This window comes from Enhydra lutris, unplaced genomic scaffold (assembly GCF_002288905.1).
Source record: "Enhydra lutris kenyoni isolate GAN:26980312 unplaced genomic scaffold, ASM228890v2 scaffoldscaffold28, whole genome shotgun sequence".
In the NCBI taxonomy this organism is placed as follows: Eukaryota; Metazoa; Chordata; class Mammalia; order Carnivora; family Mustelidae; genus Enhydra; species Enhydra lutris.
The window spans coordinates 6,619,137-6,761,024 of NW_019154112.1; the positions used below are offsets into that span (position 1 = coordinate 6,619,137).

Sequence of the window (141,888 nt, forward strand, 5' to 3'; positions counted from 1 at the left end):
TTCTGTTGTTCTTCTAAAGAGTGTTGCTTTCTGTGTTTGTTTCAGCAGGCAGTGGAGTGGGATAAACTCCCAAACTGCAAACACTGTCTCCTCACTGGCAGACATGAGCAGACATCTCAGTGTAGATCTTTTACTCTTAGGTGTGCTGCTTGCTGTCTGTCCTGCACAAGCGAGCTTCAGAGATGCATGCAGTCTACACACAGTTTGGGGCTCTCGTTTTGTGGCTCCTTCCCCTTTCCAGGATTTCGCTCCTCACTTTCCAGCCATGTGTTTACCAGAACTCTATCCTTTGGTCTTTCTTTCTCTTCCTTCCTTCCTTCCTCCCTCCCTTCCTTCTTTCTTTCTTTCAAGATTTTATTTATTTATTTGAGAAGGAGAGTGAGAAAGTAAGAGATCACAAGCAGTGAGAGGGGCAGAGAAAAAAGTAGACTCCCAGCTAAGTAGGGAGCCCGACGTTAGACTCAATCCCGGACCCTGGGATCATGACCTGAGCGGAAGGCAGACACTTAACCGACTGAGCCACCCAGGCACCCCTGTCTTCTGGTTTTTCATGCCAGCACAATTGTAGGCTTCTATCCCAATTTTAACCACCCCACATACACCTGACTAAGGCCTTCCCTCAGGTAAAAAGTGACAACAATTTAAAAATGAATCCAGTGCTATTTCCTTCTTTCCATTATCTGAGTGCTTTGGTCACTCTTCAATGTCTTCATAGTTGTTTTTTATGATATTGTCATGAAGATCGTGTGTGGTCTAATAGGTGCTGCTCAGCCTTTACTGGATGCAGATTTTTTTTTTTTTAATTTAAGTATAACTGACATGTCAGTTTCAGAGGCACAACATAATGATTTGATATTTGTATTTATTGGAAAATGATCATCACAATAAGTCTACTTAACATCTGTCACCACATGTAGTTACAAATTTCTTTTTCTTGTAATGAGAATATTTAAGATTTACTCTCTTAGCAGCTTTCAAATAGACAGCACGGCATGAACTATACCTAGCATGCTGTATAGTGCACTCCTAGGACTTATTTATGTTATAACTGGAAGTTCATACCTTTTGAGCCCCCTCACCTATTTTGCTCACCTCCCACCCATTGCCTCTGGTTCCCAGCAGCCTGTTCTCTGTATCTGTGGCCTTGGTTGGGTTTCTTTGTTTTTGTCTGTTTAGATTTCACATAGGAGTGAGGTCATATGGGATTTTCTTTCTCTGTCTGACTTATTTTGCTTAGTATACTGCCCTCAAGGTCCATCCAAGCCGTTGCAAGATTTCATTCATTTTTATGGCTGAATAAAATTCCATTATGTGTATACACATATGCACACCACAATTACTTGATCCATTTATCCACTGGTGGACCCTAAGCTTGTTTCCATATCTTGGCTCTTGTGAATAATGCTGCAGTGAACATGGGGGTGCAGATCTCTTTTTGAGTTAATGTTTTAATTTTCTTTGACTAAATGCCCAGAAGTGTTTGACCATATGGCATTTCTGTTTTTAATTTTTTGAGGAATCTTCATACTGTTTTCCATGGCGGCTGCACTAATTTACGTTCTCAACAACAGTGCACAAGTGTTTCCTTTTTCTTACATTCTTGCCAACATCTGTTGTTTCTTGATTTCTGATAATAGCCATTCTAACAGGTGTGAGATGATATTTCATGGATGTTTTGAGTTGTATTTCTCCAATTTTCAGTGATGTTGGGCACCTTCTCATGTACCTGTTGGCATCTGTATGTCTTCTTTGGAAATACATCTATTCAGACCTTCTTCCCATTTTTTAATCAGATTTTTTTTTTTGCTATTGAGTTGTATGAGTTTTTTAATATATATTCTGGATACTCACTTTCTCAGACATACGATTTGCAAATATTTTTCCTATCCCATCGGTTGTCTTTTCATTTTGTTGATAGTTTCCTTTGCTGTACGGAAGCTTTTTAGTTTGCTGTGGTCCCCATTATTTATTTTTTCCTTTCGTTGCATCTGCTTTTGGTGTAAAATCCAAAAACTCATCACCAAGACCAATGTCAAGGAACTTACTGCCAATGTTTTCTTTTAATTTTATTGTTTCAGGGGCTTTTGTTCAAGTCCTTAATCCATTCTGAGTTCATTTTTGTGTGTGGTGTAAGATAATGATCCATTTTCATTCCTTTGCACATGACAGTCCATTTTTTCCAGCACCATTTGTTGGAGGTGTTACAGGATTTTTTTTTCTCCCTCAGTGCCTGCAGTTCTTGGTCATACTGCTTCGAAGAATGAGGAGGTAGACCAGACAGAGGTGCAGGCAGCCAAGCAAGGTGTATTGAGTGATAGCAAAGTGATAGTACAAAGCTCCTGAAGAGGGTTGTCACTGGAGATTCTAAGTCTAGATGTTTTTATGGGCTTGTTAGCAAGCTGTTTTCATCTGATGACCCCTCCCTGTGCCTGTTATCCAATCAGGTTTATGTCACCAATCTATCACCAGGGAAGGGGTAGAGGGCTCCTTTCAGGGTGCTGTAAAATCCTTCCAAGGGTTGTCTTCTCTTAGGGTGCCCCCCTCACCACTGTCCCTGCCTGTCTGCCTTCCAATTATCCTTCATCAGAGGCACTGTCCTTCACTCATTGTATGTTCTTGGCTCCTTTGTCATAAATTAACTATGTATGTGTGGGTTTATTTCTGGTTTCTATGTTCTGTTCCATTGATCTAAGTGTCTATTTTTATGCCAAGTCCATACTGTTTGATTACTCGTAGTATAGTTTGAATCAGGGAGCATGATGTCTCCAGTTTTGTTCTTCTTTCACAAGATTACTTTGGTTATTTGGGGCTTTTTATGGTTCCATATAAATTTTAGGATTGTTTGTTTCATTTCTATGAAATATGCCATTGGAATTTTGATGAGGATTGCATTGACTCCGTAGATTGCTTTGGCTAGATGGACATTTTAACAATATTAATTCTTCCAATCTATGAGTACAGAATTTCTTTTCATTTATTTGTGTCTTCTTCAATTTCTTTCATTAATGTCTTACAGTTTTCAGTCTTTCACCTTTCAAGGAGATTTTTCACCTCTTTGGTTGAATTTATTCTTAGATATTTCATTCTTTTTGATGAAATTGTATGTTTTCTTAATTTCTCTTGTTAAATAGGTTATCATTAATGAAGTGCAATGGATTTTTATATATTGATTTTTGTATCCTGAAATTTTACTGAATTCATTGATTAGATCTAATAGTTTCTTGATGGATTCTTTAGGATTTTCATTTTTTTTTCTCTTTTTAAAGATTGTATTGATTTGAGAGAGAGAGCACCAGCAGGGCGTCAGGGAGGGGGCAGAGGGAGAGGGAGAACAGGATCCCTACTGAGTAGCAGCCAAGGAGAAGAGGACAAGGATGTGAGCTCCATCCCAGGACCCTGGGATCATGACCTGAGCTGAAGGCAGATGCTTAACAGACTAAGCCACCTAGGCATCCCTCCTCCTCCCCCTCCCCCTTCCTCCTCCTCCTCCTCTTCTTCAAGAGTTTTATTTTTAAATAATGTCTACACCCAATGTGGGGCTTGAATGCAACAACTCTTGAGATCAAGAGTAGCATGCTCTACTGACTGAGACAGCCAGGGGCCCCTTAAGGATTTTCCATTGTAATATCATGTCATCCTGTATGAAGAGTTTTTGTTAGTCTCTCTTTAAAAACCAAAGAGGCCTTTCTCAGAATTCCTCAGCAGGTTTCTTCTGTCTCACTGGCCAGAATTACATTCATCTGCTCTTTCTTTATTCCCCTTGGGGGCGCCTGGGTGGCTCAGTCTGTTAAGTGTCCGGATTCTTGGTGTCAGCTCAAGTCATGATCACAGGGTTGTGAGATCAAGCCCCACATGGGATTCCATTCTTAGCACGGAGTCTGCATAAGATTCTCTCTCCTTCTGTCCCCCCGCCCCCACTCTCTGTCACTCACTCACTGTCTCTCTCTCAAATAAATAAATAAATCTTTAAAAAAATTTTTAAAAATCCCCCTTGTTCTGGGACTTGCTTGCCCTGAAGGGACACCGTTGCCCTGAAGAGGGTAAACAGAATTAGAGTTTGATTAGCTAGGAAGTTGAGAACCTCTGTTAAGCCAGAAACCAAAGGAACTTGCCTCCTAGGATTTTTCAGAGCCTTTAATATGAAGGTTTGCATTGTGGATCTCCAAGTTCTTTTTTTGTTTGTTTGTTTTTTAAGGTTTCTGTTGGTTTGTTTAAGATTCATTTATTTGTCAGAGAGAGAGTGAGAGCGCGTGTGCACAAGCAGGGGGACTGGCAGACAGAGGGAGAGGGAGAAGCAGGTCCCCCACTGAGCGAGGAACCCCATGTGGGACTTGATTCCAGGACTCTGGGATCATGACTCAAGCTGAAGGCAGACGCTTAATTGACTGAGCCACCCAGGCATCCTGATCTCCAAATTCTTATCCCAATCTCACCTGCAGTATTTCTTAACTTTTATTTACTTATTTTTAGAGATTTTATTTATTTATTTGTCAGAGAGAGCGAGAGAGACCACAAGCAGGGTGAGCAGCAGGCAGAATAGGCAGAGGGAGAAGCAGGCTCCCCACTGAGCAAGGAGACTGATGTGGGGCTCGACCCCAGGACCCTGGGATCATAACCTGAGCCGAAGGCAGATGCTTAACCGAGTGAGCCACCCAGGTGTCCCTCACCTGCAGTATTTCTTAAACTTGATTATTTGATTAAGAAATCCTCTATCCACCGAGCATGCATCAGAACTGAGTTCTGCAGGGTACTGCAGTACTGGTCTCAACTGGAAACAACTTTCCTGCACCATCTTTTGGCTACAACCCTCAAGTGTGCTTCACCCAGCACTGAGATGTTTGTTTGTTTATTCATTTGAGAGAGAGAGCATGAGCATGGGGATGAGCAGAGGAGGAGGGAGAGAGAATCTCAAGCAGATTCTGCACTGTGGAGCTGGAGGCTGACATGTTGCTTGATCTCATGACCTGGAGATCATGACCTGAGCCAAAACCAAGAGTCAGACGCTTAACCAACTGAACCACTCTGGTACCCCCAGGCATAGGTTTTATCAGTGTTTTCAACTCGACAGCTGTTTTTGAACTATGGCAATGGTTTGGACCAAAACTTGAAGTCTGAACCAATTGCTGAAATAAACACCAATAGTGGCCAAGTACGTGTTGTCTCAATTTTTTTTTTTTTTAAGATTTTTAATTTATTTATTTGACAGAGAGAGATCACAAGTAGATGGAGAGTCAGGCAGAGAGAGAGAGAGAGGGAAGCAGGCACCCTGCTGAGCAGAGAGCCCGATGTGGGACTCGATCCCAGGACCCTGAGATCACGACCTGAGCCGAAGGCAGCGGCCTAATCCATTGAGCCACCCAGGTGCCCTGTTGTCTCAATTTTTGATGAACTGTTCCTGGAAGGCGGGTTTCTCCAGGAAAATCAGAGGAAAATGAGTTTTTCCTTGTAACAGCTAAATGTAGGGCCCAGGGCTTTGCTCTGATAATTATTTAAACTAAACTAAACTAGCGGTGCCTGGGTGTCTCAGGGGGTTAAGCCTCTGCCTTTGGCTCAGGTCATGATCTCAGAGTCCTGGGATGGAGCCCCACATGGGGCCCTCTGCTCAGCGGGGAGCCTGCTTCCCCCTCTCCCTCTGCTTGCCTCTCTGCCTACTTGTGATCTCTCTCTCTGTTAAATAAATAAATAAAATCTTAAAAAAAAATAAAATAAACTGAGGAAGTGGTGACTTTACTGGGTTTACTGCTTTGCAGGTTATCTAGACCCTAGGGCTGGGGAATGCCGCCTCCCTCTAAAAACCACTGATTGTCCTAAAAACAGTTTAAAATATGTTTTTAAAAAACGATTGAAAAGATGATGTAAAAAGACTGGTAAGGGCCATTTGAAAGTAGAAAGATCTCCGCCATCCCACCACACAATGGGTTTCACTGTTACAGTCCCTTTCCACTTGCCACATTTTAATGTACTGTTTTTCCTTGATTCTAAAACAACATCAATTTTAAGATGCAGCATCAGTTCACTAAAAGCTTTTTAGGGAGAAAAAGAAACCACCACAAGAACCTATTAAGAATGCCCATTGATTATAAGATACACTCTAAGATCAGAAACTTTAAACTGTAAGGGGCAAAACTCATGCCTTAGAATTGAGGAATATAGCAGGAAAAAAATCTTGATCTATTTTACTTTGCTATGTATCAGCAAGTGTTTTATTTTACTTTTCTCTCTCTTTCTCTCTCTCTCTTTTGTTTTTTTTGAAGTAAGCTTTATGCTCAACAGGGGTCCCGAACTCATGACCCCGAGATCAAGAGTGAGATGCTCTGCGGAGCCAGCCAAACGCCCCCTAAACTTTCCTTTTTCTTTTTCTTCTCCTAACAAGTGTTTTAAATTATTTGATTTTTGAATTGGAAACATTCTCACATGGCTCAGCGTTCAGAAGGTACAAACGAATTGTCAGTGGCTTGTCCTCCACTGCTCACCTCTGCCCCTCCCTCGCAGGCCCCCAGTGTTACAAGCCTCCTGCGTGTCATTCAGAGGTAGGTTAGCGAGTGAAACCTTATATTCCCTGCCCCCTTTATAACACAGATGGTAGCTTATTATACTCTCTTCTCTGAGCACTGCTTTTTCACTTAATAATATATCATCAAGATGGATCAACATCGTGTCCAGCCCATTTTGATTTCTTTTGTTTTTCTAAAGCTGCATCACAAGCGTATCTCTATCTTTCTATATAATTGCGGTAATTATCCTCTTCGATGACTGTTTGATTTTGTGGGGTGGCTGGGCCACATTTAATAAGAACTCCCTGTTGTTGAACATCCAGATTGTTTGCAGTGTTGCTGTGACAGGGCGCACGCTATGACCGTGGACTCATTCAACAAGTATTTATTTAACAACCAACAATTGTGGCTCCTCCTATGTACCGAAGGGCTTTCCCCCAAGGGGCAGACAGGCAAGCCGCTGGAGCCATTCTGGAAATAAATAAGAGCCCAGAAGTGTTTCCATTCCCCGAAGGAGCCTCTGAGTACCGTCTGGGCTCCCACACGCGGAGCGGAGAGAAGGGTTGTGATGCACCCACCCAGGGCGCTGGCCTGTGTAAAGGAATAAGTGTGGGGTCACCGCTTATTCACTGGGCTTGTGAGCGTCCTTAATGCGCATGCGCCGCAGACCCAAATCCCGCCTCCAGGTGCTGACCCCACACAGCCCGGGTCTCTGCTGCGCTGAAATTTACAAAAATTTCTAAATGCAGACAGAATTAACAGTGGTTACCGCTTCATAAGCATCTACCGTATGCCAGGATAACCCCCTGTGGGGTAAATATTATTTTCCCATTTTACAGATAAGAAAACTAAGAGATGTTGAGTAATTTGCCAGCGGTGCAATGGCGAGGCTGGGATTGCAGCCCTTGGATTAAACCCTGGCAGCACTTTCTGTCTTTGTTCTATGACCCCTGGCCCAATTCCTTTCCCTTCTTAAATCTCAATGAGGGTAAGCTCAAGTGCCTTTAGTTCTCACTTACAGGATGAGCGATCTCCTACTTGGAGCATGGCTTTTCTTCCTCTCCAGAGAATTGTCTGCCAGCAGCTTTGAGATGGGGGCTCTCCTCCTCCCCTGGGGAAGAGGGTGCAGAGCCTCATCTCATCCTGCCGCCGTACAGCACAAGGAGACTCAGAGCCCGGGGCGGGCCCAGACCTAGGCACTCAGACAACTGGTCTTGGGACCGCAGGGCTCCGGCGGCGGCTCTTGGCTCAGACCTGCCCCCACCTTCCTTTGTCTTTCCTCCGCCCCCTCCCCCCACACACCCTGGTTCCATAGACAGGTCCCCATCCCCCACCTCTCTCAGTTCCCCTCTCCCTTGTTCCGCAGACAGCTCCCCTGTCCCCCAGACAATGGCGAGTCTGAATCTCATCACCCTGGTCGGCGTGCTGCTGAGAGCGCTGCCCTTCTAACCCAGCGACAGAACACATGTAATTAAACCGTCCCGCTGATGCCGCGGCTCCTGCCCCAATTCTAATAATTCAGTGTCTTCTCAGCTATTGCAAGGAAAGGCCCTCTTCACCTCAGAATCTTTAAAATGCCAAAACAAATAGCAGCTTATGGGAAAACGGGGCTGTCATACATTCTTCTTTGTTTACAGTCAAAGGAGTAACAGTGAAAACAGCACAGAAGATGGTGAACACTGGGTTTCCTTCCCACCTGCAAACCCTGGTCCCCCACCTCAGAAGTAACCACCCATCAGTAATTTCTGGAATTTTACAAACACACATATACGGAATCTAACACCCCCCGCCCCCCGCCCCACCGCCCTTCAACATAAATGAGAGCACACTGTTTGGATCCTTGGGTTTTTTATTTTCATTTTTCCTACTTACCAATTTCCTACTTACCATATTTCCTACTTACCTACTTTCCATATGAGTACATCCAGATCTCCCTTATTCTTTACTATGGCTAAGGAGAATTACATTTATGACCATGCCATAATTCATTTACCTAGCTTTCCACCGATAGGCCTTTAGGTTACGTCTAGATTTTTGCTATTACAATTGTTGTATCGAGCAAACCTATGCATAGATTTCTGGGGACTCCTGTATAAGTATGTCTGTAGGATAAATTTCTGCAAGTATTTATTTTAAAACAGGCGGTGCCAAACTGCCCACCAGACTGTAGTTCTCCAACGGAGACAGAACTAATAGCTTAGGCTTGATGGTTAAACCATTTAAAATAACCCAGACTCTATTTTGTATGGGAGAGCATTTTCATGACTTGAAGCCACAAAAACACAAATCATAAGGGAAAAAGAATGGTACATTTTAAACTTCTGTACCATAGAGACATCATAAAAAAAGTTAAAAGACAAACCACAAACAGGGAGGGGATATTTGCTATGCATTTAATATTAGCTCGTTTTAGTACCAACATCTACACATTCCTGACAAAAGACAAACACTGCTCCCACCCTAGAGAGAAAAGGTTAAGAACAGCAATTGAGAGAAGAGGAAACTGGATTGGCCAGCGGATGGAAGAAATGATGCCCAGCCTCACGAATAACCAGGAAAATATCCATTGAACAACGAGATAGCATTTCATGTCACTCAGATTGGTAACATTTTTCATTCTGGTAATACCAAGAGAAGCAAAGCCATGAGACCTTACAAACTCTCAGTGGGAGCACAACTTGGCACTACCACTGTAGACAGCAGTAGTCAAATTGAAGGAATGCCGTTTGTATTAACTATATTTTCTTATTTTGTATATTCTGGAAGCTCTGGCCTGTGTGGCTTCCCTGACTGGAGAGGGACTGCCCTCCTATCCCACCCCTCACCCTAGGGCTAGCCAATTCTTGGAGAGAACAAAGAGCTGGGAGCACACACCATCTAGAGCCCAGACTCTGACCCGCCTCCTCTGTCAGGCTCCCATACTCTGGGAAGTGACATTCCTCTGCCCTCATCACCCAGAGCAAGCTACCAGACAGTTAGAGACCACGCCTAGAGTTCATAGCCCTGGCATGGCATATCTCCTGGTCTCTGGAAATGTAAGTGCAGATGTCCCTCCTTAACCAGTGGCTCACTTTCCATGATTTCAGTTACCAGTGGTCAAACATGGACCAGAAGCAGATGATCCTCCTTCTGACATCATGCCTGAAAGTCAGTAGTAACCCCATGCTATGTCCCATGCCTGTGACATTCACCTCACGTCATCTCATCACAGGGGCATCTTGTCATCTCACATCAGCATGAGAAGGGTAAGCATGGTACAGTAAGATATTTTGAGAGAGAGACCCCATTCACACAACTTTTATTATAAGATTTTGTTATAATTGTGTTATTATTCATTATGGTTGCTAATCTCTTACTTACTGTGCCTAATTTATAAATTAGACTTTATCATAGGTATATATATATAGGAAAATACGTTGTATATATAGTGTTTAGTACTACCCATGGTTTTGGGGATCCCCTGGGGGTCTTGAAGAATGTTCCCAGCAGAAGGTGGGACCACTGTAATAGAAACCTTCTTTCAATGACGTTAGCCTCTCCCATCATCACTCAGTCCCTTTGGAACATTCAGGTTTCGTGGGTACAATTAATACACCCACACCATGACCTGAAAAATTCCCATGCCCTACAAAGGAAGTGTTCACTGCAACATTGTTGGTTATAGTGAAATGTTAGAAACAACCAGAAGGTCCATCAGTAGAATGATAAATATGTTGTCCCACAATTCCATAATAGGTTACCCAAAAGCAGCAAAACGGAAAAGACGAGAGCCTTGTGTATCGTAACACTGGATGATAATGGCAAATCGCAGAATAAATCAGTGTGTTTGCTTATGTGAAATTTAGAAATGTGTTTAAAACAATACTATACATTTTTTATAAATCCTATTCATGTAATAAAAGTGTAAAAACATGGAGGAGACAAATTCTGTCCAATCTGGGAACCTGGTTTCCCATGGGAAGGAGAGAGGGAGGTAAGATTAAGAAAGGGTTCAAAGGGGGACACCTGGGTGGCTCAGTTGGTTGAGCAGCTGCCTTCAGCTCAGGTCATGATCCCAGTGTCCTGAGATCGAGTCCCGCACCGGGCTCCTTGCTCAGTGGGGAGCCTGCTTCTCCCTCTGCCTCTGCCTGCCACTCTGTCTGCCTGTGCTCACTCTCTCTGACAAATAAATAAATAAAATCTTTAAAAAAAAAAAAAAAGAAACGAAAGGGTTCAAAGGAGGTTCACCTCCACCCTGTGGTGTTTCACTCTTTTAAGCCCAAACAAATATTTGACTGAGATGTGGTAAAATGTTAAGGTTGTTCAATATGTCTGGTAGGTACTTGGATGTTTGCTGTTCTATTTTGGGTACTTTACTTTACGTGGGAGCTATTTCATAATGAGAAGATATGATTTAGGCTGCATGAATTATCTCAAGGTCATATAAAGGACAACATGAAGGATACCTGCAAGCTCTGTCCCCACTTCCATTGGGTCAGATTTTCTCCTCTCTCCCTAAGCTTCATTTTTAAAAAATTGCTGACTTTTTAGAAAAAGGTGTAAACACTTGCACCACACGGAGAATACACCAATAGTCGATCAAAGATTCTTTTGCTATTCTCAGGGTGGTAGCCAGCGTCCAAAATCAACCCTTGACAATTCCTACCTTCTGGTATTCACATCCCTCCTACACTTTACCAGGGTTGACCCATGTGGCCAGTGGAATATGGCAGAAGGGATGGTGTCACCTTCGAGATGAGGTTATAAAAAGATTATAATTTCCATATTGGGTTCACGCTATTTCTTGTTCTTCTCTCTCTCTTTCTCTCTTTATCTCTCTTCCACTCTCTCACTTCCTTGCATCTCACTCCAGGGAAATCACACCACCTTCTTGTGAACAGCCCCTTGGAGAGGTCCATGTAGTGAGGCATCAGAGCTTTCTAACTCAGAGAATAACTGATGCCCACCAACAGCCATGAGAATGTTGAACCACTCAGACAAGCCATTTCTGGCTTCCTAATGCTCAGAAACTATGTAAGATCATAAATGTTACTGTAAGGTATTAAGTTGTGAGGTAATCTGTGGCACGGCAATAGATAACTCATACACTCCATTGTGTCTGCCATGTTTCCCCCAATGGGTACTAGATGACTGTTACAGCTCCAAACATCGAGTTCTCACAGGGCAGCATCTCAGGCAGGAAAAATGGCGGACGGAGCAAAAGGGGCTTTCCCTATGTACCTTTCTCCTTTTACCAAAGAGGAAAGTCTTCCTTAGAAGCCACCAGCAGATTTCCGCTTGCTTCTCACTGACCGCAATTGGATCTTATGATTGTCTCTAGATCAAGGTTGTGGGGGGGGTGCCTGGAAAATCAAGGATCAGGTCTTTCAGCTGCTTTATAGGGGTGTGGGCAAAGAACCAGTGGACAGGGAATGGCTACCATGGAGCCACCAGCCCTTCCCACAGTTTCACTTTGTCTTGTTATTTCCACCCGGCACTCTTCACTTTTTCCTTCATACTCTGTATTCACCGTGAACTGGAAAGTTAAGTCTGAATTAGATTCAGGTTAAACATTATTGGCAAGGTTATTCATGGGTGATGCCGTGACCTTCATTCTCACTCACCTCAAGAAACAACCCGTTTCTTCACTAAATAAACATGTTACAAGATTTGAGCTGAGGGTGGTGCGCCATCATTGGACACTAACCCAGAATCCAGATGCTGCCTTTCTCTTCGAGAGCTGTGCCCTGGTAGGCTTCACATATTTCATACTTATGGGAACTCTGGGTTCTTCCGTAAATTCGTTCCAGGTTGCCTTGTTGGGATCATGCGTGGTGAGCAGTCTCTGTTTCTTGCCTGGGACTGCCTCAGGGACTGATGAGTCACATGGGCCGTGCCAACTGAGTTCAAAACCCCTGATGGGATTATGAGCCGACTTGAAAAATCAAATGCAGAAATGCTGGCATGTGATCTTTCCTTGATGTCCTCCACTTGAAGTTCTTAGGGCTTTCGGTGTAAAGTCAGAAACAAGGGAAGATGAGAAAAACCTTTTCAGGTGTTCAACTCTGAGGCCCAAGACAGTAGAGACCTGCGGCCCACGGGCCCTCATCAATGTGGGCTCCACAGGGACTGTGGTCTAACCCAGCAGCCAAGCCTGGGAAGTGGAGAGTGGGGCACCAGAGGCCACATCAGGAACTGTCCTTGAAAGGGTAGTGGGCCCCAGCCTTCTTGAGCTCAGGCAGCCTGTGTAGAGCAAGGTGATCTCACTTCCTATTTTACTGGGGATAGCGAGGTGAACCTCAAAAAAGAATACTTGTCCAAGGTTGTCTTTCTTCAACATAGCCCCGTGCCAACCCCCTCAGACTTCTCACCCTTCTCTGCAGCCTCAAGGACAGGGGTCTCTGCTCACCTCTCTGGAGCCTTCCCTCCCCCTGCCTCCAGCACCAGCATCTTCTTGTCTCCTCAGACACTTTTCCAAGTTAACTCATCCTCTACCCAGTTTCCCCAGCTCTGCCCCCATTTCCTTAAGTCAGCCAAAGGCTGCCTACCCCTCCCGACCCCCAGGCTGAACACGCGGCAACAGCAGTGACTCACCCTCTTCCAGCCAGTCCCCTGGTCACGAGAGGCTCTGCAGCCGTTGTTTCATTAGCTTGTCTCCCTCCTGCTGCTGCGCTAGCCTGGGCATCCACATCTCTAGGAGGCTATGGTGCTATTCTCCTTCCTCACCCTCCAATCCAGGTCTCTTTGCCACGTCTGAGCTCCCTGACAGCTCCTCCTTCGTGTCACAAGTAGATCACGCCTTCCTCTTCCGACCCCACCTTTCCATCCCACCTCATCTCCCACGTCCATCTGTTCCAGAAGCCTTGACTCTTCTTACCCTTTAATAATAACAGACATACCACATGCCTGGCAATTTATAGCCGTATCTTTCTAGCTTCTAGCTTCTTTACATCCCCCAAACCATGCTACTCGCCCTCGTATCTTCGCTTCCCTGGCAGGAGTCTCAATGCTGCACAAGTCAGTCCTTAATTACAGACTGCCTTGTGCGTTTCTCTGGTTATTTTACATTGGCTGGTCTTATTCCCAAGAAGCGGTGAGCTCTATACCTCTCTCTGCACACATGCGCATGTGTGCGTGCCCACGGACACACGCATTTTCCCTGTTACACACTCATTTGGTCAAAAGATCTCTTCCCAGGGGCACCTGGGTGGCTCAGTGGGTAAAAGCCTTTCCCTTCGGCTCAGGTCATGATCTCAGGGTCCTGGGATCGAGCCCCGCATTGGGCTCTCTGCTTAGCCGGGAGCCTGCTTCCTCCTCTCTCTCTGCCTGCCTCTCTGACTACGTGTGACCTCTCTCTCTCTCTCTCTGTCAAATAAATAAATAATATCTTTAAAAAAAAAAAAGTCTCTTCCCAGATGGAGGAAGCGATTCTGTATCTGGGACTATCCACCCAAGAGAGAAAAGTCCCTTCTTACCAAATCCTGATCATTGCCCGCATTGTGGATATCAGGCTGGACCAGGGAGGCGAAGTGTGCACGGGAGTTCCTTGCGTTGGGGGGAGCATTGACATCACATTGTAACAGAGTGGGGAGCTGGACCGAGCATCGAGTAGGGGACTTGGTGTCCCATTCTAATTCTGTTTCTGCCACTGCATGGTCTTGTTGGGGAGGAGAGAGATGTGATCTTGCCAGCTTTGCGATATCTGAGGCAGAGAAATTTGTGGACTGAGGAGGGGCCCTGTCTCCAGGGCCACTGTGTACAGCTCCAGAGGGGGCATGACCTGTAGCCAAACTTGGTCCCCAGGCACCAGTCCCTTGGCCCCCAGGGCTCCAAAATACCTCTGCCCCCGAGGTCCCCATATCTGGCCTCCCAAGCTGTGCATTCTTAGGGTTAAATATTGTCATCTCAAATTTATCATTAGAAGAGTGCGCTGTGCGAAGCTCCAGACAGTTAGAGTGATCTAGAGTTCAGTCCGATTTTTTCTTGTATACTTAGGAGATGACATGACAGTCTGGGACTAGGTGAGAGGGTGTTACAGGAGAGTGGGTCAACGTAGGGCTGGGGAGAAAGGGTGGGGAGAGATGGAGAGGTGGCAATGGGTGCGGCCCTGAAGCCTGACTTCTTTTCCTTTGCCATTTTGCCCATGGCCATGTCCTAACATGTGAACAAACACGTAAGTTCTTTCGCAAGAACAAATAAAAACAATTGTGTAACACACCACGCATGCCCCACAGGGCCTGGAAGAGGAGCCCAGGGAGGGGTGATGCTGGCAGGGCCATGGGTGGTGTGAGGGTGTCCCCCTCAAAAACCATGACCGACCTGTTGGCTCTGGCCCCTGTGGGGGTGGGGACGCCTTCCCCTTGGAGGGAGGCCAGCATAAAATTCCTTGGCTGTTGCAGCGTGTCAGAGAGAGAGGAAGCCTCTGATAACCATCAGCGGAGGTTTTGCAACTCAGTGTGTGGAGCTTCCTGGGCTGAGCAGTGCCTGCCTCCCTGGGACAGTCCCTGTGGCAGCTGCCAATGCTGCCTGTTGTCCACAGCACAGGCCAGGGGCTGAGATGACTCTAGCCACGCGATGAAGCCAGGGGGGTGCCCGCACGCCCAGGACACTGCTCGCACATTCGAGGTGCCTTCTGCACCTCGACCGGGGCCTGAAGCCTTTCACCAGCCTTTGGGACTGCCTCCTGGAGGAGCGCGACAGGCCCAGGCAGTGGCTGCCGGTGCCATCCGTGGGTGTCCCAGCCAACCCAGGAGAGACAGCCCCTTTCTAGGTTCTGAGCTGGCAGGGAAGCTTGGTCGGAGCTCCAGCAAGAGAGCAGCAGCCCGAGAGGCGAGCACTGAGGGGCCGAGGAGATGGAAGAACAGGTGTTCAAAGGGGACCCAGACACCCCTCATTCCATCTCCTTCTCTGGTAGTGGATTTCTCTCCTTCTACCAGGCCGGGGCTGTGGATGCCTTCCGAGACTTGGCCCCCCGGATGCTGGAAACCACCCATCGCTTTGCTGGGACATCGGCAGGTGCAGTGATCGCTGCTCTGGTCATCTGCGGAATTGAAATGGGTAAGGCCTTTGTTCTGGGTGCCCTGGGGGAGTCTCTGGCGAGAGTCCCTGAAGTGGAGCCTGAGGATCATTTGGGGGCGCTTCGGGGACAGAGCCAGGCCTTCTGGGTGGTGGAAAAGGAAGAGGAGGGTTGAATGGGCCGGCAGACAGGCAGCTGGGACATTTGAGGTTGGGGTCAGCCAGATCCTGGTCTCTGACACACTGGGTGAGTGTGGACCCACCCCTCCCACTCCCCCTCCCTCAACACTCTTCTGAGATGCCCTGTGTGCCAAGGCCTGGGAGAGGGAAAGACAGCAGCCCCCTCCTGCATCCTGGCCTTGGAAGTCACGTCATGACACAGTCAGACATTGGGGTAAAGTGTCATTCCTGTTTGGCCTCTTTTAAAGTGCACATCTCCTTGGGTGGGGCAATGCTTCACATCTTTACCACTTTGGCAGGGTAGGGTTGTGAGCTCACCTTCTAGGTGGTTGGCGGGCTAGAGGCCTCGTGGTTATGGGGATGAACCAGATGGGGAGAAACCGGGAAGGAATCCCAAGGATCTCACTTCACCTTCTTTCCTGCTGGTCCAGGTCCCCGGAAAGAAGGATGGGGTCCCACCTCTGACCCAGAGGGCAGAAGCAGCCCCCTGGGCAGGGGAACTGGACAGATGCCAGGCAGTCCCACATGACAGGTCTGGGCCAGGGTCCTCATGGGCTGCCTCGAGTGTATTTATTCATTCACTGTGCTACTATACAGAGCCTGTGCCCCCGTGAAGCAGACATTCTAGAGAGATGAGGCAGAAAGTAAACATTCAGGCAGGTAACTTGATGATGTCACCTCAGGATGCCATGAGATCTACGGATAAAATGATAGCAGGAAAGGGACAGAGAATAAAGTGGGGGCTATTTTAGGAAGAGTGATCAGGGAAGACTTATTGGAGGAGGTGGCATTCGAACAGAGACCTGAGTGATGTGAAGATGAGAGAAAGAACTTTCCAGGCAGGGGAGTAGCTGGGGAGCCAGGGAGTGGGGGCAAGGAGAAGGGAGTGGGGGCCAAGGCTGGAGAGGCAGGCAAGGGTCAGACGGCGCACGCTCAATGCTTGGAGCCCGAACAGAGGAGCACAGACAGGCTGTAAGGGGGTGACGTGGGGAGGTGGTGAAGAGTGTGTGCTCCAGGTGGATTGGATCCCAGCTCTGCCGTTCCACCATGTGGACCTGGGGCAAATTGCTGGATGCTCTATGCCTCCATTTCTGCACCTGTGAAGCGGAGATTTTACCTGTACCTAATTCCCAGTGTTGTTAAAGGGTTAACTGAGCTTGAGTGATTGGTTTATCACAGTGCCTAGCACATGGCAACTGCTTGGTGTGTGCCAACTACCTGGTTGGGGATTTTAAGGAACCTCAACTGCTGGGCAGAGGGAGTTGGAGGGGGAAGGGCGGCTGCCAGGAGACTAGCGGGAGACTATGGCATGTGGGTCTAGGGAGGGATGAGCTTGGCAGGCAGCCGGGTCTTGAGGGGCAGTGAGAAGCTGGTGGGTTCAGGATGTACACTGGAGGTTAGACCCAGTGAGACTTGCTGAAGGGCCAGCGGCAATGCAGGAGGAAGGGGTGCCGGCGGGCTGCCTTTCTGCCTGGGGACCTCTGTGCTGGGTGAGAAGTCTGTCTTCATTTTAAAGAATAATAGTGATGCCCATTCACCGAGTACCTCACGGGCAAGATAATTTTTTCCTTCAAATACCTCACAAGTTATAAATTCTTTCTCATTGTAAAAAATACAAATCATGCAAAAGTATATAATGTTTTTTTCTTTTTAAAGCCTCTGCTCACCCTCCTTGTCCCCAGTTCCACTCTCCCTCCTGTGGCCAGTTCTAAGGGCTCTGCTTAGATCCTTCGAGATCTTTTTTTTTCTTTTTCATTTAAAAACATTTTTTTTTAATTCCAGTATAGTTAACATAGAGTGTTGTATCATTTCAGGTGTACAATTTAGCGATTCACCAATTCTATTCATTACTTGGTGCTTATCGTCATAAGTGTGCTCTTAATCCCCTTAACCTATTTCACGATGTCCCCACCCACCTCCCCTCTGGCAACCATCTGTTTGTTCTCTGTGGTTAAGAGTCAGTTTGGGGTTTGTCTCTTTTTTTCTTTATTCATTTGTTTTGTTTCTTAAAGTCCACATAGGAGTGAAATCACAGTATTTGTCTTTTCCTGCCTGACTTATTTCACTTAACATTATACCCTCAAGGTCCATCCACATCATTGCAAATGGCAAGATTTCATTCTTTTTTCTGGCTGAGTAATTATCCATTCATCTATCAGTGGACACTTGGGCTGTTATTATAAATAATGTTGCAATAAACATAGAGATGCATGTATTCTTTTAAATTAGTGTTTTTGTATTCTTTGGGTAAATACCCAATGGTGGAATTGCTGGATCAGATGGTAATTCTATTTTTAACTTTTTGAGGGACCTCCATATTGTTTTCCACGGTGGCTGCACCAGTTTGTATCCCCACCGACAGCGTACAAGTATTCCCTTTTCCCCACATACTCACCAACACGTGTTTCTTGTGTTGTTTCTTATGTTTCTGTTGTTTCTTATGTTGTTTCTGTTGTTTCTGTTGTTTCTTATGTGTTGTTTCTTATGTTTCTTGTGTTTCAACAACATGTTTCTTGCATTTTTTATTTTAAGCCCCCTGACAGGTGGGAGGTGCTGTCTCCTTGTGGTTTTGATTTGCATTTCTCCCCAATGATGAGTGATGTGGAGCATCTTTTCATGTGTCTGTTGGGCCCCTACATGTTTTCTAAATGCTCAGAGCCCTCTTTGAATATAACAGTTAATGCTGCAGTCGCACAGTAGACCCTAGAAAAGTCTTCAGAAACGGGCTGCGTGAGAGCCCGCAGGCTCTCTTGTCTGGGAATCCCAGAACTCCTGCCATTGGAAATAGCCTCCCTCTAGGATACTCTCCCTTTCCGGGTATCCGTGTCACTCACCTGCTCTGTTGCTCCCTCCATCTTCACGTCTTACTGCGGCTTCTTAAAATACCCCGTCTGAGAGAGTCAGTGGAGTTTCATCCTCTGACATTCACAGACTTGTCAAAATGCATTCGTTTCAATCAGTTCAACCCATACTGCCCAAAATGGACTCTCACGGGCTCTGGGAGGCATGGACAGCAGTTGGGAGGCACTGGAACCCATGGGGACACCTCACTGTAGGTGTGACCAAAGCCTGGACCACGCACATGCCCGTAATCAGGAGGGAAGTTCAAGGAGGAGTGAGATGAACGTGGGACTTGCCCTTGTCATTCAGCAACCAGTTTATGAGATTTACCCACGTCATTCGGTTTAACTGCCGCGTAATTTACTGTTAACTAGCACTTCTTTGTATAAGGCACTGTTCTAAGTCTGCGGCATATTAACTTACCTGGTCCTCCCCAGCAATCCCCTGAGGTGAAAACTATTATTGTCTCCATTTACAGAGGAGGAAACTGAGTCACAGAAGGCTTAACCAACTTTAAAGCGATACACACAAGCACAAGGTAAATCTGGGATTAGAACATGGTCTGGCCTCACCTTTTATTTACTTATTTATTTATTTTTATTAAAAAATTTTTAAAGATTTATTTATTTCATTTTTTTAAAAGATTTTATTTATTTGACAGAGAGAGATCACAAGGAGGCAGAGAAGCAGGCAGAGCGAGAGGAGGAAGCAGGCTCCCTGTCGAGCAGAGAGCCCGAAGTGGGACTCGATCCCAGGACCCCGAGATCATGACCTCAGCCCAAGGCAGAGGCTTAACCCACTGAGCCATAAATAAATCAGGCACCCAAGATTTATTTATTTTAGAGAGAGAGTATGCACAAGCGGGGTGGGGGGCAAAGAGAGGGGATGGGAAGGAGACTCTGCTGAGCACAGAGCCCCATGCAGGGCTCACTGTCACAATCCTGAAATGGTGACCTGAGCCAGAACCAAGACCTGGACACTAATTTGACGGAGCTGCGCAGGCATCCCTGGCCTCACCTTTTAAACCACTCTGTTTCTTGACAAAGAAGGGTCAGGGAGTACAAATACTGGTTGTACGGATCCTGGGGTCAAGGAAGTCTCTTGAAGCAGATGGGAATTTGCATCCGGATCTGGAGAGGCTGAGTGAGTAAGCCACAGGAATATCTGGGGACAGCATTCTGTAAAAAGGAACAGGTGACTAATGTAACTCCCTGTCATCAGTCAGAAACAGAGCAAGAAGGAGGACTCCATTTCCTGACTTTCTTCGAGGATCTTTACCTCTTTCAGTGTATGTTCCATTAAGACTATAACGCGGCTCATCTAGCCATTCTGTGGATGGGATGGCCACGACATGAACATCCGTGTTCATGTCTCTCAAGCCCACATAGAATGTTTCCCTAGGATATTCATTCACATTAACATTACCAGACCTGGGGCGCCTGGGTGGCTCAGTCAGTTAAGCATCTACCTTTGGCTCAGGTCATGATCACAGGGTCCTGGGATAGAGCCCTGTGTCCAGCTCCTTGCTCAGTGGGGAGCCTGGTTCTCCCTCTCCCTCTACTGCCCACCCCCTGTTTTTGAACTCTCTGTCAAATAAATAAAATCTCTTTAAAAAAAATTACCAAACCTGACTATTCTCCAAAGTGGTTGTACCCATTTAAACACTAGCAGCATGTACAAGTACTAATTTTCCCACAATGTCACCAGCTCCTGGAACTGTCAGACTTCAAAGTTCTAAGTCAATCTAATGAATGTGAAACTTCATCTCATTTTATTTTGATTATTTAATCTTTGTATCCTGATTGGTAGTCATGTTAAGCATGGATTTATTGTATGTATTATCTGTGTATTTATTGGCTACCGTGTGCCCTCTTCTGCGACTTGCCTGTCTGCTCTTGAACTTTTCCTGTTTTCTTTTTCCACCATTGCCTTGTTCTCTTTAATCTGCAGCTGTTCTACCCGCGAATCAGGCGTCAGTCACAAGCATTGCAGCTCTTCTGTTCCATTCCGTGGCTTGTCTTTTTATTTAGGGTCTCTTTTGTCATTCAGAAATCTTAAGCACAGTCAAATGTATCAGTCTCTTCCTCCTACAATTTCTTTACTTTGTTGTCTTTGTTTTCATATCTTTACTTTGTTACAATGATCTCTTCTGTATTTTCTTTCAAGTTTCTAGGGTTTTTTTTTTTTTGCTCTTAATTAATCTTCATTAATCCAGCTGGATTTTATTTTGTGGCTAGTTTGAGGCAGAAATCAAAAGTTTTCATTGTTCTGCCACATGATAACTGATGCCCTCACACCATTTATAGGCAATCCTTTTCACAGTGGTTTGAGATGCTCTCTTCTGGCTCACTCAAGTGCCTGGATTCTCAAGGGTCTGTCCCGGGAGTCTCTCTTCTCTCTTAGTGGCAAATTTGTATATTTCTGCACCACAGCTCACTGTTTCGATCACTGTAGCTTTGTTATACATGGCAATCCCTCTCCTCTGCTCTTTTTCTGATTTCTTCTTCAAGTGTTGCCTCTGTTATTCATGACCCCTCTTTCTCCTTGAGAAAAAAACTCTGTTGGGATTTTAATTGAAATTATATCTTCCCATTTATAAATCTAGTCTCTATTTCTTCTGGCCTTTTGTGTCATTCAAGAAAGATTCTGTGTCTTTTATTGGATTTATTAGCTTTTGTTGCTCTGAAGAATGGGTTCTTTTTTCCAACGGCATTTTCTAATCTAATTGATTACTGTTGATATAAAGTTTTTGCATATCGATCTTGTTTTGAGCAAACTTGTGAACACTCTAAATAGTTCCAAAAGTTTGTTGGTAGATCATTTCATATTTTGTATGTAAACAATCACCATATCTCCATAGAACCAGAGGTTTATCTCTTTTTTTAAAAAAAATTCTTTGGGTTGCCTGGGTGGCTCAGTCAGTTAAGCCTCCGACTCATGATTTCCGCTCAGATCCTGATCTCAGGGTCGTGAGATCAAGCCCCATGCTGGGCTCTGTGCTGAGTATGGAGACTGCTTAAGATTCTCTCTCCTCCCTCTGCCCCTCCCCTCCCACTCGTGTGCACATGCTCTCTTTCTCTTAAAAAATAAAAATTCTTCAACGTGGGGCCTCTCTCTTCCTGGTCACACTTCCTCCTCTTCTTCCAATCTGGGCTTTCTGCCCTGAGATTGTATGTTTTTTTTCCTGTGAAAACAGAGGCAGCAGTGGGTCCACCTTCTGGAGACACGTGCCAAGCCCTGTGATAGGTCCAATTTGGGGTACTTGAAAATGTTTGTAAAAACACTTAGCACCGTGCCTGGTTTTCATTAGTGATGCAGTAAAGGTTTCTGTTCCTTCATGCATTTACCCAAGAATAGATGGTCTTTGTGACAACTGGTGGGGGCACTCAGAATTTCCAATCTGGCCAGAAGTGGGTCTGGGAACTTGCCTCCAGCTGCAGTTACATAATTTTGAAAAATAAAATAGTTTCTTATTAAATAATGGGGATCTGGTGGATTCAAAACCCATCTCTGCTTTAGCTATTACTTGGCACCTTTCCCCCATAAAGACTATATGGTAAGAACTTCCTTCTTTCCTTCCTTCAACAAGTATTTTCTTTTTCTTTTTTTAAATTTTATTTATTTATTTGACAGAGAGAGAGTAAGAAAGCACAAACAGGGGGAGTGGCAGAGGGAGAAGCAGGCTCTCTACTGAGCAGGGAGCCCAACACAGTGCTCGGTCCCTAGACCCTCGGATCATGACCAGAGCTGAAGGCAGACACCCAACCAACAGAGCCACCCAGGCACCCTTCAACAAGTGTTTTCTGAGCACATGCTAGGCTCTGCAGAGGACACAGAATTATAACACAAAATGAAACTCCACCTTCGCCCTCAAGGAACTTAAAGCCTACTCAAACTTAAAGGCAGATAAGAAGTAGGTATAATACAAGAGTTCCCACTGAATGCTGGCTAATTCAAAGGCAGGGGAATGCAGAGGAAGGGAGCAACACCTCCAATGGTTGGAAGCCTCACAGAAGTGGCATCTGAGCTGGTGTTTGAGAGGTGAGGAGAAGTTCACGGGGAGGGATAGTTTGGGCAGGTGCCTAGGCTTCTAGCGAGGACAGGGCATTACAACACAACAATAACACATGGGGAAATGTGATGCCCCCAGGGGGTGGGGACCCTGTACCAGTGTCAGAGAAGTGGCTTTTGACTCTGTGAGAGTTACCCAAGATGCAAAAAGGCCGCTCCTGAAGACCCAGTATAAACATAATTCTAAAAAATTCTTTTCATGATAGGATACCATGCTCTACTGCCGTAATTTTACTGTTCTCTTCCAGTTATTAAAACAACCTTCATTAGATCAGTGGTCCTCTCAGCTGCACATGAGAATCACCTAGGGGGCTTTTAAAATGTCCAGTGCCCAGGCTTCTCACCAAGCAAATTAAATAAATCATGATCTCCCAGGGTGGAACCCAGGCACTAGTGCTCATTCCAATTACAGAAGTTTCCACTATTTCAGCCGTGGGTAGGGGGAGACCCAGTGCGCTTTGAAACACTAAGATGTAAGGGCACCTGGGTGGCTCAGTTGTTAGGCAACTTCTTTCAGCTTAGGTCATGATCCCAGAGTCCTGGGATCAAGTCCTGCATTGGGCTCCACGCTCCGTGAGGTGCCTGCTTCTTCCTCTGATCTTCTCCCTCTCACGCTCTCTCTCTCAAATAAATAAATAAAATCTTTAAAAAATATATTAAAAAGAAAAACTAAGATGTATGGCCTCCCTAAGACTCGATGAGTGTCTGATGAATTTCTGACCAGGCAGTGGAAATGGGTCGGGCATTTCCTATGCAAACCTGCCAAAGGCCCATCATGGTCTTAGACTAATTCTCTGATTATTAATGGGGAATGTCTTTTTCCAGGATAAAGAGAAACCATTTCACTAGAGTGCCCTTAGGTTGTATTAGATTCTATGAATTCCTCTAACTGGCCATAAACGAGGAAGAATGATTTTTGGTTAAGAGGTTGGTCCATCCCTGCCCCTTAACCAATCCACATGTTGAAATCACTTTTCGGACAAATTGGTAGACACCCCTGGCCCAGAGCTGCCCCTGACTGTCTTTATTTTTCTCTTCTTTTTTTTTTTTTTTAAATTTTATTTTTTATTTATTTTACCTATATTTTTTTAAATTTTTTATTTTTCTCCCCTATTTTTCTCCCCACTTTGGTCTTTAACTTCCAAAAACAGCTCTGTTGAGATTTAATTCACGTACCATCCAATTCACCCACTGAAATCACATAATTCAATGTTTTTTGGTATATTCACAAAATGGTGCATCCATGGCCACAATCATTATAGAAGATTTTGATTACCCCCCCAAAGAAAGCCCATACACCTTTAGCTGTCACCTCTGAATTCCTGCAAACCACCCCCCCACAAGGGTCTGGAAGTCACTAATCTACTTTCTGTCGCTGTGGATTTGTCCAGTCTGGTCATTTCTTACCAATGGGATCCCACAACATGTGGTCTTTTGTGTTCAGCTTCTTTTTATATTTTTTTAAAATATTTTTCTTAGATTTTATTTATTTGAGGGGCTTAATCCCAGGACCCCGGGATCATGACCTGAGCTGAAGGCAGACACTTAACAAACTGAGCCACCCAGGCGCCCGTAGGCATCTTTAAGTAACAGAGTATTTTCAAGTGCACCCCTATTATAGCCTGTGCTACTGTTTCATTCTTTTTGTTATCGAATAATATTCTATTGCGTGGCTATCACCCATTTTATTTATCTGTTTGTCACATGATATACATTCAGGTTGTCTTTGCTTTGGGCTCTTATGAATAACGCTGCTTTAAAACACTCATGTATGTTTTTAATACTTATTAATAACTTTTCTTTAATGAAAAGATTGCAAACCTGTCAGAGAGGGCAGTATCATGGATTCCCAAGGACCCATCCTATAACTCCAGTAATTATCAGCATTTACTAGCTGGATTTCAGCCACAGACTCCCTGCCCTGCTTGGCTTTGTTTTGTTTGTTTGTTTGTTTGTTTGTTTTTTGTTTTGTTTTGTTTTGTAATAATTTTAAGCTCACATGGAAATTGCAGGGAGCCTCACCGGGCTCTGTTTTCCGCGCCAGTGTTCCAGAGCAAGTGTCTCTGTGCAGATAAGGGCTGGGAGCCCAAGGAAGTCCAAGGGAACAGGGCTCGTTGAACTGCTCACAGCCCAGATAGTGAGGGGCAGGGACCTGCTCCCAAAGCTGTTCCCCAGTTCTTCTCAGTGGGTGAGGGGAGTAACCAGCGGACAGAGCTGACATTTAGCTGAGCTCATCAAATGATTTTGTTTCGGCCTCTAAAAGTAATTATTTTCCAATACTTCTCACACTGCCTTCCCAACAATGATAACCCTGGCCTCCCCACCGCCCCAAACACCCAAACCACTAAATAAAATAGTAAAAGGGTGAGGTGCAGGATCAGGGCTGGCTTCGGGAGCTTTTCTTTTCGCTTCCACAGCAGGTAGACTCAGGATGCCTCTGTTCTCTGCCTCTTTGTTCCAGCTGTTCCCTGAGGAATGCGTCCCTGCTTCTCTCCCCATGGAACATCTCCCCAGCCTCCAAAGCCTACCTCAGACGTCACCTCCCCTGAGAGTAAATCCTGATTCCCTTCAGGCACTGAATCCCTCGTGCTCCCACAGTCGGCTCTCGGATAGCGCTTGTCTCAGATGCCAGAATCCCTACGGGAAAGAGCACCTGTCTAGGAATCAGAGATTTCTGAGAACCAAAGTGTCCCACGGCCAGATTATGAGCCTAGCTGGCCACACGCATTGTTTTCACATGGTCTTTCACAGTAGGATTTGGTAAGGAGGGAAGTGGGGTTCAAGCCAAAGCTGGTGTGACCCCAACATCCAAACTCTGTCCACCCCTCCTTTCCCTCTGGTCCCAGGAATCCACTCAGCAGTGAGTGACCTTAGACAAGCCACCTTGAGCTCAGCACAGTTACTGTACAATGGGGGTGAACAGTGCCTGCCTCCCCCTCTCCACAGCCTCTCCCTAGGCAATCACAGTGGTCCCTATGAAGGAGCTTTGCAAACTAAGGGACTGATAGTCTAGTTGCTTTGGTTGGGTAGCAGAGGCTTCCATAAGATGGAAGAGCATTGCTCACTCACGTGGTCTTTGCACTCTAGTCCCCCAAGGTCACAACTGACCACAGGGAAGACTGGAAAACAGAGACTTTATTCTGGGAAGCCATGTTTCCACTAAAAATTGCAGGTTCCAGTTACTAAGGGAGAAGAAGAGAATGGATGGTGGGAACAACTAGCAGTCTCTGCCACAGCCACCATAGTTGGAGATACGGTGGTGATGTAAAAACTCAGTCCCTCTCTGGGACCAAGACCATGACTCCATAATTGCCAGGTCAATCCAGTGTGTTGGCTGGGAGGGTCTCATTTCTGAGCCATCAGTAGGCTCCCCCACCCCTCCACGGCACCTGGGGGCGTGAGTGCCTCAGTCTTGCTACTGGGGCCTGGGTGGGGCACCACGACACCCCTTACATCCCCCACCAAAAATGACCTTCTGGTTTTTTCTCGAGAAATGTTACCTCCTCCCCAAACGCCTTCCCATTGTACTCTACTGGATCTCTTTCCATGATCTCTAGTTTACCCACAGAATCCGTCCGCCTGTCCTAGTGCTTCATGATATATGGTCTTAATTGTTTCAGAAGCTGGGTCTTATTTCATCAGCTAGATTGGGTGAGCCATCTGAGATCTTATGGGTCCCCTGGCTCCACAAACTGCTTGTCCAACAAGAAATGCTTGATAAATTTCTGATGATTGCTGGCCATTGGCAGGTATGATGTTGAATGTATTTCTGCAATTTCTATTTTGGGGTTTATCTGACTCTTAGACAACTTTCTGCACTTATGGGTATGGATATGGATAGAATTTCACAGAAGGAAGGTCAGTGAGTCCAAATTTTTCATTCTATAGATAATTGTATTTAGACTTTGGGAAAGGAAGTAAGCGCTGAAGGCAGACCCTGCTTAAGCCAGTGGTTTCCAAACAGTGTTCTGAGAAACCCCAAAGTTCTATGGGAAGGAGGGAGGTTGAGGGGCAGGGGAGCTAGGGAACAGGAAAAGGACACACGCTGAAGCCCCTGGGACCTTCCCCAGCTTCAAAAAGTATAGTCCTGCTATTGTCCATTCTTTTTAAAATTTCATTTAGAGTAAATTTTCCAACAATTTTTTTAAAGTTTGAAAGCCGCTGTTTGAATCTAATCTACGTAATGTGCAGACAAAGAAATTGAGGGCCATATTTTGAACGAATTACGGTGATAAAATAGACCATTCATTCATTCATTCATTCATACTAGGTCCTAGGGATCCAGCAGTGAACAAAACAGCTGTCTGCCCTCATGAAGCTGACCTTGTCTTGGTGAAATCAAGCCCTAAATCACCAAACACATAGAAAAACATCAGCATGCATACTCCAAGGGGAAAATAAAGCAGGAGAAGGGTGTGGTGAACGATTAAGGGATGAAGTTTCAGGTGTGAAGTTCAGGGGAGGCCTCTCCAGGCAGAAGGGAGGGAGGAAGAGTCACGTGAGCTCAGAGTGTTCCAACTGAGAGACCAGTGGCTCAAACGTGCTTGAATTCTCTGAAAGGAATGCAAGCTGTCCCTCTGCGCAGGGAATAGGCTTTAAAAAGACCTTGCAAAGTACACAACAGGACCAGAGGAGCAGCATGGGCCCTGCCCCACATACATGTGTACAACAGGACACAGCATGCCCCTTCCCATGGAGATAGAGTCAGCTACAGGCGTGTTGGTCTGCCTCCTGCTAATCATAGTGGGTCCTTGGCCAGCCAGTGACCTGCCTTGGCTGTTGTTGAATGTTGAATGGAGATGGTTTTCCATCTCTAACTTAGGGTGGGGTGGGGAGCACATGCTTTGGACATCGCAGTGAGGGACAAAAGAAGTCATGGATGTTCCTGGCACAGTGCTTAGCAAATATTAGTCACAAAATAAGTCTTCAGTGAATGAAGGCTGAGTGAATGGATGAACAAGTAAAAAACAAAAACAAAAACAAAAACAAAAACAAAAACACCAAAAAACAAAACAAAACTATCTTGAAATAGAAAAGCATAGATAAAGCAGCATTTTTTCAAACTTCACTGAAGAATGTCTTTCGTTGTTAAACTTACTAAAACAAAGATGACTAGACTGCAACCTGGTCCAGTTAATATTTTTAATATTTTAACTGTGAGCTCATGGGCACGAGGACTTAGTTTTTGTGGGAATTCCGTGTGGTCTGGGCAGTGACCGGACCTACCTGAGCTGGTTGGCCTTGGCCTTAACCCGCCTCCCCCCAACCCCAGGCACCCCAGGGTTATCACCAACTCAGGATCAATTGCCTAAAGCAGGCAAGGGGCTTTGAATTCTTATGGGAGACTTTCCCCCGCCTCCCACCCCACCCAGAGCCCTGGGCAGAAATAAGCTCCTGGCACCTTTCACTGGCCCAGCAGTTATTGCAGCATCCCGGCTTTCAGCAGGGGTCTCAGTGCCCCTCACACAGCCCAGGACCACAGCCTCTATCCCTTCCGGTTTCTGGTCTGATAACCACATCATCAGCTTTCTCCCTCCTGGCGCTGGCTTTCAATTCCTTCATTTGTTCCCCTTCTTTCTTGTGAGTTCAACCATATCTCACGACTTCTATATCAGGCTCTCTGTTGTTGTCGTTGCTATTCCTGAAGCTGGAAAGTTTCCTGGACTGCTGGAGCGGAAAGTCTCTCCAAACTTCTTTAAAGACAGGAATGAGAACCTCCATTTTTTCCCTCTTCGTGCGTGCGGTGTATATGTGTCCCCGCGTGCCTACGTGCTCGCACGCATGCGCATACGTGTGCGCTCATCCCAGACGGAACCTGGAGTTCGGTCCTGGCTGCTGGGTGCGCTTTCAGAATTAAAATGCCTTCATCGGATATCATTCCCAGTTACTTATCTGCCTGAGATGGCAATAGTTCCTGTAAAAAGTCACTCTGCTCTGATTCATGTCTTGATGTCATGCTATTAACAGCCATTTATCAAGCACCTAGAATGTGCCAGGTACTGTGCTCAACGCCTTGCACGAATCATTTACTCTAATTCTCTCACAACCCCACGAGGCAGACACTATATTTATACCCATTTTAGAAAGGAGGAAACAGGTATTTAGAGAGATTAGATAACTTGCCAGGGTTTATACAGCAGAGCCAAGACTGAGCTCTCTTAATTTCCACCTCCTCCATCCTCTTAAATCAACGAGTTTAGATGTTGCTTTGCAAGCAACTCGACTGCTTTCCTGCCAAACTCTGTGGCCAAGCAATTATTTGCACATTGCTTAAGAAACTGAGATCCAATGACATAATAAATGCAAAAGGGACTTTTTTATAAAATGCCATAGAAATCACATCACTACACAGCAATGGTTGGTTGTAATGACCATGTTGAGATTGGCATCTTTTAAGTCGCTCAAAGTAAACATGTGCTTTACATGTTTAACCTCTCCAGCCAAGTGGATAAAGGTTCATTTTCCCCAAACAATCCTCTCAAACTCTTAAGTTGAAGAGAATTGAATGGCAAATCTGGTCAGACTCTGAATGTGTTGGTTGCACGTACAAACAAATTGTTAGAACAATTTAGAAAACAACTCATGTGGGGCCCTTCCTGCAATCCGTTTCCCCCAACATCAGCAGGCATTAACTGAGCCCCTCCTGAGTGGCAGGCTCTGTGTGTCTGACAGCTGTGGTCATCTGTGTTTATTGTTTTGTTTTGTTGTTTTTACTTCAGTTATAATAAATGTGTAATTCTGGAGTATTGTTGGATTTACAGAAAGATTGCTGAGATCATACAGATAGTTTGGCATGTCCTTCAGCCAGCTCCCTCCTAATGTGAGCATCTTTATAACTATGGTACACTTGTCAACACTAAGAAATCAACACTTGCACATTACTATTCATGATGTATTTCACCAGTTTTTCTACTAACATCCTTTTTCTGTCCCAGGATCTAGTCCAGGATCCCTCCCTGCATTTGGTGGCTCATTTCTAAAGCCGCTCACTCAATACTAAGATAGTATTGTCTTTCTTGCTTCACTTTGGGAGTAAATTCAGCAAAGATTGGTGAGCTCCATTTCTGATTCTATAGGGCAAACAGGCAAACAAACGATAAACCTCCAAACCTCCTTTGAGCCAGGAGTTGACCCATTGCTCCAACTCTGTCCTCATAAAACCACCGCTTAAGGAAAATTCTCCTCCTTAGCTCCAGCTCAGAGCCTTGACAGGAGTCTGGACTGGGCTTGACAGAGAAGACTGTTCTGTGGTTTGCTTTCTCACAATTCCAGGTCTGGCTGAGTCACTGAAGGTTTTGCCTTTCTGACCACCAGTTGGAAAGATTCCTAACAACCCAGTAGAAAAGACACTCTTTGATGTCCCTCTCCAGTCCAGTCATTAAATTTTGTTAAATATTCATTATTAATTTATTCAGCATACCTTCATTTACTATAGTGTGCTGGGTACTGAATTAAGTGCAGGGGCCGTAATTGGGAACCAAACATATAGTCCCTGTTTGTGAGATATTAAATAGTTTATTTATTCATTCCTGAATACCTACTAATCGTTCAACACTGGGCTAGGCTATCATGGGGGAGAAGGGTCTTCTTATGCAGGCCCTGTCCTCAAGGGATGCAGCTAGCCAGAGAAACAAGACAGGCTACTCAAGGCAGCCTGAGATAAATGGTGGAAAGTAATGGGAAAAAGAGGGGGAACAGTGGGAGTGAACAAGGAGGGCTTCAAGGAGGAGGCCCAGATCTTAAGCTGGCTTAAGGGTGAGGTCTGCATGGTTTGAAAGAAGGAAAGAAGGAAGGAAGGAAAGAAGGAAGGGAGAGAGGGAGAGAGGGAGGGAAGGAAAGGAGAGGGAAGGGAAGGGGAGGAAGGAAGGAAGGAAGAAAGGAAAGAAAGAAAAAGAGAGATGTGTGTAGAAGGGTAATAAGCAGGATTGTGTACTTGTGTTTACCCAAGAGAGATGAGACAGACTGTCCTGAGGAGGGGCTCTGGGTGTAGGGATAGAAGAGCAAGTGTTTGAAGACATGATTTGGGTTCTGTTGCTCTAAAGAGAGTCTTCCTGTCTCCCAGGGACATCTGAGCCCTTAGGAGGTCTGCCTAAACTAAGCCCTGAAAAGGCAGATCCCAAGAGCCTTCATGGAACCACCCCTTTGCCTCACAGTGGGAAACAGGCTCTGAGAGACAGAGGGCATGTCCCCAGTGGAGGCAGCCAGCTGTGGTGGAAAGAACACCAGCTTTGGGGCCCTCAGGATGTGGAGGCCTAGCTCTGCTGTTTTCCAGCTGTGTGACCTTGGGTGAGTTACTGGTGAGCCTCTGTTTCCTCATCTACGAAGAGATAACCCTCAAGGGAGCATCTTGAAGATGAAATGAGACAGTGAGGCCCCTGAGCCTGGCACAGAGCCAGCACCAGGGAGAAACCAGGAGGTGGTAGCAAACGTGGTAAGTCCAGTAAGCAGCAGAGAGGACTAGAACACTGTGGTTTCTAGAGCTTCAGGACTCCTGTGATGTAGGTGGAGAGAGATATTGGTAACAGACCCGACCATTCGAAGTCTCAGACAGCTGGGGCAGTGAGTGTCCCCAGTCAGCAGAAACAAACTTTCATTATCATGCTGTTGGAAGATGGAAGCATGGGTGTTCCTCTGTGGTGGCACCCTAACTTGAGCATATCTCAAATGAGGAGATATTCAGAGATGGCCTTCAGTCTGTAGAGCAGAGACTCGCTTGGAGGTCTCTTGACCACCCTCCCCGCTACCCCCACACAAAATAAAACAAAACAGAAACAGCTTTTAAGACTAGAGAGTGACTAGTTCACAGCTATCGCATTATTATTCTGGGGTCCCCTCAGTAGTGAAGGGAGAGTCTGGCGGGTAGGGCAGGCCAGAGCCTAGAAACGGGACAATGTTGGTTTCTACCTTGGAGCAGAATCCTGAAGAGACTTCTGGGCTAACCAAAGGAAAAGAGAGAACAGAGCAGGGGCAATGGCCCTCAGAACATTCTGAGGTTCCAGAGAACCTTCTAGATACATTCCCTCTCTGCCTGATTTATCTCAAGGTGATCAACAGATCCTTCAGTGGAAAGTTGGGGAGATGGTGTCCTGATTCTGGGGGAGAGGAAACACAGGGGCTGGGTGAGGCCCCAGGTGCTAGAAAGAGTCCCACTGGTATCTTGATAGGAACCAAGGTGAGGAACCAGTGGGAGGCACTGTTGTTTCCATGGCAACCTGATATAAACCGATTTGAACTTTTAAAGCCAGTTCTATAGTAAACTCTTATGGTTAGAAAAAGGTCTGTGTGAAAGATTGTTATCACCCATAGAAGAGTATTGGCTTGGTTTTTTTTTTTTTTTTTTTTTTTTTTTTTTGTTTTTTCTGTAGATTTGTTTTTTTTTTGCCTTTGTCTAATGCCTATAATGTGCATTCAGAACAGAATAGAAAAATACAAGTTTTCTCATACATTTTTCTTCTAGTTCCTGTTAACATAGACTGTGTGACCTGGGGTCTATCCACCTTGATTCATTTCTCTGTCCGTCCAACCACCCAGCCAGCCAGCTGTGTTTATGGAGTTTTGTCTTCATCCTGGGCTTGATTTCTTCTCTGCAAAAGGAGAGAATTAGTCTGGTTTCATATTTTGACCTAGGCTTCTAGAATCTTAGGAGTTTCAAGGTGGTGCTTTCAGCAACCACCTTCCTAGGGTGGGATGGGGGCAACCCAACAGGGTCTGAGACCCCACTTGGCTTCAACCTAGAACAGCTCTGCTTTTAGCTGTCTTATGTATTGGATTTCCACTTGTGATTTCTTTGGAACAAAGGTTCCATGCCCGAAAAATCGCTGGCCCAGAAGGTCTTCCCGTGGCAACACTGCTGCTTCAAGCCAAACTGTTTTCCAATCAATGCCCCTGCAGTGTGGGGTATGGAAATAAAATGGTGAATAAGCGAAGGTCACTACCCCTCGGGGGCTCACTGTCACTGTAAGGATAAACTGAGAATGTAAGCGTGAAAACCCGCTTTGGGTAAAAGACTGTTGTTAAGATAATAATAATTTTTATTATTATAGTGAAGTTGGGCAGTCAAGATATACCCACAGGGAAATGCAGCCTATAATTCAGCCCGCAATTAGGGACCAGGTAGGAGGAGCAGACTCCCAGGTGCTCCACGCAGGGACTCTGAGAATTGCAGGGCTTTCCTGGGAACGCAGCTCTGCTCGCCGCCGTCTCCCCTGGGGCTGCTGCGACGCCTGCTTAGCGGCCCCCACCCCGCGCCGCGCTTATCGCTCCCGCTGCCGGGGAGCGGGGCTGGCGGCGAGAGGAGGGGGGCGCTAGGCGGTGATTGGCTGAACCGGAGGTTGTTGCTAGGCTACCAGTCCGCGGGAGACTGGGGCCACGTAGTCCCATCCTCCAGGGCACATCTCTCCCCCACCGCAGACCCCATCCAGGCACCCTGTGAAGGAGATTCCCCAGCAGTTTAAATTGTCAGCTGCCAAATGGCCATCTTTCTAGGATTTTTTTTTTTTTTTTTTTTCCATTTAGCAGGAGGTCATGTGGAGGAGGGGAAGAGAAGCTGTTTTATTCGCAGATCGCCTTGAAGAAGCTGCTTCTCTTTCTGGACCTCAGTGATTCCTGAGGTCCATTCATTTATTCATTATTCATGCAGGCATTTGCGTTGATTAAGTGCCTTCCATGTTCCAGGCACCATATTAGGAACTACGGACAAAAGGATAAATAAGACAGAGACCATCCTTGCTCTCATGATGCCATGTTGGGGGGGTGGGGGTGGTGGGGGAGATTAGACTTTTAAGCAAATTAATAAGATAATAAGACAAACCTATATCTAGTCCCCTTTCTTCCTTTTCTGTGATATTTCTAAGCCCTGCGCCTTTTCCGTACTAAATCTGTAGGGCCCCCCAGGTTGACAAGGGAGGGAGTGCGGACGTTAACAGTGCCTTTACTGCATGACAGCCAGCCTATCACCCCACTGCAGTCTGAAACAGAGGGACACGCTCATCTCCACAGTCCATTTGCTGTGCTCTTTTGCATCCCAAAGTAAGCCTGAGCACAACTCAATAAAAATATGGGGCAAAGGGGCTGCCTGGGTGGCTCAGTGGGTTAAGCCTCTGCCTTCAGCTCAGGTCATGATCTCAGGGTCCTGGGATCGAGTCCCACATCAGGCTCTCTGCTAGGCAGGGAGCCTGCTTCCTCCTCTCTCTCTCTCTCTCTCCTTGTGATCTCTCTCTGTCAAATAAATAAAATCTTTAAAAAAAAATATATGGGGCAAGAATCACTGTTCCCTGTTCAGGTGAGAAAGCCAAAAGCCTGAAACATCAAGAAGACTTCTCCATGGTCATGAGGAAAATTACTGACATAACCTGACGGATAGCGAGCACATACTACGTGCAGGTGCTTTTAAAAAAAAAACAATCTGCCTCCTAACCACCCACTGAAGGTATTATTATTCCCATTTTATAGGTGGTAAAATTGAGACCAGAAGAAGTTAATTTGACTTGCTGATGATGGCTTGGATGGTATGTGGCGAAGCTGGGATTTCAATCATGTCCCTTGGCTCCACAGCCTGAGCTTGTTCCGTGAAATGGGTCTGGTCCTAGAAAAGAGTCAAAACTCTCTGAGTGGCTGAGACCTGGAGTGGCTTCCAAATGCCCTTTAAATCTCCTAGTCCTGGATCTTATTTATTTTTCTATTGAAATTCTTGGCACAATAGGCTCATAAACTTGATGAATTGGCCACAAGTACCAACACAGTTGGCCTGGTTATCTATTCATCTATCTGGGATGATCTTGCCTTCAAGCTTTTACTGGGTAATGACATTGAGTAGCTCTTCCCTGTGAACACCTCCATCACTTGCTTTTCCTCCCTGTCAGGTTTTATTGAACAAACACTGGGCACCCACCCAGGGTCATGGGAGGCTTGGTAGGCAAAGGTGAGTATGGTCTGTCCTTGCCCTTGAGGAGCTCCCAGCTTATAACAAAGGTTTCTGAAGGGCCTTCCCTAGGCAAAGCACAGTGATAGGACTTAGAGAGGGGAGGACCATAAGGATCTTCCCCCAGAGAATCTTCTTCTTGGCTTAGGAGACAGAGCGCACTTAGATAATAAAAGGTGTGAAAGGAGGTGGGAGGAAGCAGAAGTGTATGTAGCAAGCGTAGGTTGGGGGTGGGAGAGCCAACCTAGAGTCCCCCGTGGTGCTGCTTTTAAATCCCATCTTGCTGTGGTCAGTGTGGGATACTGTGTCTCAGAGCCCGGCAGCCTGCAGCTTGGAAGGAGGCCTTTAAATGGGAGAAGGTGCTGGAAAGTACAGAGATGCATAAAGAAGCAAGCTAAATTTATCCCTTCTCCCAGAACCCAGCAATTGCTATGCTTAACACTTGACTTTCTACCGACAGAGTCTTGTTTAACCAGAAGATTAGTTGCTTCTCCCTTGGCTGGGAAAAGAGAGAGAAAGAAGGAAGAGACACATTTAAGCATCTGCCTCTGGCTCAGGTCATGATCTCAGGGTCCTGGGCTTGAGTCCCGCATCAGGCTCTCTGCTTGGCAGAGAGTCTGCTTCTTCCTCTCCCTCTGTGGTTTCTTTCTCAGACACATAAATAAATAATCTTGAAAAAAAAAAAAAAAGAAAGAAAGAAAGAAGGAAGGAAGAGACAAAGAGAGACAGAGAAAGGGATGGTTGGAGACTCTGAAGACAGAGGCACAGGGAGAGACCTGAAAAGGAGCACGGAGAGCTAGGGTTAAAGGCAGCCTTTGCTCCACAACCCCAGGGAGCAGCAGGAGAGAATGTGAAGCTGGGCACCTGAGTGGGAGAAGTCAGACAATCTCTTGTCCCCTCCCTCTCTGACTACATGATCGTGGCTAGACGGCTGCTAATTTCTAGACAGCACCACTTTTTCCAATGGGAATATCCTGGAGATGTCTGTACTATTCCTATTGTCTTGGCCACTGCTTTGTCCCTGTCACCCATCACCACTCCTGATGAGCTAAGAGCGGACTGTAAATGGATGCTATATAAAAGCCACAATTAAAACAAGCAGTACAAGACAAAATATGCATGCCTTTGACCTAGCATTCCCACCTCTAAGAATTTATCTTGAGGACAATTATTAAGGACATAGGGGAGAAAAAAAAAATTAGCACAAGATTATTCCCCGCAGCATTGTTTAGAAAAGCAAAGAAACAGACTACATAGCCAACCCCTCCTGGGCACCTGCTCAGCAAATAATGGGATAACCTTACAATAGCTTTCCATGCTGCTTGTAAGTTGGGTTATAAATAGGCACTTATTGATGTGGAAAGACATGATTTATTAGGTTAAAAAAACAAGTTACAAAATAATATATATAGTATGACTTCATGTAAGTATTCTTAAAGGTAAGTAACATATAGTCTAGAAAGACATAAATGGGATGTTGATCTCTGGTTGAAGGGATTCCAAGACACTTTAATTTTTTTCTTTTTGCATATCTGCATTTTTAAAAAAGATTTTATGTATTTATTTGAGACAAAGAGAGAACACAAGCTGGGGGAGAGGGCCAGAGGGAGAGGAAAAGGGAGATGCAGACTCCCCACTGAGCAGGAAGCCTGATGTGGGGCTTGATCCCAGAACACTGAGATCATGACCTGAGCCAGAGACAGATGCTTAACCAACTGAGCCACCCAGGTGCCCCCATATCTGCATTTTTAAAAGTTATTTTCCCCCCAAGGAACATGTATTTCTTGTGCAATGGGAACAAATCTCCTTCCATCTGTCCCATTGAGCATCTCCCGTGGGGAGTACAGGTGCAGAGGGATGAGCTGAACCAGGTGCTCCTGGCTCAGAGGCATTGTGGGAAAGGCCACCAACCCATGCAAGGCCACTCAAGCTGCTCATTAAGAATTCCCAAAATGGCGTGTCCCCACCCTGGTTTGACTCCCCATCCTCACTGGTCTTGTGGGGCGAGAACTCAGTGACCCAGCCCCTTGGTATCCAAATGCGCAGTTGCTTCGTAACTACATAACGATGATGAGTTGGCCATCGGTCTCCCTTGAGGGAAAACACTGTGGGTACAAGTTGGGACACAGTAAAGCTGACCTTGCTAAAATCACACCTTCTCACCTCCCGGGAGCATCCTCCCCTATAACAGGGTGAAAGCCAAAATGCTGTCTTGCTCAGGTCCTTCCTTACTACACATAGGCGTTGTGATTCTGATTGTTGGTGTGGGAGGCGGAAAAAAAAAAGACGGTCACCATGGCAACCCAGGCTTTCTCAGACTCTGGGATCAGTCCAAAGTGCAGGGAAAGAAGGTGGGATTTAGAATCAGAACAAACATCGTCAGGCTGTCTGACCTCGGGCAAGGCACTTAGCTTTTCTCTGCTTCGGTCTCTTCATCTGTAAAATGATGGTGAAGCTCTTCATCCTACCCATCTCCAGGGTTAAGGAGGAATCATCTGTGAACTGTAAAACACAGAAGAGGAGCACCGCCCTGGCTTTGGCTTGTCTCCGAATTGCTGTGTGTGACTTTGGGCAAATCATTTAACCTCCTGTGCCTCAGCGGCTCTATTTGTAAATGGGAAAATAATGCCCACAGTGATGACTCCCCAGATATATTGTCAGGCACCTGTAAGAACCTTGGAATCTCCATGATGTAAAGAATCTTCACGCTTATGCAGGAATCCCTTCAATAAGTTCTTTCACTGAGGTACTTGTCCCACCTCTGCTTGATTGCCTCCAGTGGCAGAGAGCTCATGACTGCATCACTTCCCAAATAACCACATCTACATGACATTACTTGTAAGAGAGTTCTTCAGCATAGGATGTTCTACAGTTAAATATTCATTTAAAAAAGTTAGCAATCCTTTTCAGAGCTTCTAATTTTGCCGGAGGGCTTGCACAGAGTAGTAATTAGCAGCAACAGGCAAGGAACAGGTACGGGCCCAGCTCTAGAAGCCTGTGGCCTACTGTAGTGGAAGGAGATGGGTTCTGGGGTCACACATTCTAGGTTAAAATCCCACTTTGTTCATTCACCAGGTGGTTGACCTTGGGCAAGTTATATTATCTCTCTGAACCTCAGTCTCCTGATCAGTGAAATGAGGCTAGAAATGCCTACCTCATAGTATTGCTATGAGATCTGGCAGGAGAGCAATTCTCATCAAACTTACAGCCCTAACTTCCTCAGGGGAATTCTGGGTGCTGGTTGGGGGACAGGTTACACCTTCCTCTGTGATCCCCTGAACAACACATCCACCCTCTAAGCCCTACCTGGCACATGTAGGCCCTCATGTGACCCTGCTGTGCTCCCCTTAGAAAGAGGGAGAAGCTTCTTCTCCCTGTCCTGGAGACACATGCAGCTTGGCCTGGCTTAGCTTGTGCTCCATACCTCTTGGCCTTCTCTCCCTCAGGACTGTGCCAGGGGCTCTAAAGATTAGATGGAGGCCATGGTTTCAAGACACAGGTCACCCATCCCTGTAGGTGACCTGCCTCAGGGCCAGTCCCCTTTCCCTGCCCACAGATTTGGTGGGCCCCAAGCAAAGGGTCACAGGGTATCCCTTGGTGAGGGCTTTCAGTTGTACCAGTGTTTTAATAGGAATCTCATACGAGGCAAAAAACCCTCTGAGGCCCCCAAAGAATGTAGTCTGGTGGTAGATTTCCAGGCAAGCTGGGGAAAGACAGTGTAGGGTAGGCAAGTGGTCCTTTGTCTTCAGTCAGGATGGCTGGCTCTGTTTTTTTTTTTTTTTTTAAGATTTTATTTATTTATCAGACAGAGATCACAAGTAGGCAGAGAGGAAGGCAGAGAGAGAGAGAGAGGAGGAAGCAGGCTCCCCGCGGAGCAGAAAGCCCAATCTGGGGCTTGATCCCAGGACTCTGGGATCATGACCTGAGCTGAAGGCAGAGGCTTTAACCCACTGAGCCACCCAGGCACCCTGGCTGGCTCTAGTTCTGCCATTGATAAGCAGTGATTTAATTCTCCTGTGCTTTGCTTTCCATGTGTGCAGAATGACAGGTGGATCCCTGAGACCAGCCCTGCTTCAGAATTCTTGGGGTTTCCTCTGTCAGGTGTAGGACAAGGTGGGGGGCTGCTGACCTGCCCTCTCTTCTGTGCTTCCTCCATAGATGAGTATCTCAGAGTCCTCAACGTCGGTGTCGCAGAAGTGAAGAAATCCTTCCTGGGGCCCTTGTCGCCATCCTGCAAGATGGTGCAGATGATGCGACAGTTTCTGTACAGGGTCCTGCCCGAGGACTCCTACAAGGCCGCCACAGGGAAGCTCCACGTGTCCCTAACCCGGTTCACAGATGGAGAGAGTGTCGTGGTTTCAGAGTATACATCCAAGGAAGAGCTCATTGAGGCAAGGGGCGAGGCCCAGGGTGCAGGAGTGAGGCCCCCGGGTTGGGGGCAGGGCCCGGGTATTGTAGTGGAGGAGTGTGGGGGCGGACCAGGGAGTAGATCCCAGTTTGTGGAACCAGCCCTTCATTCTGTCCCTTCTCTCCCAATGGCTCTTGATAAAAAGACTGAATTATCACCAAATGCGTTATCACATAGAGTGCTCTGTGCACCATTCTGTGCTCATTAATATAAATCTTAGTTGTGAGTTATTATTGTTGGCAAGTGCTGTGGATATGCCCAGTTTTCTTTCAGGACAAAAGTGTTAAGTGGCATGACTTTCCCTCCCATATCCCCACTCCCCTCTTCTCTCCCGAATACAAGACCATTGCCATGCAGCCTCACAGCCCCACGCTAGCATGACCATGATCCTGGGGCTGGGGGAATGAATGGGCAGTAGGCACGGACACCTCCTCAACTTACCTCATGTCCCTCTGCATTTTTTAGCACTCAGCTCTTTGAGACTTTTCTCTCCCTTCTACCTCCTATCAGCTTCTGCTCTTACTTCTGCCAACCAGAGCAAACCACACACAAAACAGACCTCTGGACCTTTGTACTTGCCGTGACTTCTGCCTGGAAAGCCCTTCCCCCCTTCCCAGCTCACTTCATCTGCTTGACAAGACTAGTCACTCTGCCTGGGAACTTCCCTTCAACACCTGCCTGTCCCACACTCTCCTGGGTTGGGTGCTCCTCCTTAGAGGCCTCAATGCCCACGTTCACCTCTATCCTAGCCCCTGTCATCCTGTGTACCATCACCTTCTTCCTTACTCTCCCCTGTCGAGCATTCCCAAGTGGGTGCATCTCACTCTCCTTTGGTCCCAGAGCCTGGCCCTGGCCACACACACATTAATGGCTGTTGAATTCCACTGGATTCATGGAGATATGGTGCCAGAAGGGACCCTGGAGGTCACTGAGGCTGCCTTATCTCTTTACAGCTAGGACATGGGTCCAGACTACCAAGTAGGTTAACAAGGACCCAGCTCTTTGGGGCCAGGCCAGGAATTGAACTTGGGGCTCGGCTCCCCAGGGCAGTGCCTCCGCCTTGGATTTAAGAAGGACCAGGTTGGTGGTGCCCCAGAGGGTGGTGAGCCCTCCCCTCCCAGCCACAAGAGCCTCACTCTCCTCGGGTTCTCTCCCTACAGGCCCTCTACTGTGGCTGCTTTGTCCCCGTGTACTGTGGTCTCATCCCCCCAACTTACCGTGGCGTGGTGAGTTCTTCAGTATGGGAGAGGGTGAGCAGGGACCCGGGAGTGCCCTGTGGCCCACATCTGGGAGAGTAGAGGGGTGGTCTCAGAATTCAGTGGGAAGACCAAGAGGTGGTAATATTCTTGTGTTTTTCTACTTAGAATTCCCAGTAGAGATGGATTTCTGGGGCTTTCAGATGAACTTTCCTTCCATACACTGGGCTTCTCTCTGGGCCCACCAAGCCAATACTGAGCCTGGCTAGTCAAGACTCCATAGCCTTGCTGGATTTTCCCGTACTTGACAGAGAGCATAGAATACAGACCCTGTGACATTGGTACCCGGAACCGTGAATGATGGCGACCTTTAAAGTCATCTAGGCTAATGCACTTGAATCACCGGTTGAGGAGGGGGAAGGTCTTGTAAAACAACGCAAGTTCTGATCCCCTAGGCCTAGAGGGGAGCCAGAGACTCTGCCTATCTCCAACCAGCTTTGGCTAGGGCTGCTGGTCCTCAGACCGCGCTCTGAGTAGGTGTATCTAACATATGCCCCTTCCTCATTTTATATAGAAAGAAAATGAGAAAATTAGTCCAGAAATCAGGATTCTGGACTCCTGAATCCTGGATCCTCTAGGAGATGGAGCACATACTGCTCATGTCAGCCGTGTGCTTCTCAGGCACCCCAGAGAGTTAGAATCTCAGAATCTGTGGTCCTTTGTTCACAGCTGAGGCAACAGAAGCCCCAAGAGGGAAGGGCTATGTGGTGGCTGGTGGCCAGACCATGGTTGGGGGTGTTCTGGAAAGTGCTGAGGATACCCGACCTCAACAGAGGGGGGCAGTTTGGACTCACAGAGGTCTGGAAGAGGGGATAGTGCCCAACCTGCTCAGATCCACCATGGGTTCACCTTCTGGAAAGACCATGGAAACAGGCTCCATTCCCCCCGCCCTGCTTTTAGCAGTTGAGTGGCTGAGGAGGGGCAGCTGGGATAGGGGAGCATGTGTTCCTGCTTTATCCAGAGTATGAATGCCCTCCCTCCCCGGGCTCAGCACCTTTGAGATGGCTGAGGGGAGACAGTGTAGGGACAGAGCCCTGGGCTGGGAGTTCAGGGGCCACTGTGGACACACCATGCACCCACCTGGACCTTGGTCTCCAGGCTTGTCCCAAGGGACCCATTTCCTTGGTGGACTCCCTGAATAGGGAAGAGGACCTCTCTGAGCCCATTAGCATTTACGACTCTGTCCGACCCACCCATAGCGTTACATCGACGGGGGCTTCACGGGCATGCAGCCCTGCTCCTTCTGGACCGATGCCATTACCATCTCCACCTTCAGCGGGCAGCAAGACATCTGCCCCCGGGACTGCCCTGCCATCTTCCATGACTTCCGCATGTTCAACTGCTCCTTCCAGTTCTCCCTGGAGAACATCGCCAGGATGACCCATGCCCTGTTCCCGCCGGACCTACTGGTGAGATGAGGGGCCTGGAAGGAAGGGGAACTGGGGGAAGCTGACAGGGCCTGTAGGGAGAGGGATCTATGCAGTTCCATCTGTGCCTCCTTAGACTTCCTCCTAAACCTGCATCCTGGATTTGTGGCTAACTAGCTGTGTGACCTTGAATGAGGCCCTTAAGTACTCCCAGCCTCAGTTTTCTCCCCTGTAAAAGGAGATGATGTCAGAACTGCTGATAGGACATTACCGGAACTTTCCCACTCTGATGTGCAACGTAGGCTTCAGCAACTATGGCCCACGGGCCAAATCCAGCCAGTGGCTTGTGTTTTGGGGTTTGTTTTCAATTTTATTTATTTTACTTTTTAAAAAATATTTTATTTTATTTCTTTTGATAGAAAGACAGCCCGAGTGAGGGGGAGGGGCACAGAGAGAGGGAGAAGCAGACTCCCCACTGAGCACTGAGCCGAAAGCCTGACTCGGGAGGGGCTCAATCCCAGCACCCCGAGATCATAACCTTTCCAAAACTGCTCTAAAAAAATTAAGTCTAGGGGCGCCTGGGTGGCTCAGTGGGTTAAAGCCTCTGCTTTCGGCTCAGGTCATGGTCTCAGGGTCCTGAGATCGAGCCCCACATCGGGCTCTCTGCTCAGCAGGGAGCCTGCTTCCTCCTCTCTCTCTGCCTGCCTCTCTGCCTACTTGTGATCTGTCAAATAAATAAATAAATAAATCTTTAAAAAAAAAAAAATTAAGTCTCGATGTCTTTACAAAATGCATGTCTTTCTTTGGCACGAAGTGTGATCCTGGGAGTAGGCACCAAGTTTTACTCATTTCTTTGACTACACTCACTATGTCTACAAAAGACTTTGCTTATAGAAGGTTCTCAGCAATTATTGTTTGAATGATAACTCCTCTAAGCCAGTTTTGTGACTTACAGTCTAATCATTATTTACAAAACTCATAATCAAAACACTATTATGCTTAGTCAGGCAATGGATACACAAGATATTTTATTAATGTGATTGACTCTTTGTTTTCCAACTGCGTTAGGAATTCCAGCATCTGCCTTACACTAATTTATTGGTAAAGAGTATGACTATTTACTCTCATAAAAGCAATCCACCAACAGGCAGTTCAAGAAAGACAGAATAAATACATTGTATTCATCAGAGCCTCTCGAACTTGACTTTCTGCTCACCATCAGTGCTCGACTTTCATTCTCAAGGTGGTTTGTTTTTATATAGCCTGTGAGCTCAGAATGGGCTCTCCATTTTTAGATGGTTGTAGAAGTAGGAGAAAGAGAGGGAAAAGAAGAGGAAGAAGGAAAAGGAGGACGAGAAGGAAGAGGGAAGAAGAAGAAGATGAAGGAGGAGGAGAAGGAGGAGGAAGACAAGAACAAGAAGAACAAGAAGAACGAGAAGAAGAGACAGAGACTATCTGTGGTGTTCAAAACCCCAAATATTACTCTCTGGCCCTTTATGGAAAAGCTTTGTGAGCAATATCTCATGTAACCCTCTAGCATCCTTTGCAATAGATATGACCATTGTTCCCATTTTACAGGTGAAGAAACTGAGGCCGTGAGAGGTTATAGCCATAGAGCCGCACAGCTAAAAAATAACAGCACTGGGATTTAAACTCGGCTCTTCATATGGCCCTCGTGCACCTTTTCTGGTTCTACTACAAACATCTCACCCTCTCCTGCCCAGGGGAAGCTGATGATCAGCTGTAAATTATTTAACACATTAATGACCCGCCACATTAATGGACACAAGATCATAACTGCTCCCCACTTCTTAGCAGATAGTGAGGGATGGGACACTGGATGGGTTCATTTTATAAATCCATTGAATAAAACTCAAAGGCAATGAAAGGAGCTGCTCTGGGGGAGGGGACCTCAGCTCTCAACATTGCTGCAGCCTTTGTCATTGTCCTGCTCTCCCCCCTTGCAGATCCTGCACAACTATTACTACCGAGGGTATGAAGACACCGTTTCTTATTTGAGGCGATTGAGTAAGTACGAGGTGGGGCCATTCTCTGGACAAGGTTGGGGGATGGGAGGAGCAGGAGAGAAGGATGGAAGGAATGTGGATTCTGGAGGCAATTAGGCCTGGGCCATGATTCTCATCCCCCTTGACTGTGTGAACTCAGGGACATCACCTGCCCTCCCTGTCTTGGTTCCTAATCTGTAAAAAAGGTAAATCTTGGTTCCTGACACCTGCTAACTGTGTCATCTTGAACCAGGGATTCATCTCCTGGGACCTCGGTTTTCTCATCTGTATAATAGGGCTGATCATGGAACCCACCTCAGAATTTTATTCCTGGACACAGTCAATCCAGCCCACTGACCCTCTGATCTAGGAGACAGGGCCCTCCTCTCGCCTTTCTGCTGGACAGACTCCTCCTGACCCTGACTCTACTTGAATAGCTCCCCACCTCCTACACATTTACATGGGTGACAGCTGTGAAAATTAAGCTCCAAGTGCCCAAAAGGAGGACCACATGAGGAGTGTCAGTGGGGGGTAGGGATGGGGTCTCACCTACGGAGTCTCAGGAAGAGGAGGGGCTGTCAAGGGCCTGAGGTCCTTTCCATCCCCAGCGGGAAGCCCCTTCACTCTTTCCTCAGTTGTGGTGTATACTGGGGACATGGGGTTGGAGGATCCCCTGATTTGAAACCAGGACTTGGGACATATTCCTTGCCTCAGGAGACCCCTCTGCACCTGGCTGCCTGGTTACCAAATGTCCCTGTCTCTCCCCTAGAACTTCTTTCTCTTCCTCTCAGGGCAAGCCCAGGGCGGGGGGGAGGGTAGTGGATGGGTAAGTTACAAAGTGCCCTGCTTTAGCATCTCTGGTCTCTCCCAGCGCCGTCTCATGCTTCCCCACCCTTCCCCCCTTAGTTGATGTGGACGCCATTGTATAAATGACAGTCTTAAACCCAAGGGTGAGACTCTAATAGGAGCATTTCGGCATCTGCTGAAGAATCAGGGCAGTGTATGGAGGATGGTGGGTTTTTTCAGGCCCTAGAATCACTCCAAGCAGGAACTGACCCAACTCATAAGGAAGAAGCTGGCTCCCAGCTATTTTCGATTCCCCTTCCAAATTGCCAGTGTTTGCATGGCTCTCTCAGCGCAGGTTCCTTCAGCCCCTCCCCTAAATCCTCTTGGGTTTGGTAGGACTGGATTTTCCTCTCAGCACCAGATGCAAGCAGAAGGTATGACGCATCCAGAGAAATTGCGGCTGGTGCCCAGAGCCACACTCTTAATTCCCACCTGCCATCTGGGAACAGAAAAACGGGAGTCCGCTCCAGCCTCCTACCCTACTGCTTTCTGGATGGGGGTCAGCTCCGGCAGAAGGCCACACCTGCAAGATGTCACCCTGAATTCTTCAGCTCACATCCTGGCATCCCCCTTTTCTGCCCTTCTCAGGACTCACATCTGCCTAATTATTCCTGCTGCCAGGCGAGCTTCCCCCTCCACCCTTGGCCTCTCCAGGCAGCGGCCTCCTGCCAAAGGGAAGGGCACTGCTTGCTGGTAGGCTTGAAAATCCACATTCCCCACACAGACATGTGGATGTGGGCGTTGAGTGAGGTTGGAGCTCAAAGGATGTCATGTCTAAAATTATCCATCTGGCATCCAGGCGTGCCTGGCTAGACCTTCCTTCCTCCCTCTCTTCCCTCCCTTCCCTTCCTCCCTTCCTCCCTCTCCTTCCTTCCTTGCTTCCTTCCTTCCTTCCTTCCTGGCATTCTTCCTTCTCTTGCACCCTTCCTCGTTCACATAATTTGTTAAGTTCCCGCTCTCTCACTTTCACACACACACACACACCTGTGAAATCAACACCACAATCAAGAGAGTGAACCATTATCCATCATGCCCAAAGTCTTCTTCATGCTCCTTTGTGACCCTTCCCACTTTCCCTCAGTGCCCCCAATCTACTTTCTGTCATTCTAGAAATTTCCAGTATGGACTTACAGTATGGGCTTGATTTTGTCTGCATTCTTTCACTCAGTATAATCATGCTGAGATTCATCATGTTATTGCGTGTATAAATAGTTCATTCCTTTTTACATTCCACTCCATCTATGAAAACCCCACAGTTCATTTCTCCACTCACCCATTAATGGACATCTAGTTGGTATCCAGTTTGAGCTATTATGTATAAAGCTGCTGTGAATACTCATGGAGTCTTTGTATGAACTTATGCTTTCCTTTCTCTTCAGTAAATACTGAGGAGTGGAATGTTTAGATGGTATGGTGGATGTACATTTAACCTATACTTATGTAATATACAATTATATATATGTATAATTAGGGTAAAACACATAACATAAAATTTACCATCTTAACCAGTTTTTAAAGACTTTTTATTTTTAAGTGATCTCTACACCTCATGTGGAGCTCAAACTCACAACCCTGAGATCAAGAGTTTCACGCTCTTTCAACTGAGCCAGCCAAGTGTTCCACCATCTTAACCATTTTTAAGTGTACAGTTCAGTTGTGTTAAGTATATTTACACTGTACAACCAATCTCCAGGACTTTTTCCTCTTGCAAAACTGAGACTCTATACCCATCACTAAGTGATTCCATGTTTCTCCTTCTCCTAGGCCCTGGCTACCACCACTCTATTTTCTACTTCTAGGAGATGGACTACTTCAGATACCTCATATCAATGGAATCACACAGTACTTGACTTTTGTGACTGGTGTATTTTGCTATAATAATGTCCTCCAGGTTTATCCATTTTGTAGCATGTGACATACACCTGTGTGCATACTGCATTTTCTTTACCAAAGAACAATTTGAATTGTTTCTTCTTCTTAGCACAGGTTTCCAAATGTCTTATTTTCAATTCTTTGGGATATATACTAAGGGCATATACCCAGAAGGTATGTTTAACTTTTTAAGAAACTGCTAAATTATTTTTTGAAGTGGTTGTACCATTTTACGTTCTCGTCAGCGATGCATAAGAGTTCCAGTTTCTTCATATTATCACCAACACTTGAAATGGTCAGTCTTCCTAATTACAGCCATGTGAATAGTTGTGTGATGGCATCTGATTGTGATTTTAATTTGTATTTACTAAATGACTAATAATGTTGAGCAGCTTTTCATATGCTTATTTGCCATCTATATATCATCTTTGTTGAAGGGTTCAATTCTTTTGATCATTTCCCACCCAGACCTATAATAAGCTTTATTTTTAAGAATAATTTTAGATTTACAGAAAAAAATGTGAAAATAGCATGAAGAGCTTCTATGTACTCCACATTCCGTATTATTATGTCTTATATTTGTTAGAAATTATAGTATGGTACATATAAAATTTGGTACATAGTCTAGTGTAGTGTTGAGAATTAATGTACTAATGTTGGTTATTATTAACTGAAGTCTGTATATTCAGATTTCCTTTGGCCATTGAGAGCTCTTTCAGTGGGCTCTTTTTTCTTTTTTTTTTTTTTTAAAGGTTTTATTTATTTATTTGACAGAGAGAGATCAGGGGCAGGCAGAGAGAGAAGGGGAAGCAGGGTCCCCATTGAGCAGAGACCCCGACACAGGGCTCGATCCCAGGGCCCTGAGATCATGACCTGAGCCAAAGGCAGAGGTTTAACCCACTGAGCCACCTATGCACCCCTCAGTGGGCTCTTTTGCCCAGCTTAAAAATTGAGTCGTTTTCTTATTTAAGAGCTTTTATGTATTCTTGATAAATGCCCTTTATCTGAAATATGATTTGCAAATATTTTCTCTCGGTCTGTGATTTCTTTTTTCAGTTCTTTAACAGTCTCCTAAAAAGGAGTTTTTAATTTTGATGGGGCCCATATTATTAATTTGCTTTCTTTATGGATAATGCTTTTGGTGTCTTATCTAAGATATCTTTGCTTTACTCAAGATCACAAAAAGGTTTTTCCTATGTTTCCTTCTAGAAGTTTTATAGCTTTTTGTTTTTTCATTGTGTCTATATTTCATTTTGAGTTAATTTTTGAATATGGTTCAAGATATAAAATAAAGTTTTTTTTTTTCTTTTCATTTAGATGACTACCTGTTCCAGCATTGTTTGTTTAAAAGACTATGCTATCTCTGTTGAGTAAAGTCAGTTGTCTCTGTATGTCACAGGTCTATTTCTAGACCTTTTGTTTTGTTCAATTGATCTATTTCTCTGTTTCTACATCAATATCATACTGTCTTGATCCCTGAAGCTTTATCGTAAATCTTGATACCAGGTAGTCTTAGTTTTCCATCTTCGTTCCTTTTTTTTCTTTAAAAGTTGTTTAGGCTATTCCAGGTCCTTTATAATTCCATATGAATTTTAGAATTAGCTTGTGAGTTTCTACATAAAATGTGATTGTGCTGTATTTATCCTGGCAACATAGTCTCTCCTCCTCTGCAATCACCACCTTAAAACTTCCCCTCTCCCTGATCACCAGGAGAAGGACTTCCTCCAAACAACTTCACAGAGAAACACAAAGCCAACAGAAGGAAGTTCTCTCAACTTTGCACTACCAAATATTCAAACTCAGCCTGCTCTGTCTCCCTCCTTCTTAGAACATTAAAGGAAGCAACCCTTTTCTTGCCTAGAGCCCACTCCCTACCTGTGCTCAGACCCCTTCCCACCTCAGCACTCTTGAATTATCCATTATTTCATCTCTCTTTTATATATCCAATCCCCACTTCTCAAATGGATCCTTACCCCAGTCTACCCCAGTCTTCCCCAGTCTTGCCCATTTTAGAATCTTGGCCTGGGTTCCCCTCTCCCCCTCCTCACTCAGTCCTGGCTCCCTCCTCTTCTCACTCTGCTTTTTCTCCCTAGGCAAACTCCTCCATGACCACCTTCACAGCTTCAATGACCATCCATAGATGGATTCCCAAATGTACACCTCTAACCCTCAACTCTTCTCTGAGATCCAATCCATATATCTGAGTGCCCACACTTTTCATCTCTCCTTGGATATCTCTAAGTACCCCTAAAATCCACATATCCTCAAACAAACTTTAACTTGTGCCCTCCTCACTGCTCCCCTAACCCATCCCCTCCCTGTTCACCCTGTCAACACCAGCATCTACCTGGTTGTACAAGCCAGCTCCCTCCTCTCTTCCCCCCAGTCAATCCATTGCCAGTTCTCATTTATTTTACCTCCTAAATAGAATCTTTTAGTTATTTCTCTCTCCTTCCAGGTGCAAGCCCTAAGCACCTCTCCACCACTGCCTTACACATTTCCCTGGGTCCTCTAGGCCCTTCTCAGCGAGTCTCCACACAGCAGTCACAGTGATCTTGTCAAAGCCAGAGACAGTGCAGCAGCCCCATTGCCTGTAGGTCTTTCATGGTCTCTGTGAAAATCAAGGGCCCTCAATGGTTTCTACAAGTATGGTTGGGCTCCAGTGGCCTCCTCAGCCCCATCTCCCACCACATGCCCCCACCCCTGCTCCAACCACACTGACCTTTCAGGCCTTCCTCATGCTCCCTCAAACCTGTGGCATCTGTGTGTGCTGTTCCTACTGTCTGAAATGCTCCTCCCCATCCCACACCAACACCCCCTGGACCCTCACTCACCCTTCAGATCTCAGTGCAAATGTTGCTCCCTCAGGGAAACCCTCCTGAAGAAGTCCTCCCTGCTTCCCTCTCTTCTAACATCATGTTCCTTTTTCACCTAGAACTTGTCCTGGTTAAAACGAGATTATTTGGATAATCAATGCCTGCCCCCAAGCCAGACTATAAGCTCCAAGAGGCCAAGAACCATCACACCTGTTTTTGTCTCCCTCACTCCTCAGTACCTGGTATAATGCCTGGCACATATAGTTGCTCAATTAACATCTGTTGAATAAGTGAATCAATACACAATCAAATACTCAATATAAATTTGAGTAAGTAAAGAAAGGCCATTAAAAAGCACTAATCCTGCTTATGAAAATAACTTGGGAAATCACTTTTTGAAAATGCCATGCTGATGCCAGGGGCTAGTAATGCCACCGGTGACCCAATGCCATTGTTTTCCTAGATGCTGCTTACCTCAATTCTCCCTCCAAGAGAGTGATGTTCCCCCGTGTGGAAGTATACTGCAATATAGAACTTGCCCTTGGCAGTGAGTGCCCTGAACTCAGTCAGTCAAGCCTCCAAACAGAGCAAGAAGAATCCATACAACCTCACACACAGTGGGCTCCTGAAGGGGAAGGAAAGAGCTGCCACAGTCCACTTGTGTCCTTACCTGTGCAGACACCCGAATCCACACATGAGTGGCCTGTAGAATCACCTGTTTCACCACTTGTCTCTTCATTCGAGCAGTCACCTGCATCTCCACTGGCCTCATCACCATCACATTCTCCAGCTGACTTGCCCCCTGTATCACTCCCAGCTGTGCCCTTACCACTCAGCTCCACACCTGCGCTGTCTCATATATCACCACCACAGCAGAGGGTACAAATGACTGGATCACCGCCAAGATCCCCACCCTCCCAGTCATCTCTGTCACCCAGGCCATCCCTGGGGTCTTCATCTGTGGGGACATCTCACACACTGCCCCTGTGTTCTCCTTCAGTGTCACCTGCACAGCCACCTGTGGAGGAACTAGTCCCAGAACAGCCCCAAGGTATGGACCCTTCTGGCTTCTTCCACCTTCCTTATGTCTGAAGCCCCTCAGCAAGTGTGCCACAACATGGGAGTTGATAACCATTGCGTTATTATTTTTTTAATTATGTTCAGTTAGCCAGCATATAGTACATCATTAGTTTGTATGTGTGTGTTAAGTTAGTCACCATAAAATACATCATTAGTTTTGATGCAGTGTTCCAAGATTCATTGTTGTACATCATTAGTTTTTGATGTAGTGTTCAACAACTCATTAGTTGCCTATAACCATTGCGTTGGGGGGTGCATTGGTAAAGTCAGCAGTTAGTTTTAGCCGTTCTACCTGTTTTGAGGATAGGCCACCACAAGGGGGCAGTGTTCTTGACCTTTGTTCTTATCTTTTCGTCCACTGATTGCCAAAGGTTGGTCTCTGACCTACAGCAAACTCTACACCTGGGGATTTGTTAGGAATGAAAATTCTCAGGCGCTACCACAGACCTACTAACTCAGGGGGGTGGGATCCAGCTATCTGTCTTTTTATAAGCCCTCCGGGGGGTTCTTTTGAGAACTGTGATTGAGAACTACTGTACCAGAAGGTTTTTGTTATTGTAATAACTGCTCTTCCAGGGCAGAGCTACTCCAAGAGTGCTCCGTGAGCCAATGCTGGTCCCCAAACTATTTGTTACTAATTCACAATGAACTGAGTACAGAGGTTGAAAGTAAGCATTTAGAAATGTTTACAGCCATGACATCCAAGAGCTTGGTCATTTTCCTACTAAGTCCTTGTATTGTATGTCACAAAAGTACTAGTCCATTTGGATTCCAAAAAAAGATTTTAAAAAGATGGTTCTTTAAAACTGGTATTGTCTACAGATAGTTTGAGAAGCACTGCTCTAGAGGCTTCAAAGCTAAACAGCTCTCAGCTCCTCACTATCAGGAAATCTCCCCTGCAGCCGAGGGGATGACAGAGATACTAACCTTAAAAACACAGCACAAATGATTAAGTACTACATTACTAGCAAACACAGAGTGTTGGAAGTACTCATAGAGATTAAGATCACTTCTCTCTCGGGGGTTAAGAAAGCCTTTTTGGAGGTGACAGATGAGTTGAAATGGGCAAGATTTTGCCACCTTACTCTTGTCTCCTCTATTTTTACTTTTGACTATAGCTCCTCTTGCCTCTTCAAATCTGAAAGATGCCATGCCTTTGGTTAATGTGAAGGAAGCCACCAGCAAGCCTCACATAATGTAAGTTTCTCCTTAACTAGGGGCACATTCTTTCCTTTGGCTGGGGGAGGAGGGCCCAGCTAAGGGAAATTTTCTTTCTTTTTAGCTGCCATAGCAACACTGGGATCCTTTTCTAGTTTGTGTGATTACAGTCCACCCCTTTACACTTCTCTTGTCTTCAGTGGGGGCAATGAATGGGAAATGAGCTATTTGTGCTCACAGTGTCATTCTCATCAGCTCCTTCCTGTACTCACTGGGGAATGTCCCTTCTCTGAGTGCAGTGGGAGAACGTACACCCCCACCTCCCATGTCTTACTCTCTGGTGGTGTCTCAGTTCAAGGGAGCTAGCAGGCATGCTGCATCCTAGCCTGAAGTAGGCTATTTCCTGGGCCGAATGAATTGTGGGACTCTGTCAAAGGCCTCCTTTAATACAAGTTATTTTCTACCAGCGCAATAAGCAGGCTAATATTCCTATGTTATAGATTGTCCCCAGAAAGTCTTTTTTAATAATACTCATCAATTGTCTGGGTTGTGTGACATGTTCTCCATTACTTACCTTCACAGTCATTCTGAGAGGGCCTGAAGATTGGTTGTTGTTGTTTTTTAAAGATTTATTTAGTTTTATTTTTTTAGATAGCAAATGAGCACGGGGTTGGGGAAGCGTGGGGGGTTTTGTAGGGGCAGAGAGAGAGAGGGAGAGTGAGTCCTAAGCAGACTCTGCAATGAGTGCAGAGCCCCATGTGGGGCCCAGTCTCATGACCCTGAGATCATGACCTGAGCCGAAACCAAGAGTTGGAGGCTCAACCGACTGTGCTGCCCAGGTACCCCAGGACTGGTATTTTTTTAAGTTCCTTGGGGGTCACATTACCCAGGCTCCCTTTGCTGGCTTCTTGCCAGTTGGGTTAGCCAATGGAAGACACCAGCAGGAGATCAGAAGGTGGGTCAAATAGTACCTCTCCCCTCCTCAACCTCATCCCTCCTGCCTTGGGGCAGTTCTGGTGGTGGCTGGGGTTCTCCATGGCCACAGCGGCACCTATTGGCAGAGCAGGTCCTTTTGATGTTCCAACTCTATATCGTATCAAGTATATCAAAACATACCTGGTTCTCACATTAAGTACAATTTTAATTATAAAACTTTTTGAAAGCGTTTTCATGAATTTAAAAATTTTGTGCTTGGGCATATACTATGCATTTTGTTCACAGGGTTTAAACTTTATTGCATTGACTTATAACTTAAAAAAGTTCAGTTACGTTTCAGTTGACTCATTAGCATGATGTTACTTAGATAAATGGTCATTGATTATAAAAACAAATGTTTGTTGTGGGAAGTCTGGGGCTCAGCCAGGGTTAAAAGACATAGCATTGCGGGGCGCCTGGGTGGCTCAGTGGGTTAAAGCCTCTGCCTTTGGCTCAGGTCATGATCTCAGGGTCCTGGGATCGAGCCCAGCATCAGGCTCTCTGCTTGGCAGGGAGCCTGCTTCCTCCTCTCTTTCTCTGCCTTCCTCTCTGCCTACTTGTAATCTCTGCCTGTCAGATAAATAAATAAAATCTTTAAAAAAAAAAAAAAAGACATAGCATTGGTGTGTCTATCTTGTGAGCTGGAGCAGGGCCCTGATAGTGGAGGACACAGGACAGGTCATTAACAAACTATTTACTTCATCTGTTGCCCAGGGGGAACCCTGCTGAAGACTTCAATTGGATGAGCAAGATGTTTAAGAAGAACAAACAAAAGACAAATTGCACCAGAATAAGCTTCCCAAGACATCCACGATCCAAAAAAACAGGCGGCAAAGTGCAGTGAGCATGGTTAATGTTTCTCAAGTTCCATGGGGAGTAAAAGCTCTGGGAAGAGTCTGCAGGAAGATTACAAGGGGTAAAGGAAGAGTCAGTAGGAGTGGGTGTTAGGAGCTGGACTTTGGAATCAGACCCACCCAGCATATATTCCCTTCTCTGCCATAATCTTACTCAGTGATCATGCTTAGGACATGTGATCTTTCTAAGCCTCTATTTCCTGATCTGTAAAACAGGGATAATATTGTGAAGGTTTAATGAGGCCAACATGTAAATTGTTTTGCAGAATGCACGATGTGTAATTAACACTCAATAATTTGGTAGATATTAGTGTTATATGCAGAGGTTAACTAGGACTTCTTAGCTTCTGAATAGACCTCTATTTAAAAACCAAACTAGACAGATGTGTGACCTTGTGACCCTCAAGAGATCCAAACTGTTACCAAGGTACAACTAAAAGTCCTTACCAATGTAAGCTGCTTGTAGCTTTTTGTTTATTTTACATTGTTATTGAGTCCATCAGTTTTAACTTTTATTGAGCACCTAATGAGTACCACCCACTCTTCTGGGCTCTAGAGAAAGCAAATTGAACTCAATCCTCAACTTTTTTTTTAAGATGTTATTTATTTATTTGAGACAGAGTGAGAGAGATCACAGAGGGAGGGGGAGAAGCAGATTCCTTGCTGAGCAGAGAGCCTGATGCAGGGCTTGATCCTAGGACCCTGAGATTATGACCTGAGCCGAAGGCAGATGCTTAACCTACTGAGCCACCCCAGGCACCCCTCAATCCCCAACTTTTAAGAGTTTACTCCAAAATTGAACTTTAGACCAAAGACAAGAACCAAGTCTTAATTTTTTACTGAACTACTTTTTTAAAGAGACATGCATACATACATACACACTTACAGATGAAAAATGCCAGCTTCAAACACAAACCAAGCCAGGAGTCATCAACAACGATTTTACTGGATTATCAAAATATTCTCTGACTGGAACAGACCCACACAGCTATCTACTTTGCTTCAAGCCTCCATTGGTCAGAAAAATGCTCAAATCATTCTAAGTGACATCCTTCCGTGTTGTTCCTATCCTAGGTGGGCAGAGAGATATATCAGACAGATGAGGGTCAGAGTCTCACCCCAGCAGCCACAGGCCCACTTTGAGGTCTGGGCAAGTAGGTACTTGGTGGGTTGGGGGAAGCAGTATGGTGGGAAGGAGATTCTCAGAGCTGCCGTAGGAAGTGGGGCAGATGCATGTGTCAATTTTTGGATTAAATGATGGGGAGGGAAGGTGCCCATCCTGTAATCCACCGGGCAGTTGGCAGTCCCCTTGGGGTCATGGAATTAGTGAATCCTGGGATTAGTCTCGCTCTGTTCCTTGGTCTCCAGCCCCAAGACTTCTTTGACTTTTGAGTGTCCATATCTCTGTCTCTAGGAGCTCAAGGTCAAGTTTGGTCAGGAGAACACAGGCAGATCTGCTGTGGGGGTGAGGAAACTTCCTTGGGGCTGGGAGTGCCATCTGGAAGCCAGGCCCAGGCTCGAGTCCCTTCATTCCGGGACCAGGCCTCCACCTGTGCATCGGAGTGGTGGAACTGCAATTCAGCCAAAGCTACCTTGGTCGATAAACTTCTAGGAATCAAGGTACTTTATACAGAAGCAGGCTGTGATAAAAACAAACAAAACAACATTCACAGCTGTGGGAAACCCTGTTGTCAGTAGGTCACACATGCCATCTGTGGTGTTCCTTTATAGAACAGATTATGAAACTGCCTGGAAGCAGTTTACCAGTTAATGTTCTTAAGCAATTCCATGCAAATTCACTGCTCTGAGCTTCAAACACCAGGGTAGGGGGTAGAAAAGAGAAGCTCAGAAAGGTTAGGCATAGAGAAAGAGAGATCCAGAAAGAGAGAAAATCTGCTCATTTCCTAACAGAGTACAATCACAAGAGACACTGTCACATCCATGGGCTAGTCCTGTGCAACTCCTGGCCCCCAGTGGATATTCCTCCCAATAAAGAGGAAAGAAGTGAGAATAAAAGCTACAGGGTAGGGGTGCCTGGGTGGCTCAGTGGGTTAAGCCTCCACCTTTGGCTCAGGTCATGATCCCAGGGTCCTGGGATCGAGCCCCACATCGGGCTCTCTGCTCAGCAGGGAGCCTGCTTCCTCCTCTCTCTCTGCCTGCCTCTCTGCCTACTTGTGATCTCTCTATCAAATAAATAAATAAAATCTTAAAAAAAAACTATAGGGTAGAAGTTCCATACATTAATATCTCTCTCTCCTTCTCTTTCTCTCTCCTTGTGTGTTTCTTAAAGATTTTATGTTTTTATTTATTTATGCATCCATTCATTCATTTGCGGGAAAGAGAGAGAGAAAACCATTGAAGTGGAGGAGCAGAGGGAGAAGGAGAGATTCTCAGGGAGACCCCATGCTGAGCATGGAGCCTGATGCTGAGCTCGATGCAGGGTTCTCTCTCACTACCCTGAGATCACAACCTGAGCCAAAATCAAGAGTTGGACATTTAACTGACGGAACCACCCAGGAGCCCCTCCCTCTGTGTTTTTTAAATCAGATGTTCAAAATCATACTCTGATCCTGGTTGTATTAGTCAGTAATTTCTGTTTGGTAATGCTACATAACAAACATCCCCCGCATCTCAATGGATTCCAGAACACATGTTTCTTTTACTCTGTCAGAGTTCTGTGGGTTGTCTGGGATAGCTCTGCTTAGGCTACAGATTGGGGTTGAGTCTGCTCCCTGTCCCTTTCATTCCAGGACCAACAGATATGCCAAATACGCTCTGCCCCTGGACCGTGGCTAGATATGTGTGTCAACCTGGCTTTCCCCTGCTAGCCTTGGCTCTCCTCCCATAAGAGTTCTGTGGTCATCTGATTCAGGTTGTGTAACTGGCCTGTAAATGGCAAGACAGATTGAGAAATTCACCGACTGCCTACAGGCTCCAAATGGGAAAGGGGGAGGTCCCTCTTGCTAATTACTACTCAGATCCTCTCAACAGCTGCCAAGTCTGTCAGACTCCTCTGATTTCTACTGTTTCTGTAGCTAGAGAGCTCCTCCTTTGAGTTACTGTGGAATTTCCCCCTATTCGAATGGGAATGTAATGATAATAGCTAAAACTTACTGAGGAGTTATTATGATCCAGGCATAGAGGCACAGAGAGGGTGAACAACATGCCCAAAGTCACAGAGTACGGAGATGGCAGAGCCAGGATCTGGATCCAAGTTGTCTGTCACCAACGTCTTGGTGTCGAGCACTAAGGAATACGGCCTCCCAGGGTAAAAGGAGCCCTGGAGTGAATCAGACGTCATAGGCTCTAGTCTACTTTGTCTGGGCAGGGAGAGGCCTGGGGGTGCACTTACAGGTGCATGGGCAGACATGGCAGGGATAGGGCAGGCTGGCTTGGGGACCATGCTAACAAAGCTGGACTTTTTGGTGCTGGGGAGTCATTACAGGGTTTAAACAGAATGACACAGTCAGAGTTGAAAACCGTCCAAGAATTGACAGGTCCTCAGGCCAGCATTTCTCTGAGGTGCAGTCTGCAGGAGTCTTCCTGCAATTTCCTTGAGAGGGCCAATGATTGGCCAGGGTCACACAGCAGGTGGAAGAGGCCTTGAAACATGAGGCTTCCCACTGTCCCCTTTTTGTCTCATTTTTCCTCACATGTGCTTTCTTGGCATCTTACATCCAGGTCTGCTCCCTGCCCACTCGACTTCTCTCTTCTCTCCACTTCGGAGACAGTTTGGGTCACCTACAGGCCTCACCCCAGCTGGATCCAGGAATACAGCGACCCTGAGGTGTGGAACTGCCCAGGATGACCCTGGAAGCCAGACACTACCTGCTCTGTGCCCAGATGTTGCAGTGACCTCTGAGCTCCACCCACCCAGTTTCCTTTCTGACCCCACCCATCTCTTCCTGGTTATAGTGGAGGCCAACACGAGCCCATATATTGCTTTGTGCACTAAGAAAACAGTACCCTTTCCTGGAGAACTTGATTGCCAGCTCCTGGAAGACTGTGATAACATACTGATTTTGTTAAAACAGTTGACTGCCACCTGCTAGACATCTGTATGAATGGTTTACAAAGACACCAAACTGTACAAATAACCTGTGGCATAAATATTTCTGTGAGATGCCTCCCCTCTGTATTGGCAGGGTCTCCTTGTGCAGTCTGCAGTTTACACAACCACACTCAGCACTCAAGAGGTCACTCTACTTCCTTCCTCTTCCTGAAAAACCAAATATTAATCAGACTTTTGTAAAATGAATAACATTTCAAACACTTTTTTTTCAACTCCTGCTCTGCAGATGAAATTCTCCATTTGCAAAAACAAACAAGCAAACAAACAAAAAAACCCTTGTATAATAAAGTGGGATTTGCTAACTGATTTTTTGATATAAATCGAGATTTCCAACTTCCACACATCCAATTGGCTAGAATGGGGCCTGGCTCCTTGCTTGGGGCTGCCCGACATATAGGAAGCTGTGAGGGATGTTCTCAGTGGAAATAAGGGGAGGAAAGTCCTCGATGAGGGACTTAGAAATGATGACTCTCTGTCCTTTTTCTAGGAAGCTGTGAACCAAGAGAGAACTTGAGCTGGAGTGGGAGAGAATGTGATGACCCCAAGGTAGAGCCTTCTCCCCAAGGCTCTTAGATGCATCCCCCTTACCCTAGGCCTTTTGGGGACCAGGTGTTGCCCACTACCCAGCCTGTTGGTGTGGAGGTCCTGCTTCCCTTGGGCAAGCACCTCTTTGCCTAGACATCCTCTCAGCTTCTCAGTGGACCTCCAGCCCTTCCACTACTCTGCTCTGGACAGACAGATGGACACCAGCATGGATGGGCTCTGAAGAGCTCACAGTACTTCCTCCTCCCGGCTGGCTGAGCTCTGGGCCTTCCTTCCTCTTCTTTGAGAGGGACTGCATCCATCCTGGCATCCCAGGATCTAGTCTCCAGGTCGAACACTTGGTGGGGGGGCAGTACACTTTCCTCTCTCATGTGGTGTCAAGAGACCAAGTTCTTTTGTTTTGTTTTGTTTTGTTTTGAATTCTCCTAGTGGACCAAAGGCTTGATCTGCAACCACTGAACTCTTGGCTGCTCACCGGAATCCCTTGCAGAGCCCATCAGGCATGAGGTCCTTCAAAGCTCCCCAAGGCTCGCGGTTGCTGCCATGTTGAGCAGGCTGCCCTGTGCTCCTGTGAGTCCCGCTGTGGTTGTGGAGGAAAGTAGGAGGCCAGATATCCCTTCCCTCTCCATCTCCCAGTAGGAGGGCGGCACGAGGGCCGAATCGTTCTGCTGGTCATGCCTCAATGAAAACATTCCGTGAGAAAGACACCCTCTGCCTCAATTTTTCCAGTCCACCCAGGAAAAAAACAAAAAACAAAAAACAAAAGAGCCCCACTGCTTGCTGGAGTGTGGATAACCTCCAGCCCTGGTCAGGCCCAGCAAGGAAGCCTGGGCTGCCCACAGACCTCAGATGTATTTGCTTAGCAAATTCTGGAATGCAAGACCCAGAGGACTGGGGTATAAGAGAGCCCTGAGCTGGGTTGAGGCCTCTGGGAGATGCATGCAAATGTTAGCCAGGCAGTGTGGGAGGCTGTGCCAAGGGGGCCTGGTGGAACCTACATTTAAGGGGACCATGTCAGGGAGCAGGAGTCCACATAGGCACCCTTCAGAAGGTTCTGCCAGGAAGAACCTAACTGATGTGGAAAACAAAGACAAGAGAAAAAATTAAATTTCCTTATTGCCGACAGCCCACTGACGAGTACTTGAAACGGGCAGAATGACCTCCCTCTGGGAGCTTAGCTGCCTCAATATTGACACTTCCTTAAGGGCAAAGGACAATCCTACCCCAACCCCCCAGGATCCTGTCAGTCTGCTTTACCATTTAAAAATTCCTGTGGAAACTTCCTTTATCTCTACCTCCAAGATACAAGTTGGCAATCATCCTCCAAAATATGGCCCACTGATCTACATGTGAAGGGGCTCATGACAGAGTTTCTCCTAAACAGTAATAAATGACCTTTTCCTAACCATAGCCAGCCCCCTCTAGTCCCCTCAGTATCCTGGAAACCTTGTTTCCAAAATACTCTGGAGGCCTGCGCTGTCCCTAAAACCCTCCCAACTCGAAAGTATATCCTCAGTCACCCTTCAAAATCCCAGGGCAGCCTTTTCTGCTCACAGGTCCTGTCCCTGTGCTTCAATAAAACCACCGTTTTTGCACTGAAGACACCTCAAGAATTCTTTCTCAGCCGTCAGCTGCAAACCCCATTTCCTACGTTGCTAACTAACTGTACCTTTGAGAGGCTGAAAAGAATCAAATCTCGGGTGTTCCTACACCCTCTGCCTTCTCTGACACTCTGATTCTGTGGCCCAGACCAGTCAGGGGCATGAGCCTGGGGGCCACATGGGTGGGGAGAGACCGGTCCCACCCAGAGGGGTCCTCCTGGCTGCGGTCTCCTGGCTTTCCTCCCAGGAGTGGTCTTGTGGTTTGTCGGTGGCTGCAGGCCCTAAGGCCTTGAGCCCTGTGAACGGGATTGGGGAGGCATCTGGAATGCTTATTCCCTGGTGCTCAAGGGGGAATGGAACATAATAGTCATCGTCATTCTAACTTAAAGCCTGTGTTTAGAGCCCAGATGTTGTTATGTTAGTTATAGGTATTGATAAATCCCCCTGTATATTTTCCTTCCTTTTGCTTATTTCCCTTTTCCCCGTGACAAGGTAATTAAGAGAACTCTTCTTGCAGTAGTTCCAGGGTTGCTAGATAAAATACAGGACACTGCGTTAAATGTGAATTTCAGATAAACAATGACTCATTATTTAGTATAAGGATGGCCCTAGTATTGCTATTATTTGTTGTGTCTCTGAAATTCACATTTAACTAGGCCACCCATATTTTTATTCGCTAAATTTGGCAACTCTAATTAGCTCCTCTCTCCTTATAATGCCTTTTTTTTTTAAAAAGCCAATACTAGTGGATTGTTTTTGTTTTTGTTTTTGTTTTAATGTGCCAGTCACTGTTACTCTGAACTTGGAGGTCTCCCTGGTACGGAGACCAAGGGCAGAACATTCTCTGGTCTTCCAAACAAGCATATCCGAACGACCTCTACCTCATAGGCCTCTGTGTAACTCAGCTCACATCCCAAACTAACCAGGTCTTGGCAGACCCCATTATCTCTGGCTTACTCACTTAGCCTCCTGACTTCTCAGGGTCAGAAATCAAGTTAATTATGCCCTGATGGCACTTACCCACCTTTTCAAAGCCTTTCAAAGCAGCAGGGACTCCCACGTACCTCAGTGCTCTTGAGAACCTCTGTGATGTGAGTCGAGGGACCCCTGCCCACCTTTGTACAATGATGTCCCCACCACCCAAATCCTGTAATGAGTGAGGTCCATGAACTCCCCGAGGGTGGGGATGGTGCCTTTTACACGTATGTATTGCACAGAGCTAGATCAGACCAGGCACATAGTAAATGTTCAATAAGTATTGGTTGAGTGAATGAACTAATGGATTAGATAGTTCGGGAAGGCACTAAATGGGTTCTGGGAGCTGGAACCTGGCCTGGTTCTGTCTATAGGTGGCCATGTGACCTTGAGCGGGGCGCTTGCTCTTTCTGGTCCGTGAAGTGAGGTGCTGCCCTCTTCTGCCCTCCTCAGAGCATTACAGCGAGCCTTCAAGGTTTGGGAGCGGAGAGGTGGTTGGGAAAGAAGCCGATCTATGTACCACCTTCCCCCGGAAGCCTCTGGAAGAACTCACGTGTTACCTGAGAGTCAGGGGGAGGAGGTCTTTAAAGCCTTTTAGCAGAGACCACATTCTCTGGACCAAAATCTAGACACAGTATTCTGTCCATTTTTACCCCAGTTCTGAGTGACAGTTTGGGCACCAAAATTAGGGACTTCATAAAACAGACGATGTAGAATCAAGACTGACCCAGATGTTCCTGGACATACAATTAACTGTCATCTTAACAGTCACAGAGTGGTAGAACATCAGGTCCAGAGGCAAGTATCGTGTCCCTGAGAGCCTCATTCTGTGGGAAGTCAGCTGGAAACCCAGGTCTCCGATGCTCAGGGCACTCCATTACTGGCTCAACAAGTTGGCACCCCAAGGAGCGGAAACTCGGGGAGCAACCAGAAAGGGCCTCCAGGTGGGGAAAGGGAGGCTGACCCTCACTGCCTCGCAGGCCCCAGACTGGCCCAGATGTGGCCGGTGGCCTCCATCTTGACAGAGTTGTGAATAATTCAGATGAGACTTTGGCAAAAGTCAATTTCTTTATTTGCTTAAATAACAGTACAAAAATGAGACTGAATGCCAGCATCAGGAACTCATACCAAATACTCATACAACTTAAAGAACATCATCCCAAATAAGAAACTATGTACAGAAGGTTCCTGACTCTCATTTCAAAACTGATTCTGATCCTTCGCATTTTTAGGCAGTGTTCCTGAACACTAAAATAAATCCATAAATAGATCACCTCTCCCCCATGTCTTAGAATCAGCAATAAAACCAAATGACTTACAGAATATGCTTTGTTGAACTTCCTAAAACTTTGCATCAGGTTTGAGGCCAGTCCCATCTAAGTGTCCAAAGCCTCTCTCTCTGCCCTTGGTTTCACCCCCGTCTCCAGTCCTACCCCACAGTGATCACCACATTCAACATAGCAATACAGTGTCCAATCAGGGTAATAAGAGAGAGTCTAGATTTTAATACTCTCTCCCCTATGGCCATGTGTTCCAGGCAATGTCCAATGACTATGTTTATGACCCTGTTGGGCAGGCATGTAGATAATGCACATCTGGCAAATTGCCCATCTGAGCCAAGCTGTTCAAACTGTCCAGCTCTGTAGAAGGCAGAGTCTCTAATAGCCCACACGTCGCCTTTGTACAAAAACAAAAAGAAGCCCCTTTCTCAAGACACTTTACTGCCATCAGGTAGAAAACTGTTATCATAAATCCATAAATCTACAATGTCTAGGAAGTGAATAGCACGGCTTGGGGTATGGTGTTCTTGGGCAGTGCACACCCATGCAACCATCCATGGCAATCCAGCTTAAAGCCTTTCCCCATGTCCTGAAAACTACCCAGATTTTAGCTATAGTCAGAATGACAACATACATGGACAAGGCACCATGTAATTTTCAGAAATCTTCGCATTTGTTTTCTCACTGACTCTGGGCAAAACCCCATGAGACGGGAGAGGTACAAGGCATCAGCATCTCTTCTCTGGACATGGGATTATAGGACATAGGATTGGAAGGATTCTGAGAGACAAGAGATCCCCAGTCCATAGGTCTTCTCTCTGAGGTCTGCAGACCTCCTGAGAGGTGTTTGTAAATCCATACGGACATTAAGCACTGTTGGTCAACTGAATAAATTACTTGTTGCACATGAATGCACATCTGGTTAAATGAATGTGGGTATTCTGGTGAGAGATTAGACAAAAATTTATTTTAAAAAACTATGACTTGGGATGCCTGGGTGGCTCAGTTGGTTAAGCATCTGCCTTTGGCTCAGCTCATAATCCCAGAGTTCTGGGATCAAACCCTACATCAGGCATCCTGATCAGTTGGAAGCCTGCTTCTTCCTCTGCCTACAGCTCCCCTTCCTTGTGCCCGCTTTCTCTGACAAATAAATAAATAAAAACTAAAAAAAAAAAAAAAAAACAATAACTAATAAGACTCATTGGAAATTGACATCTAGAAAATGCTGGCCAGCCTTCCACATGATAGTAGACATAGTTTTAGACCCTACAGATCAGGAAAATATAGTAAAAAATAAGGGTGCGTAAGTTGGTACTCTTATATGAAGGCCTTGACCCCTGGTCCAATGTTCAGGACTAGGGCCTATCAAGGTAGCTCCCCATTTCCTCCCTACCTCCCAATCTAGAGAGAGAACTACAGGTTGCACAATTCCAGTGGAGGACCCAGGCCTCCCAAGGAATGCCTGGCAGAGTCGCCTGGATCTCAGGAGCTCTGGAACGCATTCGTCTGGTCATTCGTTCCTTCAGCGAGGACTTAAGGACTGCCTCCAGCTCACTGGCGCGTAGTTAGCCACTGAATGAAAGCACTGACACCCCCCACCCTTGTTTAGAGACACTTGAGCACAATGGAGTCAGAAGGGATCCCATGGGCTGCATCCGTAGTCTTGGCCAGAATCCAAGGTCTGGAGAGGAAGACAAACAAGTCTGGGGGCTTGCAGCAAGTTTGGAGTAGGTCAGCAGGTGGTGCTCTGGTCTCCTAACTTCCAGCACAGTGCTCTCCTTTCCCTAGCATGGCTTCCGCATCCAGCTAAGTGGGAGAGGGCTTCATGTATCTCAGTCTCAGGAAGCCCAAGATGGCACGTGGACACAGACGGCCATCCCTTCTTGTCCTCATTCATATCTGTGAAGGGGGTCATGAGGAGGTCCTGCCTCAAGCTGCCAATTATTTGAATAGGTCAAGGGAACTTGAGTTTAAAGCACAGCTTTTAATCTGGACTTTGGGTTTCATGACTTGCGATGTTCTGAAAGGAGAAAAGAACATAGGTTTTAGCTATAGCCCCAATAACTTGTGGGTCCAACTCTGATAGCAATAGATTTCTAATTATTAGCATAGCAACACAGTGCACTAGTTGTCCCCTGTGGGTCTGGACTCACTCAGTACCTCCTATCTGCAGTGCTCTCCTGGTCCTTTCTCCCTATCCACAACCTCTCCATCCTTCAACATCAAAATCCATCCCTGCCACCCCCTGGAAGGCTTCCAGGACCAATGGCTTCATTGGCCTCAGTTACCACTAATTTGGCATTTTACAGGTACTTAATTTCATCATCAGGAAACATTCTGTCTTTTCCTATAGCAGAACCTTCCTTAGGCCCTCACAGCACCTTGCACAGCAGGGCCCAGTGGAGGTTCTCAGTACCTATTGGTCGAATGAATAAGTGAGTGAATGAATGAGTGAGTGAATGAATGGTCAGTAAAACCAGAAGATGGAGCTGGGGCTACTGCGGATGTCAGAGCTGTTGTTTCTATAATATCTTTCACAAAGAACTCAGATCACTCTATAAGCGATAATCTAACCCTCTAGGATGGGTTAGGTTATCGCTTATAGAGTGATCTAAGTAATATCCCCATATCTGGGCAAAGATGAGGCTGAGGAAAGAGAAGTTGAAGGTCATAAGGAGTTTCCACCAGGAAAATAAGTGAACATAGAGCAGACCATTTGAATGACAGGATACTAGTATTATGAAATCAGATCAGCGTCCTTGAGAGATGCATCACATGACTTTGAAAGGTAATTCCAGGAGAAGCAGAGTGTTTGCGTGATGGTGACATCATTGTAATAAAAGTCTAGGGATCATTTGGATATAGAAGTTCTTTTTTATTTTTTAAGATTTTTATTTACTTATTTGCAAGAGAGAGAGCACACATGAGAGAGAGCAATTGAGAGTACAAGCAGGGGGAGCGGCAGGCAGAGGAAGAAGTAAGTTCCTCACTGACCAGGGAGCCTGATGCAGGACTCGATCCCAGGACCCTGGGACCATGACCTGAGCTGAAGGCAGCCACTTAACTGACTGAGCCACCCAGGCATCCCTGGATATAGAAGTTCTGTTTGTCCAATGCCAATAAACAGAATGCTTCCTCCCTTTATTTTTTTTTTTTTTTAAGATTTTAAAAGTTTATTTATTTGAGAGAGAGAGAGGAGAGAGAGAGAACATGAGCAGGGGGCGGCAGAAGGATGGGCAGATTCCTCACGGAGCAGGGAGCCTGATGCAGGGCTCCATCCCAGGACTCTGAGATCATGATGTGAGCAGAAGGCAGACGCTTAACTGACTAAGCCACCCAGGCGCCCCAAGACTGCTTCCTTCTTTCAATGTCACTTCATTCATTAGCCTCTGCACTAAAGATCTGGGTCAAATTGTCTGTAGGCAGGTTATCTTAAGTGATTTTGGAAAAGATGGGAACACTGCTTATCAGAATCTACCAGACAACATGAAAACTCAGACTTAAAAAAAAAATCAGTGAGAAGTATTATTTCTAAAGGGACCATCTCAGAGCCTTAGGAGCACAGGGGCTTATTAGGAAAAGCATGAAATTGATCAGAAGAGTGAGATCCAAGCTATTCTTAATCAATCAACCAAGACAAGGTCAGTGAAGGTCCGCCCCTCCTTGGAAGCCTTCCAGAACCAACAGCCCATGGACCTTCCCCATCTACCTCACCCATCACTTGATACAGAACCTTCCTTTGCTTTGAGGTTTAAATTTTGTGACGGTCTTGACTTTGGGAAGCCAAACAGCACAACCCATGAAACAACGAGACGGCAAGCGAGAGTAGCACCGGTCCAGGGGTCCATACCAAAATCAAAAAAGGATGAAAATGCACAGACGATTAGGGATCAGAGCCAAATAAAGCAGGTACTGAAGATCCATTAAGGCCAGCGAGGGTTTTGGAAAAAAATGGTCCCTGTGGGTGTTGAAGCATTTCACCAGGCCTCCATAAGGAGGTGGCATTTGAGTGAGTCCCACCCCCAAGGTCGAGAACGCAGCAGGGGAAGGGAGAGGCCAGCAAGGGATCCTGGTCCTGTTAGGATCTGGAACCTGTTGCCGCTGGTTCTCACCTGCTGGGCCACCCGGCATGGGAAGTGGACGTAGCTGTGTTGGCCGTGACCGTAGCACAGGCCCATGAGCCTCAGGACCGCGTGGCTATCGTTGCCGGCAAATCTGTTAGACGAGCCGAAGGCAAAGTGATAAGTTCTCTCGGTGAGGTGACTGTCCGGCTCTGCAGGGTGGGCCTTCTGTCTCTGCAGGGTGGCTGCCAGCTTCCTGAGGGAGGAGTCTGACAGCTTGTGTAAAAACCTCTTAAAGCTGGGGTGTCGCTGGATCTGGAAGCAGAGACGAGGGAGGCCATCAGGGATGGTGGCAGAGAGCCCCCTCCCGCCAGCTGCCCTCTGCCCAGCTCCATGCACCCAGGCTGGGCGCCTCCCGTCCCACGGGAGCCTCTCAGACTCTGCTCTGTGAGGTTCAACTCCAAGCAGCAGAACAATGCGGGGAAAAAAGAAAGAAAGAAAAAAAAAAGCAGGTCTCTGTATAACGGAGGCTTAAATAGCAAAATAGCATTTACTAGGTGTGGGATTTCCCTGAGCCTCAGTTTAGTCAGGGCATGGCAGTAATGATGTCTGGCGCCTGCACGGTATTGTTGGGGGAGGGGATTCAGTGAGGTCGTTTATGTAGAATGTTCCATGTGGAGTAGATGTTGGGTGAATTTCAGTTCCCACTCTCAGTTGTCCCCTCTAAATACCTAAGTGTCCTGGGTTGCGTTCCAAGGGCTCAAGGGCGGGTAGTTTATGTGGTAAGTGATGCAGGGAAACACTGACGGGGTGATGGAGATCTGGGACAAGTCTGGGAAGGCAGTCCACACACTCCAGCTACCGAGCGTGGTCCTCACTGGCCACTCCAGGAGCGGGGGTAGAACATACTCCTCGGAGTTATCCCCGTAAGGGGGGTGGTGATCATTCTGGCCTGCCATGTGGGTGGCAAAATTGTTCCAGAAGCCAGTCCTCAGGCAAAAGGACAAGGGTGCTGGCAGTGGGGGGTTGGGCCAGTGTGCACCATGGTGGTAAAGTGAGACACTCCTAGAGCCTGCTCTGCTCATGACCCATCCATGACTTGTGCTCATATCTGATACCGCGTACGTGTACCGCGTACGTGATCTGTGTCTGTCTCTCCAAGCAGACTGTGAGGCTTTCAAAGAAGGAACTTTCTATTACAGGCTCTCCAGCAGGAGGGGAAAAGCTAAAAGCTTGAGAGAATTGCAGACCACATTGATGCTGAAATGAGGCAGAGTGAAAAGGAAGCTTGCAGAGGACACGATCAGTGGGACTGGCGGGCTGGACTTAGGGAAGGAGGCTTCCGGGGAGGTCGGACACGAGTGAAACCTCTAGGGGGATTTGGATTTGGGGAAGTCCTGGCTGGCAGGGTGAGCCCCATGGGTGTTATATTATTTTCAGCTAACATTTATCTCATCTGCTATGTGACTGGCATTTTCTATATATATACTAAGCCCCCCATTTTGCAAAAGAGAAAACAGAGGCTCAGAGAGGTTAAGGGACAAGCCCAAGGTCACTTGGATGCAGAGATATGGGGATTGAACTCAGGCCTCAGCTGTGGGATGATGAGGCCCCCCACGGCCAGCCTTGGGGGTACTGAACAGCCCTTACCTGCTCCCCCAACTGGTCATCCACTTCTTGGAGAAGGTCCACCAGCCTCTGAATGATCAGCTCCTCTAAGGAAAATAAAGAAAGATCCGCGGACTGTTAATGAGTTCGGCAACAACTCATCCTCCCATTACAGATGATATTGTTGTCTCTAAAGCACAGCACATGGACTAGTTCTGAAGGGCGAAGAAAAATCTTCCCCGAAACTAGGGCTGGGCATGAAAGCTTTACTTGAGTTTGCTTTATAGAAACTGAAAGAATGTTGGCCAGTCAAGGCTCACCTCAGCTCCATTCGACAGATGGGGAAACTGAGACCTCCCAGTGTCCCCTGTCCAGGCTACCGAGTAGCGTGGTCAGGCATGGGAGTTGGGACCAGGAGCAGCTAATCAGAAAGCAGGGAGGGGGAAAGGCCACGGCCACAGATGCAACAAGAATGCGTCCATGAGGGGCGTGTGGGTGGCTCAGTCGTTAAGCTTCTGCCTTTGGCTCGGGTCATGATCCCAGGGTCCTGGGATTGAGCCCTGCATTGGGCTCCCTGCTCAGTGGGCGAGCCTGCTTCTCCCTCTCCCACTCCCCCTGCTTGTGTTCCCTCTCTTGCTATGTCTCTCTCGGTCAAATAAGTAAATAAAATCTCTAAAAAAAAAAAAAAAAAAAAAATGCATCCACCAGCCTGGGCTGCAAGACCTAATTGCACATACTCCAGATATTTGTGGTCCTTTGGTATAAACTAGTGGCAGCTTGAAATCAGCCATGGTGGGAACACTTATACCATAGAAATCTGCAAATCCTGCATATCTGGGTTCCCCACCAGGCCTACCTCCAGCCCCTTTGCCAGAACACCACTGGTTATGAGCCAGCTGGGAATTTTATATGAAAGATTCAAACAAACCAGGGGGGTGGCATGGGGTGAAGTGACACCCTGTGGAACAGACAGGTGTTCTGTAGCTGATGAGAACTCTCCACCTGCAACTCTGCCCCATGAGCCCCAGGGCTGCCTCTTCCCAGTGCTGCTGGAGTCTCCTGGGGTGTTTGTCAGCACCTTCCCAGAGCCCGCTCAGATTCACCCTATGAGACCCACACAAGTAGAAGCCCCGGGGCAGCTGCCACAGGAGAGGGGAAGGTGGTACTAACTAGATTCGAACACTTCGTCCGGCTGTGGTTCCTCCTCCGGCTTGTGGCCTCTGATCTGGGAGAACGCTTCTGAGGATCCAACAGGGGTCCCTTCTGCAGGCGAGGACTCCTGGAGCTCGACATCGTCCAGATCTGAGGGCAGAAAGGAGATGGTGTGAGTGTGTTTTGCAAAAATCTCAAATCCACAAGCATATCACAGGGGTCCAGTTCCCAACAAGAAGCTGTCCAAAGGCACTGGCACCAGAGGGGTCCTGGTTTCTCAGGCTCCTCAGCGAGCCCCCAGCCCTGCAGGGCCCAGCTCAAAGTGCCTTCTTCACCCCCTCCAGAAATCTCCTTCTTCCTTTCTGCTGGCAGCCCCCTCTGCCCCCACATAGTTTGGGAGAAAACAACAGGCCTGCCAACGGATCCCACCCGATCAGCCCACTTCCCCTTCACTCTGTGAGGCCTGGCTGAGTCACTTCACCTATGTGAGCCTCATTTTCTCCACCTGCCAAATGGGAATAACAAGACTGACTTCACGGGTTGCTACGTGGTTAAATGAGATGACACGTGTGAGAGGGGCATGTAGGAGGCCCTCCTTTGAGGTCAAGGGAATCGCGGTGTACCTTGGCCTGTGGAGTTGTGAAAAAGCAGAGGCCCAGGACACATCCTACTTCACCCAACCTGGGTCTCTGAACTTTTCTATTTTTGTGTGTTTATGTGTTTATGTATGGGGGAAGGGAGGGCTTGAGTTGTGGGTGGTGGGTCCAGTGGGCGCCCGGCACCCACCCCCTCCACAGCCCTCCCACCCCTCTCAGAGCCGAGAGCCAAGGTCAAGCCTGGGGCTGAGGCCACGCAGGGGGAGGCCTGGAGCCAGAGGGAGCCTCTGTGACCATGGCAACGCTGGGCCTGCTCACCGAGGCTGCTGGAGGTGGAGGGCTGATGGCCCCCCACACACAGGGGCAGAAAGTTGGGTCTCCTGTGAGATCGGGACTCTGGGTTGGCGATGCCTGCAGCCCCCGCTCTCTTCGGTTCCTTGGAGCCGTGTTTCTTATGAGAAAAAGCTTTCTTGAAGCTGGACTTTTTCTCAGGGGATTTCCTTCTGCAGGGTGGGGACAGGCTTTCCATGGCCACCTCTGGTTCCTGGACTTGAAGCTGCTGTGGGGGAGATGAGAGAAACTGAGTCAGGGCCCCCAGATTGTGAGGAGATTGTGAGTGAGCTGGGGAAACAGACCAGCACCCCCGAAACAAATGGAGACCCCGCTGTGGACCAGAGGGCAAGGCCTGTCCAGAACAAGGGTGGCCTGCAGCCACGGGGCTGGCTCGTGGAGGCTTCAGGAAGGAGGGAACAGAGCCTGGCTCTGGAAAGATGGAACACTGGGGGAGGGGCAGGGAAGTTCTTAGGCCAAGCAGGAGTGGGTGTGTCTACAGTAAGGGTCAGGATCTGTGTGGGGAATGTCTGCCTCACCTTCTCTCCCCACTGCTCCTCCGCATCTTGGAGTAGGGCCGTGATCTTCTGGATGAATTCTTCTAAAAAGGAACAAAACGCTTGCTTACATTTGAGTGTGGGGAATAGCTTTTCTATGGTCAGCCCTCACTTCTTAAGGCCCAAGTGGCTCCCTGGGTGAATCTGACAGGTCTCCAGGTTGCTAACCAGCTTGCCCTTGTTGGTTGTCCCAGGCCTGGCCATGGGGACGAGGCAGAATTCCTCAGAAGTGGCCTGAGCTGGTTCCCTGGGAATCTATTCACTTCTTTGTTGGCCAGGCTGCACTTTCAATGCACCCGTTAAGTGTGAGGAAGATAACGTAGGCCCCTGCCTCCAGGAGAAGGTGTCTCAAGGCCATCTGGAAAGACTTGGTCCCCCAGGTCTCCTGGCCCAGCACCTTTCTCCTCTTCCCTTCTCAATTCCCCTTCAAGGCACAGTTTCTGTGGGAAGTAGACAAGGTAGGACGGGGGATGTGGAGGAAGTGGATACTTCAAAGGTTCTCCAGACACACAGAACTGACAGTTCTGCCAATGGTAAGGGAGTAAGAGCGACAGCACCACCGGTCTGTTGAACCTCGCCCCTAGGGCCCCTCCCCACCCTCCTCTCCTCCAGACTTCTCCTGAGGCTCTGCTCTCAAGCTGGGCTCAGGAACCACCACTATAATAACAATAAAGGGCAGCTAACATTTATTAGCTCTGAATAGCTTATTCACTGCCCTGAGGCTCTGGACCCCGCCTGCTGTGCTCTGTGGAAGTCAAGGCCAGGTCACTGCCTGTTTCTGGGCCAGTTTCTCTTCTGGGTGGGGAGGGGTCAGGCCACATGATTTCCAAAGGGTCTCTGAGAAAAAGAGGGGGTACTAACTGAATTCCAAGGCTCTGTTGGTCTGCAAGGCCTCTTCAGATCCCTGGCTTCCTGCCTGGGTGGCAAGTTCGAAGGGACTTGGAGCCCCGCTGTCTGCGGACAGGGCCTCTTGGATGTGGGGTTCCTCCGAACCTAAGAAGCGAGAAGAAATGGTGGGTGTGTTTCATCCGTGTGAGGGTGTTAACTGACACAGAGAAGTTAGCAGATGTTCCAAAGTCCACTCCATGGCAAGAGTGTACAAAGGCCGTGCTGGGGCAGAGATGAGTAGGAGGTCAGGGTCAAGGCTCTGAGGTACTGGTCCAGACCTTGCTCCGTTATCCCCTTGCACTTCTTACAACTGGCTTTCCCGGGCTTTGCCCTCCTCTACTCTCTCCTCCAGTAACCTCATTCCTCCTCCAGCATCTCGGTGGTGTGGAGAGTAAAGGCCTGATTCCTTGGCATGAATTAACACAGCAGGGCCAGAATTCCACCACTGGGGCTCTCTGTTTGGTCCAAAACATTGCCCCTCCTTTTTTAAAATGTAAATTTTCCTGGCCAGGACAAGTGGCAAGGCTAGGCCATTCCTCCCTGCCACCCAGATGGCAAAGTCTAGCCCTGGTCCCATCACTGGTGGGCCATGTGAACTTGAACGCGTTGTTTGACCTCTCCAAGCCTCAGTTCCCTCATCTGTAAAATGGGGATAACAATATGGCTATGAAAACTGATTGAGTATAGATACACAGTATGGAAGGGTCATATTTTACAGATGAGGAGACTGAGGCAGGCACAGATGAGGAATGATATAGAAAGTCCTGTCTCAGAGTCCAGGTGTCCTGTGTCCCAGGCTGCAGTTCCTTCCTGCAAGTGCGACCCCTGCCGGGGTCGAGAGGCTGGAGCTGTGAAGCGATGGGGATGGCTGAGGAATTCCTCAACACAGTCTCCTCTGGGGGCTTAGCTGGATTGCTTGCCTAGACAGTGAGGTTTCATGTGTGGAGGTCACCTGCTATCATCCCTTTCTCCTCCCCACTGTCCTCCCCACACTGCTTGGGCCACAGCAAAAGTCAGAACTGGGACAGCAGCCCTTAAAAGGTCCAATTTGAACCCGGGAGAAGGTTCCAGAGCTGGAGGCAGCTGCTCTGTTGCTAGTAACTCAGAGCCTACTTACCAGGGCTGCTGGAGGTGGAGGGCTGGTGGCCCCCCACACACAGGGGCAGAAAGTTGGGCCTCCTGAGCGGCCGGGACTCCGGGCTGGAAACATCTGCAGGCCCCGCTCTCTTAGGCTCCTCAGAGCCATGTTTCTTGTGAGAAAAGGCTCTCTTGAGACTCGACTTCTTCTCTTGGGATTTCTTCCTGACAGCTGGTGCTGGGTTCTGTGGAACTACCTCTGGCTGAGGAGCTTGAAGCCGCTGTGGGAGAGATGAGAGAAACTGAGTCAGGGACTGACCTTGAGGAGAGGGAAAAACTCTCCGAGAAGCAACTGAAGAACAACCAAGTGCTTCAAGGTGGCCCCAGGTGAGGGAGTGACAGAACCCAGAGTAGGGGAGCACTGAGGCCTAGAAGGGCAGATGGGGCTTGAGCATGGAAGGGGAAGGCGGGGGTAGACAGTGAGGAAGAGGAAGCGGCAAGCCTCTGGGGGTCTACACAGACCATTTGCTCCTTACCTCCTTCTCCCACTGGTCTCCCACTTCTTGGAGAAATTCCACTATCATCCTGATGATAGTCTCCTCTGGAAGAAAATGAAATGTGCCCAGTTAGAATTAGCAAAATGCACCCCATTTCTCCGGGTGCAGAGAAAGCCTTCTAATGGCAGTCTTGGACTTCTGAGATCAACTTAGTCCTTCTGTATTGAGGGCACTCTTAAAACAGTTCCTCAGGCCATGGACGTGAGAAAATCACCATGTCCCAGGAGCTAGTGTTTCTGAGAGAGAATTGGGAGATCCACAGGGAAAGGGGAGCTGGCCAAAGCATGAGTTCTTATGTAGGCCATCTCAGGTCAGTCCTTCAAGAGTTCAATCTGTATCCCACTGCTACCTTTGACCTTTACAGATCTGTGAATATCTGCTTTGGGTTTGGCAAGCTGTGTGACCTTGAGTAAATGTCTTAGCCTCTCTGAGCCTTCATCTCTTTCCCTGTGAAGTGTGAATCATCATCTCGGTTCTGCTTCCCTCAGATGGCTATCAGGCCATCAAGGAACAGTGCTTGGAAATACTGTGGGAGCCTCATGCTGATCTTCCCACCTGCCAAATTCCAGTGGGGGAAATGGTGGTGACCCAGCCTAACTAAGGCGGAGGACAGAGGGACCCCAGCAGGCATGACACAGATGGCCTGCCCCGTGGATGCCTCCACAAAGTCTTTACAGAGAAACCACAAACAACATAAATGGTTTTCTTTGATACCCCTGTCACCGATCCAGAGATGATATGCCCGGGAGTAGCCTCTGCTAGCTGCCAGCTGACTGCTTTATGCGAAAGAAGGTGCAAACAAGACTCCCCAGTCCCGGGCTGTCTACAGATTTTGTCACCCTCCCATTTCCCTTCCTCGCTTCTGTCTCATTTATAAATCTTATTGGGCTTTTGTTCCTTGACTCAGTCTACCAGCTGATTTCCTCTAGTGTGAAAAACAATTAGCATGTAAAACACACAGCCTGCAGACCAGCCAACTAAATGTCTTTTAGTTATTCTTTGACAGATGCATAGATGTTTTATTATCTTTTAAAATATGCCCATTCTTTAGAAGGACTTAGATTAATAGAGCATCGCTATCGATTTTAGTAGGGGCAACAACAGTATTGTGGTTGTGCGTGAGACTGTACTCATTTCTCGGAGATGGGTGCTTAAGTATTTATTGATGAAGGACCATTTTACTGAAAATGGCTCAGCAACAAAATTACACACACACACACACATACACACACACACGTATGAAGCAAATATTGGCCTCCGTCAACAACTGGGAGTATATGAGTGTGCACAGAACTTTTCCACTCTTCCATATATGTAAATGTATATATAAATTCTATATTCCAAAAAAATAAATAAATCTATATTCCCTATTCCATCTTCCTTCTATAAATTTAAAAAGACTAAAAAAAAAAAAAAAAAGGCCCGTGCTCATTAACACATAAGGCAGGAACATTTGCCAGTGGCTGTTCTAATTCCTGAGACTCCCTTCTGTGAAACTCTAAAATAAGTAAATGTGACCGGAAGCACCAGAAGGAGCAAGATCAGCACAGGCATTTTTGAAAGGGACCATCCAAGGTCTAAGCAGTCATCCAGAACAATCCATTTCATTTGGTACGGGCCACCCCAGCTGCAGGGAAAGAGGACACTAAGTAGATTCTGACTCACTGTCAAGGTTTTTGAGCTCCTCTTCCCTCCAGTGACCTGTGGCTTGAGAAGAGATCTCTGACACTCCAGGACCCCTGTCCTCAGTGGACAAGGACTGGTGGAGATCAGAACCTTCCCCACCTGGAAGAAAGCGGAAAGTCAGTGTATGTGTGGGAGTGTGAAGGGGGGGTCCATGACATTCTTCTGACTTTGTTCATAAACACATTGAAATGGCACAGAGCTCACAGCAGAACAGGAACTATAGCTCTAGGCTTTTTTTTTTTCTTTTTAAAGATTTTATTTATTTATTTGACAGACAGAGATCACAAGTAGGCAGAGAGGCAGGCAGAGAGAGAGAGGAGAAAGCAGGCTCCCTGCTGAGCAGAGAGCCTGATGCGGGGCTTGATCCCAGAACCCTGGGATCATGACCTGAGCTGAAGTCAGAGGCTTTAACCCACTGAGCCACCCAGGCGCCCCTGTAGCTCTAGGCTTAACCAAAAAACCAGAAACCTGCCAAGGTTTCCATTTGAAAACAGGCTGCTTCAATCAGGCATTCTTATTCTCATTAAAAACATGGTGAGTTTGGGGGCGCCTGGGTGGCTCAGTTGGTTGAGTGTTCCGCTCAGGTCATGATCTCAGGGTTCAGGGATCAAAAGCCCCTGTCAGGCTCCATGCTCAGCGGGAAGTCTGTTTGAGATTCTCTCTCTCCCTCTTCCTCTGCCCCTCCCCCAGCTCGTGTGTACCCTCTCTAAATAAATAAATAAATAAAATCTTAAAAAAAAAACCCCCAAACAACAACCACCACCACCCATGGTGAATTTTGAGTGCTGCAGGGCAAAGCTCTGTTTCCCTCCAGGTGCCTGCAGGCCCTTCCACTCCAGGACCTAAGTAAGAGTCAGGAAAGAAAGGCACCTTGGGGACCAGCTTCCTTATTTTCCAAATGAAGAACCAAAGGTTAGGGAGAGGACTTGCTCAAGGTCACAGAGCAAGTTTATTCCTGATACAGCCGAGCCTAGAACCTGCACACTCTTTCCCCCTCTCTGGCCCCACCCACAGTCCTCTCACCTCTGGATTAAAGTCATGGGCTGGTGAGAAGGCTTCCCTTCTCATCTCCCACCTGGCCTTCCCATCCCCTGCCCTGCCCCACCAGCCCCCCCACCCCAACCCCACCCTGTGCCAGCTCCAGGCCACAGCTATCCCAGGAGGTAGCAACTGTTGTTATCCCCATTTTATGGATGGAAAAAAAAATTGAGGCTCAGAGAGGAAAGTCACCAGCCCCGGGTTGCACTGGTGGCAGCCAGGTTTGACGGCAGGTTCTCAGCCACGGTGCTATTCTGCCTCAAAGGAATTTCACAGTGGAGCTGTCCCTGATGGTTGCCCTGCCTTCCAAGTCCCCTCTGTTGAGAGGTTTGGGGACCCCCAGCTTAGAGTACCCTAGCCCTTGGTGGTGGGGCAGGGGGGTGACCAGGCATGGTCTGCTCACCCTTAGGTGCTGGGCCCAGGTCAGCCTCCTTAGAGTGCTGGGCAGCAGCCATCTTGGGCAGCCCTGTCTCTTGGCCTTCGGCCTCTTGATCTTGGGCCCCCTTGGTTTCCTCAGCAACATGTTTCTTGTGACCATGTTTCTTGTGGCTGGCCTTCTTGTCGTGGGCTTTCTTCCTAGGAGCTGTGTCCCCCGGTGTCTCAGGGGTTTCTGCAGGCTTGGAGAGCCTGTCCTTCCCCTTTGCCTTGTGGCTGCCCTTTTCTTTAGGCTCCTCCGGGCCCGTCCTCAGAATGAAGTTTATAAGGGTCTTCAGCCACCCCTGCTGGCCGCGCTTCTGGGCCTTGTCCTTCTTGGTGTCCTGCGGAGGCCTCTGGTCACTGGGGAGAAACTCCCTGTTCTCCTCTGGGTTGAGGGCTGTGGCCATGGTGTCCCGAGCCTCCACAGACTGAGCTGGGTTCCGGGGACATCTGATGACATCGCTGGCCGTCCGGTGGAGCAGCCGCCTGGAGGGGGTGGTGAGCATGGGCAGGGACAGGCACTGGCAGTCCCATGACTCTGAGTCCTTCTTGGGGCCGTGTGACCTGTCCAGAGACCTGGCTCTCCTCCCTGACAGAGGCTTTCTGGGTCCCCGCGGATTCTCCATGGGCACTATGAACAAAGAAAACAGTTCCCTTACAAGAGCCCTACCACAGATGCGACAGCGGCCGGCCAGGCTGACCTGTGCTCTGAGCCACTGTGCCCATTCATGTGAGCGACAACCAACCCTCAGAGCTGTCGTCTCCATTCAATGCCTCAGCAGTCCCGGGAGGTTGGGCTAGCCTTGTCCCCGTTTTCCAGAGGAGGAAACTAAACCGTGGAGGTCATGCCCCAGGTGTCACAGCCGGCAACTACCCCAGGGCACGGCCAGAAGGGGCAAGGCCTTGCCGACACCCGGATTTTCATCCGTTGAGACTGACTGACTTCTCACCCCCCAGAACTGGAGGGTGATTAACTCATGTTGTTCTCAAACCTCTGAGTTTGTGGTATTTTGTTACAGCAGCAATAGGAAACTAATACAGCTGGAGCCAGGGGCCCAGTCCTGCCCCTTGGGACTTCGGGCAGCTCGCGCATGCTTCCTCACCTGAAATATGCTGGTGACCTGAGGGTGTGTCGCACTGGCTGCAAGACTGTTTACAGGACAGCTCGGTAAATGGCAACCGTGCTCCTCCCATCGCCCGGGCCAAAAATGTGAAGTCATCCAGACCCCAACCCATCTCCCCACCTCCTCCACCGACCCCCTGGGTTAGTCTAGGCCCCAGCTCTGCTCAATGGGGCTACACAATACCTCGAAATGGGTCCCTTCCCCGCCTGCCCCCAGTTCTGCTCTTGTCCTCCTCTCAGTTTCTCCCCTCAGCAGCCATGGGGATATACCCTAAGTCAGAACATGTCACTGTCTTGCCTCCAACAGCTCCTCTTTCACTCAGAGTCAAAGTCGTTACCCTAACCACCAAGGCCCTGTACAACCTGGTCCCATTGTCTTTCTCGACACCTCTCAGCACTCACTCCATGCTCACGGCCCTGCTCCCTGCTTCAGGGCCTTCACACAGGCTGTTCCCTCTTTCTAGAACATTCTTATGGTCTATTCCCTCACTTCCTTCAGGGCTTTGCTCAAATGTCACCTTCCCAGAGAGGCCCTCCCTGTGCATCCCCCAATAAGCACATCTTCTCCCCCTTTACTACATCATGTTATGCAATATCACATCTCTCTCTGTGTCATTGTTATCTTCTGAGTCTCTCTTCCTTCCCTCTGTTTTGCAAGGTCTTGTATCCTGAGCACCTAGCCCTCTTTAAGCCCTCCTTCAATAATGAATAAATGTACAAAACAAAGTTTTAGTAAACAAAGTTTAGTAAACTCTAGTCAAAGTCTAGTAAACTTTACTAAACGAAGATTAGTAAACAAAGTTTAGAGAGCGCCTGGGTGGCTCAATTGGTTAAGCGACGCCTTCGGCTCAGGTCATGATCCTGGAGTCCCAGGATCGAGTCCCACATTGGGCTTTCTGCTCAGCAGGGAGTCTGCTTCTCCCGCTGACCTCTCTCCTCTCATGCTTTCTCTATCTCTAATAAATAAATAAATAAAATCCTAAAAACAACAACAACAACAACAACAAAGTTTAGTAAACTCTACAATACATAAGGTGTCTTTGGGTGTGTAGTTGACGTAAAGTCAAAATATCTGGACTAGTCTCACCTTACAACAGTGGGAGCCCTTCCTTGGTCCATCCAGAAGGAAGCAGCTGCCCATGGAAAAGGTGACAGAAAGAATCATCTCCTCCTGGGCAGTGTTTGAAGCAGGGCAGGCTGTGAGCAGTGCACCTACTTTGCATGTCTTTAATCCCAAACTCCTGTGGCTTCCCGATTCTTTCAAAGTTGTTCAGAAACCCTTTACCCTTTGGTGCAAGTTAAAAGAAAAATAAAATATGGTCTTGAATCCCAAATCTGAGCCCCCAGAGATTGCTATGGAATTTAAATCCATGGACAGGCTATTCTACTTTGTAATTATAGCCTTATTATGCATTTACTAAGTATTAGTGTATTATATATTCATGAATTATGTATTTACATCACATCTCCTGCATTAACCAACTAATTCATTACTTTATGTTTTTAAAAAGATTTTATTTATTTATTTGACAGAGAGAGAGAGAGAAGCAGGGAGAGGGAGAGGGAGAAGCAGTCTCCCCGCTGAGCAGAGAGCCCAATGGAGCGGCTCGATCCCAGGACACTGGGATCACAACCTGAGCCAAAAGCAGATGTTTAATAACTGAGCCACCCAGGCGCCCCTAGTTCTTTACTTTAAAATGTGCTCTCTCACATTCCAGCTAAGAGATGCAAATAATAATCTATAATTGCAGTTTCAGATGTGTGCGGATCCATGTGAATATGAGGAAAATACATAGAGAGAGAAAGAGAAAGGACAGGCATGGGGAAATACAGGGAGATTTGAAGGTGAGCGTAACTTTCAGGATGTCGTCCCTCTTTCGAGCACGGGTATGGGGAGAAGGGACTGGGAAGGGTGGCCAGAGGCCCCCGGTACCAGCAGCACAGCTGGGTGTCCACACATGGACAATCTTGGAGAAAATGAGAAAACGGGCTGGGGAGGAAGCAGGCAATTTGGAAGGCTTTATTTGTTGTTTAATGTTCCTTCAAAGGAACATCTGAGTTACATGAAACCTTTAGCACTCTGTGCCTGCATCTTATATGGAATTAATGAATGCTCTCGAAAGCCTGGGAAGTCTATGGTCATGCTTTTGAAAAGTGGTGTGGGGTAGGCTACGCAGAAGAAATCATAGAAGAAAATACTTTCTTTCTTCTCATTTATGTCTTTCAACAATGTTCAATAAGCACCCGCCAAGTACCAGGGATCAGGCTTGGTGCTGAGGATATAAGGAACGAGAGGTGGGTTGTGCCCTCGGATAGAATGTTCTGGTCTTCTTCAGATGGGCACCACAGTAAGTGGTAGTGACGGTCTAGAATAGACACAGTAATGGTCTATTCCCCTGAGAGCTGCTCTCTCTTTAGTAGCACACAGTCTTAAGAGAAGATAAATTTAGGTTGAAGGTCTATTTAATTCAAGATCTAAGTAAGTTGGGCCAGAAATATTTACTGAGTGGTGTCAGGGTTCTCTCTGCCTTTTCTGTATATTCCTGTGGTCAGGACACCTTGGATGGGGTTGGCCGAGAGGCTGTTTGATAACAAAACCACCGAACCAGCCAAACACAGCAGAACACCCTCGTTCAGCTCAGCCCCTCTTCTTCCTGTGCTAACTTGGCTCCAGTGGTGGGGCTGGGAGTGGCGGGGGGGGGGGGGGGGAGTGCATGGCAGGGTGGGTCGGAGCATCCTTCCCAGCTAATGGGAACAGAGCCGCAGTAATCGTTTAAAAGCTGTCATTGCTATGGAAACGGTTCCCACCATTGCTGATGGTCGCAGTGTCCTCCTACTGTCTTTGAAGGACACGCTTCTACTTCTCATCAGAGCATCGGTATAATTCCACCAGACAGTGGTGTCCTTCTCGATGTTTTCTCAAGGAAACTGCCTTGATTTGGCCACCCCCTCCCCAGAACACCGACACCCTGGGCCTGAAGGAGGCCAGGGAGAGCAGCAGCTGCAGAAGCCCCAGAGGCTGGCTGGCAGAAGCCTTTCCGAGGGTTTCCCCAGAGAGGAGAGACCCAGGATCTCTCAAGTTCTCCTCATTCCAAACCAGGGACCTCGTCCTCCCTTAAGGGTCTACAGCATTCGAAACTGCGTTCACATGGCCTCTCTACTTCCTTGAAACTCTTCCCTCCCTGGGCGGCCATGACCTGGCTCAGCCCAGCCTCCCTCTACCTCTCTGACCAGCGCTCCTTCTCTGTAATGCTCCAAAAATCCTCTCTCCATATGCCAGCAGGGAGTGGAGAGAGTGCGGCTGGCCCAGGAGGTCACGCCCACCCACCCCCAGGAGACACCCGGGAAGATCCTCCCTTTGGCCAATGTGTCCTCAGACTCTTAAAGTTTCTAAGCCCTGATTGTGTTTACACACACCCCCCACACACCCCACACACCCCAAATTCTATGTGTGCTGAAATTAAATCTTTCCAGAATTTCTAATTATAATATTCTGCCTATCTAGAATTCAGCAAAGCAAAACTTTCTCTTTCCTTCCTCTTTCTTTTCCATGTTCCATGCCCCTGCCATGTTGGGGGTCCACCCACTCTCAGCCGTTCGGGGAATTCCACCCTGTCCTGGATGTAGGTGCAGACCAGGAACCCTGAGACAGCAGCCAACCCTGACTGGCGAGGAGCCCCAGCTGCTCTCGTAAACTTGTTTATGGCCTTGGCAGAAAGTGGACTTCAGAGCAAAGTCCCGGCCTGCTCCGAAACCCCCCAGGTGAGACGCAAAGCTCAAGTCTTCTGATAAGCCGCGATCCAGGTGGGTGACGTGTTCACAACAACCACCGCCCACCAGAGAAAGCCCGCAGAGCTGACCTTGAGGGACCAGGGAGCGGGAAGTTTGCCAACTTCTTCTAAGTGTGCTGCCATCTTTGTTTTATTGTCTGAATGATAACACTGACCTCATCTGTACTCCATTTGCTCCTTCATTCCTCTGGCCCCATTACTCTGTAACTGCTCTGGCTCCGGTTCACAGACAGGTTCTGTGGCTCCCCTTCTCTGCCCTGGGCTTCACACAACTGATGTGAACAGACAGCTGGACAATCTGATGGAGTGCCTGTGGTGCCCATGTGGGGCCCCAAGGTCAACAACACCTGCAGACACTCATTGCTGTAGGGTGAATGTTTGTGTGTGTCCCCCCCACACACCTCGATATTAGAAGGCGAGGTCTTTGGGAGGTGATTAGGTCATGAGAGCAGAACCCTCTTAAAAGAGACGGGCTCCCTTGCCCCTTCCACCAGGTAAGGGCACCCTGAGAAGGGGACCACCTGTAGAGGCCCCCACGAGACACCAAATCTGCTGGCGCCTTGTTCTTGAACTTCCAGCCTCCAGAACGGTGAGAAATAAAGGTCTGTTGTTTAAGCCACCCAGGCTGGGGGCCACGGCAGCCCAAATGGGCTCACACACTTGTGGGTCACAGAAACACACTCTAACACACATAAGCCTATGTGGCTTCCTAACCGTGTTATTTTTCTGAAACCAAATGCAAGGGAGTAACTGAGTTTATTTGCCGCCACACCACCGCCCCCCTCCCCAGGCTGAGAGAGAGGATCCCAGCCTGCCTTGTTCCCAGTGGGGACCACTCTGCCTAGGGAGTTCTCAGCGTTTGCAGAACAAAGAAACAAGACACAGATACACGCAGATTCGACCTGTCACCTGTGCGCTGCCCCCAGAATGTCCAGAATGCTCTGGATGGTCCTCTGAATTGGTCCAGATGCAGAGCCATGGCCCAGCGACCCCGACAGGCTGGGGGTGGGAAACTGAGGCTCTGAACAGTCGAGAGACTTGCCTGGGTGCCCACAGCCAGGAAGCGTAGTGAATTGGGGCTTGAATCCACCTCCTTGATTTCTAAATCCTTCCTTTTCTCTCCTACACCAAGGGGCCTTCCGTAAATACAAACACACACCCAGGGACCTACTGGTCCACATGCATGGAGATAACCAGATCTATAGACACGCACGCTGTGAGCTGCCCACACAGAGTCCCATGTCATGCGTCCTTGGAATGGACGCCTGTGCTTGAGGCAAAGATTGTAAACACCAGGAGGGGCTCATAGGCCCCTGGACTAGAGCCAATCAGGAGGCTGGAGGGTCAAGGGCTACACCCTAAGGTCATGTTTGCTTCTCACTGGCATAGGCGGCCCATAGACACTCCTAACTCCTGGCGTGGGAGCTATGTGAGTCCAAGTTCAAAGCCTTCAACCTGGGCTCCCACAGTGATGTAGGTCCCATGGGAAGCTCCCATGCTCCCCACATGCCATGCAGGGAGGGGCCTCCTTGGGAAAGACCCTCCACCTCCACCGGCCAGAATCAAGTGGAGGGTGAGGCTGTCATCTTTTCTTTCAACACTGTCCTAGTCCCGTGCCCACCTCTCAGGTGTTAGACGGCAGTGATTCAAGGTGTTTCTTCTCTTTTCATTCCTCATAGGTTCCAGGAGCCAGAAGGGACCAGAGAAGGATCTAGCCCCACCTCTCGTATAGGATTCCTTTAGGCCACATTCCTGGCAGGGAGACTTGTCACCCATATTGGAACACTTCCTGCCGTGGGAACTTTCCACCCTTCGAGGCAGGGGATTCCACACAGAATCAGGCCAGCCTGTAATTTTTTTTAAGGGAAGTCCTCCTTAGACAGAGCTGAAGTCACCAGCAGCACTCCCTCTCACCTGAGCAGAGGCCGCGTTGTACTTTGAGTCCTCTCTGTCCCCGTCCATCACCCCGATCACCCCAGTCACCTCAAATCACATGGTTCCTAGACCTGTCCTCCTCCTGGGCACCCTGCCCATGGTAGTCACCTGCTGGTCCTTGTCCACTTCAAAACATGAGGCCTAGGCCTGGATAGGGGCTCCAGCCAGCAGAGGATGGGATCTTTGCATGAAGCCTCCGACCATGGGACATCTGAGCAGCCACATGGCACCATTGGGGGTGCCAGTTCAGAGTAAAAGGGTGGACTTTGACCATCTGCCTGTTCCTTATCATCACTGCCAAAACACACTGACGCCTGGTGCCTGTTTTCCAAACGGCTGGGCATTTGCATCTCTTGAGGATGTTTCGAAAACCACAAGAAAGAACTATCTAATGGTGGAACTTCAGGCACTAGGACCCAGCAGTGGGGCAGACTTGGGGCAGGGGTAGTGGAGTGATCATTTCCAAAGCTGGAAAACCCCTAAGATAACCACCACTCCCCACCATCCAACACTAGACTGTGCTCTGCTGGTGTCCCATCTGGTCCCCAAGTCATCATGTCCTGTATCCAGGACCACAAGCACTGCAATGCTATCATCCCCTCCTCAAATTGTTGTCAGAGCCACAGGCCACCAGAACTCTTCCTAAGATCTTCCTGTCCTTGGACTAACTTCTAAGAACTTTAAACTGTTAGAAATCGAATTGAGCCATGGGTAATAAAAATACCTCCTGTTTATGTAAGGTTTCCCTTTACTATGGACCTTCACATAAAGTCTCTAACTTGACCTCTACAACGTTCAATAAGGAAACAAGCAAGAGAGATGGGTAAGACTGCTCCCATTTTATAGGTGAGGAAACTGAGGCCCAAAAAAGGGACTGTCCTCACTCAGGGTTGCTGGGCTAGTAAGCGGCAGGCTTGGGACTTGAACTCAGTACTTGTAAGTCCAAGTTAGTTCAGAGCTCTTTGCAGGACACCGTTGAGATTACGTCACTGAAGTCTGCACTGTCTTTCTAGAGTTGCAGAAACTAAGGCCTAGGGAAAGCCCAACAAGCTAGAAGCAGAACTGGGGTTTGACTCAGAGTCTGAGTCCTGGGTCTGCCCCTACTTTCAGGACCCTGAGATACCCACTACTCTAGCCCCCTAAAGAGAGAGTATCATTCAACTAACCTTAGACCACAGAAGTCACTGCTGTCACAGAACACCTTTGGCCAGGACCTCCAGACCAGGGGCTCTGTGTCGGACACCCCCGCAGTGTCTGGGTACCACTTCCTGTTGACTGGAAGTTGGAGCCAGGGGGTAATCCTCCTGGCTCACCCAGGGAGAAGATGCTGCTGTTGCTGCTGCGAGTTTCCAGTGTCTCCGAAGATATTTTGGTCACCGTAAATTTATATCCTAACTCCCAGGAGCTGAGCTCATGGGCAGCCAATCCAGAGAGCCAGGGTCAAGTTTGCAAGCTACGGCCTCACCCCGTCCTATCACAGGGCTGCTTCCTGCTCCTCCAATGATAGGAGGCTTACCTCAGCTACCTGGGGGAGAAAAAAAAAAAAACAGTTTCATTTGACGACTTCCCTATTACATCCAAACATCAACACGAAACCAATATCAGAAAATAACCTTGGACCCGGCAGGATGAAAGCCAGTCCATGGAAGAGAAAACAAGCCTTTACGGGAAAAGCAGGTGGGGAGGCCGAAGAAGGAGGTGTTCTATCTCCTTCACCTTCAGCTCTCCCGAAAGAGGGAAAGCTCTAAAAAGAAAGGTCATTGAACGCAATACGTATACTCCTCGAGTTGGAGGAAAAACTCAGGAGAAGTTGATAAGGGACATGTTTTCCAAATCCCGCTACCCCTGGAAAGGGTCGCCCTGAATCTTGACAGATCATTCTAAGACATCTTGAAAATTCACATTTTCATTTTCTGTAATGCCTGAATTTTTTTAAGGGCATCTATACATTTTTATAATAAAAAAAGAAGAACTAGTTCTAATGAAACAAAAGCAAAAATTGGCAGAAATCCAATTTTGGTTAATTGACATGGGGAGGCATTGCAAAGTAAATATTGAAAGCACCACGCTTTGGAGGCACCCAGACCTGGAACCATATGCCAGCTGTGTGACCTCTGGCCAGGGACACAGTATTTCTGAGTTTGTTTCTCATTCAAAAACTAAGTAGTCACCTTAAAGGGTGACTGTAGGGCCAAATGTGATAGTGTTCCTAAGGAAAAAACAAGGAAGTGTACTGAGTGCTGGACTCTTTCTTTCTTTCTTTCTTTCTTTCTTTCTTTCTTTCTTTCTTTCTTTCTTTGTTGCCGGCAAATCTGTTAGACGAGCCGAAGGCAAAGTGATAAGTTCTCTCGGTGAGGTGACTGTCCGGCTCTGCAGGGTGGGCCTTCTGTCTCTGCAGGGTGGCTGCCAGCTTCCTGAGGGAGGAGTCTGACAGCTTGTGTAAAAACCTCTTAAAGCTGGGGTGTCGCTGGATCTGGAAGCAGAGACGAGGGAGGCCATCAGGGATGGTGGCAGAGAGCCCCCTCCCGCCAGCTGCCCTCTGCCCAGCTCCATGCACCCAGGCTGGGCGCCTCCCGTCCCACGGGAGCCTCTCAGACTCTGCTCTGTGAGGTTCAACTCCAAGCAGCAGAACAATGCGGGGAAAAAAGAAAGAAAGAAAAAAAAAAGCAGGTCTCTGTATAACGGAGGCTTAAATAGCAAAATAGCATTTACTAGGTGTGGGATTTCCCTGAGCCTCAGTTTAGTCAGGGCATGGCAGTAATGATGTCTGGCGCCTGCACGGTATTGTTGGGGGAGGGGATTCAGTGAGGTCGTTTATGTAGAATGTTCCATGTGGAGTAGATGTTGGGTGAATTTCAGTTCCCACTCTCAGTTGTCCCCTCTAAATACCTAAGTGTCCTGGGTTGCGTTCCAAGGGCTCAAGGGCGGGTAGTTTATGTGGTAAGTGATGCAGGGAAACACTGACGGGGTGATGGAGATCTGGGACAAGTCTGGGAAGGCAGTCCACACACTCCAGCTACCGAGCGTGGTCCTCACTGGCCACTCCAGGAGCGGGGGTAGAACATACTCCTCGGAGTTATCCCCGTAAGGGGGGTGGTGATCATTCTGGCCTGCCATGTGGGTGGCAAAATTGTTCCAGAAGCCAGTCCTCAGGCAAAAGGACAAGGGTGCTGGCAGTGGGGGGTTGGGCCAGTGTGCACCATGGTGGTAAAGTGAGACACTCCTAGAGCCTGCTCTGCTCATGACCCATCCATGACTTGTGCTCATATCTGATACCGCGTACGTGTACCGCGTACGTGATCTGTGTCTGTCTCTCCAAGCAGACTGTGAGGCTTTCAAAGAAGGAACTTTCTATTACAGGCTCTCCAGCAGGAGGGGAAAAGCTAAAAGCTTGAGAGAATTGCAGACCACATTGATGCTGAAATGAGGCAGAGTGAAAAGGAAGCTTGCAGAGGACACGATCAGTGGGACTGGCGGGCTGGACTTAGGGAAGGAGGCTTCCGGGGAGGTCGGACACGAGTGAAACCTCTAGGGGGATTTGGATTTGGGGAAGTCCTGGCTGGCAGGGTGAGCCCCATGGGTGTTATATTATTTTCAGCTAACATTTATCTCATCTGCTATGTGACTGGCATTTTCTATATATATACTAAGCCCCCCATTTTGCAAAAGAGAAAACAGAGGCTCAGAGAGGTTAAGGGACAAGCCCAAGGTCACTTGGATGCAGAGATATGGGGATTGAACTCAGGCCTCAGCTGTGGGATGATGAGGCCCCCCACGGCCAGCCTTGGGGGTACTGAACAGCCCTTACCTGCTCCCCCAACTGGTCATCCACTTCTTGGAGAAGGTCCACCAGCCTCTGAATGATCAGCTCCTCTAAGGAAAATAAAGAAAGATCCGCGGACTGTTAATGAGTTCGGCAACAACTCATCCTCCCATTACAGATGATATTGTTGTCTCTAAAGCACAGCACATGGACTAGTTCTGAAGGGCGAAGAAAAATCTTCCCCGAAACTAGGGCTGGGCATGAAAGCTTTACTTGAGTTTGCTTTATAGAAACTGAAAGAATGTTGGCCAGTCAAGGCTCACCTCAGCTCCATTCGACAGATGGGGAAACTGAGACCTCCCAGTGTCCCCTGTCCAGGCTACCGAGTAGCGTGGTCAGGCATGGGAGTTGGGACCAGGAGCAGCTAATCAGAAAGCAGGGAGGGGAAAAGGCCACGGCCACAGATGCAACAAGAATGCGTCCATGAGGGGCGTGTGGGTGGCTCAGTCGTTAAGCTTCTGCCTTTGGCTCGGGTCATGATCCCAGGGTCCTGGGATTGAGCCCTGCATTGGGCTCCCTGCTCAGTGGGCGAGCCTGCTTCTCCCTCTCCCACTCCCCCTGCTTGTGTTCCCTCTCTTGCTATGTCTCTCTCGGTCAAATAAGTAAATAAAATCTCTAAAAAAAAAAAAAAAAAAAAAATGCATCCACCAGCCTGGGCTGCAAGACCTAATTGCACATACTCCAGATATTTGTGGTCCTTTGGTATAAACTAGTGGCAGCTTGAAATCAGCCATGGTGGGAACACTTATACCATAGAAATCTGCAAATCCTGCATATCTGGGTTCCCCACCAGGCCTACCTCCAGCCCCTTTGCCAGAACACCACTGGTTATGAGCCAGCTGGGAATTTTATATGAAAGATTCAAACAAACCAGGGGGGTGGCATGGGGTGAAGTGACACCCTGTGGAACAGACAGGTGTTCTGTAGCTGATGAGAACTCTCCACCTGCAACTCTGCCCCATGAGCCCCAGGGCTGCCTCTTCCCAGTGCTGCTGGAGTCTCCTGGGGTGTTTGTCAGCACCTTCCCAGAGCCCGCTCAGATTCACCCTATGAGACCCACACAAGTAGAAGCCCCGGGGCAGCTGCCACAGGAGAGGGGAAGGTGGTACTAACTAGATTCGAACACTTCGTCCGGCTGTGGTTCCTCCTCCGGCTTGTGGCCTCTGATCTGGGAGAACGCTTCTGAGGATCCAACAGGGGTCCCTTCTGCAGGCGAGGACTCCTGGAGCTCGACATCGTCCAGATCTGAGGGCAGAAAGGAGATGGTGTGAGTGTGTTTTGCAAAAATCTCAAATCCACAAGCATATCACAGGGGGTCCAGTTCCCAACAAGAAGCTGTCCAAAGGCACTGGCACCAGAGGGGTCCTGGTTTCTCAGGCTCCTCAGCGAGCCCCCAGCCCTGCAGGGCCCAGCTCAAAGTGCCTTCTTCACCCCCTCCAGAAATCTCCTTCTTCCTTTCTGCTGGCAGCCCCCTCTGCCCCCACATAGTTTGGGAGAAAACAACAGGCCTGCCAACGGATCCCACCCGATCAGCCCACTTCCCCTTCACTCTGTGAGGCCTGGCTGAGTCACTTCACCTATGTGAGCCTCATTTTCTCCACCTGCCAAATGGGAATAACAAGACTGACTTCACGGGTTGCTACGTGGTTAAATGAGATGACACGTGTGAGAGGGGCATGTAGGAGGCCCTCCTTTGAGGTCAAGGGAATCGCGGTGTACCTTGGCCTGTGGAGTTGTGAAAAAGCAGAGGCCCAGGACACATCCTACTTCACCCAACCTGGGTCTCTGAACTTTTCTATTTTTGTGTGTTTATGTGTTTATGTATGGGGGAAGGGAGGGCTTGAGTTGTGGGTGGTGGGTCCAGTGGGCGCCCGGCACCCACCCCCTCCACAGCCCTCCCACCCCTCTCAGAGCCGAGAGCCAAGGTCAAGCCTGGGGCTGAGGCCACGCAGGGGGAGGCCTGGAGCCAGAGGGAGCCTCTGTGACCATGGCAACGCTGGGCCTGCTCACCGAGGCTGCTGGAGGTGGAGGGCTGATGGCCCCCCACACACAGGGGCAGAAAGTTGGGTCTCCTGTGAGATCGGGACTCTGGGTTGGCGATGCCTGCAGCCCCCGCTCTCTTCGGTTCCTTGGAGCCGTGTTTCTTATGAGAAAAAGCTTTCTTGAAGCTGGACTTTTTCTCAGGGGATTTCCTTCTGCAGGGTGGGGACAGGCTTTCCATGGCCACCTCTGGTTCCTGGACTTGAAGCTGCTGTGGGGGAGATGAGAGAAACTGAGTCAGGGCCCCCAGATTGTGAGGAGATTGTGAGTGAGCTGGGGAAACAGACCAGCACCCCCGAAACAAATGGAGACCCCGCTGTGGACCAGAGGGCAAGGCCTGTCCAGAACAAGGGTGGCCTGCAGCCACGGGGCTGGCTCGTGGAGGCTTCAGGAAGGAGGGAACAGAGCCTGGCTCTGGAAAGATGGAACACTGGGGGAGGGGCAGGGAAGTTCTTAGGCCAAGCAGGAGTGGGTGTGTCTACAGTAAGGGTCAGGATCTGTGTGGGGAATGTCTGCCTCACCTTCTCTCCCCACTGCTCCTCCGCATCTTGGAGTAGGGCCGTGATCTTCTGGATGAATTCTTCTAAAAAGGAACAAAACGCTTGCTTACATTTGAGTGTGGGGAATAGCTTTTCTATGGTCAGCCCTCACTTCTTAAGGCCCAAGTGGCTCCCTGGGTGAATCTGACAGGTCTCCAGGTTGCTAACCAGCTTGCCCTTGTTGGTTGTCCCAGGCCTGGCCATGGGGACGAGGCAGAATTCCTCAGAAGTGGCCTGAGCTGGTTCCCTGGGAATCTATTCACTTCTTTGTTGGCCAGGCTGCACTTTCAATGCACCCGTTAAGTGTGAGGAAGATAACGTAGGCCCCTGCCTCCAGGAGAAGGTGTCTCAAGGCCATCTGGAAAGACTTGGTCCCCCAGGTCTCCTGGCCCAGCACCTTTCTCCTCTTCCCTTCTCAATTCCCCTTCAAGGCACAGTTTCTGTGGGAAGTAGACAAGGTAGGACGGGGGATGTGGAGGAAGTGGATACTTCAAAGGTTCTCCAGACACACAGAACTGACAGTTCTGCCAATGGTAAGGGAGTAAGAGCGACAGCACCACCGGTCTGTTGAACCTCGCCCCTAGGGCCCCTCCCCACCCTCCTCTCCTCCAGACTTCTCCTGAGGCTCTGCTCTCAAGCTGGGCTCAGGAACCACCACTATAATAACAATAAAGGGCAGCTAACATTTATTAGCTCTGAATAGCTTATTCACTGCCCTGAGGCTCTGGACCCCGCCTGCTGTGCTCTGTGGAAGTCAAGGCCAGGTCACTGCCTGTTTCTGGGCCAGTTTCTCTTCTGGGTGGGGAGGGGTCAGGCCACATGATTTCCAAAGGGTCTCTGAGAAAAAGAGGGGGTACTAACTGAATTCCAAGGCTCTGTTGGTCTGCAAGGCCTCTTCAGATCCCTGGCTTCCTGCCTGGGTGGCAAGTTCGAAGGGACTTGGAGCCCCGCTGTCTGCGGACAGGGCCTCTTGGATGTGGGGTTCCTCCGAACCTAAGAAGCGAGAAGAAATGGTGGGTGTGTTTCATCCGTGTGAGGGTGTTAACTGACACAGAGAAGTTAGCAGATGTTCCAAAGTCCACTCCATGGCAAGAGTGTACAAAGGCCGTGCTGGGGCAGAGATGAGTAGGAGGTCAGGGTCAAGGCTCTGAGGTACTGGTCCAGACCTTGCTCCGTTATCCCCTTGCACTTCTTACAACTGGCTTTCCCGGGCTTTGCCCTCCTCTACTCTCTCCTCCAGTAACCTCATTCCTCCTCCAGCATCTCGGTGGTGTGGAGAGCAAAGGCCTGATTCCTTGGCATGAATTAACACAGCAGGGCCAGAATTCCACCACTGGGGCTCTCTGTTTGGTCCAAAACATTGCCCCTCCTTTTTTAAAATGTAAATTTTCCTGGCCAGGACAAGTGGCAAGGCTAGGCCATTCCTCCCTGCCACCCAGATGGCAAAGTCTAGCCCTGGTCCCATCACTGGTGGGCCATGTGAACTTGAACGCGTTGTTTGACCTCTCCAAGCCTCAGTTCCCTCATCTGTAAAATGGGGATAACAATATGGCTATGAAAACTGATTGAGTATAGATACACAGTATGGAAGGGTCATATTTTACAGATGAGGAGACTGAGGCAGGCACAGATGAGGAATGATATAGAAAGTCCTGTCTCAGAGTCCAGGTGTCCTGTGTCCCAGGCTGCAGTTCCTTCCTGCAAGTGCGACCCCTGCCGGGGTCGAGAGGCTGGAGCTGTGAAGCGATGGGGATGGCTGAGGAATTCCTCAACACAGTCTCCTCTGGGGGCTTAGCTGGATTGCTTGCCTAGACAGTGAGGTTTCATGTGTGGAGGTCACCTGCTATCATCCCTTTCTCCTCCCCACTGTCCTCCCCACACTGCTTGGGCCACAGCAAAAGTCAGAACTGGGACAGCAGCCCTTAAAAGGTCCAATTTGAACCCGGGAGAAGGTTCCAGAGCTGGAGGCAGCTGCTCTGTTGCTAGTAACTCAGAGCCTACTTACCAGGGCTGCTGGAGGTGGAGGGCTGGTGGCCCCCCACACACAGGGGCAGAAAGTTGGGCCTCCTGAGCGGCCGGGACTCCGGGCTGGAAACATCTGCAGGCCCCGCTCTCTTAGGCTCCTCAGAGCCATGTTTCTTGTGAGAAAAGGCTCTCTTGAGACTCGACTTCTTCTCTTGGGATTTCTTCCTGACAGCTGGTGCTGGGTTCTGTGGAACTACCTCTGGCTGAGGAGCTTGAAGCCGCTGTGGGAGAGATGAGAGAAACTGAGTCAGGGACTGACCTTGAGGAGAGGGAAAAACTCTCCGAGAAGCAACTGAAGAACAACCAAGTGCTTCAAGGTGGCCCCAGGTGAGGGAGTGACAGAACCCAGAGTAGGGGAGCACTGAGGCCTAGAAGGGCAGATGGGGCTTGAGCATGGAAGGGGAAGGCGGGGGTAGACAGTGAGGAAGAGGAAGCGGCAAGCCTCTGGGGGTCTACACAGACCATTTGCTCCTTACCTCCTTCTCCCACTGGTCTCCCACTTCTTGGAGAAATTCCACTATCATCCTGATGATAGTCTCCTCTGGAAGAAAATGAAATGTGCCCAGTTAGAATTAGCAAAATGCACCCCATTTCTCCGGGTGCAGAGAAAGCCTTCTAATGGCAGTCTTGGACTTCTGAGATCAACTTAGTCCTTCTGTATTGAGGGCACTCTTAAAACAGTTCCTCAGGCCATGGACGTGAGAAAATCACCATGTCCCAGGAGCTAGTGTTTCTGAGAGAGAATTGGGAGATCCACAGGGAAAGGGGAGCTGGCCAAAGCATGAGTTCTTATGTAGGCCATCTCAGGTCAGTCCTTCAAGAGTTCAATCTGTATCCCACTGCTACCTTTGACCTTTACAGATCTGTGAATATCTGCTTTGGGTTTGGCAAGCTGTGTGACCTTGAGTAAATGTCTTAGCCTCTCTGAGCCTTCATCTCTTTCCCTGTGAAGTGTGAATCATCATCTCGGTTCTGCTTCCCTCAGATGGCTATCAGGCCATCAAGGAACAGTGCTTGGAAATACTGTGGGAGCCTCATGCTGATCTTCCCACCTGCCAAATTCCAGTGGGGGAAATGGTGGTGACCCAGCCTAACTAAGGCGGAGGACAGAGGGACCCCAGCAGGCATGACACAGATGGCCTGCCCCGTGGATGCCTCCACAAAGTCTTTACAGAGAAACCACAAACAACATAAATGGTTTTCTTTGATACCCCTGTCACCGATCCAGAGATGATATGCCCGGGAGTAGCCTCTGCTAGCTGCCAGCTGACTGCTTTATGCGAAAGAAGGTGCAAACAAGACTCCCCAGTCCCGGGCTGTCTACAGATTTTGTCACCCTCCCATTTCCCTTCCTCGCTTCTGTCTCATTTATAAATCTTATTGGGCTTTTGTTCCTTGACTCAGTCTACCAGCTGATTTCCTCTAGTGTGAAAAACAATTAGCATGTAAAACACACAGCCTGCAGACCAGCCAACTAAATGTCTTTTAGTTATTCTTTGACAGATGCATAGATGTTTTATTATCTTTTAAAATATGCCCATTCTTTAGAAGGACTTAGATTAATAGAGCATCGCTATCGATTTTAGTAGGGGCAACAACAGTATTGTGGTTGTGCGTGAGACTGTACTCATTTCTCGGAGATGGGTGCTTAAGTATTTATTGATGAAGGACCATTTTACTGAAAATGGCTCAGCAACAAAATTACACACACACACACACATACACACACACACGTATGAAGCAAATATTGGCCTCCGTCAACAACTGGGAGTATATGAGTGTGCACAGAACTTTTCCACTCTTCCATATATGTAAATGTATATATAAATTCTATATTCCAAAAAAATAAATAAATCTATATTCCCTATTCCATCTTCCTTCTATAAATTTAAAAAGACTAAAAAAAAAAAAAAAAAGGCCCGTGCTCATTAACACATAAGGCAGGAACATTTGCCAGTGGCTGTTCTAATTCCTGAGACTCCCTTCTGTGAAACTCTAAAATAAGTAAATGTGACCGGAAGCACCAGAAGGAGCAAGATCAGCACAGGCATTTTTGAAAGGGACCATCCAAGGTCTAAGCAGTCATCCAGAACAATCCATTTCATTTGGTACGGGCCACCCCAGCTGCAGGGAAAGAGGACACTAAGTAGATTCTGACTCACTGTCAAGGTTTTTGAGCTCCTCTTCCCTCCAGTGACCTGTGGCTTGAGAAGAGATCTCTGACACTCCAGGACCCCTGTCCTCAGTGGACAAGGACTGGTGGAGATCAGAACCTTCCCCACCTGGAAGAAAGCGGAAAGTCAGTGTATGTGTGGGAGTGTGAAGGGGGGGTCCATGACATTCTTCTGACTTTGTTCATAAACACATTGAAATGGCACAGAGCTCACAGCAGAACAGGAACTATAGCTCTAGGCTTTTTTTTTTTCTTTTTAAAGATTTTATTTATTTATTTGACAGACAGAGATCACAAGTAGGCAGAGAGGCAGGCAGAGAGAGAGAGGAGAAAGCAGGCTCCCTGCTGAGCAGAGAGCCTGATGCGGGGCTTGATCCCAGAACCCTGGGATCATGACCTGAGCTGAAGTCAGAGGCTTTAACCCACTGAGCCACCCAGGCGCCCCTGTAGCTCTAGGCTTAACCAAAAAACCAGAAACCTGCCAAGGTTTCCATTTGAAAACAGGCTGCTTCAATCAGGCATTCTTATTCTCATTAAAAACATGGTGAGTTTGGGGGCGCCTGGGTGGCTCAGTTGGTTGAGTGTTCCGCTCAGGTCATGATCTCAGGGTTCAGGGATCAAAAGCCCCTGTCAGGCTCCATGCTCAGCGGGAAGTCTGTTTGAGATTCTCTCTCTCCCTCTTCCTCTGCCCCTCCCCCAGCTCGTGTGTACCCTCTCTAAATAAATAAATAAATAAAATCTTAAAAAAAAAACCCCCAAACAACAACCACCACCACCCATGGTGAATTTTGAGTGCTGCAGGGCAAAGCTCTGTTTCCCTCCAGGTGCCTGCAGGCCCTTCCACTCCAGGACCTAAGTAAGAGTCAGGAAAGAAAGGCACCTTGGGGACCAGCTTCCTTATTTTCCAAATGAAGAACCAAAGGTTAGGGAGAGGACTTGCTCAAGGTCACAGAGCAAGTTTATTCCTGATACAGCCGAGCCTAGAACCTGCACACTCTTTCCCCCTCTCTGGCCCCACCCACAGTCCTCTCACCTCTGGATTAAAGTCATGGGCTGGTGAGAAGGCTTCCCTTCTCATCTCCCACCTGGCCTTCCCATCCCCTGCCCTGCCCCACCAGCCCCCCCACCCCAACCCCACCCTGTGCCAGCTCCAGGCCACAGCTATCCCAGGAGGTAGCAACTGTTGTTATCCCCATTTTATGGATGGAAAAAAAAATTGAGGCTCAGAGAGGAAAGTCACCAGCCCCGGGTTGCACTGGTGGCAGCCAGGTTTGACGGCAGGTTCTCAGCCACGGTGCTATTCTGCCTCAAAGGAATTTCACAGTGGAGCTGTCCCTGATGGTTGCCCTGCCTTCCAAGTCCCCTCTGTTGAGAGGTTTGGGGACCCCCAGCTTAGAGTACCCTAGCCCTTGGTGGTGGGGCAGGGGGGTGACCAGGCATGGTCTGCTCACCCTTAGGTGCTGGGCCCAGGTCAGCCTCCTTAGAGTGCTGGGCAGCAGCCATCTTGGGCAGCCCTGTCTCTTGGCCTTCGGCCTCTTGATCTTGGGCCCCCTTGGTTTCCTCAGCAACATGTTTCTTGTGACCATGTTTCTTGTGGCTGGCCTTCTTGTCGTGGGCTTTCTTCCTAGGAGCTGTGTCCCCCGGTGTCTCAGGGGTTTCTGCAGGCTTGGAGAGCCTGTCCTTCCCCTTTGCCTTGTGGCTGCCCTTTTCTTTAGGCTCCTCCGGGCCCGTCCTCAGAATGAAGTTTATAAGGGTCTTCAGCCACCCCTGCTGGCCGCGCTTCTGGGCCTTGTCCTTCTTGGTGTCCTGCGGAGGCCTCTGGTCACTGGGGAGAAACTCCCTGTTCTCCTCTGGGTTGAGGGCTGTGGCCATGGTGTCCCGAGCCTCCACAGACTGAGCTGGGTTCCGGGGACATCTGATGACATCGCTGGCCGTCCGGTGGAGCAGCCGCCTGGAGGGGGTGGTGAGCATGGGCAGGGACAGGCACTGGCAGTCCCATGACTCTGAGTCCTTCTTGGGGCCGTGTGACCTGTCCAGAGACCTGGCTCTCCTCCCTGACAGAGGCTTTCTGGGTCCCCGCGGATTCTCCATGGGCACTATGAACAAAGAAAACAGTTCCCTTACAAGAGCCCTACCACAGATGCGACAGCGGCCGGCCAGGCTGACCTGTGCTCTGAGCCACTGTGCCCATTCATGTGAGCGACAACCAACCCTCAGAGCTGTCGTCTCCATTCAATGCCTCAGCAGTCCCGGGAGGTTGGGCTAGCCTTGTCCCCGTTTTCCAGAGGAGGAAACTAAACCGTGGAGGTCATGCCCCAGGTGTCACAGCCGGCAACTACCCCAGGGCACGGCCAGAAGGGGCAAGGCCTTGCCGACACCCGGATTTTCATCCGTTGAGACTGACTGACTTCTCACCCCCCAGAACTGGAGGGTGATTAACTCATGTTGTTCTCAAACCTCTGAGTTTGTGGTATTTTGTTACAGCAGCAATAGGAAACTAATACAGCTGGAGCCAGGGGCCCAGTCCTGCCCCTTGGGACTTCGGGCAGCTCGCGCATGCTTCCTCACCTGAAATATGCTGGTGACCTGAGGGTGTGTCGCACTGGCTGCAAGACTGTTTACAGGACAGCTCGGTAAATGGCAACCGTGCTCCTCCCATCGCCCGGGCCAAAAATGTGAAGTCATCCAGACCCCAACCCATCTCCCCACCTCCTCCACCGACCCCCTGGGTTAGTCTAGGCCCCAGCTCTGCTCAATGGGGCTACACAATACCTCGAAATGGGTCCCTTCCCCGCCTGCCCCCAGTTCTGCTCTTGTCCTCCTCTCAGTTTCTCCCCTCAGCAGCCATGGGGATATACCCTAAGTCAGAACATGTCACTGTCTTGCCTCCAACAGCTCCTCTTTCACTCAGAGTCAAAGTCGTTACCCTAACCACCAAGGCCCTGTACAACCTGGTCCCATTGTCTTTCTCGACACCTCTCAGCACTCACTCCATGCTCACGGCCCTGCTCCCTGCTTCAGGGCCTTCACACAGGCTGTTCCCTCTTTCTAGAACATTCTTATGGTCTATTCCCTCACTTCCTTCAGGGCTTTGCTCAAATGTCACCTTCCCAGAGAGGCCCTCCCTGTGCATCCCCCAATAAGCACATCTTCTCCCCCTTTACTACATCATGTTATGCAATATCACATCTCTCTCTGTGTCATTGTTATCTTCTGAGTCTCTCTTCCTTCCCTCTGTTTTGCAAGGTCTTGTATCCTGAGCACCTAGCCCTCTTTAAGCCCTCCTTCAATAATGAATAAATGTACAAAACAAAGTTTTAGTAAACAAAGTTTAGTAAACTCTAGTCAAAGTCTAGTAAACTTTACTAAACGAAGATTAGTAAACAAAGTTTAGAGAGCGCCTGGGTGGCTCAATTGGTTAAGCGACGCCTTCGGCTCAGGTCATGATCCTGGAGTCCCAGGATCGAGTCCCACATTGGGCTTTCTGCTCAGCAGGGAGTCTGCTTCTCCCGCTGACCTCTCTCCTCTCATGCTTTCTCTATCTCTAATAAATAAATAAATAAAATCCTAAAAACAACAACAACAACAACAACAAAGTTTAGTAAACTCTACAATACATAAGGTGTCTTTGGGTGTGTAGTTGACGTAAAGTCAAAATATCTGGACTAGTCTCACCTTACAACAGTGGGAGCCCTTCCTTGGTCCATCCAGAAGGAAGCAGCTGCCCATGGAAAAGGTGACAGAAAGAATCATCTCCTCCTGGGCAGTGTTTGAAGCAGGGCAGGCTGTGAGCAGTGCACCTACTTTGCATGTCTTTAATCCCAAACTCCTGTGGCTTCCCGATTCTTTCAAAGTTGTTCAGAAACCCTTTACCCTTTGGTGCAAGTTAAAAGAAAAATAAAATATGGTCTTGAATCCCAAATCTGAGCCCCCAGAGATTGCTATGGAATTTAAATCCATGGACAGGCTATTCTACTTTGTAATTATAGCCTTATTATGCATTTACTAAGTATTAGTGTATTATATATTCATGAATTATGTATTTACATCACATCTCCTGCATTAACCAACTAATTCATTACTTTATGTTTTTAAAAAGATTTTATTTATTTATTTGACAGAGAGAGAGAGAGAAGCAGGGAGAGGGAGAGGGAGAAGCAGTCTCCCCGCTGAGCAGAGAGCCCAATGGAGCGGCTCGATCCCAGGACACTGGGATCACAACCTGAGCCAAAAGCAGATGTTTAATAACTGAGCCACCCAGGCGCCCCTAGTTCTTTACTTTAAAATGTGCTCTCTCACATTCCAGCTAAGAGATGCAAATAATAATCTATAATTGCAGTTTCAGATGTGTGCGGATCCATGTGAATATGAGGAAAATACATAGAGAGAGAAAGAGAAAGGACAGGCATGGGGAAATACAGGGAGATTTGAAGGTGAGCGTAACTTTCAGGATGTCGTCCCTCTTTCGAGCACGGGTATGGGGAGAAGGGACTGGGAAGGGTGGCCAGAGGCCCCCGGTACCAGCAGCACAGCTGGGTGTCCACACATGGACAATCTTGGAGAAAATGAGAAAACGGGCTGGGGAGGAAGCAGGCAATTTGGAAGGCTTTATTTGTTGTTTAATGTTCCTTCAAAGGAACATCTGAGTTACATGAAACCTTTAGCACTCTGTGCCTGCATCTTATATGGAATTAATGAATGCTCTCGAAAGCCTGGGAAGTCTATGGTCATGCTTTTGAAAAGTGGTGTGGGGTAGGCTACGCAGAAGAAATCATAGAAGAAAATACTTTCTTTCTTCTCATTTATGTCTTTCAACAATGTTCAATAAGCACCCGCCAAGTACCAGGGATCAGGCTTGGTGCTGAGGATATAAGGAACGAGAGGTGGGTTGTGCCCTCGGATAGAATGTTCTGGTCTTCTTCAGATGGGCACCACAGTAAGTGGTAGTGACGGTCTAGAATAGACACAGTAATGGTCTATTCCCCTGAGAGCTGCTCTCTCTTTAGTAGCACACAGTCTTAAGAGAAGATAAATTTAGGTTGAAGGTCTATTTAATTCAAGATCTAAGTAAGTTGGGCCAGAAATATTTACTGAGTGGTGTCAGGGTTCTCTCTGCCTTTTCTGTATATTCCTGTGGTCAGGACACCTTGGATGGGGTTGGCCGAGAGGCTGTTTGATAACAAAACCACCGAACCAGCCAAACACAGCAGAACACCCTCGTTCAGCTCAGCCCCTCTTCTTCCTGTGCTAACTTGGCTCCAGTGGTGGGGCTGGGAGTGGCGGGGGGGGGGTGGGGGGAGTGCATGGCAGGGTGGGTCGGAGCATCCTTCCCAGCTAATGGGAACAGAGCCGCAGTAATCGTTTAAAAGCTGTCATTGCTATGGAAACGGTTCCCACCATTGCTGATGGTCGCAGTGTCCTCCTACTGTCTTTGAAGGACACGCTTCTACTTCTCATCAGAGCATCGGTATAATTCCACCAGACAGTGGTGTCCTTCTCGATGTTTTCTCAAGGAAACTGCCTTGATTTGGCCACCCCCCTCCCCAGAACACCGACACCCTGGGCCTGAAGGAGGCCAGGGAGAGCAGCAGCTGCAGAAGCCCCAGAGGCTGGCTGGCAGAAGCCTTTCCGAGGGTTTCCCCAGAGAGGAGAGACCCAGGATCTCTCAAGTTCTCCTCATTCCAAACCAGGGACCTCGTCCTCCCTTAAGGGTCTACAGCATTCGAAACTGCGTTCACATGGCCTCTCTACTTCCTTGAAACTCTTCCCTCCCTGGGCGGCCATGACCTGGCTCAGCCCAGCCTCCCTCTACCTCTCTGACCAGCGCTCCTTCTCTGTAATGCTCCAAAAATCCTCTCTCCATATGCCAGCAGGGAGTGGAGAGAGTGCGGCTGGCCCAGGAGGTCACGCCCACCCACCCCCAGGAGACACCCGGGAAGATCCTCCCTTTGGCCAATGTGTCCTCAGACTCTTAAAGTTTCTAAGCCCTGATTGTGTTTACACACACCCCCCACACACCCCACACACCCCAAATTCTATGTGTGCTGAAATTAAATCTTTCCAGAATTTCTAATTATAATATTCTGCCTATCTAGAATTCAGCAAAGCAAAACTTTCTCTTTCCTTCCTCTTTCTTTTCCATGTTCCATGCCCCTGCCATGTTGGGGGTCCACCCACTCTCAGCCGTTCGGGGAATTCCACCCTGTCCTGGATGTAGGTGCAGACCAGGAACCCTGAGACAGCAGCCAACCCTGACTGGCGAGGAGCCCCAGCTGCTCTCGTAAACTTGTTTATGGCCTTGGCAGAAAGTGGACTTCAGAGCAAAGTCCCGGCCTGCTCCGAAACCCCCCAGGTGAGACGCAAAGCTCAAGTCTTCTGATAAGCCGCGATCCAGGTGGGTGACGTGTTCACAACAACCACCGCCCACCAGAGAAAGCCCGCAGAGCTGACCTTGAGGGACCAGGGAGCGGGAAGTTTGCCAACTTCTTCTAAGTGTGCTGCCATCTTTGTTTTATTGTCTGAATGATAACACTGACCTCATCTGTACTCCATTTGCTCCTTCATTCCTCTGGCCCCATTACTCTGTAACTGCTCTGGCTCCGGTTCACAGACAGGTTCTGTGGCTCCCCTTCTCTGCCCTGGGCTTCACACAACTGATGTGAACAGACAGCTGGACAATCTGATGGAGTGCCTGTGGTGCCCATGTGGGGCCCCAAGGTCAACAACACCTGCAGACACTCATTGCTGTAGGGTGAATGTTTGTGTGTGTCCCCCCCACACACCTCGATATTAGAAGGCGAGGTCTTTGGGAGGTGATTAGGTCATGAGAGCAGAACCCTCTTAAAAGAGACGGGCTCCCTTGCCCCTTCCACCAGGTAAGGGCACCCTGAGAAGGGGACCACCTGTAGAGGCCCCCACGAGACACCAAATCTGCTGGCGCCTTGTTCTTGAACTTCCAGCCTCCAGAACGGTGAGAAATAAAGGTCTGTTGTTTAAGCCACCCAGGCTGGGGGCCACGGCAGCCCAAATGGGCTCACACACTTGTGGGTCACAGAAACACACTCTAACACACATAAGCCTATGTGGCTTCCTAACCGTGTTATTTTTCTGAAACCAAATGCAAGGGAGTAACTGAGTTTATTTGCCGCCACACCACCGCCCCCCTCCCCAGGCTGAGAGAGAGGATCCCAGCCTGCCTTGTTCCCAGTGGGGACCACTCTGCCTAGGGAGTTCTCAGCGTTTGCAGAACAAAGAAACAAGACACAGATACACGCAGATTCGACCTGTCACCTGTGCGCTGCCCCCAGAATGTCCAGAATGCTCTGGATGGTCCTCTGAATTGGTCCAGATGCAGAGCCATGGCCCAGCGACCCCGACAGGCTGGGGGTGGGAAACTGAGGCTCTGAACAGTCGAGAGACTTGCCTGGGTGCCCACAGCCAGGAAGCGTAGTGAATTGGGGCTTGAATCCACCTCCTTGATTTCTAAATCCTTCCTTTTCTCTCCTACACCAAGGGGCCTTCCGTAAATACAAACACACACCCAGGGACCTACTGGTCCACATGCATGGAGATAACCAGATCTATAGACACGCACGCTGTGAGCTGCCCACACAGAGTCCCATGTCATGCGTCCTTGGAATGGACGCCTGTGCTTGAGGCAAAGATTGTAAACACCAGGAGGGGCTCATAGGCCCCTGGACTAGAGCCAATCAGGAGGCTGGAGGGTCAAGGGCTACACCCTAAGGTCATGTTTGCTTCTCACTGGCATAGGCGGCCCATAGACACTCCTAACTCCTGGCGTGGGAGCTATGTGAGTCCAAGTTCAAAGCCTTCAACCTGGGCTCCCACAGTGATGTAGGTCCCATGGGAAGCTCCCATGCTCCCCACATGCCATGCAGGGAGGGGCCTCCTTGGGAAAGACCCTCCACCTCCACCGGCCAGAATCAAGTGGAGGGTGAGGCTGTCATCTTTTCTTTCAACACTGTCCTAGTCCCGTGCCCACCTCTCAGGTGTTAGACGGCAGTGATTCAAGGTGTTTCTTCTCTTTTCATTCCTCATAGGTTCCAGGAGCCAGAAGGGACCAGAGAAGGATCTAGCCCCACCTCTCGTATAGGATTCCTTTAGGCCACATTCCTGGCAGGGAGACTTGTCACCCATATTGGAACACTTCCTGCCGTGGGAACTTTCCACCCTTCGAGGCAGGGGATTCCACACAGAATCAGGCCAGCCTGTAATTTTTTTTAAGGGAAGTCCTCCTTAGACAGAGCTGAAGTCACCAGCAGCACTCCCTCTCACCTGAGCAGAGGCCGCGTTGTACTTTGAGTCCTCTCTGTCCCCGTCCATCACCCCGATCACCCCAGTCACCTCAAATCACATGGTTCCTAGACCTGTCCTCCTCCTGGGCACCCTGCCCATGGTAGTCACCTGCTGGTCCTTGTCCACTTCAAAACATGAGGCCTAGGCCTGGATAGGGGCTCCAGCCAGCAGAGGATGGGATCTTTGCATGAAGCCTCCGACCATGGGACATCTGAGCAGCCACATGGCACCATTGGGGGTGCCAGTTCAGAGTAAAAGGGTGGACTTTGACCATCTGCCTGTTCCTTATCATCACTGCCAAAACACACTGACGCCTGGTGCCTGTTTTCCAAACGGCTGGGCATTTGCATCTCTTGAGGATGTTTCGAAAACCACAAGAAAGAACTATCTAATGGTGGAACTTCAGGCACTAGGACCCAGCAGTGGGGCAGACTTGGGGCAGGGGTAGTGGAGTGATCATTTCCAAAGCTGGAAAACCCCTAAGATAACCACCACTCCCCACCATCCAACACTAGACTGTGCTCTGCTGGTGTCCCATCTGGTCCCCAAGTCATCATGTCCTGTATCCAGGACCACAAGCACTGCAATGCTATCATCCCCTCCTCAAATTGTTGTCAGAGCCACAGGCCACCAGAACTCTTCCTAAGATCTTCCTGTCCTTGGACTAACTTCTAAGAACTTTAAACTGTTAGAAATCGAATTGAGCCATGGGTAATAAAAATACCTCCTGTTTATGTAAGGTTTCCCTTTACTATGGACCTTCACATAAAGTCTCTAACTTGACCTCTACAACGTTCAATAAGGAAACAAGCAAGAGAGATGGGTAAGACTGCTCCCATTTTATAGGTGAGGAAACTGAGGCCCAAAAAAGGGACTGTCCTCACTCAGGGTTGCTGGGCTAGTAAGCGGCAGGCTTGGGACTTGAACTCAGTACTTGTAAGTCCAAGTTAGTTCAGAGCTCTTTGCAGGACACCGTTGAGATTACGTCACTGAAGTCTGCACTGTCTTTCTAGAGTTGCAGAAACTAAGGCCTAGGGAAAGCCCAACAAGCTAGAAGCAGAACTGGGGTTTGACTCAGAGTCTGAGTCCTGGGTCTGCCCCTACTTTCAGGACCCTGAGATACCCACTACTCTAGCCCCCTAAAGAGAGAGTATCATTCAACTAACCTTAGACCACAGAAGTCACTGCTGTCACAGAACACCTTTGGCCAGGACCTCCAGACCAGGGGCTCTGTGTCGGACACCCCCGCAGTGTCTGGGTACCACTTCCTGTTGACTGGAAGTTGGAGCCAGGGGGTAATCCTCCTGGCTCACCCAGGGAGAAGATGCTGCTGTTGCTGCTGCGAGTTTCCAGTGTCTCCGAAGATATTTTGGTCACCGTAAATTTATATCCTAACTCCCAGGAGCTGAGCTCATGGGCAGCCAATCCAGAGAGCCAGGGTCAAGTTTGCAAGCTACGGCCTCACCCCGTCCTATCACAGGGCTGCTTCCTGCTCCTCCAATGATAGGAGGCTTACCTCAGCTACCTGGGGGAGAAAAAAAAAAAAACAGTTTCATTTGACGACTTCCCTATTACATCCAAACATCAACACGAAACCAATATCAGAAAATAACCTTGGACCCGGCAGGATGAAAGCCAGTCCATGGAAGAGAAAACAAGCCTTTACGGGAAAAGCAGGTGGGGAGGCCGAAGAAGGAGGTGTTCTATCTCCTTCACCTTCAGCTCTCCCGAAAGAGGGAAAGCTCTAAAAAGAAAGGTCATTGAACGCAATACGTATACTCCTCGAGTTGGAGGAAAAACTCAGGAGAAGTTGATAAGGGACATGTTTTCCAAATCCCGCTACCCCTGGAAAGGGTCGCCCTGAATCTTGACAGATCATTCTAAGACATCTTGAAAATTCACATTTTCATTTTCTGTAATGCCTGAATTTTTTTAAGGGCATCTATACATTTTTATAATAAAAAAAGAAGAACTAGTTCTAATGAAACAAAAGCAAAAATTGGCAGAAATCCAATTTTGGTTAATTGACATGGGGAGGCATTGCAAAGTAAATATTGAAAGCACCACGCTTTGGAGGCACCCAGACCTGGAACCATATGCCAGCTGTGTGACCTCTGGCCAGGGACACAGTATTTCTGAGTTTGTTTCTCATTCAAAAACTAAGTAGTCACCTTAAAGGGTGACTGTAGGGCCAAATGTGATAGTGTTCCTAAGGAAAAAACAAGGAAGTGTACTGAGTGCTGGACTCTTTCTTTCTTTCTTTCTTTCTTTCTTTCTTTCTTTCTTTCTTTCTTTCTTTTTTCTTTCTTTCTTAATTTTATTTATTTATTGGAGAGAGAGAGCATGAGCAGGGGAGGAGGAGGCAGAGGCAGAAGGAGAAGCAGACACCCCACCCCTCCCCGAGCAGGGAGCCTGACAACACCTGGTTCCATCCCAGGACTCCAGGATCATGACCTGAGCTGAAGGCAGAGGCTTAACCAACTGAGCCACCCAGGCGCCCCTCCATCCTTTCTGTGTATTAAGAATGTCTAGCCCCTAGTAAGTACTCAATAAAGGGCCAATAATTTAGTATTGGTAGCATGGTTACTAATATTTTATTCATTCTGCCAGCAAATAGGTTTGGGATCCAGCTATGGGCTGGGCACTGTCTCAACATTGGATTTAGAGGGTTGATTAGAACAAGAGATGACCCAGGCTTCAACAAGGGTTAAATGATATCTCCATCCCTCCAACTTTTTCTTTCCTTTTATTTAAGGAAACTGCATTTTCTCAGCCTGGTTCTCCAGTTTGGCTGTGCATCCTGCCTGCTCCTTCTTATTCAGAGGTGAATAAGCCCCTCCCAGCCCTCAGGGTGATCGGTATAGCCTGGAGGAGAGACACATAGAAGTACCATGCCAACAGGTGGGAGGGAATGGGCAGTATTGTGTCAGGGGTACAGAGTGTCAGTTTGGGTAGATGAAAGAGATCTAGAGATGGCTGGTAGTCTGGTTGTACAACAAAGTGAATGTACTTAATGTCACTGGGCTGTAGACCTTAAAAATGGTTAAAATGATAAATTTCAGAGGACACCCTCTCCCCTGCTGCTCCCCCTGCTTATGCGTGCTTTCTCTTTCTGTCAAATAATAAGTAAAATCTTTAAAGAAAGATAGTAAATTTCATGTTATGTATATTTAACCACAATTAAAAAAAAAAAGGCAGATGGAAGAGCAGGGGCAGAGCCAAGGGGGGCATTGACTTTGCACAAAGTTACTCTATGGACCCAGTAAGTCCATCTGCAGGTACATATAATCCCGGGTTCTCACAGGAGGGAGAGCCATCTTGGGGCCATTATGGGCATCAGGGGTTAGAGGGGCAACCTAGCCCTGGCCCTGTGCCCGTCAAACACCAAGCCTTGGGCAGGGTTCTGTGGGGACACACTGGCAGCGGCCTGGGACCCGGGCTGGCTACGTATGTGATGTGTGAGGCCTAGTGCCAAATGAGAACAAAGGGCCCCTTGTTCAAAAAGTATTAAGTAGGGGTGCCTGGGTGTCTCAGTCAGTTAAAGGCTGACTCTTGGTCTGCTTCTCGCTCTCCCTCTGCTCCTTCCCCAGCTCATGCTTACTCTCTCTCTCTCTCAAATAAATAAATAAAATCTTTAAGAAAAAAAAAGTGCTAATTATTTCAAGACGGAGACAGTAGAGCATGAAACCAATCACAGGGCTTTCTGAGTGCAAGCTCTGAGCCACTGTAAGGGTCCCATGGCCATGGAGGGGACTCTGGTGGGAACAGTTCTCAGTCAGTGCTTTGGTGGAAGATGACAGAGGAAGGGAGAGGGGAAAAGTGAGAGAATAGTTTTTGAAAGTTTCATTTAAGTATCACAACTAGAAAAGTTCACCAATCATAACCATACAGAATTTTCACAAAGAGAATAAACTTGTGGATCCAGCAGTTACATCAAGAAGCCCAATCCCAGGGGCGCCTGGGTGGCTCAGTGGGTTAAAGCCTCTGCCCTTGGCTCAGGTCATGATCCCAGGGTCCTGGGATCCAGCCCCACATCGGACTCTCTGCTCGGCGGGGAGCCTGCTTCCTCCAATCTCTCTCTCTCTGCCTACTTGTGATTTCTGTCTGTCAAATAAATAAATAAATAAAAATCTTTAAAAAAAAAAAAGAAGCCCAATCCAGCAGCCCAGAAGCCTTCCTCGTGATTTTCACAGGGACCCCAACCGGGACTTCCAATAGCGTAGATTACTTTTGTCCCCCTGGGGGTTTCATGTAAATGGGAACCGGGGGGCATGTTCTCTTCCAAGGCTGGCTTTTTTCTCTTTCATGTCTCAGCCATGCTGTGGCCTGTAGTGCGGTTGTAAGGGTTGTAAGTTCTCCGACTGACGATGCCAAGGGTCAGAGAGGATGTGGGAGGCCCAGAACTCTCCTAAGCCTCAGGAGGGAGCAGCCCCTTTGGAAAACTGAGCGGCGTTGTCCACTAAAGCTGAGCGGACACCCACCCTCAGACCGGCACTTCCATTCCTAGATACCAACACAACCCAACTGCGTGCGCCTGCTCTAAGACGGCTTCTATGAGCACTGTTTGTATTAGTCCCAAAGGCAAACACTTACAAAAACGGGCATATTCACAAAATGGAGAATTCTCCCCCCCCCCACCTCCCCCCCGGAGCCAGTACATTTGTTTAGAAGGACCATTTACTCTCTTGGGTGGCCTGTGGAGTCAACACTGGGACCAGAAGATAAACTCAGTCTTGAGGGAAATTGAAGACATCAAATGAAGAGGGGAGGGGGTAGGGGGTGGGGAGTGGAAGGGAGGTCTCCAGTGTCAGGAGCCAGGGGAGGAGGAGTGACATATTGAACAGAGGAATTTTCCCAAGAGACACTCAAGAATCTGTGAGTTTAGAACCCCCATTCCCAGAAATCTAACTGTATCCCAGTGAGAGAATTTGCATTGTGAAAGCGGTGAGTCCAAGGGCGAAGAGAGAGTGGCTGGGCACGCCCTCCTTCCTGGGGCCACGCCCTCTGCCCGGAATCCGCCAATACAAAGTCCCGCCTCAACCTGGTTTGCTTGCACCTTTCACTTACCCAGCTCTGCTTCCTCTCCTTGGTATCAGGTACCTGAACTCTGGACAGCACCCTTTCCCAAGCCAGGTCAGGACCAAGGACGGAAATCTCCTGGCCAGAAGGCAGTCTCGGAGTTTCTTTTGGGTTGGGGACAAAAATGACTGAATTGGGGTCTCCTGCCTTAAGTGCTCAGGGAATCTCTATCCGTCTCCTTGTTCCCCTGCCTAGGTGTCTTTTCCTGTCCCTCCAGTGGTTCCCAGAATCTCCCCTCTCTCAGTTGTTTCTGGGGCCCCACTGCAAGTGGGCAACTCAGTGACCATCATGAGGACACGACTGGCTTTGGACAGAGCTGCAGGGCAATCTAGCTCCTCGCCCGCAGTGGGCATACTAGAACAGTAATGCCAGCAGTGGCCATTTGTGAAATGTTTCCTATATGTCAGACCTTGTGCTAAGAGCTTTTGTATGTGTTATTTATTTTTATCCCCCTCATAATGTTTATAAAGTCGATTCTGTTCTTTTACAGATCTGGAAAGTGACACCCAAAAAGATAAAATACTTAAGTGACATGGCTAAATGGGAGAAGAAAACCTGTTCGTCAGTCTCCAAACATGCCATTAACCATGGCACACCACTGTTCTTCTGAACCTCAGTTTTCATAGTTGTACAATGGGAATAAGCAATTCCAATCTGGCAGAATTGGCGGGAAAGTTCAAGGAGGCGATTCCCATGAGCACTAGCCTGGGCCACAGAGTAAGGGACTCAGGCCATGACAGAACTGGGTGTAGTGGAGCCCACAATGAAGTCTCAGCTGAGGGGCTGGGGACCATTCCTCTCTCATGGAACTTGCATCAAGTCTAATAGGGCTGTGGGAGTGAAGCCAGCTAGGATAATTCCCTGCACTCCTCTTTCCCATGTCCTAAAGCGGGTATTGGTCCACTCACCCTCCTGTGGCTCTGGCCTGCCTTTCACATTCTCTGTATCAGTAACGAACATACTTGGTCAACAATGATTTATGCCAAGGTCTCTCATCTTGGCTCTACTGACACTTTGGACCAGATAATTATTTGTTTTGTGAGCTGTCTTGCATATTGTAGGATGACTAGCAAGAATCCTGGCCCCTACCCACTAGAAGCCAGGAGTACCCCCTCCCAGTAGTGAAAAACAAAAATGTCTCCAGACATTGCCAAATAGCCCCCAGAGGGCAAAATCATGCCTAGGTAAGAACCGGTGGCTTAAACAATGATGCTGTGTAACGATCTCATCCGATTGAAAGTCCCTGAAGGTAGGTATTTCCAGGTTTGGTGCAGCAGCTTAAGGATGCTAACAAGGACCATTGCTTCATGATCATGATATGGCTGCTACAAATCCCACTGTTACACCATCACATTCAAATTCAAAGGTAGGCAAGAGGTGCAAAGTGATAGTGTCACGTGTGGCTTCGCCTTTAATCTTAAGAGTTTTCCCAGCCACTTCTCAGTAGTTGGTCTTGTTGACCAAAACTGGTTGTATGTCCATCCCTAGCTGCAAATGAGGCTGGGGAAGTGACTAGGTGGCCAGGGAGAGGAGGGTAGGAAATGGCATGGGTCCCCCCCTGACATGGCGGTATGGGCAGTCTCCATACTTGTGGAAATCATTTTTCTATCTGCTTTCCTCTCTAGGTGAGAGCACCTTGACAACAGGGACCTCCTCAGTTTTTCCTCTGTGTCCTCAGAACTTAGCCAGGTGCTTTGCACTGAGAAAGTGCTCAATGAATGCTCATTGAATGAATGAATGAGTGAACCAATCAATGAATGCTTTCACTTCCCCTTCTTTGCTTACATCACTAAAAGCCCTACCTAGGCAATTATTTATTCATATGCAAACTAAATATGGTTTAACAAGAACAATCCCATAATGCAAATGAGTTCCTTCAACAAGGCACAGTCCCTCTGGTTATCGGGCATGCTGTTCTATTTGCCCAGAATATTCTTCCTGCCACCTCCAGCCTCCCCTCGCCCATTTTGGATGGCCAGCTCCTTCTCACCCTCTACGTCTCTGCCTACACGTGACCCCCTCCAAGAAGCTTTCCTTCATCTCTCCAGTGTGGCTCAGAGATTTCTGCTATATCCCCGTCAAGCCCCCCATGTTGTCTTAGCAGTTGTCGCCCTGTGATCTCTGTTACTTGCGACTTCTCCTTGTTAGGACAGTGATCGCCCATGGGGACCAGAACAGCACGTTCTACCCTAGCAGGGTCTCCATAAGCTTTTGTTGATTAAATAATGCTTACCAGTGTTTGGCAAAGCTTTGATGTAAAGAGACAGATGGGGAATATTTTCAGCTTTGTGGGCCGCATGACCTCTGTTGCAACTATTCAACTCTGAACAGAGTGAGTGAGAAAGCAGCCGTACATAACACGTAAACAAATGAGAGTGGCTCTGTTCCAAGAAAACTTTATTTATGGGCGTTGAATTTGAATTTCATATAAGTTTTACATGCCATGAAATAGTACTCTTCTAAAAAATCTTTTTTTTTTCAATCATCTAAAAATGTAAAAATCATTCCCTGAGGCTTTTGGGCCATACAAAAACAGGTGACAAGCCATAGCTTACTGACCCAGATTGATACAAAGAGTCACATGTTTTGGGTTTTCCAGATCAAACTCAGGAATACATCCGGGTCACTTAGAGCAGTAATATCACAGTATTTCTTAATATCAAGAAACAAATTAAACTTGAAAGTGCATTAAATGACTTCACCACAACATCCACTAGACTGTATTTTAAGAAATCAAAGGCAACTTGAGATTAAGAAACTATTCCTGTCAGGGAGCCATGTCAACGGGTTTAAACAAAACTGTTTGACAATTTCTATATGCAATCCTGATGGGAATTTTTTAAAACTGGGCGTAGGAGGGGATTTGTTTTTCGTGATAAAAATTATTTATCTTAAGTCATATCCAACATTGACTTAGATCAATGGAAGTAACCACTGGGGGGGGGGGGAACCAACAACAGGGCTTTTTAAAAAAATTGGGTTTCATGTAGTAGAGGACTAGGAAGTGCTGAATGGTAATGAGGCCGCAGGGGCATTTTCTGCGGGGGGGGGGGGGGGGGGGGGGAGTGTAGGGGCTGGTGTCTGTGTTCCTGGGAGGTAGCAATTCCACTCCTAGAAGTTTTCACATGGCCCCATAAGGGCACCAGAAAGAGGAGTCCCTGCAGCACCGTTTGTGGGACTGGAGAGTTAAAGGATCCTGGAGAAGGACAAATAAACTGTGGAGGAGGGACACCCTGAAGAATTATTTGACATGAGAGACATCTAGTTGGATGAACACGTAGCAATGTGGAAGGATCCTAAAAATGCAGTGTTTGTTGGGAAAAAGTGAGAAACAGAAGGAGAGGTACCAAATAACATTATGTAAATTAAGAAGATAAACAGGCAGGGATGCCTGGGTGGCTCAGAGGTAAGCACTGGACTCTTGATTGCAGCTGGGGTCCTGATCTCAGGGTTCTGAGATGGAGCCCCTCATTGGCTCCACACTGGGCGTGGAGCCTGCCTGTTTCTCTCTTTCTCCCTGTCCCTCTGCTCGCCCAGCCTCACTCTCGTGCATGCACGTGTGCACACTTGCACACATGCTCTCTCTCTTTCTCAAAAAAAAAAAAAAAGGATTATGAACAGGCAAAACAACAATGCTGGGTTTGTAAGAACATGGATGAAAAGATACACATTTGGTATACTGGCAGGGTCAGTTGGAGAGAGAGACACACCTAGGATAAATACACACATAGAGGCTAGAGGGGCTGGAGGGGGCCTTGCATAGGCAAATGATATACCACGAACTGTACCTGAGGTCCAGGAAAAAAAAAAATAGACAAACAAAACAAAAATAAACAGGAAGACCATGAATCTCTTAAGCCTGCAAAACTTTATTACACAATAGTGAAATATCAGAGGACTTCCAGTTGAAAACTGGAAAAAAAGATAAAGCCAATTATCTCATAATTGGTGAACCTTGTTCTGGGGACTTCTGACCCATGCATTAAGAACCGAGATAGAAATAATAGTTATGCATAAAAGGTAAATCGGTAGGGAGATGGATACACAGAAATAGATACAGAGAGAGAGATGCACATACATATAGGTACAGATTTTATTGGCTCCCAACTGAGCCAACTTCTGACCATAGAGCTACTTAAAAAATCCTTCCAAGTGTCTTATCAGGTTTCGGCCAGGACAAACAGTAAATGTTCCTGGCAATATTAAACAGCGCCACGGACCCAAGAGGTATCCCCCCAAACACTGCCAAAGTTGATACCTGCCAAAGATTCAGAGCCACTCCCAGGGATAGCTAAATGAAAGAAAGACTTTTTAGGCAAGTCCCCCGGGGGGCCGGCAATGGACTCTGCCTGCAAATGGGCTGCAACCCTCACTGGTGTCCGGCCATATTTGGGGGGCCCCAACCTAATGGTTGCCAAGCCAAGTTCTTAGGACACAAAACAAGACAAACAAGAGAGTAACAGCTACTCCGGGTGGGGGTGCGGGGTGAAAAAAAGATCCATAACCAGTGGATTTGGATTCGGAAAGGAAGAGACAATGTGAAATTTTACCTTCCTCTCTCACCTGAGCACTACAGACGGAGAATCAGGAGAGCCGACCCTGGTGAGAATTCTCACCCTTTGCTGGCCACTGTTCGCTTTAATAGGATGCCATCTGCAATCCAAAGCAAGTAGGGGTTAAAGCACAGAGTGTGGCCGTGGTATCTACCGGAAATTGACCAGATTTTCCATTAGCTTTAGATTTCCCTTGACTGTTCAAGGAAATCATTGGTAGTAGTTTACCAGAAAATTCCTCAGATCCTGTCAACCCTAGGAGGGACCCATTGAGGGGGGGCAGCTGCCCTTTGAGGACAGACATGGGGGCATCTGTAAGACCACCAAGTAGTCTTTATTTTCTGTTTACAGTCATGTAGTGGTAGCATGAGTCCCTACATAGAGGAGGGTAGAGGGGACAGGAGGAGTGACATCAGCCCCATGGTCTTTTGTTTTAGGCACCTTTATGCCTTTAATTCTTCATTAGCCTTTTGCAGTGAATATTTCAATGAAACTCTTTGGGAAATTTGAAGCCTTTTGGAGGCTCCTACATGCCAATTAAAATAGATGTCCCATTTTGTTTGATTTAGGAACCCTAGCTTCCGAGTGCATTTTTAAAATAAACAATCATGTCCAGTTGGAACGTTCCTCATCATGGTCATTGCTCTAGGTTGTCTTCAGTAAGATTGGTCCATGCACATGAGGAAAGACCATATCTTTAACATAAAACCAACCATAGTTGCTAAGGAGGGGACCGTCCTTAAAGCATTTAGATGACTAGGATCCCATTTTTGGAGTTTTCTTGAGAGCAAAGAAAAATATTCTTAGATAGCCTAAGGATCATGCTTGGGGTTGAGATGTCAGTTTTGTTTGAGAGCATGCCTTTTGCAGCTTATTCCTTTTTCCTAACAGACAGCTTCTGCCCTATTTATCTGACGTGTGACCCGGTGTCCCTTATTGCACAGAATTTTCTTGCTGGAGGTGAGTGACCTAACATGGAACCTCCTGGTCCATGATCACCTTATATTCACACAGTAGTCTTGAGCTTCACAGATGGTTCTTTCTCCTGGAAAGGAGGCAAGTGCTCTGGCAGGATCTAGGTGCCCAACCCATGCCCATCGGCTTTGGTTTTAATCTTGGTCTCAAGAAAATTCACGAGTTTACATCTAAACCAAGCACATTCTAATTCATAAACCAAGCACATTCTAAATTCAGAAACCAAGTGCATTCTAAATTCAGAAACCAAAAGAGTACTCACCAGAAGGACAATCTGTCCTTATCCAAATCCCAAAAAAAGTCAGAGAGCTCAACCAAAAGAGGGAGCTTGAAATTCAAGAGGAGACTCACAAAATCAGAAGCAGAATGTCACTCATGAAAGCATTGAGCTCAAGGGGCTCAGTGCAGGCGACTTGCTTGATTCTGAGGCTCCTCTTCCTGTCCCCTCCTCCCCGGGTCGGAGGGGAGTGTGGATGTCTTTCCAATCTCACTTCTGACACCACTAAATGTCAACCTAAATAAGGGGGTAAACTGAGGCAAGCTCAAATTACGAAGAAATTTGAATTTATTTAGGAATAGCAGAGGAACTGCAATGCAAGAAACACAAGATTTAGCAAGCTACAAGGGAATCAGCTGAGGGTTGGGGGTGGGCTGTATTTACAATCAAGAAGCACATAGTCCAAGCAATGGGTTCATTGGTTTGAGGATAGGGAGAGATTCTTGGCAGATGTTCATTGGTCAGTAGATAAGTCTTGTCTTCTGTAAGTAAGGCATTTAATGGAAATCAGTCTCTTGGTTCTTAAGTTCTGTTTTTCTGAGGGTACATGTATGAGATTCTCTATTTTGTATCCTTTGATTCCATTTTAGATTGAAATCCTTTCATGATATAAATCTAGATAGGCAATATTATTATCACTGGTGAAAATATAATTACACAACCAGAAAATCAGGATCAGTTGAAAACTTTTAGGATTAATAACCCAAAAAAGCCTGTGTGCAAACTAATAAATACCACAAAAAGGTCAAGTTTTTCTATTTACTGTTGTTTACAATATTTTCTATTTATTATTTACTTTATTTCTATATAACCAGGTGGAAGGTGTGATGGCAGGAAATTTGGCAGCCATAAAGCAATTTGAGAATACTCTGTCCAAGGGTGCCTGGGTGGCTCAGCCAGTTAAGCGTCTGCCTTTGGCTCAGGTCATGATCTCAGGGTCCTGGGATCAAGCTCCACATTGGACTCCCTGCTTAGTGGGAGTCTGCTTCTCCCTCTCCTTTGCTCCTCCCCCTTCTCCTGCTCTTTCTCTTTCTCAAATAAATAAATAAAATCTTTCCAAAAAGAGAGAGAGAGAGAGAGAAAGAGAGAATACTCTGTTCCAAAGAAGAAATATGAGATCTACAAGCAGTACAGAAGATTTGAGAAAAATACAGAAACATCCACATTCCTGAAAGGAAAGCTTATTAAAAAAGAAAAAAGAACTTCAATTCTCTGCTAGTAATTCACAGTTCATCATAGTTTTGGTTAAAACTAAAAAGAATTTGACAGAATTTGAATATAGAAACTGGCAAATTTTCTCTGGCTATATTTCCTTAGAAAACTGACCAGGTAAGGTTACATAATATTTTTGGAAGATAAAAATAATTGAGATAAATAAAGAAGGGACATTTTCTCTGCCAGATATGAAATGTATTATAAAGCTAAAGAAGTAAAACAAGGCTGCATCAATCAGAATCAATGGACAAATCAATCAGAAAAAAATAGCTCTGAAACCATTCCAAGCGATCTATGAATTTTGTGTATGAGAAAGAAAGCTCACAAACCCACAAGAAGAAGTGGGTTATACAGCAAGTGGTATTGGAGACCTTGGCTAGAAGGTGGGGAGGACTCATTTAGACCCACACTTTATACTGGAGTATAAAATAATTTGCAGATGTATTAAAGCATTACATGTAATAACACTACTTTAAAAAGCTAAAAGAAAAATAGGGACTTAACTAAATTTGGGTGAAGGACTTGTAAGAATAAAACCCATAAGGAGGAGCACCTGGCTGGCTCAGTCAGTAGAGTATGTGACTCTAAATTTCAGGGTAGTGAGTTCAAGTTCCATGTCGGACCTAGTACTTACTTTAAGGAAAAAAAAAACCATAATGAGAAGATTCATACAAGAAAAAAAAGGATAGATTTGACTTAGTCAAAATCATAAACTTCTGCAAATCAAAAACACTATCACAGGTTAAAAGATGAACAAACTAGGAATAATTATTTGCAACAAATAATACAGGCCAAGGGTTACTCTCCTTATTTTATAAAGGATGCAAAAATAAATGCAAACTTAGAAGTAATCAGTAAACACATAATACATGTTTAACATCATTGTTAATATACAACTATACTTTGCATACCCAGTTTATTTTCATTTATATATGTTATGACACCTTGAGCAGAAAACTCGGGATATAAAATTCCTCATGCAGAAGAATCTAAATGGTATTAAAGCAGGCAAGTGTGTTTTTAAAAATGGAAATTTAATCACCTAAATACTTCAAATGACTTTCATTTCGGAAGGAATTATAGGTGATATTTACTCACTTATTTATTTATTTATTTTTGCCAAATGTTCCCAATTTGCATAGTACATATGTATTATTTATATAATACTCCATTTTTGAAAATGAGTTAACAATATTTTCCTGGATTAATTCCCCACCAGGTGAATTGTAGAAATGGCTAACTTCCCAGGGGCACCACCGTGGCTCTGTGGGTTGGGCACCGCACTCTTGGTTTCAGTTCAGGTCATGATCTCAGGGTCCTGAGATTGAGCCCTGCGTCAGGGTCTGCACTCAGCCTCTCTGTGCCCCCAACCCCCCGAATCATACTCAATCTCTCTCTCTCTCTCTCTTTAAAATAAATTAAATCTTAAAAAAAAAAAAGAATTGGCTAACCTCTTTGGTAAAGAGGGTGTGAGGGGAGGATTCCTGGAGTATCTTGCTCAGGGACAGCTTCCAAGTTGCTGTCCCCTTGGAAACTTTCTTCCTGTCCACATGGGACCTCAGACCCATCACCCTGGGTCTCTTAGTTTCACTAAGAAACACAAGCTGCAAGTCAGACCTCCATCATGATCTGGCTCCCAAACAGAATGCCACGAGTGGTTCCAGCTCTCTGGACACTGAACAAACCCAAATCAAGCCTTCCGATCTGGGAGGGTTGCAGGTAAGGGAGAGGAGAGGCACCCAAGGCCAGGAAGTGACAACAATCAGAGAGGAGGAGGAGTTTCAAGAACACCCTTGCTCCTCAGGAGCTCAGGACCCTTGCTCCATCGAGCACCTCAGTGTCTTCTGCAAAAGGGCCCCATTATGTCTATCTTCTAGCCAGGTCTGACCTGGATGAAAGGCTGCAATTTAGGCTCCAGGAGCTGGAAGCTCTTTTGCAAATATGAGACCATGCAAATTATTGGACAGAGATTTGCAACATGCCGTGACCAACTGCAGTAGCCCAAAGGGCAATGAGAGCAGCAGCGTCTACACTCTTGCTGGGCCCCTCTTTGTAGTGGGTTGAATGATGACCTCCCCAAGAGGATATGACCAAGTCCTAACTCTTTGAAACATGGGAATGTGGCCTTATTTGGAAAAAAGTCTTTACAGATATAATTAAGTTAAAGACTTCAAGATGAGATCATCCTGGATTTAGAGTGGGTCCTAAACCCCATGGCAGATGTCATTAGAAAGACAGAGATTTGAGACTCATGGAGGCACGCAGAGGGAAGAGGGCTGTGTAAGACAGAGGCAAAGATCAGAGTGAGGCATCTACAGACCCAGGAATGCCAAGGGTTGCTGGCAACCTCTGGAAACTAAGAGAAAGGTATGGAACCCACTGGAATATTCCCTTCCGTCTAGAACGAGAAGCACCCTGAGCCATCCAGCAGAAGTGTGCATCTCAGGCAGAAGACATGGCCATATTCCATCACTTCCAAAGCAATCCTTCATAGCCTTGAGAAATAAGCAAATAAAATAAAATACAAGAGAAAATGATTGAGGTTGAAATAAAAAATGTAAAACCAATATCAAAGTTACTGAAGCCAAGGCAAAGTATGATTCACAGGTCTTTCTGCCTTTGGTGACAGAAGGTTCTTTGGCATCTCTGACCCTCCCAGTAAGTCCAAGGGAGGTTCAGATTTTTACCTGCAGATGTCACCCACAAGGTGACACTTGTGACAGCAGGCCCTTCTGACTGTTCTAGGAATTCCGTGGGGAATGTGATCAGATATCAGGATCTTGGATAGGAGGCCCAAGTTGGAAGGAGACATGTTTCGGGGAAGAGGCAGGCCTTTCCCCTAGCAGGTGACTGTTCCTCCTTTGATAACTAAGATCTCTTTGCTTCTACCAGGGAACCAGAAAACAAGCCATTCAGGACAGACTTTGAAGGTCTTATCTTATCAGAACAAGAGCCTACCAACAGGCCGGCAAGCCTGTGGGCAGCTTGGCTGGGGACAGAACAGCTTCCTTCTAGAATAATTCATGTCTGTGTGTGACTTAAAACACCAGAGGCCACATAATGCCCCCACATTTGGACATAGCCATTGTTTTGAATAAGCCTTTCTGGGATTTTTCTTTTTAATATGGAAAACAGCATAGCATTACATATTGTTATTATTGTGTTCATGGATGGGAACATTCAGTATATACTGTTCCATGACTTGCCCTTTCTTATTTATGTTTCACAAAAAAAAAGTGTCTTAAGGCAGTTTGGGGCCAAAGAGCAGGGGAGATGCCCTTCTTCCTTCGAAGCCCCCAAAGGTCTCTTTTTTTTTAACTGAGTGAGTGCGAAGCTTCAGAACTCCAAGCAACAGTCAACATGAATATTGAAGGAGGGGAGTGCAGCAACATCTCTGTATTTCCCATGCATTTTAGAATATTGCCTTTTACCCACACTGACCTCTCAGCCTTTGGTTGAGGACTTTTCTCCTTGAAATTTTCTTTTCTTTTCTTTCTTTCTTTTTTTTTTTTTTTTAAAGATTTTATTTATTTATTTGTCATCAAGAGAGAGCGCAAGCTGGGAGAGCGACAGGTAGAACAGGCAGAGGGAGAAGCAGGCTCCCCGTTGCGTAAGGAGCCCCCCTTCCTACCCCAGCCTACACAGGCAGGGATGTGGAGATGGACCTAAATAAGCCATCTGTCTGTCGGCAGCTAGGTCACTCTTTCTCTCTCCAAGGTAGCACCTCTTCGGCTTTTAAACCCGAGGTGTTAAACAATTCAGAAACCCAAGTTCAACTTTTCCTTCCTCACTGGGGAACACTGAGAGGTAAATAAAACCCTTGTGACTTCTTGGAGGAAGTCATGCTTTCAGTCTGACTCCTTGATAGATAGAACTTATCTCAAGTGTCCTGCAGAACCAAAGATTATTCCATTGTATTTATTGATCTGAGCCCTACGGCTAGCCTTTTGGGCTTTTCCCCAATTTTTGCAATTGTAACCCCATGTTTCAAAGACAATTGCTATAAATATATTTTTGTTTGTATGTGAGGACATTCCTGAAAGGTGTTTTCTCAGAAATGGAATGGCTCAGTCCCAAGGGATCCATTCAGCACGCTGAATATCTATTCAGTTTTTTTGTTTTTTGTTTTTTAAGATTTTATTTATATCTTCATCAGAGAGAGAGAGAGAGAACAAGCAGAGGGAGCAGCAGGCAGAAGGAGAGGGAGAAGCAGGCTCCCCACTGAGCAAGGAGTGGGACTGGATCCCTGGACCCCACGATCATGACCCGAGCCGAAGGCAGGCACTTAGCCAAAACCAATTGAGCCACCCAGGAGTTCCAATAAAGTCAGTTTTTTGGTAGGCCCTGCTGAATTTCGTTCCAAAACTTTGTGCCTTTTTACCCTGCCAGCTGCGGTTGCTGAGAGTGACTGCTTCTCTGCATCCATACTCACAGTGAACACAAGTCTAGGTAGCTTCAGCCATAAACATCTTTGCCATAGACATCTCTACTCTACCACAAGTGTCTTTCACTGTGTAACTGTCGACTAAGTCCATTTTGCCATAAAAGATAAAAAAATGCAAAATACAAGAGGGACATTTATTTATTTTTAAAAAGATTTTATTTATTTATTAGACAGACAGAGATCACAAGTAGGCAGAGAGGCAGGCAGGGAGAGAGAGGAGGAAGCAGGCTCCTTGTTGAGCAGAGAGCCCAATGTGGGGCTTGATCCCAGGACCCTGGGACCATGACCTGAGCTGAAGGCAGAGGTTTTAACCCACTGAGCCACCCAGGCACCCGTAAGAGGGACATTAAAAAAAAAATTGTGAAATGAAGGCAATTTGTCATAAAAACTAAAATGAAAAATAAAAAGAACATTCATTGAAAAGCACATACTGGAACATGAAAAACAAATAATGGAATTAAAAATATTGGGAAACACAAACTACTTGAATATGTTCAAGATCTAGAATGTGGATTCATAGTAATACTGCACAAAAATTGATTTTATTTTGTGGATTGTTCTTAAGGACATGTCTTCAAGTCTTTTGTTCATAGTAATACAGTAGTTTGCCCTTATCTGTAAGGGGTATGTTCCAAGACCCCCTCAGCAGATACCTGAAACCACACCCACCCCTACATATGCAGTTTTTTCCTGTATGTACATGCCGATGATGAAGTCTAATTTATGAATTAGGCACAGTAAGAGATTAACAACAAAGGCTAATAATAAAATATAACAATGTATTCTAATAAAAGTTACGTAATTGCAGTCTCTCCCTCTCTTTCAAAATATCTGTGCTGTGCTCACCTTTCCTCTTGTGATGACGTGATGACATAGGAGGAGAATCGTCTGCTTTTGCCAGTGTTGATTGACTAAGGTAAATGACACCAACCAGGGGGAACTGAAACTCTGTAACATGAAACTACAGATAAGGGTGGGACTACAGTATGCATTTTTTTTTAATTTGCCTGTTGATTCATCTCCTCATTCTGCATCACACTATTTTTTTTTTTTTTTTTTTTTTTGCATTAAAATTTCTTTTCAGGGGCACCTGGGTGGCTCAGTCAGTTAGGCATCTTACTCTCGGCTTCGGCTCAGGTGGTGATCTCAGGGTCAGTCTCCCAAGCTCAGTGAAGAGTCTGCTTGTCCCTCTCCCGCACCTCTGCTCCTCTCCCGGCTCACTCTCTGTCTCGCAAATAAGTAAATAAAATTACGGTAAATTCAAACATAAAAGAACACAATTTCTTTTCGTTAAGAGAGGTATCCATTTCCAGCTAGTAGGATGTATTTGTCACTGAGCTCCGTGTTGCCTTGTGAAAGCCTTCCACACCATTGTTCGCTCTTGGCATAAGGTCACCTGTCTTCTGACAGACATTTCCAAGTTCTATGGGAAATGTGGAAGAAATGCCAATGCTGTAAAGTATTTATAACTGAGCTTTGTGATCACTGTAACTGATAAGATATCATTTTCTGGCATAGTATATTATGCGGTCTGCTCGACACAGTATGTCACACTGCTGGTAAGTTTTGTCACCAAACTTCCTATCAAGGAGTTACACATAGTTGTTATCACCCACTATTTTAAGATCACTACCACTATTCAATACTGTCTAGACCATTATGAGGGCTAGCAAAGATTTATGTAACACAAAAATGGGAACTTCGTCAATGGAGAAATGAAACCCAATGTCAACCAGTTATTTTATCTTGTACAGCAAAATCACCTTATGGCCAATTAGTTTTGTGACAAAAACATTTGCAGCAAAAATGTCTACAGCAAAGACACTCACAGCAAAAAACACCGGACGCGAGTAGACACTACCGAGGCTGTTCCTTGTTACTGATCTGATGAGCTACTCTTGTTTTTGATTTGCTTTTAATTATTTGTGAAGTGTAGCTGTCTCAAAGTCTTCTTAACCTCTGACTGTGTTCTTAAGCAGCCAGTTCTTTATTGAAAAAACTGAATTTATTAAGTTATATTGTTTCCTCCAGGAAGTGCTCATTATTCTCAAGAGAATACGTGGAAACTCTTACTTCCTATAACGCACAGGAGTTTCCCACTTCCTGCAGAAAAAGCGGATTTCATTCCAGCAGTGGCCAAACCCAGAGTACTTGAAGTCAGATATGAGGACTTGCCACAGGAAACCACTTCTCCTGGTTTCCAGGGCTTCGGAGGTAAATTTATAGACTGCACACACAGGAAAAAGTCATTTCAGGCTGCAAAGATAAATTTTACACAGTGAAGAGAAAGAGAAAGAAAGAGAGAAAGAGAGAGAGAGAGAGAGAGAGAGAGATCATCAGTTGTTTAACTCAAGTAAGTTTCAAGCCAAAAGAAATTTCAAAATCTTGATATAAGGAGGTTGGTTTTGATGGATTGACCCCACTCATCTCCATCCCAGCCTTCTGCCAGAGTCCCTTCCTTTATCTCACAGGCTGAAAAACTGAAAAGTACATTCCCCACTCTCCCTTGCCCCTAGATTTTTGGATGTGATTTAGGATCCAACCATTAGATCCTGGGGCCCAAGATTTGGGAGGAGCAGGTGAGATGGGGTATCTTCCTGTGGGGACAAGCAAGGTCAAGAGAAACTGTCTTTTTCAGCAGCATTCCAGCATTGCGGGCACCCCTTCACGGAACGATAGTAGCCCTTGATGTCCGGCTCACAGGTCTCATGGCGGTGTTCCAGATCATTCCTGGGGGCCACAGCTCAGAACTCACTCCTCCAACCCCTCCACCGACTTCGTAAGCCCCTGATTCGGTTCCCGCTACAATCAGCTGGCATAATTCCTCTATCCCCCAGCTGAACCCTGACTGACAGAGCTCACAAATACTAATCTTGACGGAGCCAGGCAAGATAAAGAAGGAAAAGCATGGACAACAGGCTTTGCTGTCATGAGTCATGCTTATTATGGGTTCCCTAATAGCATTTTAGTAAAAACAACAGCAACAAAAAACCTTATCCCTGTAGAACATTTGAAAAGTACAAAAAAGGCCAAAGAACAAAATAAAAATCATCTGTTATTGCACAAGAATCAAATATTGATGAGAAGAAAACATTCAGGCCACTAACAATGTAGTCCTAATGGGCCAGCTGTTGCTATTCATTTGTATCTGGCATCACTGGTTTAGCCAAGGGGAACCTGGGCTGATTTTGGTGCCGTGCTTAGTATCTACAATGGGATGGCAGAGCAGCTCCTGGCCCCTTCCCAAGAGGAAGGGAGGAAAGTTGCAGTTCTAGAATGTGACAAAATACTCCATATGTATCTAGCTCTAACCCACTTGGCAATAGTACTGGGAGGCTGAGTATCTGTACCCTTTCCCTCTCTGGTCACCCTCCTGCCCCCCATTTCCGGAGAGGGTCATCCATCCCCTGCTAGCCCTAGCTACAACCTAAAATCTTTCTGTCTACTTCTTTCAGGGGGCCTTTTCCTTCCACCTCTCAACCAAGGTCAAAATTTCTTTCCAGGGACATCTTCCTTCTCTGTCCAAGAGAAAATAACAATAACAATAATAATAATAATAATGATGATGATGATGATGATGATGATGATGATGTCAGCTATCATTTATAGAACACTCCAAGTTACCAAGCAGGTAATCCCCCTAAGAAGCCTACAAAGTAAGAATTATTCTTATGTTACAGATGAGAGGGCTCAGAGAAACCATTTTCTAACACTCTACGTCTCGTAAGAGGTTCGAGCCCACAACCATCACAATTCAAAGACTGGGCTGTAATCCTTATGTTGTGCCCCACTCTCAGGGACCTAGGAAAGTGCCTCTGACCTGTTGTCTTTGGGGGAAGCTGTCAATCCACACAGGGGTCTGTTTGCTCATAAGCACTTCTTTCCTCTACTGATTTGCTTAGCTGGATGGATATTGCATGGAAGTGGGATCATACAATCTGAACATTATTCCTTCTTATGGCCAAATAATATTCTATTGGATAGATATACCCCATATTGTTTATCCATTCATCAGCCGATGCACTCTTGGGTTGTTTTTACTTTCTGGCTATTGTGAAGCATGTCACAATGAACATTTGTGTATGAATTCTTATGTGGCCCTCTGTTTTCAGGTCTCTTGGACATGTCTTTAGGAATGGAATTGCTGGATCATAGGGTAAATCTATACTGTCTTTTTGAGAAATGGCTAAACTGTTCTCCATAGCAGCCTCGCCATTTCACAGTGCCACCAGCAATGTATGAGGGTTCCAAATTCTCCACACACTTGTCTGTTAGTACCATCCTAGTAGGCGTGAGATAGTGTCTCATTGTGGTTTGGTCTGTGTTTCCCGAATGACTGATGGTGGGGAGCAACTTCTCATGTGCCTATTGGCCATTCATATATCTTTTTTGTGATTTTTCATTGTCTCTTCAAGTTTTTTGCCCCTTTTTGTTAGGTTATTTCTCTTTTTATTATTGGTTTGTAAGAGTTCTTCATATTTCCTGGGCACAAGTCCCTTGTCAGATATACGATTTGGAAATATTTTCTCCCATTTTCTGTGCTGTCTTCTTATTTTGATGAAGCCCAATGTATCTATTTTGCTTTTGGGGTCTCATTTAGGAGACTGTTATCTGGGGGTGCCTGGATGGCTCAGTTAATTAAATATCTGCCTTTGGCTCAGGTCATGATCCCCAAGATCCTGGGATCAAGTCCCACATCATGCTCCTTGCTCATGGGGAGCCTCCTTCTCCCTCTGCCTGCAGCTCCCCCTTCTTGTTCTCTCTCTATCTCTCTGACGAATAAATAAATAAAATCTTCAAACAAACAAAAAAGAAACTGTTACGTAATCCAAGTCATGAAGATTTACTCCTATGTTTTCTTCCAAAGGTTTTATGGTTTTAGCCATTATATGTATGTCTTTGATTCCTTTTGAGTTAATTTTTGTATTGAGATGAATTTTGTGTTGAGTTGAATTCTGTATATTGGTGTGAGGCAAGCATACAGCCTCACATTTTTGCATGTGGATCCCCAATTGTCTGAACACTATTTGTTGAGGACACTATTCTTTCCCCACTGAATAGTCTTGGCACACTTATCAACAATTAATTGTCATTAATGTGTGTTTCAGGATTCTCAATCCTATTTCACTGATCTACATGTCTATCCTATGTCAGTACCACACTGTTCTGGTTACTGTAGCTCTGCAGTAAAATTTGAAATTGGGAAACATGGATCCCCCAACTTTGTTTTCCTCTTCAAGATTACTTTGGCTATTGTTTTGGCTATGCAGGGTCACTTGCCGTTCCATATAAATATTAGTATCAGCATATCCATTTCTGTCAAAAAAAACCCAAACAGTTGGAATTTCAAGAAGGATTGCACTGAATCTGTCGGTCAGTTAGAGGAGTACCGCCATCTTAACAATAGTAAGTTTTCTGATCCATGAACATGGAATATTTCCCCATGTATTTAGATCCTCCTTAATTTCTTTCAGCAGTGATTTGTAGTTTTGAAAATATACTTCTTGTTCTTTATTTGAATTGACTCCTAAGTATTTTATTCTTTCTGATACTAGTGTATATAAGATTGTTTTTAAATTTCATTTTCAGACTGTTCATTGTTGGTGTGTAGAAATACAGCTGATTTTTATAGATTGGTCTTATATCTTATAATCAAATTGCTTATTCATTCTAATATATATTTTTCCTTGGGTCTTTTCAATATGCAATATTAAAACATGTATGATCAGACAGAGTTTTACTTCTTCCTTTCCTAACTGAATGCCTTTCATTTCTTTTTCTTGCCTAATTTCCCTGGCTAGAATCTCCTGGCATCAGGGGGAAAGCATCTAATCTTCTACCATTAAGTGTGATGTAGCAGCCAGGTTTTCATAAACAACATTTATCAGGTTGGAGAGGTTCAATTCTATTCCAAGATATAAGTATGTTTTTCATGAAAGAATGTTGGATTTTGCCAAATGATTCTTCTGTGTCTGTTGAGATGATGGTATGTGTTTTGTGTTCCATTTTAATAATATAGTCTATTATACTGATGTCCATAAACTCTCAATGTATGAGTTTGGGACAAAAGTAGAGCTGTGTTCAAGCAGTAGGCCTCTCTAATCCCTGGCAGGAGGACAAGGTACATAATGGAATCAGTGACTGGTACTGAGAATATTTGATGCCACCCAGTGAAATCTCCTCAGCTCCAAAGCAGCAATTCTTTCTGATTCATCCCAGACAAAGGACACTCTCTCTCTCCTTGAAAACCTCTGGGGATAGGGAACTCACCTTCTAGAAGACAGAGAAGTGGCAGGCCTGGGAGCAGACTTGAAGAGTGCCAAATAATTTTTGGCAAGGACCGTACCTCCTCAAAATAGAGTTAGAGCATTCTTAATTGTATAAGACAGAAACCCCAACTCAAACCAACTTAAGTGAAAGGAGATTTGTTAGGAAACTATCGGGGTTGTCAAAGAATTAAAGGAAGATCTTTGGGGCTCAGGAGAGCTCAGAGCTCCCAAGGATCAGAAATGACAGCAGGCCCTGTCAGGACTTCGCCTCATCTGCTTCTCTGTCATATCATCCTGGCGGAAAGCATGATCATTACCAGCTGGGGGTGGGGTGGGGTGGGTAACCTCCCTGCCAGCTCCAGTCAGAAAAATGCCAGGGAAGGACTCTGACTGGCCTATCCTGGGTCACATGCCTTCTCTGGAACAATCACTGTAGTCAGGGGAATGAGCTTCTCTCAGTGGCCCCGCTTGGGTTGCAGGCCTTTCTCCAAGGCCAGAGGCAGAAGAATGTGATGGAGCAGGAGAGAAGCTACTCCCAGAGGTAAAATCAGTTATTACCAGGAGGATGACAAGAGGGGTGCTGGGTTGAATCCCACATTATCTCATTGCCCATCTGTCTGGGGCTCTGTCTTATGAAGAGTCATGCTTCAAGTAGAGATTTGTTACTGAGGGAAATTTGAGGGACTCCCTGACCTCCACTGAATTACCATCACAGGTTACGTTACCAAAGCACTGAGCCATAACACACAGCAGCCTTCAATGGCTGGAACCCAAGGTGGAACATGTGTTAGTTTTCTAAGATCTGCATCCCTGAGTACCACAGACTTACAGATGGCTGCCTTCTCGCTGTGTCCTCACAGGATCTCTCCCCTGTGTGCACATATTCCTGGTGTCTCTCTGTGTGTCTTAATCTCCTCTTCTTGGAAAGGCACCAGTCAGATTGGATTGGAGCCCACCTTAATAGCCTCATTTTACTTTAATTACCTCTTTAAAGGCTCTAACTCCAAATATAGTTGCATTCCGAGATACCGGGGTTTAGGGCTTCAAGAAATGAATTTGGCTGGTCTTGGGGAGAGGCACAACTGCATTTACAAGAGGAAGTTAGAAGCTATGGGACATTATGAGTATAAGTAATTATGAGATTACTTTTATTTTGGAGCCACAAAGAGAAACTAGCATTTGAGTTCACAGGCAAGGACCCAAGTAGCTCGGGACAACAGAGACACCATTTATAGCTGGAGGGGCTACCGAATGTCAGGTGAATAGATTTCCTCCCCAGCCCACTCACTCATTTTACAGATGAGGAAGCTGGGGTGCGGGAAAGAGGCATTACCCTCTAATAGCCTACACAGAAAAACCAAAAGGCGTAGAGGTCAGAGCGGGTGGAGCAGAGACAGCTGTCCACCAAAGAGTCCTTTCCATACCATGAGGAGCAATACCCAGGCTGGGACTCCCTTCCCCAGCCCCCCTTGCATCTATGTGCATCCACATGGAGCCGTCACGATGACGGCAGGAAGCAGATGGCCCACTTGCACCAGAAAATCGTGGAAAGTTTAATAACAATACCATTTATAAGGATGCACACAAGGTGTAGGGAAAACAGCAAATGTTGGCACAGTTTCCTGGGGCAGCCAAGGGTGGGCAGTGGTTACCATCCCTCAGTCTAAAAGGGCAAGCGGAGGGAAGAGGAACAAAACTTGGAGGGAGTGACCGTATGGAGTGACCATCTGGAGACAGAAACGTGGCCTTTAGTAGAAGAACATAGCCAACCTATGGACCTGCTTGGGACTGGGGGAAAGTCCCCAGTCAAGGAGAGATTGGCGGAAACACATACCTTGGCCACACTCTCCAGTTTTCCTGCCAGAGGCTTCCTTGATCCAAGCCAACTACAAGCAGAGGACAAAAGGAGCCCATTGGTGCCATCCCCATGGGTCAGCTTCCTCACCACAGAGCAGGATAAGGAAGGCTGGAGAATGGAATGAGTAAGGGTGGGACGGCATTCAGAAGGAGCTGAGGACCATATCTGTATGCCACCTGCCCGAGTCCTGGCAATGGAATGTGGGCAGAAATAATGGATGCCTCTTCCCCTGTCCCATCTAACCCAGGAACTGGATTTTGATCTGGGCACATCCAACTCACTGCAAAGTCCAATAAATGAATTTGCCTCATCAGAAAGGCACTTCATCTGGCTGAAAATAAAGATGAGGTCAGGCCGCCCAGCTTTCATTTCTGCTATTTCTTTGGGGACCTTCTGCTGTTAGCTCTAGTTCAGATCTTCTGCTTTGTCAAACATCCTTTTCCCTTTTTGTGGCTGATTGAGACCCAAGTTGGTGAATTATTCACTCTTCAGCCATGAAAACATAATGTTCTTGGTCATGAATCACATTAGGGTTTGTGCGAAGCTGGAGTTGGGATGGTCTGTTCCAAAGCTTGAAAAGGGTCTTGAATGAAAGGCAGGATCCCAGACACTTGGGATCCCCCTGATAGCTTTGATCTTCAGTTGTCCTATCCCTAAAATAGAGTCTGATCGTGGTGCTCATAAGGGATGGTAGGGAGAAAAGTGCTTTGTCAGCTGCTCCAGAATCTCTCTGGAGATTTACTCACCAGGTACCAGCCACCCAGCTCTCCGATAAGCTGATAGGCACCCTCCACCCCACGCCACAGGTTGAGAACCTGAGCATGTCACTAGCTGGAGTGTGTGACTGAAGGGAAATCTCCTCCTGGTAAGAATTGCTGGGATTTCAAGAGCCACATTTAGAACCCTGGGGCTTTCCAGTCAGAGAGCTTTCAACAGCACCCAGTGCTTTCTTGAGTTGAGATGTGTAGACGGGCCTGACCTAGAGAGTTGAAGCCTGTTCAGGAGAATTGATGATCTCATCAGCCTTAGCTTGTGGTTCCCCCGAGGGGAAAAGAGGGGACTAGAGAGGAGCAGCTCTGGGTCAGTTTGGTCTTCTCCCCCCACCCCCAGCCTTTCCGTCTGCACTATTCATATCTACTAGGATTGCTTCTGATTGCACATAACAGAAACTAACAGCAGTATCCATCTCAACACTCAGAAACACCGCCTGTCTCACTTTCACAGTAGGAACCACAGGCCACAGAGAAGGGGGATAGACAGTACAGAGGGAAATGGCTGTCAGGGGAGATGACTCGCTCCTGTTTTCACATGCTTGTCACATCTCTGACAGTTCAATTTAGAGTGCCCCCCCTTCCTTTAACTCCATTGTATCTCCTTTCATGGCATTTACCGCACCGCCTGATATCAGATGCACCATTTCTTGTTTCCTTACATCTTCCCTACTTTCTAGAACAGTGCCTACCTTATAGGGGGTGCTCAATAAATATCTGGTAAATAAACGAATGCATCATTTCATTGGCAATTTCTCAAAAACTTAATGTGGCAGTCAGGGTAAGGGATGCTGTTAGTCACTTTACAGATAGGGAAACCGAGGCCCAGGAGGCTGCCTTCACGAAAGCCACCAGGGAACTCAGGTAGTCTCAGTCCTTGGGGTTCCTTATCTAGGTCCGGGGGCGGGGGGCAGGCAGGAGAGTGGGCAGGTAGAGTGACTTTTGACATGCCCCTGGCCGCTTCCCAGACTGTGAAAAATCATGTCTGAGCCACTGTTCAGACTCTTGATAAACTACTCAAGGATAAGGTGATAAGAGATTTAGAGATGGAGATACTAAATTATTCACAACAAAGAGCCTGGTGCTAGGGATTTTTAGAAACCCGTGGGCCGAGTGTTGGGAAAGGATGGGTGACATTATCACTGAATAGGTTGCTCCTCGCCCTCTCTCCCAACCCCCACTACTTACCCTGACCCCAGGGCTGGTGAGCTCCCCGTCCCCGGAGGTGTTTAAGCCGGGGCTGGATGTCTGCTTACGGGGTATGCCTGGGTTGGAGATTTGTATTCACGTCCTGGTAGGAGAAGGCAGACTCGCCCCCACCCAGAGCCGGTGCAGTGAGCGACCGCGGGCTCCTACACTCTTACAAAAGAGGCTTTGCGCCATCTGGTGGACATGTCTTCAAACTGCAGCCCTTTCCCAGGGAGAAGCCCAGAGCCGGAGGGTCCCCAAGGCAGAGTAGACGCTCTCAGTTTCACCGGGGTCTGCATTAGTTTGTGAGAGCTCGGTGGGGCCAACGCGTCCGGCCAGGCATCGGCAGGCTCCAGAGAGGCAACGGTTACGGGGAGGATTTATTAGCGGGACTCAGGGCTTGCTAAGGCATGTCCCTGGGATTGGAGTGACCTTGAATTGTCTTTGCCCAGGAGCCAAAACTTCCCGGTTCAGTTCCATGTGAGTTTCTGTGAAACCAGCCCCAGAAAAAAACAACAACAACAATAAAACAAAAACAAAACAAACTCTCTCAAAGTGTTTTTCCCCATGGACATCATATCCTGGAAGAGTCTGTGTACCAAAACGCATGTTCTCATTATGTTTATTACCTGATTGCATCATTTATTATCATCAGAGGCCCTTACAACGGCCCCATTGAAGCTGCGATGGGCGTTACCTGTCAACAGGACCACATGGGGTTTGTGTCATCAACAAAAGCATAGACATTTGGAAGCTCAGTGGGCCAGGGCAGCCCCGTCTAAGGTGAGTGTTACATTATGCTCAGCCCCCCTAAAGCACTGAAATGGGCTCTGGCTCCCGGCCCAGCCTTCCTTCTGCCCTGGGTGGTGAAGCCCGGGGCTCAGTTGTCCCCGAGGGAGATGGGCTCCCTGCCCTGTGCGGAGCCCTGTCCCAGGCCAGCTGCTCCTCTCACCTCTTCTCCTTTTGGTTTCACTTCAGTTTTGAGGAAAGGGCACGGTTTTAATGAACAGTTGATTCCAGGCCTAGCAGCCGGCCAGGACTCTGGAAGGCAGGGCAGAAAACCCTGGCATGGAGTGCAGTTTGGTAGTCTGCTGAGTGACCCCTTGAAGGCTCCTTGTGCACTGGCTCTATATAACGTGTTTTCCTCCCAGCATCAGCTGCCCCAGGAAGTGGGGTATGTGCGACGGGCGCTGTTGGGAGTTTTCTCTGGTAGGCCCTCAAGGGTCCGACACAGGACGACCCCTCCCTGTTCCCAAAGGTGTTCTTCACCCTTACGGGAGTGTCAGCCCCAGTCCTGGTCTACTCTCCTGCCTTGATAGCAAGGCTGACCCAAGCATGTAACTCGGGGACCCCTTTGCCCCCTCCCCCCAGGGATGGGCCTCTGCTGTCAGCCCCTGACCTACCCTCAACTCATCATGATCATGAAGCCCACAGCCCCACCACACCTCCAGGCCCTCCAAAAAAAAAGGGGAAAACAGAGCAGAAGCCTCTATGATCCTTCCTAGGGGTGCTCTCTCTGGCACCTCCCAGCGCCACCTTGTCCCCCACTGTCTCCAGGGGGCATGCCTCTCATTACACCTCTCCCTGAAGACTGCGACAAGGACTGATGAGTGAACTTCCCAAAGGCAGAGCTGCACCCTCCTTCAGATGCCAGCCCCACCCCTCCCCACATCCGCAATTCACTTAAAAGGATTTAAGAATTTAAGTTCATGATTAAATTCTTTTTTTACATGGGCGTATCCTGATTTCAGAACCGCATGGTTTGAACTCCCCACGCAAATCTTGGAGCTGGGCCCCGTGGCAGCTTAGTTTGGAAGTCCCATCGAGGGGCTAAGTGGGCACACAGGAGGGGGCGGGTCGTTCCCCAGACTCCTTCTGAGCCAAGAGTGCCTTGGCAGGTGTCTCCAGAGGCTGGATAGTTTGGAGGTAACAAGCTCTTGCTCTGTAAATGTATGTGTTTTCTGTGCATCTCTATAAAACTTTCCCAGCCAAGACTTGAGTAGAAAATGCGGATTGACATCATGGGGAGGGACCAGAGGAAGAAGTCAAGAACGATGGTCACTGCTAGGCTCCTCCATGACAGGGACAACAGGTCACAAGCATCAGCTCAGGTTTCCCCTAAAAGCCCAAGAAATGGCAGTGTCACCAGGATTGAAGGAACTGTTAGATGTTGTCACCACAAACTTAGGCAGTGCCATACGTCAATCACATCTCAGTAAAGCCGGGGAGAAGTGGAACTTCCTTGTGAGGGAAAAAGACTGTTTGCAAGAACCCACGTAGCAGAAATGGAGAATCATGGAGCCCATGCTCCTGGGTGAATGCGTAAGTGGCTTGACTGGATGGAGACCGTGACTTGTGTCATTTATTTCATTAATGAACGTCTTAACACACTCCGTTTTTAAATAAATTATTTATTTACTTTGACTTCAATATTATTTGGCAAAAAAAAAAAAAAAAGAGACAAACATGGCTGGCTACTTTTTCAAATCATGAAAATTTATCTCTTGCTTTTTAAAAATGATCTGTGAGGAAGTCCATTTTGACCTGTTTTCAGTGACCCATCACTTTTCAGGAATCTGTGCCAAAAATGGTTGTAAACCCAAAGCCTCACCTGGTGCCAGGTAGACAGCAAGTGCTCCATTAATGCTGGTGGAAGGAAGGGCTGGATGAATCCTTTTACTCCTGGCACCCAGGTGGATATCCCTGACCTGGGCCTGATGTGCCTGGGGAGATGGGGAAAGTGTGGGCTTCCCCCGGGTTTGAGCGGGATGACCGGGCATTCGGACTCTGGGGTGGTAGATTCTGCCCAAGCCCAGGCCCCATGGGTCCAGCGCTGGGTGGGATTCATCACCCTGGGTGAAGACGTAGCCTCCCGTGATACACTGCTGTTGACAACCACGAACGAATGCCTCAAAAATGCCAACATCGTACCTGGAAAAAGTGACTTCTGAGGCAACGTGAGGAGTCGGCCAGGCTGAGCTGGGCTGTTTGTCCTTGAGCCCGTCCCTCCCCATCTCTGGCCTCAGTTGCCTTATCAATAAAAGGAGAGGCCGGACAAGTGGATTTTGAAAGGCTTTCCCAGTCTAATTGTGGAGTTCTGGGTTAGAGATGCTGAGAAAAGCTATGGGGCAAGGGTTCACCTGGGACCAAAGTCAAGGAGATGGAGCAGTTTCAAGGGAGAGGAAAGAGACCAAGGATTTTCGTAGTGAGCCTTTACGCCCTGGCATGGAACTGTTCAGGGCCGGAGGTGGGGCTCAGCCAGGACAGAAGCCCTGCACAGGTGTGGTGGCAGCTCTGAAGGCCAAAGTCCAGGAATCCTTATCAGCTTCTGCACAGTGACTCAGAGCCTGCTCAGGCTTACAGGCTGGGGATTTCCTGACCTGCCAGAGGGTGGGGGGGGGGGGCAGGAGGCAGAGGTTTCCTCCTGCCGAGAAAGAAGATGTGAATCCAAGAAGTTCTGTTTTCAATGAAGTAAAAATATCCCCTTCCCTTTCACCTGCAAACCTTACTGGAAGGGTTACAGGGCAGAGGCTCTGATCCCCTGGCGAGGCCCCGGCCACTCCTGGGGCGTTGGGGATAAAAGAAGAGAAGCTGAACACAGATTCAGTTGGGTTTGTGGCATGTTTTTGGTGAACACAGACTAAGTGGTCCCTACAGAGCAGGCACACGCTAAGCATGTCACCAATGTTGTCTTACGGAGATTTCTAGCAATCCTGTGAGGTCAGATTGGGAACAGCATCTGCATTTTACAGAGAAGCCTGAGGTTCTGGAGAGAGACAACAACCCGCCCAAGATCATGTGGCAGGTGTGGGTAGGAGACCACAGGTTCAGGAGGCAGAGGTCCTCTCGGCTGGGTCATAGTTACAGCGTCACCAAAGGACTGAAAACAGGAAAGAAGGTTGGGCCAAGGGAGGCGAACCATTCACCAGAGATGCCGAGGGCAGTGGGGCAGGGCCATGGCCTTGGCTTGAGAAGGGCCCCAGAGTCACTAAAGGCCCCAGAGACATGCAGAATCATTAACACCAACCGACCAGCCAAGGAACAGTGCTATGTTTTGAAGAGACACCCAAGCTCTGTGAGCCTTGCCTCTGTTTCCCCATCTTTAAACCTTGGGGGTTTGGTGTGTGAATGGAATGAGATAAAATATGGGCAGGACCCTTAGTAAGAGGCCTGGCACACGGGGTCACTTCAATGTCAGTTAGCATTGTTAGATGTTATTACTAAGACTGACAGGTCCCTCTTACAAAAGAGGAAGGAGCTAAGGCTCCATGAGGGGCCCCTGCTACCTTCTTCTCTAAGTTGAAGGAGCTGAGTTGGAGACTCTTTTGGTGCCCAGCAACTGCTCCCAAGCTGAGCAGGTAGCAAGGGGTAGGGCAGGGAGAGAGTTCACTCTTACGCCCCACTGAGCCCCAGGGCTGCCTTACTCAAGAACGATGTCCCCCACAGTGTCCAGAATGTAAAACCTCCCAGTTCTCAGCCTCCTGGGTGCCCAGGCAGCTTTGAGATCTGAGACAACAGTGATGATCCTGTGAGTGCAAAACCCATTGGGGATCCCTGCTGCTCTGTGAGGAAGGCAGAGACGACCGGGCGAAATATAGCTGCCATCAAGGGATACTCAGTTTCTGTCCATCAGTGCTTGGTGCCCAGAATCCACCTGACCCTCACGGAGAGACTTCCAGCATCTTCTCCTTGAAATCCATCCTGTCCTGATGCTGGCTCTCTGGCTGCTCCAGGCGGCTGTCCTCATCCTGGCTGACCTTGCTGGGTGTCTTCAGAAATCTGGAAGTCAAGCCCCAGTTGCAAATCAGCTCCTGCCCCAGCTGCTTCCAGGCCACCCAACATCATCACTTCCCCTTTTCACTTTGGCCCCTAGGCTACTCACCTGAATAGGAGTTTCTGCCCGGGTTCTTTCTTAATGATGTTCAGCTTATAGTAGTGGCGCAAGGCACGAGACATCTTCTCATAGGTCATGTTCACCCGGTTCTAGAAGGCAAAGCAGTCCCACATCACCCTCCTCTCCCCACCCCACTCCTTCCAAGCCTCAGTTTCCATACCTGGAAAGGAGCAGTTTGGGGGCGCCTGGGTGGATCAGGTGGTTAAGCATAGGCTTTTGCTTTCAGCTCAGGTCATGATCTCAGGACTGGGAGATCGAGTCCCACGATGGGCTCCACACTCAGCCAGGTATCTGCTTGGGATTCTCTCTCTCCCTCTCCTTCTGCCCCTCCCCATGGTCACTCTCACTCTCTCTCAAAATAAGTATCTGTCTCTGTCTCCCTGCTTCCCATCCTCCACTCCCCCCATTTCTTAAAAAAAAAAAAAAAAAAAAAGAAAAAAAGAAAAAGAAAGGAGCAGATTGAACTGGGTGGTTTCTTAACCCCTTCAGTCCAGATTGCGGTCAGCATTTCTAAGAGTCTTTTGAGTTTGGAAGGAGAAAAGCAGGGGAAGGATGGAGGAGAAATAATGAGCACTACCTACGGGGTTGAGAACCATGGGGCAGGAGTAAATCAGCTGTTGCGTTTACTTTAAAAAAATTTTTTTAAAAAGATCTTATTTATTTATTTGAGATAGAGTGAGCACAAGCATGAGGGGCGGGGCAGAGGGAGAAATAAACTCCATGCTGAGCAGGGAGCCTGATGTGGGGCTCGATCCCAGTATCTCGAGATCTTGACTTGAGCCGAAGGCAGACGCTTAACCAACTGAACGACCTTAGCACCCTTCACGCATTGTTTTTAAATAGCAAGTGTCACCTGGAGCAACAAATACATATATATTTAGTTGAAAACACAGTCAGAGAGACAGCATGGGAAGGGGAGCACAGCAGTAGGAGGAAATCACGAGCTGTGTGACTTTAGCTAAGTCATTTTATCTATTCTCCCTCTGAGGGGTGAACGGTGCAGAGTAAGGGCAAAGAGGCTGGGCTTTAATGTCACCGTAAGCCCCAGCTCCGCCATTTGGCAGTTGCAGGACCTCGGATAAGTTTCCTTGCCTCTCTGCATCCGTTTCCCTGGCCTTCAAATGAGGATAAGACCATTCATCTTGCAGGTACATTGTGAGGACTAAATTAGCTAAACCCTGCGAGCACTTAGCACAGTGCTCGGCATGTAGCATATACTCATTAAATGGAATTGCTGCTCTCTGGGCCTCAGTTTCCCTCCCTGTACTACATGGGGACTGGACCAGGTGAACACATGCAGCTTTGAGTCATTTACATCCTTCCAGCCACCAATACCCTGAGAAGCAACAAGAGGGGGCACTGCAGGGCTGTGTGGGTGGCACAGTTGGTTGAGAGCCCAACTCTTGATTTCCTCCCCGGTCATGATCTTGGCGTAGTGAGATCAAGCTCCAAGTGGGGCTCCTTGCTCAGCGGGGAGTTTGCTTTTCTTCTTCTCCCTCGCCCTCTGCCCCTCCCGCCACAAATCAATACATCCATCCATCAATCAACCAATCCTTAAAATAGAGTAGAGCCCAGAGCCACATAAGACCTGAGACCTGGGTTTCTACCCCAGCTCTCTCCAGGAAACCATGAAACCGGTCTCCTCATCTGGTCCAACTGCCCCACAGCACATATTGCACAATTCAAGTAAAAACGCTTTGAGAGTCTCAAGTGCTAAGCAAAAGTGGTTTTGAGCGAGTAGATGGCAAGACCCCTGAGTTTCAGGGACAGTCCCCATCCTATAGAAGTAACATCCTGTTGTCCCCCAGGATCTCCCAGAATAAATTGATCCCAACACTCCTGGAGCTGCTAGGGAAGCTGGGGATGCCCTCCCCTCCCCGGTCAGTTGAGGACCATCCCCTAGTGCTGACAGGTCCACTCTGAACCCCTGCTCTGTCCTCTTCTGGATGTGTGGAGGCCACCCCTCCTGCTGTCTGTGGTTTACCTTATGGTTTCCCCAGAGTCTGGCAAGCCCGTTTGGATCCACAACTCTGAAGATCTTGGCATTCTTGTCTTCCCACCGGATGTAGGGCTCGTACCTGGGGTCAGAGAGTAGCTGGTACACATAATCCCACAGCAGCCGGCAGTCTGCAATTGAGCACAGGGGTGTAGACAGAGCTTTCCTGGAGCTATGAGGACAGGTATTAGGAAGGTGCTCTGGCGCTCTCTAGGCTAGGGCCCAGGCATGCAGTGGGATGGTCAAGATGACAGCTTCAACAGGACCAGTCACGTGTGGGGGCTCATTGCCTCATTTATTCCCCATAACTTTAGGAAGTGGTTACCTTTATCCCCAGGAAGATGATGGAATATGCTCAGAGAGATATGGACAGATTCCCCAGTCACCGAAGTCTCCTAGTGACCTAGACCAAGATGTCTAACCTAGCCAACACCCTTCATGGTGGCAAGGGCAGGCAGTGGGGGTGCCAGAGGGTGGCCAGTGGCCTGCACCTGTCTCCAGATCCATCCCTTCAGCCGCTTCTCCATTAAATTGGGATTATTAAATCTACCCCATTGAGCCCCCTGGGGAGAGGCCTTGAGAAAATCAAATGTGCCCATCTTGGAGGACAAGTGGCAGAGGGGGCCTAGGAGCAAGAGATTTAGTCCCCCTCCCTGAGCCTTGCAGCTGGGTCATTTCCAGCAGGTTCCCTAACCTCTTCCAAGCCACAGTTACCTTATAGGTGGTGATATGAGGATTAAGTAACATAAACTCAAAAGCCCTTGGCCCAGGGTCTGGTACAGAGTAAGCGCTCAAAGAATATTTATTTACTTATTTATTTGAGAGAGAGAGATCACAAGTAGGCAGGGGGGTGGGAAGCAGGCTCTCAGAGCCCGATGCGGAGCTCCATCCCAAGACCCTGAGACCATGACCTGAGCTGAAGGCAGAGGCTTAACCCACTGAGCCACCCAGGCACCCCAAGTGCTCAAAGAATATTAAGCATCATTATTAAAAAGACCTGATATTTGTGTTTTAGTGATTCCCAGCTATTTCCAACCCAGAAGCTAGGCTTCTGCCCCTTCTGTGGTGTCTTAGAACAAACCACCCCTTGGCGGTGGTTAAGCAGGCGGTTTATCTGTCAGTCTGTCTGGCGGCCTTTAATCAACCCTTTACTGATGAATGTAGAGAGAAATTGTGTCACCTGCTTAGAGTTCAGGCTTTGGAGCCAGACTTCCTGGGGTCACACCCCAGCTCTGCCACTTACTGCTGTGTGATTGATCCTGGTGGAGTCACTTAACCTCTCCTTGCCTCATTTCCTTCCTATAAAATGGGTCTAACACAAAACTCCAAAAGCTGGTGTGGGATTAAATAAAGTTCTCAGAATCACACCCAGTACCCAGTAAGCACCCAACCATTTAAAAAGAAATAAATAAAAATTCGAAGGAGAGGAGTATGCCATGCCAATCTCACTGACTATGACTGGCTTCACTGTCCCTGCCCTGGAGAAAGGGTGGGCTTGGCGACCCTGGACAGCGCTGCCTGCTGCGGCCAGATGGTGGCCGGCATATGGACAGTCACCCTATATCCCCCAACAACCCAGCACAGACTCATTCTCAAGCTGAAAACAGCCCTCCTCCCTGCCACCCACCCCTGGGACTTGGCCTCAGCACACCTCCCTCTGGGCCAGGGGCACATGGTCTCCTACTCACCAGCGATCCTGCCATCGATGGGGGCCTGTGGCATGGCGGGGAAGGAGCAGGCTCCCTTAGCCCTGCAGCCCAGCTCCGCACAGTGTGATACGTTGAGGGACTCCTCCCTGCTGAGGGGCCACTTGGCCAGGGGACTTGAGGAGCTGGCCAGCCCCAGGTGTGATGGCTGCTGCAGGAGATTGCTTCCGGGAGCCAACGGAAGTGGCCCAGTCCCCTCTGCAAGCAGGTAAGTACCACTGATTCTGTGGGCCCAGAGCCTCCCCCAGCCCAGACCCCTTAATGGCACGACTGGGAGCCCTGTGGGCAGCACTTCTAATGCTCTTCCCCCATCCAGTTCCCAGCTGGAAGGTCAGGGAGGCACAGAGGGCAAGGGTGAGGGCCAGATAGACCAGGTGCTAACCCCAGCTCCCAGACAAGTAACTCAATCTCTCAAACCTATTCCAAGGGATGACAGAACCAGGTCCAGAATCCAGATGCCTTGTATCTCAGTCCTATGTCCTCTCTACGCACCCAAAAATATATTTATTGAGAACCTTCTGTGAGCCAGCATTGTTCTAAAAACCTTGAGGACATACCACTGAACTGAAAAACAGAGCCCCTGCTGTCATGGAGCTTGTATTGTAGCAGTGGGGGAGTGGGGGGTGGTGGTGGTTGGAAAGGGAGAGAGATGATTAAAATAAAAAAGGAAATAGAAACAATATATAATATGAGGGGGGATGGAATAAAACATTATAAGGCGGATGGGAAATCCTGGGAAAGACAGAGGTACATAATGGTACAGGAAGGTCTCACTGAAGTGTTAACATCTAACAGACATGTGAAGGAAGTAGAGAAGTGAGCTATGTGTGTATCTAAAGGAGGGAATTCCTGGCAGAGAGAGCAGAGGCCCTGAGGCAAGAGTGTCTCTGGCTTGTTCAATAAAGAAGCCACTGCGGGTAGACCAGCATGAGCAAGTGCAAGAGGGGTGGGAGAGGACAGAGGACAGGAGGTCATTGTAAGGACTATGGCTTTGACTCTGAGTATAACGGGATCCATCGGAAGATTTTGAGCATAGAAATGACAGGATCTGACTTATGGATCTCTCTAGCTACTCTATTGTGAATAGATGATAGGAGGTCAAGAGTGAAAACAAGGACACCAATGCTGGTGTCTAGAGGTGATAGGGGCTGGGCCATGGGCAGCAGGGGAGGTGTGTGAAATGGGTGGGTTCTGTATAGATTTTGAGGATACAGCCAATAGGACTTGTTGATGGTGGGGATTTGAGCAGGAGATAAAGCAAGCAATCAAAGGTGATGTCCAACATTTTGGCCAGAGCAACTGGGAGGATGATGTTGCAGCTTGCTGAGATGTGGAAGCCTGGAAGAGGAGCATGGCTGTGGGGAGGGTGGTGGGACAGGAATCAGGTGTTTGCTTTAGGAGCTTTAGGGTTCAGATGCCCATTAGACATCCCAGGAGAGGTGTAGGGTAGGCAGTGTGGGGTGTGAAAATCTAGAAATCACAGAGGTCCGGGCATATGTAGGGATCATTAGTACTAGATGGTATTTAAAACCCTAGGTCTGAGTCCAGATAGAGAAAAGCCCCCCAAGCTGTGGGGTACCCCAACACTGAGAAATAGGGAAGAAAGAAGCCAGAAACTGAGAAGGAGTGACTGTGGAGTGTTCTGGAAACCCAGGGAAGAGTTTGAGGGTAGGGGGGGATGACCCACTGGGTTGTAGGCCATGATAATAGATAAGGACTGATGGTGGATGTGGACATCCCCACGTTCAGGCTGCTAGAATCCCTAATAAGGACAATTTCCACAGGGAGATCAGAAGAAGAGGAAATGTTTGCTGGAGAAGAGGGCAGAGAAATGAGACAGGAGGAGGAGGGCTGCCGAGAGTCACAGGGGCCAGGGTGAGGGCTAAGGGGGCAGGGCAGAGGGGAGCTGGGAGCTCAGCCCACACAGCTGCTTCTTCCCTTAGGTTGCCTAGAGGAAGCCTTGCCATCCTTCCCAGTAAGGCCAACTTGGGGGAGAGTCCCAGAGCTCTGAGAAGAGCTCCTCACCTTCCAAGAGGCAGGGGCAGCACTGAGTGGACACCTTGTGCCTGAAGGCCCTTCCAGAAAAGGGTCCACACACCAGGGCTTGCCTCTGGGTCTTGATGTACTGGAGCAGCTCATAGAGGACGTCACCTAGGAGTGGAGGAAGGGAGCAAGTCAGTCACCTGACTCTGGGGCGATGGCTGGGGTCAGTCACAAGCTTCGTGCTGATGAGATGAGAAGTGGCAGAGTGGAAGTGGGTAGAGAAGACAAGAGCCATGGGGAAGCAGAGGGGAAATGATAGCAGGACATATCTCTGGGTCTCTGCAAACAACAGCCAAACAGATTCCTTTGCTGCAGGCCTGCTCTTGCAAGGAACGACCAGGCAAACATTTATGGAAAGGGGGACGTCTGCCATGCTGAGAGGTGAGCATGCTCCTCCAACCAATGCTTCAATATCCCTCCATCTCTCTCCTGGGCCTACCTGGGTTTCCATCGGAACATTTTAGAGGGAATCCAGTGAGTTCCCCTGACCTGAACCAGGTGCACGAAGCCGGAAGTCATCCTTGGTGAGAATGCAGAGGGCTCGGCCGTTCATCTCAAACCCATGCTCCCCAGTGCACTGCAGAGAGTACTCCTGCTCAGCCCAGCGCAGCCAGTACAACACGTCCTCCCTGCTCCAGAGTGCTGGCTGGATGCCTGCAACCACAGGGACAGAGACTGGGAGAGAGAACAGGGCGGGGGCAGGAGCTCTCCCCACAACAGTCACTCATCCTTCCACTTCAGGTCCTCTCTGGAATGTCCCCTTCTCTGAGAAGCCCACCCAGAATGCTACATTAGAACCAATGCTGTCCTCTCTTGTCTCCCTCTTGGTCACCATGTCCTGTTCTTTTCCTTCCTGGCACCTCACTTTCCTTTTCATTGCACTTCGCATAGTTATAAGTTTATGTTCATCATTATCTATGCATTATGTATGTGTTCACTTATTTTAGTTTTGGTACCCCAGCCTGTTTTCCAGTTCTTAATTCAACACATATTTACTGAACTATTCCGTGCCAGGCACTAGGCTGGATGCACGGGGACACATTGGTGTATGTGTTCAGCACCAAGGACAGCGCCTGGACCACAGGCCGTGCTCAACCTATGTTGAGTGATGGTTTAAATAATTAACAGTCCTGTGAAGAAGGCGTGTTATTGTTACTGTTTTCCCAATGAGTTAGCTGAGGCTCCCCGAGACTGACTACTCCCGGGTCACACGGGCAGCATGAGGTACAGCCAGGTCCAGAATCCAGGTCTGTCTGGCCGCTGCACTCTTCTGCTCTGTTGTGCCAGCTCAGGTCTGGGTTTGCTCAGGGAACAGCCCAGAGGACAAAGAAGTCTCCTGCACCCATTTCCAGCTTGTGTGTTCTTGTCTCTGGCAATACCCAGACAAGGAGCTGCTTTCTTTTATTCCTCCTCCTTACATGTCTACTCTGCTTGGACCTCTTATGCTCCTAATGCCAATTATTTACCTCCCTCACCTGGGTTGTGTTTAACCAGGCCACCTTGTGACTCTTGTGGGCCCTTGGTAGTCTTGCCTTCAGAGGCCCCTTCCTCACCTAAAATATACTTAAAATTTTATTTTATAACTGCCTTGGTAGAAAGACAAGTGTATTGTTATATGTGAAAACATTTTATTTTTAAAAATTTTTTAAATTTATTATTTTTAAAATCACATATAATGTATTATTAGCCCCAGGGATACAGGTCTGTCAATCACCAGGTTTACACACTTCACATCACTCACCTTAGCACATACCCTCCCCAATGTTCATAACACAACCACCCTCTCCCTAGTGAAAACATTTTCTTCTGCCTAAAAGTTCAGTTTTTTTCTCTTGACTTCAAAAGAAATCAGAACTTTTTTGTGGGTCCCTAAAAGTATTAGGGCCCCCAGCCCTGTGCCCACCGTGATGGTGGCCTGGTGCTTTGCTTTGTGTGGTGTGTCTCCTTCCAAGAACACTTCAGCCCTGTCAGGATCCTGTGTCACAGTGGGAGGAGGTTGGGACTCATTAGGGCTGGTGCAATGGGTAGCAAAACTGAGGCAGGGGAGATACCTGTCCAAGGCCACACTTTCGCAGTGGCAAAGACTAAACCACCCTGTGACTGTCTTGGTCAGCACAAGAGATAAAACTTGTTTTCATGTTTACAAAAGAAGAAGAAGAAGAGGAAGGAGAAAAAGGAGGAAAAAAAGAAAGAAAGAAAAAAGAAAAAGTGCAAGTGTATTATCCATTTGTCATCAATTCAGCCAATATCTAACAAGCATGGGCCATGTGCCAGGCACTGTGCCCCTGCTGGGGACCCAGCACAGAGTGAAGCTGGCAGGAGAGTGTACCCAATGACTATCTAATGATAATTCTGCTCAGCCACATGGAGGGAAAGGACCCTGGGCTACAAACATAGAAGGCAGAGCAACACAGCCCAGTTTGGGAGGAAGGAGAGGTTCCCCTTAACTTTCTTTGGGGACCTAAGAATGAATAATGAAGAAGAAGAAATTTCTGAAACTAACCAATAAAGTATTTAAGGGGGAAGAAAAGAACAGAGGGGGCAACTGGCCTTCATGTACTACATACCACAAAGCTACATCATCAAGATGTGATGCTATTACTGAGACCGACAAATATCAGGGAAAAAGATGGAGCCCAGAAGTATGTGCACATGTGCACGCATGTGTGTAAATTTAATACACGATAGGGGTTTTAATTCAGTGGAAAAGGATAGTGAATTTGAGCTATGTTAAAACCACAACTGTTTTTTTTTTTTTTTCAAGCTGGAAAAAAATATATCTGGACCTTCACTGGTCTCCACTTAGAAAGATCAGTTCCAGATGGGATTAAGGCTTAATGAATAGAACAATAGAAACCTCAACAGAAATTGTGGGCGCCTGGGTGGTTCATTCCATTAAGCATCTGACTTGGGCTCAGGGCATGATCCCAGGGTCCTGGGATTGAGTCCCATATCAGGCTCCCTGCTCAGTAGGGAGCCTCCCTCTCCCTCTACTGCTCCCCTGCTTGTAGTCTCTCACTCTCTGTCTGTCTGTCTGTCTCTCTCTCTTATTATGTCAAACAAATAAATAAAATCTTTTAAAAAAAAAGAAGAAAAATAAAAGCTTTTTTTAAAAAAAAGTGGAAATAGGAAACCCACATGCATTAAACAGGGGTTGGGTGGGGGACCTCAAACCTCAACCAAGACGGGAAACTCAGAGGCTGTTACATAAGTGGAAGATGACTTGACTACATTAAGTTTTGTACATGTGGTAAAAGAGACCATAAACAAAACTAAAAGA

At 47.6% G+C, this 141,888-nt stretch overlaps 4 protein-coding genes across 5 annotated transcripts in view; 1 reads left to right on the forward strand and 3 right to left on the reverse strand.

Annotated features, from left to right (window-relative positions):
• The first annotated feature begins 15,325 nt into the window (after positions 1-15,325).
• LOC111152378 (patatin like phospholipase domain containing 1) lies at positions 15,326-53,128 on the forward strand. 2 transcript variants are annotated; one of them, XM_022510905.1, is made up of 9 exons: positions 15,326-15,530; positions 38,659-38,891; positions 40,069-40,134; positions 41,364-41,573; positions 43,499-43,559; positions 49,535-50,122; positions 50,422-50,427; positions 51,270-51,348; positions 52,999-53,128. In XM_022510905.1, the coding sequence occupies exons 1-9, from the start codon at positions 15,326-15,328 to the stop codon at positions 53,126-53,128; spliced, it is 1,578 nt and encodes a 525-aa protein (XP_022366613.1). The 2 variants fall into 2 exon arrangements, with proteins under 2 accessions (XP_022366613.1, XP_022366614.1); XM_022510906.1 differs by lacking the exon at positions 15,326-15,530 and having other exon boundaries at positions 38,739-38,891; positions 40,069-40,176.
• Positions 53,129-63,593: 10,465 nt separating this feature from the next.
• LOC111152461 (uncharacterized protein C6orf222-like) lies at positions 63,594-76,202 on the reverse strand. The gene is made up of 11 exons (XM_022510953.1): positions 75,563-76,202; positions 74,101-74,220; positions 72,415-72,479; positions 71,919-72,159; positions 70,775-70,906; positions 69,896-69,957; positions 69,345-69,585; positions 68,449-68,580; positions 67,321-67,385; positions 65,722-65,985; positions 63,594-63,629 (listed from the first exon to the last, which is right to left on the reverse strand). The coding sequence occupies exons 1-11, from the start codon at positions 76,200-76,202 to the stop codon at positions 63,594-63,596; spliced, it is 1,998 nt and encodes a 665-aa protein (XP_022366661.1).
• Positions 76,203-81,732: 5,530 nt separating this feature from the next.
• Positions 81,733-95,116, reverse strand: LOC111152462 (uncharacterized protein C6orf222-like). The gene is made up of 12 exons (XM_022510954.1): positions 94,477-95,116; positions 93,015-93,134; positions 91,329-91,393; positions 90,833-91,073; positions 89,689-89,820; positions 88,810-88,871; positions 88,259-88,499; positions 87,362-87,493; positions 86,234-86,298; positions 84,730-84,898; positions 83,592-83,700; positions 81,733-81,808 (listed from the first exon to the last, which is right to left on the reverse strand). The coding sequence occupies exons 1-12, from the start codon at positions 95,114-95,116 to the stop codon at positions 81,733-81,735; spliced, it is 2,052 nt and encodes a 683-aa protein (XP_022366662.1).
• Positions 95,117-132,630: 37,514 nt separating this feature from the next.
• LOC111152463 (ETS variant 7) overlaps positions 132,631-141,888 on the reverse strand; it is a 20,735-nt gene continuing 11,477 nt past the window's right edge. The window contains exons 3-8 of the mRNA XM_022510955.1: positions 139,098-139,262; positions 138,591-138,716; positions 136,548-136,763; positions 134,848-134,990; positions 132,852-132,952; positions 132,631-132,748 (exon numbers count right to left, since the gene is read on the reverse strand). Of these exons, the coding sequence (XP_022366663.1) occupies positions 132,631-132,748; positions 132,852-132,952; positions 134,848-134,990; positions 136,548-136,763; positions 138,591-138,716; positions 139,098-139,262 (869 nt within the window). The remainder of the gene's footprint in view (positions 132,749-132,851; positions 132,953-134,847; positions 134,991-136,547; positions 136,764-138,590; positions 138,717-139,097; positions 139,263-141,888) is intronic.

Excerpts from the sequence above, each read along its gene's own strand:
- LOC111152378 (XM_022510905.1), top strand. The coding sequence starts at position 15,326 with ATGGAAGAACAGGTGTTCAAAGGGGACCCAGACACCCCTCATTCCATC. Across the intron at positions 38,892-40,068 it reads CCAAGGAAGAGCTCATTGAG|GCCCTCTACTGTGGCTGCTT; the intron begins GCAAGGGGCGAG and ends CTCTCCCTACAG. Across the intron at positions 40,135-41,363 it reads CCCCAACTTACCGTGGCGTG|CGTTACATCGACGGGGGCTT; the intron begins GTGAGTTCTTCA and ends ACCCACCCATAG.
- LOC111152461 (XM_022510953.1), bottom strand. The coding sequence starts at position 76,202 with ATGGAGAATCCGCGGGGACCCAGAAAGCCTCTGTCAGGGAGGAGAGCC. Across the intron at positions 72,480-74,100 it reads GGAGCTCAAAAACCTTGACA|AGGAGACTATCATCAGGATG; the intron begins GTGAGTCAGAAT and ends ATTTTCTTCCAG. Across the intron at positions 63,630-65,721 it reads CATGCCGGGTGGCCCAGCAG|AACATCGCAAGTCATGAAAC; the intron begins GTGAGAACCAGC and ends TTCTCCTTTCAG.
- LOC111152462 (XM_022510954.1), bottom strand. The coding sequence starts at position 95,116 with ATGGAGAATCCGCGGGGACCCAGAAAGCCTCTGTCAGGGAGGAGAGCC. Across the intron at positions 91,074-91,328 it reads GAGACCAGTGGGAGAAGGAG|CGGCTTCAAGCTCCTCAGCC; the intron begins GTAAGGAGCAAA and ends TCTCTCCCACAG. Across the intron at positions 84,899-86,233 it reads ATGACCAGTTGGGGGAGCAG|ATCCAGCGACACCCCAGCTT; the intron begins GTAAGGGCTGTT and ends CTCTGCTTCCAG.